Source organism: Salvelinus fontinalis, chromosome 12, assembly GCF_029448725.1.
Source record: "Salvelinus fontinalis isolate EN_2023a chromosome 12, ASM2944872v1, whole genome shotgun sequence".
Taxonomy (NCBI): Eukaryota; Metazoa; Chordata; class Actinopteri; order Salmoniformes; family Salmonidae; genus Salvelinus; species Salvelinus fontinalis.
The window spans coordinates 41,750,461-41,894,639 of record NC_074676.1 but is presented as its reverse complement, the minus strand read 5'-3'; the positions used below and the strand labels follow the sequence as shown (position 1 = coordinate 41,894,639).

Here is a 144,179-nt window from a genome sequence, read left to right as displayed (position 1 = left end):
TTGCATAATAAAGACAAATGTACGCTCACCACGCTGCACCTTGGTCCGGTCATTTCTCTGACGACGTTCGTGACATTATCAGTTATTAGTCCCATCTTAACATTTCTGAAACGATACACGTCTGATTGAAACTAGGTGTGATTAAATCTTTATGTCTTTGAGGCTGGCATTCATGTTGACTCGTCTCCCCCCAACTGTGAAAATGACTGAGTTATTATGATCTCTCTGACAGAGGCCATTTTACTGCTCATCAGAATGCCCAGTTAGAAGAGTGACACCTAGTGCTCGCTTCAGTCTCTCTCCACATCATAGAGGAGGTCTGTGGATTTACTGCTGAGTACCTGCTGACAGGATCACACAAGGGCCTCACTGCTGTTGTATGTATGAATAATAATTAAAATACAGCACGCATAAATGCATACATATGAGATAAATACATTCCAACATCCAATCATTTTTGCCAGCTCTCTCTTTCACGGGCCACGTATCCTTAAATGAATTCCCTCCGAAGTCATTTTCATAACTCTGTTTTATCCACTCCATTTGCAAGCTTTTTATATCACAAGGCAATGAGGAAGACGTGCAGTATCCGACTAATCAGCTACTGTAACGGATGTGAAATGGCTAGCTAGTTAGCGGGTGCGCGCTAGTAGCATTTCAATCAGTTACGTCACTTGCTCTGAGACTTAAGTGGTGTTGCCCCTTGCTTTGCAAGGGCCGCGGCTTTTGTGGAGCGATGGGTAACGACCGTGCTTCGTGGGCAACCGTTGTTGATGTGTGCAGAGGGTCCCTGGTTCGCGCCCGGGTCGGGGCGAGGGGACGGTTTAAAGTTATACTGTTACATTGATGCTGTTGACCCGGATCACTGGTTGCTGCGGAAAAAGGAGGAGGTTGAAAGGGGGGTGAGTGTAACGGATGTGAAATGGCTAGCTAGTTAGCGGGTGCGCGCTAGTAGCATTTCAGTCAGTTACGTCACTTGCTCTGAGACTTAAGTAGTGTTGCCCCTTGCTTTGCAAGGGCCGCGGCTTTTGTGGAGCGATGGGTAACGACCGTGCTTCGTGGGCAACCGTTGTTGATGTGTGCAGAGGGTCCCTGGTTCGCGCCCGGGTCGGGGCGAGGGGACGGTTTAAAGTTATACTGTTACATTGATGCTGTTGACCCGGATCACTGGTTGCTGCGGAAAAAGGAGGAGGTTGAAAGGGGGGTGAGTGTAACGGATGTGAAATGGCTAGCTAGTTAGCGGGTGCGCGCTAGTAGCATTTCAATCAGTTACGTCACTTGCTCTGAGACTTAAGTAGTGTTGCCCCTTGCTTTGCAAGGGCCGCGGCTTTTGTGGAGCGATGGGTAACGACCGTGCTTCGTGGGCAACCGTTGTTGATGTGTGCAGAGGGTCCCTGGTTCGCGCCCGGGTCGGGGCGAGGGGACGGTTTAAAGTTATACTGTTACACTACCACCTTCAGATGTTTGTAGTTGACGTGAGTTGAGTTTCTCCTTTATTCAGAATTACATGTTTTAGCTTGTTGTCAAACAAACACTCTCAACTACTGATTTCACTGCTTCACTACCAGAACCCATGGACCATTGCACCTTTCGCTTTACACAATTCATCCCTCATTTCACCCTTCTCTCCTAACCTAGTACCCCTCTCCCACTCCACCCTTCTCTCCTAACCCAGTACCCCTCTCCCACTCCACCCTTCTCTCCTAACCCAGTACCCCTCTCCCACTCCACCTCTCTCCCAACCCAGTACCTCTCTCTCCCAACCCAGTACCCCTCTCCCACTCCACCCTTCTCTCCTAACCCAGTACCTCTCTCTCCCAACCCAGTAACTCTCTCCCACTCCAGCCCCCTCTCCCAACCCAGTACCTCTCTCTCCCAACCCAGTACCCATCTCCCACTCCACCCCTCTCTCCTAACCCAGTACCTCTCTCTCCCAACCCAGTAACTCTCTCCCACTCCAGCCCCCTCTCCCAACCCAGTACTACTCTCACACTCTAGCCTTTTCTCCTACATCCTTCACTCCACCCATCTCTTCCAACCCAGAAGTGTCATGGCCGTTGTAAGGAGGAGACCAAGGTGCAGCTTGGTATGCGTACATTCTTCTTTATTTAAGAATGAACACTGAACAAACGAACAAAATAACAAAACGAACCGTGAAGCTAATATGAGTAGCGCAGACAGGCAACTAAACATAGAACAAGAACCCACAAACACCAAAAGGAAAAATGGCTACCTAAATATGACCCCCAATCAGAGACAACGATAAACAGCTGCCTCTGATTGGGAACCATATCAGGCCACCATAGACATACAAATACCTAGACCTACAAAAACCCTAGACATACAAAAAACCCTAGACAATACAAAAACTAATGTACCCACCCTATTCACACCCTGACCTAACCAAAACATAAAGAAAACAGAGATATCTTAGGTCAGAGCGTGACAAGAAGACATCCCTCAGTCTACATCTCTCTCTTACCCAGAACCACCCCTCACTCCACTCCTCTCCAGTGGTGTAAAGTAGCTAAGTAAAACAAACTTAGAAGTACTACTAAAGTATTTTGAGGGGATATCTGTACTTGACTTTACTATTTATAATTTTGACAACTTTTACTCCACTCTATTCCTAAAGAAAATATGTACTTAGTTCTCCATACATTTTCCTTGACACCCAAAAGTACATTTCTAATTCTTAGCAGGACAGGAAAATTGTCAAATTTACGCACTTATCAAGAGAACATCCCTGGTCATCCCTACTGCTTCTGATCTGGCAGACTCACTGAACACAAATGCTTAGTTTGTAAATGATGTCAGAGTGTTGGAGTGTGCCCCTGCCTGTCCGGTAAAAAAACAACACAAATACAATTGTGCTCTGGTTTGCTAAATATAAGGCAATTGAAAGTATTTACAGCATATGCTTGTGATAGTTAATAATAATAATATATTTTATTTAGGGAATGCCTTTCAAGATACTCAAGGACATCTGACATTAAAAGGCCTTCATAAAGTCAAGTGCAGAACATAAAATCATAAAATCAAGTGCATCAACTAAAGTGCAATTTAAAATCAAAGGAGCAGACAAAACAGGGCAGATAAAGGAGACCAGCAGAGAAGGAGCAGACAAAACAGGACAGATAAAGGAGACCAGCAGAGAAGGAGCAGACAAAACAGGGCAGATAAAGGAGACCAGCAGAGAAGGAGCAGACAAAACAGGACAGATAAAGGAGACCTGCAGAGAAGGAGCAGACAAAACAGGACAGATAAAGGAGACCAGCAGAGAAGGAGCAGACAAAACAGGACAGATAAAGGAGACCAGCAGAGAAGGAGCAGACAAAACAGAACAGATAAAGGAGACCTGCAGAGAAGGAGCAGACAAAACAGAACAGATAAAGGAGACCTGCAGAGAAGGAGCAGACAAAACAGGACAGATAAAGGAGACCAGCAGAGAAGGAGCAGACAAAACAGGGCAGATAAAGGAGACCAGCAGAGAAGGAGCAGACAAAACAGGACAGATAAAGGAGACCTGCAGAGAAGGAGCAGACAAAACAGGACAGATAAAGGAGACCAGCAGAGAAGTAGCAGACAAAACAGGACAGATAAAGGAGACCAGCAGAGAAGGAGCAGACAAAACAGAACAGATAAAGGAGACCTGCAGAGAAGGAGCAGACAAAACATAACAGATAAAGGAGACCTGCAGAGAAGGAGCAGACAAAACAGGACAGATAAAGGAGACCAGCAGAGAAGGAGCAGACAAAACAGAACAGATAAAGGAGACCTGCAGAGAAGGAGCAGACAAAACAGAACAGATAAAGGAGACCTGCAGAGAAGGAGCAGACAAAACAGGACAGATAAAGGAGACCAGCAGAGAAGGAGCAGACAAAACAGGACAGATAAAGGAGACCTGCAGAGAAGGAGCAGACAAAACAGGACAGATAAAGGAGACCTGCAGAGAAGGAGCAGACAAAACAGAACAGATAAAGGAGACCAGCAGAGAAGGAGCAGACAAAACAGGACAGATAAAGGAGACCTGCAGAGAAGGAGCAGACAAAACAGGACAGATAAAGGAGACCAGCAGAGAAGGAGCAGACAAAACAGGACAGATAAAGGAGACCAGCAGAGAAGGAGCAGACAAAACAGGACAGATAAAGGAGACCTGCAGAGAAGGAGCAGACAAAACAGGACAGATAAAGGAGACCTGCAGAGAAGGAGCAGACAAAACAGGACAGATAAAGGAGACCAGCAGAGAAGGAGCAGACAAAACAGGACAGATAAAGGAGACCAGCAGAGAAGGAGCAGACAAAACAGGACAGATAAAGGAGACCTGCAGAGAAGGAGCAGACAAAACAGGACAGATAAAGGAGACCTGCAGAGAAGGAGCAGACAAAACAGGACAGATAAAGGAGACCAGCAGAGAAGGAGCAGACAAAACAGGACAGATAAAGGAGACCAGCAGAGAAGGAGCAGACAAAACAGGACAGATAAAGGAGACCTGCAGAGAAGGAGCAGACAAAACAGAACAGATAAAGGAGACCAGCAGAGAAGGAGCAGACAAAACAGGGCAGATAAAGGAGACCAGCAGAGAAGGAGCAGACAAAACAGGACAGATAAAGGAGACCAGCAGAGAAGGAGCAGACAAAACAGGACAGATAAAGGAGACCTGCAGAGAAGGAGCAGACAAAACAGGACAGATAAAGGAGACCAGCAGAGAAGGAGCAGACAAAACAGGACAGATAAAGGAGACCAGCAGAGAAGGAGCAGACAAAACAGGACAGATAAAGGAGACCAGCAGAGAAGGAGCAGACAAAACAGGACAGATAAAGGAGACCAGCAGAGAAGGAGCAGACAAAACAGGACAGATAAAGGAGACCAGCAGAGAAGGAGCAGACAAAACAGGACAGATAAAGGAGACCAGCAGAGAAGGAGCAGACAAAACAGGACAGATAAAGGAGACCAGCAGAGAAGGAGCAGACAAAACAGGACAGATAAAGGAGACCAGCAGAGAAGGAGCAGACAAAACAGGGCAGATAAAGGAGACCAGCAGAGAAGGAGCAGATAAAACAGGACAGATAAAGAAGACCAGCAGAGAAGGAGCAGACAAAACAGGACAGATAAAGGAGACCAGCAGAGAAGGAGCAGACAAAACAGGGCAGATAAAGGAGACCAGCAGAGAAGGAGCAGACAAAACAGGACAGATAAAGAAGACCAGCAGAGAAGGAGCAGACAGAACAGGACAGATAAAGAAGACCAGCAGAGAAGGAGCAGACAAAACAGGACAGATAAAGGAGACCAGCAGAGAAGGAGCAGACAAAACAGGACAGATAAAGGAGACCAGCAGAGAAGGAGCAGACAAAACAGGACAGATAAAGGAGACCAGCAGAGAAGGAGCAGACAAAACAGGACAGATAAAGGAGACCAGCAGAGAAGGAGCAGGGGGAGAAGGATGAGGCATAGGCTGGAAGAAGGTCAGACAGGGAGGTTGTGGAAGGCTTTGTAGGTGAGGAGGAGTGTCTGAATGTCAATATGGGACTTTACAGGGAGCCATTCTAGATTGATGTGATGTGTTCAGTTTTGGTATTTGGTATTTTATGAGGATCCCCATTAGCTACTCTTCCTGGGGTCCACACAAAACATGAAACATGACATAATACAGAATATTAATTGACAGGAACAGCTCAAGGACAGAACTACATTTAAAAAATGAAAGGCACATAGCCTACACAACAATACATTCACACAAACTATCCAGGTCAAATAGGGGAGAGGCGTTGTGCCATGAGATGTTGCCTTATCTGTTTTTTGAAACCAGGTTTGCTGTTTATTTGAGCAATATGAGATGGAACAGAGTTCCATGCAATAATGGCTCTATGTATTACTGTACGCTTTCTTGAATTTGTTCTGCATTTGGGAACTGTGAAAAGACCCCTGGTGGCATGTCTGGGGGGTAAGTGTGTGTGTCAGAGCTGTGTATAAATTGACTATGCAAACCATTTGGGATTTTCAACACGTGAATGTTTCTTATAAAAAGAAGAAGTGATGCAGTCAGTCTCTCCTCAACTCTTAGCCAAGAGAGACTGGCATGCATAGTATTAATATCAGCCTTCTTATTACAATGAAGAGCAAGACATGCCGCTCTGTTCTGGGCTAGCTGCAGCTTAACTAGTCTTTCCTTGCAGGACTGTACTGGACAATAATCAAGATTAGACAAAACTAGAGCCTGCAGAACTTGTGTTTGGAGTGTGGTGTCAACAAAGCAGAGCATCTCTTTATTGCGTACAGACCTCTCCCCATCTTTACAACCATTGAATCTATACGTTTTGACCATGACAGTTTACAATCTAAGGTAATGCCAAGTAATTTAGTCTCCTCAACTTGTTCAACAGCCACACCATTCATTACCAAATTCAGCTGAGGTCTAGAACTTAGGGAATGATTTGTACCAAATACAATGGTCTTAGTTTTAGAGAAGTTCAGGACCAGTTTATTACTGGCCACCCATTCCAAAATAGTGCAACTCTTTGTTAAGGGTTTCAGTGACTTCATTAGCTGTGGTTGCTGATGCGTATATGGTTGAATCATCAGCATACATGGACACACATGCTTTGTTTAATGCCAGTGGCAGGTCATTCATAAAAATAGAAAAGAGTAGAGGGCCTAGAGAGCTGCCCTGTGGTACACCACACTTTACATTTGACATAAGAGAAGCTTCCATTAAAGAAAACCCTTTGAGTTCTATTAGATAGATAGCTCTGAATCCACGATATGGCAGAGGTTGAAAAGCCATAACACATACGTTTTTTCAACAACAGGTTATGCAAAAATATTTTGTATGATCTCTCATACACTATTTTAGATCCAGCTGCTGGAACTTTGGCCTACCTGGATATAGTCACTATATTGTGATCACTGCATCCAATGGGTATGGATACAGATTTAGAACAAAGTTCTACAGTATTAGTAAAAATGTGATCGTACATGTGGATGATCTTGTACCTGTAGTGTTTGTAAACACCCTGGTAGGTTGATTAATAACCTGAACCAGATTGCAGGCACTGGTTACAGTAAGAAGCTTCCTCTTGAGCGGACATCTTGATGAAAACCAGTCAATATTCAGGTCCTGAACCCTCTCTGTTTACATCACATACACTATCAAGCATTTCACACATATTATTTAGATATTGACTGTTCGCATTTGGTGGCATATAGGAACACCCCAAAAGAAAAGGCTTTAGATGTGCCAAGTGAACCTGCAACCACAACACTTCAATAACACTTGACATAAGATCTTCGCTAAGCATTACAGGGATATGGCTTTGAATATATACAATATATCAGTTGATATGGTGAACATTCCGGCAGCAGAGTTCTGTACCAGTTTAAGTCTGTTTGGTGGTGATATCAGTGAGGATTGTTGTAGTAGTCCAGTCAGGAAGTGGGGGTTTTCGTGCTGGAGTGTGAGGGGCGAAGCCTGGAGATACCCTAATTGGAGTAAACTAACGGACAACAATACTGCTACTTACAGCTGTTTCGCTCACATCTACGTTAACTGAAGTTAAATAATTATAGATATATTCCTAATTTCCACTTTATTCAAGTGCTGGATTTTCACCCACAGTGGCCAAACCACCAGTCATTCTGATCTTAACTCCAACCCACAGATGAACCCATCTTTCCCAGTATAATACCATTTTGCTATTTCCTTTTGCAATACATCCCTCCATTTTACTATGATGTCTTACAAGGGTCCTGATCCTCCCTATTTCTAACATTTCTACCGATATTGCCCTAAAATAAATACTTTACCCAAGTATAATGATATTTTTGCTCCCGAGTTGCGCAGCAATCTAAGGCACTAAATCTCACTGCTAGAGGCATCACTACAGACCCTGGTTCGATCCCGGGCTGTATCACAACCGGCTGTGATCAAGTGTAAAGGGATAAAGAATATGTACATAAAGATATATGAATGAGTGATGGTACAGAACGGCATAGGCAAGATGCAGTAGATGGTATAGAGTACAGTATATACATATGAGATGAGTAATGTAGGGTATGTAAACATAAAGTGGCATAGTTTAAAGTGGCTAGTGATACATGTATTACATAAAGATGGCAAGATGCAGTAGATGATATAGAGTACAGTATATACATATACATATGAGATGAGTAATGTAGGGTATGTAAACATTATATTAAGTGGCATTGTTTAAAGTGGCTAGTGGTACATTTTTACATAATTTCCATCAATTCCCATTATTAAAGTGGCTGGTGTTGAGTCAGTATGTTGGCAGCGGCCACTAAATGTTAGTGGTGGCTGTTTAACAGTCTGATGGCCTTGAGATAGAAGCTGTTTTTCAGTCTCTCGGTCCCTGCTTTGATGCACCTGTACTGACCTCGCCTTCTGGATGATAGCGGGGTGAACAGGCATTGGCTTGGGTGGTTGTTGTCCTTGATGATCTTTATGGCCTTCCTGTGACATCGGGTGGTGTAGGTGTCCTGGAGGGCAGGTAGTTTGCCCCCGGTGATGCGTTGTAAAGACCTCACTACCCTCTGGAGAGCCTTACGGTTGTCGGCGGAGCAGTTGCCGTACCAGGCGGTGATACAGCCCGACAGGATGCTCTCGATTGTGCATCTGTAGAAGTTTGTGAGTGCTTTTGGTGACAAGCCGAAATTCTTCAGCCTCCTGAGGTTGAAGAGGCGCTGCTGCGCCTTCTTCACAACGCTGTCTGTGTGGGTGGACCAATTCAGTTTGTCCGTGATGTGTACACCGAGGAACTTAAAACTTTCCACCTTCTCCACTACTGTCCCGTCGATGTGGATAGGGTGATGCTCCCTCTGCTGTTTCCTGAAGTCCACAATCATCTCCTTTGTTTTGTTGACGTTGAGTGTGAGGTTATTTTCCTGACACCACACTCCGAGGGCCCTCACCTCCTCCCTGTAGGCCGTCTCGTCGTTGTTGGTAATCAAGCCTACCACTGTAGTGTCGTCCGCAAACTTGATGATTGAGTTGGAGGCGTGCATGGCCACGCAGTCGTGGGTGAAGAGGGAGTACAGGAGAGGGCTCAGAACGCACCCTTGTGGGGCCCCAGTGTTGAGGATCAGCGGGGTGGAGATGTTGTTACCTACCCTCACCACCTGGGGGCGGCCCGTCAGGAAGTCCAGGACCCAGTTGCACAGGGCGGGGTCGAGACCCAGGGTCTCGAGCTTGATGACGAGTTTGGAGGGTACTATGGTGTTAAATGCAGAGCTGTAGTCGATGAACAGCATTCTCACATAGGTATTCCTCTTGTCCAGATGGGTTAGGGCAGTGTGCAGTGTGGTTGCGATTGCGTCGTCTGTGGACCTATTGGGTCGGTAAGCAAATCGGAGTGGGTCTAGGGTGTCAGATAGGGTGGAGGTGATATGGTCCTTGACTAGTCTCTCAAAGCACTTCATGATGACGGAAGTGAGTGCTACGGGGCGGTAGTCGTTTAGCTCAGTTACCTTCGCTTTCTTGGGAACAGGAACAATGGTGGCCCTCTTGAAGCATGTGGGAACAGCAGACTGGGATAAGGATTGATTGAATATGTCCTTAAACACACCAGCCAGCTGGTCTGCGCATGCTCTGAGGACGCGGCTGGGAATGCCGTCTGGGCCTGCAGCCTTGCGAGGGTTAACACGTTTAAATGTTTTACTCACCTCGGCTGCAGTGAAGGAGAGCCCGCAGGTTTTGGTAGCGGGCCGTGTCAGTGGCACTGTATTGTCCTCAAAGCGAACAAAAAAGTTATTTAGCCTGTCTGGGAGCAAGACATCCTGGTCCGCGACGGGGCTGGTTTTCTTTTTGTAATCCGTGATTGACTGTAGACCCTGCCACATACCTCTTGTGTCTGAGCTGTTGAATTGCGACTCTACTTTGTCTCTATACTGGGACTTAGCTTGTTTGATTGCCTTGCAATTTGGATTTAGATACAATTTCAGTACAATGGAGGCTTTAAGAGAGAGGTTTAATGCCTTAATATTTAATCGTTTTAACCCGCCAAACTCATGTTTGTTATATAAATATACTAATTTAACTTTATCTGGTTTGCCATTCCAAATAAAATGAAATATTTTTTTCTCACATGAGTTGAATAAGCGATTTTCCTGGACTTGGTAGAGCCATGAATAAATACTGTAAATTAAACTGATCTTTCCTGAATAAATTCATCAAACAACTTTTGTTTTGAGTCTGGATTATTCAATGCTACTGTATTACATTCATCTACGCCACTGATGTGTAATGTTAGATTTTATATTTCTTCTGTAAGTCTTTTCTCTGTTGACCGATAATGTTGTATTAATCCTGTTAGTTAAAACACTATCAACGTTTCCCTTTACTATGGCAATTGTGATCGAACCAATACAAGCTTAGCCACTTTTAATGCAACAAACCGAAACAAACTACGCAAGAGATTTTGTTGTAGGTAGAACGCATTGGAGTAGGGTTTTATTGCACAAGAATCAGCCCTTACTCTACAAAGACAGGTGAGGCATAACCAATCAGAGCTGCAGTAGGCAAATAGACTATTTCCATATATGGATGTGTTCCATTTACTTTGAACTGGACTGTGTTTACAGCGTGAGTAGATGTGCTTGTTTTGAGATCACAGCAAAGTAGCCACGTGTGCACATTTTTTTCATATCCTTTACTAGTTAGGGAGTTATGAGCCCAGTTATAGATAATTTGTAGTCAGCAATGGGGGAGTGACTGCTTCCTACAAGAGCACAAAATGTGTACATTTCTAGACATCTTTTAAAAGCGAGTCAGGTAACAAGTTTTTTGTTTCAAAGGGGCAGTGTTGTATTTTGAGACAGACTTGAATAAGCTAAATAGCCAATAGGCAGCAGGTAGCATAATTTGTCTGAATCTCTGTAGTAATGGTATGAGATTAATAAAGCATTTTATTTTGTCAAGGGGTTTCTTGCATCAAACAACAACATGTTCAGTCACCTCCTTGTCTGAAGGACAAGTGGATAAACAGGTTCATGTCAAGTCCTGCATGTTTTGTCTCAGGCCTACATTGAACACCACACATTGGCTGTTACTGCAGGCTGAATGATAGAACAGCTATTTCCATGTTAAAATGTTATGGGATGCATTTTCTGCATTTTTTTATGTTAGGCCACTCTGGTAGGCCTACATTATGATCAAATAGACACAGCAGCCTACTTGACCACTGTTAAAACTGCAAGTTAAAGTGGGTACAGCCTCAGTTTTCACAGTAAATGCCCGCTGGAAGATTTCACAATGTTTAAGTGTTTAATGTTTAATGTTTGCGCTCAGCTGACCTGAAATTTGCTCATTCTTGGAAAATATTTGACGGAACATTGGCGGAGGTTTGTGTTGGATTTGCCCCAAACATAATGCTTGGTGTTCAGGAGATTAAGTTAATTTATTTTTAATTACTTTAGTGCCTTATTGCAAACAGAATGCATGTTTTGGAATATTTTCCATCTTTTCTCTCTGTCAATTAGGTAGTAACTACATGGTGAAATCCCTAATCGGTTTCCTTCCTCTCCGGCAACTGAGTTGGGAAGGACGCCTGTATTTTTGTTGTGACTGGGTGTATTGATACACGATCCAAAGCGTATTTAATAACTTCGCCATACTTAAAGAGATATTCAATGTCTGCTTTTTAAAAATATTTACCCATCTACCAGTAGGTGCTCTTCTTTGTGAGTAATTGGAAAACCTCCCTGGTCTTTGTGGTTGAATCTGTGTTTGAAATTCACTGCTCGACTGAGGGACCTTACAGATAATTGTATATGAGGTAGTCATTCAACAATCATGCTAGATTAAACACTATTATTACACACAGAGTGAGTCCATGCATTATTTGTATTTGTATTTATTATAGATCCCCATTAGATGCTGCCAAGGCAGAAGCTACTCTTCCTGGTGTCCAGAAATTTACATACAGTTAATATCATTACACTTGCAAACACATTATTACAACATATTTACAATACACCATTATGTCACTTGTTAAGCACATTTTTACTGCTGAAATTATTTAGGCTTGCCATAGCAAAGGGGTTGAATAACTATTGACTCAAGAAAATTCAGCTTTAAATGTTTTATTAATTTCAACATACATAATTCCACTCTGACATTATCGGGTATTGTGTGTTGGTCAGTGACACAAAATCTCAATTTAATCCATTTTAAATTCAGGTTGCAACACAAACAAAATGTGGAAAAAGTCAAGGAGTGTGAATACTTTCTAAAAGCACTGTATATTGTAATGAACACAATGGGAGACAGAGAGCTGGTTTCAAGCGCAGGGCGCAGCAGGTGTTAATTTGTAAAGGACCACAGGAGGAGGCAGGTAGCTGGGTCCAGGGGCAGGCAGAAGGTCATACACAGGGGGTCCAAAAGGCAACAGTACAGGCAGGGAAAGGGCAAGTAACGTCATCCGGGAGATCAGGCAATAGGTTGATAACAGGAAATGCTATAGGCTAAAGTACAGGCAGGAAATAGGCGTCGTTAGTGAGGCAGGCAAAAACTATCATACACGGGAGGATTAAATTACAGGAAAAACAGCACTCCGAATAGACGTGTGTGTGTGTGTGTGTGTGTGTGTGTGTGTGTGTGTGTGTGTGTGTGTGTGTGTGTGTGTGTGTGTGTGTGTGTGTGTGTGTGTGTGTGTGTGTGTGTGTGTGACAAAACAAACAATACCTCACAATGATGGGGTGCAAAGAACTGAACTAAATAGTGTGTGATAATGACATACAGGTATGTGAACAGGTGAACAGAATTCAGGTGATTGGGATCTGGAGAGTGAGCTGCGTTCAGGGGATCTACGTGTTTGAGAGTGTGAGTTGGAAGCAGATGTTACATATATAGCCAAGTTATTGTTAATCATTGTGTATTTATTCCTCATTTTATTATTATGTTTCTATATTTTTCTCTCTGCGTTGTTGGGAAGCGTTCGTAAGTAAGACATTTTACTGTTAGTCTACACCTGTTTACAAAAAATGTAAAAATGTATTTCATAAAACATGTATCCCTAGACTCAGCCTTTTCATCCCCAGACACAACCCATCTGTGTGTCTCTCTCTCTCTCCTGCCCCAGGACCAATCCACCTCTCTCTCTCCTGCCCCAGGACCAATCCACCTCTCTCTCTCCTGCCCCAGGACCAATCCACCTCTCTCTCTCCTGCCCCAGGACCAATCCACCTCTCTCTCTCCTGCCCCAGGACCAATCCACGTCTCTCTCTCCTGCCCCTGCTCTTTTGTAAGTTTACTGTACATGTTTTGTTTATTCCACTTTTGTTTATTATTTGTGTAATCTTAAATATGTGTCTCTAATATGGTCATACATTTGGCAGGAGGTAGGAAGTACAGCTCAGTTTCCACCTCAGTTTGTGTGCACATAGCCTGTCTTCTCTTGAGAGCCAGGTCTGCCTTCGGCAGCCTTTCTCAGGGCTCCAGGCCATGCCTAGTGTTTGGGCACCAGAGCTTAGTCACTTTGTGTTTGGGAAAAAGTTTATCCTCTTGAATGTAATTGCCATTTGAGTCAATGAGGAGCACAATCTCTGGCTTTGGTGTGTTCTCAGTGGATGTGTGGGGTTGACAAGAGAGCTATCTGTACATAGTCAAAGATTTCCTTTATTTTGGGTCAGTCACAGTGGTCAGGTATTCTGCCACTGTGTACTCTCTGTTTAGGGCCAAATAGCATTCTAGTTTGCTCAGTTTTTTTTGTTAATTCTTTCCAATGTGCCAAGTAATTCCCTTTTAGTTTTCTCATGATTTGGTTTGGTCTAATTATGTTGCAGTCCTGGGGCTCTGTCTGTTTGTTTGTGTTTGTGAACAGAGCCCCAGGACCAGCTTGCTTAGGGGGCTCTTCTTCAGGTTAATTTCTCTGTAGGTGATGGCTTCGTTATGGAAGGTTTGGGAATCGCTTCCTTTTAGGTGGTTGTAGAATTTAAGGGCTCTTTTCTAGATTTTGATAATTAGCGGGTATCGGCTTAATTCTGCTCTGCATGCATTATTTGGTGTTTTACGTTGTACACAGAGGACATTTTTTCTGAATTCTGCATGCAGAGTCTCAATTTGGTGAGGTCTGGGGTACGCTCACCAACCACAAAAGAATTCACATGTCCCATTTTGTGAATTCTTGGTTGGTGAGTGGACCCCAGACCTCACAACCATAAAGGGCAATGGATTCTATCAAATCAAATCAAATGTATTTATAAAGCCCTTCTTACATCAGCTGATGTCACAAAGTGCTGTACAGAAACCCAGCCTAAAACCCCAAACAGCAAGCAATGCAGGTGTAGAAGCACGGTGGCTAGGAAAAACTCCCTAGAAAGGCCAGAACCTAGGAAGAAACCTAGAAAGGAACCAGGCTATGAGAGGTGGCCAGTCCTCTTCTGGCTGTGCCGGGTGGAGATTATAACAGAACATGGCCAAGATGTTAAAATGTTCATAGATGACCAGCAGGGTCAAATAATAATAATCACAGTGGTTGTCGAGGGTGCAACAGGTCAGCACCTCAGGAGTAAATGTCAGTTGGCATTTCATATAAATACATTTGATTTGATTGATTGATCGTCCAAAACCCACACGTTACCAGAGTAGAGAACTCAAACAGACGCCGCAGTAAATGTTATCATGGCAAAAAGGGGGAAGCATTTAAATGGCACACAAGCACTGATAGTCCCTTATTGCAAAGATCGGTCTACAGTTTTCTCTGTTTATGGCTGATGAGGTTGACGTGGCCCCACTATGGGTATTCTCTATTAGACAACCTGGAATGCACCTCTGTGGCAGACAACTTTGGCCAACACCTAAAATGCATAAACACATTATCTTAAAGGTCCAATACAGCTTTTTTAAATCTCAATATCTAATCATTTCTGGGTAATAATTAAGTACTTTACTGACCTTTTTCAATTGAAATGGTCAAAAAGAAAAAATCCAAACCAAAGGTATTCATCACATACAGTTTATAGCAGGTTTAAAAGGTCCAGCAAATATAATATTACGAACCCTCTATAGAGTACCACAATTTGAGTCATAATACCCATAAAACCTAGCGGTCAAACAGGGAAATGGTTCCAATTCTTTTTTTACCATTCATTTTTCCCATAGTGGATTTCTTGAAACACTTAAAATAAGTCCTGTGTCTCGTGTAGGCTTGTTTCTAAAAATCCACTATGGGAAAAATGAATGGGAAAAAAAGAATTGGAACCATTTCCCTGTTTGACCGCTAGGTTTTATGGGTATTATGACTACTCCACTGTTGGGCCTTATGGAAAGAAGAGAATCTCATGAACACGTACATTTTTCTCTAAGACGCTCACAGGCCCCACAAGACTTGAATATCCCCTGGAACCAGTTGAAAAAATGTATGGAATATATATTTTTTTATAGTTCAAGGGGTCTTTAAAATTCCAAATCAAATAGATAAATGATCCTAGGTATGACACTCTTAAAACAATTCCATATAATTTAGACTCGTATGGGTTAATAAATAATTAATAATAACAATGAAAAGAGTCAAGCCAAAAATAACAAGTAGTAGAAGTAATAAAAGAGCTAGTATGTATAGCAAGTCAAAAATAACACTTGAATTAACAAAAAGCCGGAAAAGTTGTCTGGGAGCTAGCGACAGAGCTACCATCGTCAGCTCCATTTTGATGTCATAGCTTCTTACCAAAGAGCAATTTCTCAATCAAGAATGTTGTTAGGACTGTCTTGTAGTGGGGAGATGAAAACAGAAAAGTATCCGTTATTGGCAGAGTTTTGGAACGCTCTTATTGGTCTATCAACTAATTTACCGCCTAGTGATGACACAAGGCAGGCCAAAACTACATCCCACCAAAACAGGCTGAAATGTTCACAATTTCACAGTACTATTGAAACCTCATAGTGTGGAAATGTAAAACGTTTTTGACTGCACTGGGCCTTTAAAGGCAGACGCAGCAATATTATGTAGATACAGAAAGTAAACAGCATAGTGGGTTATTTTCCGTAACAACTAAAATCGTTGAAGCGCAAGGCTCAACTTTTCCTCTCTTTTGGTCCCGTGGCTACCATGATGTAACAGTATGAAGCGAACCCGTGCACATGCGCAGATACTATGTGTGACTGTGTGAGAGCCAAGTCTTGCATCTTGCTCAGCCCAATATCTGCGGTGTTGCTCATGGCAACATAATTGAGCTGAGTCTACCTTTTAAAGTGCATTCATTACAATTGTATGAACATACTAGGCTGCCTGACGCAGCTCAGCAAGGGAGAGTTGTGACCCACAGTAGTCCCTTTGTTGGTGCAATATTTGCCCCGAAATGTATCAAGCTTTGAAAGGTAGTGTCAAACTTATTTTTCCTGGGGGGGTATCTCTTTTTGTTTGGAATGGGGCGGCTGTGTATGGCTGTACATGTCGATGTTCGAGGGAGAAAGACACTGAGGAGGACCAATTTATATTTAACTAGGCAAGTCAGTTAAGAACAAATTCTTATTTACAATGACGGTCTACCCCGGACAAACCCGGACGACACTGGGCCAATTGTGCGCCGCCCTATGGGACTCCCAAAAACAGCCAGATGTGATGCAGACTGGATTTGAATCAGGGACTTCAGTGACGCCCCTTGCACTGAAATGCAGTGCCTTAGACCACTGCGCCACTCGGGAGCATAGCCCACTTCATTATCAACACGTTGTACTGACAACATCAAACACCCTCTCTAGACTCTAAAGCCAGGAGGACTTTGAGTTTGCTGTCAGCCAGGAATCATGGGTCATTTCCATTCCCAGGATTGTGACTAAAAAAGCAAAAACAGATTCTCCTTCCTTGACAGACCAGTCAAAATTAAGTTGTTGAGAGCCTCAATATGCTCCCTCTGTCCCAGAGTGCACTGCAGCCCACTGATCACTCAAATCCAATCTGAGGATTAGTAGGGAGGGGAGAGAGTAAGATGCATTAGACTTGACTCAAATGGGTAATGAATGGGACTAATGAGAATAGCCAAGGCTCCCAATCCAGCCAGGCCTGACTCGTTGAATTCGGGAGGTACAGTTCAGTCATTTAATTTGCTATGAGGCTCAAAGTGGTGGATCATTTTATCTTCATTCAGACCCAAGGCTTGGATGATAGGACTCATTTTCTTAGTAGTGTAAAACAACTTGCCCTCTCCCGTTTGTCAGTTTGGGTTAGCAACAACTGGCCGCAATACACAATGTGGGTGATAGGACAATGACAGGATGGAATGCTATAGGATTGCAATGTTATCTCGGGAGACTTGGTCCATGCTGCACCATGTTGTAAGAGTGGGCTGATCATCAGCAGTACACTACTGTATACTGGGTAGAGAACCTAGTCATAATTAATGCCCCGGAATGTGTGGCTTTGGCTTGTCAATAAAACATGTTACAGCATCGTTATAGGCAACCCCTAATCAATGAAGCCAAAAGTAGCTTAAATTGCATTTTTCACCCCTTCTGGCTATGATGTGTGTAAGTCGGAGGTGGGGTATGGTCGGTATGTACACACCATTCATTTCCTGCCTTGTATCTTTCAACTGAGGAGTAGAGAAGCAGGAACTTATTTCTGACAAGACCCCCCCACCCCGCTTTCATGGCTTGCCTTCTGCTGAATGGCCACTTCCAGGAGCAGTGGCACAAAGCAGAGTAAATAAATGATTGAGGAAAAAGAGAGAGAAAATCGGTCCACTGAGAAGTTTATGTCCTCCCTCCGTACCCTCGCACTCCTCTGTTCATCCCTCCATCTGCAGAAGTTCATGTCCTCCCTCCGTACCCTTGCACTCCTCTGTTCATCCCTCCATCTGCAGAAGTTCATGTCCTCCCTCCGTACCCTCGCACTCCTCTGTTCATCCCTCCATCTGCAGAAGTTCATGTCCTCCCTCCGAACCTTCGCACTCCTCTGCTCATCCCTCCATCTGCAGAAGTTCATGTCCTCCCTCCGTACCCTCGCACTCCTCTGTTCATCCCTCCATCTGCAGAAGTTCATGTCCTCCCTCCGTACCCTCGCACTCCTCTGTTCATCCCTCCATCTGCAGAAGTTCATGTCCTCCCTCCGTACCCTCGCACTCCTCTGTTCATCCCTCCATATGCAGAAGTTCATGTCCTCCCTCCGTACCCTCGCACTCCTCTGTTCATCCCTCCATATGCAGAAGTTCATGTCCTCCCTCCGTACCCTCGCACTCCTCTGTTCATCCCTCCATATGCAGAAGTTCATGTCCTCCCTCCGTACCCTCGCACTCCTCTATTCATCCCTCCATATGCAGAAGTTCATGTCCTCCCTCCGTACCCTCGCACTCCTCTGTTCATCCCTCCATATGCAGAAGTTCATGTCCTCCCTCCGTACCCTCGCACTCCTCTGTTCATCCCTCCATCTGCAGAAGTTCATGTCCTCCCTCCGTACCCTCGCACTCCTCTGTTCATCCCTCCATATGCAGAAGTTCATGTCCTCCCTCCGTACCCTCGCACTCCTCTGTTCATCCCTCCATCTGCAGAAGGGATGACTTTTATTGGCTGTGTAATTTGTGTCCATAGGAAAGACTTATCTTTTTAAGGAGACAAATGACTCCTACTCTCCAGGTACTAATAATAACATTGAGAGTACCACAGGAGCTTTCTAGAGCGTTTCCACATGCAGGGTTCTCCACCGGTACTGAAGCACTGTGTTTTCTGTGTATCCTAAGCTCTCATAGCACCCAAAAGGGCTGAGGATATTCAGTCAAGGAGAAGGCATCTATTGGAGGTATACAGGAGTGGTTATAGCACTGCAGAGGATGAAAGAATGACAATGCAAAGCAATGGTATTGACAAAAACAAGTGCTTTCCCTGTCGTCCTCAGGAAAAATGCATTACTTTTCATTCTATAGTCAGATTGAACTGAAAGATGGGATATTTGAGTGCCACTCTCTCCTTTTATGTAGTAGTATAAAAGGAAAGGAGAGTAGTATTCATAGCCGAGTAGTATAAAAACAAAAGTAATGCATTGCGTACATGACACCTATAGCTGACATGCAGCTAAGACTGACAAGTAACAATGGATGTGGGGGGCAAGGGGGTTGGATTCAAGGGGGTTGGATTCAAGGGGGTTGGATTCAAGGGGGTTGGATTCAAGGGGGTTGGATTCAAGGGGGCTGGATACATGGGGGTTGGATACATGGGGGTTGGATACATGGGGGTTGGATACATGGGGGCTGGATACATGGGGGTTGGATACATGGGGGTTGGATACATGGGGGTTGGATACATGGGGGCTGGATGCATGGGGGCTGGATGCATGGGGGTTGGATGCATGGGGGCTGGATGCATGGGGGTTGGATACATGGGGGTTGGATACATGGGGGTTGGATACATGGGGGCTGGATACATGGGGGCTGGATACATGGGGGCTGGATACATGGGGGCTGGATACATGGGGGTTGGATACATGGGGGTTGGATACATGGGGGTTGGATACATGGGGGTTGGATACATGGGGGCTGGATACATGGGGGCTGGATACATGGGGGCTGGATACATGGGGGCTGGATACATGGGGGCTGGATACATGGGGGCTGGATACATGGGGGCTGGATACATGGGGGTTGGATACATGGGGGTTGGATACATGGGGGTTGGATACATGGGGGTTGGATACATGGGGGTTGGATACATGGGGGTTGGATACATGGGGGCTGGATACATGGGGGTTGGATACATGGGGGATGGATACATGGGGGATGGATACATGGGGGTTGGATACATGGGGGCTGGATACATGGGGGTTGGATACATGGGGGCTGGATACATGGGGGTTGGATACATGGGGGTTGGATATAAGGAGGATGTAGGATTGGAGTTGATTGGTTGTAATTTCCCATATTGGTGGGGTTGGCTGGGGATTGTCTAATCAGGTCACCTGACACCCTTACCCAACCTGCAGGACATTGAGTCAATGGGTAGTTGGAGTGGAGAGTAAGGCACAAAGCACTGTTGTCCTATACTGTAAGTATCAGATGCAACTGGTGGTAAACACAGTCTAGGACAGGGATGGGCAACTGGTGGAAAACACAGTCTAGGACAGGGATGGGCAACTGGCGGAAAACATAGTCTAGGACAGGGATGGGCAACTGGTGGTAAACACAGTCTAGGCCAGGGATGGGCAACTGGTGGAAAACACAGTCTAGGCCAGGGATGGGCAACTGGTGGAAAACACAGTCTAGGCCAGGGATGGGCAACTGGTGGAAAACACAGTCTAGGACAGGGATGGGCAACTGGTGGAAAACACAGTCTAGGCCAGGGATGGGCAACTGGTGGTAAACACAGTCTAGGCCAGGGATGGGCAACTGGTGGAAAACACAGTCTAGGACAGGGATGGGCAACTGGTGGAAAACACAGTCTAGGCCAGGGATGGGCAACTGGTGGAAAACACAGTCTAGGCCAGGGATGGGCAACTGGTGGAAAACACAGTCTAGGCCAGGGATGGGCAACTGGTGGAAAACACAGTCTAGGCCAGGGATGGGCAACTGGTGGAAAACACAGTCTAGGACAGGGATGGGAAACTGGTGGTAAACACAGTCTAGGACAGGGATGGGCAACTGGTGGAAAACACAGTCTAGGCCAGGGATGGGCAACTGGTGGTAAACACAGTCTAGGCCAGGGATGGGCAACTGGTGGAAAACACAGTCTAGGCCAGGGATGGGCAACTGGTGGTAAACACAGTCTAGGACAGGGATGGGCAACTGGTGGAAAACACAGTCTAGGACAGGGATGGGCAACTGGTGGAAAACACAGTCTAGGCCAGGGATGGGCAACTGGTGGAAAACACAGTCTAGGCCAGGGATGGGCAACTGGTGGAAAACACAGTCTAGGACAGGGATGGGAAACACAGTCTAGGACAGGGATGGGCAACTGGTGGTAAACACAGTCTAGGACAGGGATGGGCAACTGGTGGAAAACACAGTCTAGGACAGGGATGGGCAACTGGTGGAAAACACAGTCTAGGCCAGGGATGGGCAACTGGTGGTAAACACAGTCTAGGACAGGGATGGGCAACTGGTGGCCCAATTCCCCATTTTGAATTTCCTCTGAAATTTGCTTTAAATCAGCTCATGGGCAGAATTGCATGGCATTTGTTATAAAATTGCTAAATCTTCTCTCCGCCCCATGGAAAAATTTGAAGAATTGCATGAAATGAACTCTTAACTGTGAGCAACTGCCGCCCCTCACGAGTTCAGATTTTTTGTGTCCCCCCACCCCATCAAAGTTCACCGTTCCTGGTCTAGGCATACTATATAAGAAACTATAAAAGTCTCACTGACATCATTCTATGAAAACAAAGGACAACATCTGAGGCGTTGAGCACAACGAAGGGAAGGAGATCTTGAAACCCAATGGAAATAATAATTGAAACACTAAGAACAGACCCATACTGAGAAGGGAATTGCCATTCAGCATCTCCAGTACAACATTGGGCAATCAGCCACCCTTCACTTTCAATAGTATTACAGTTCTCATGACGGCGTAATTACAGAGCTACTGTAATTCACAAGAGGAACAGGGTTGCTTCTGTTTGAATTATATTTTTTCATTCGTTCGGTTGCGTGGTTTCCAGATGCAAATGTCAGCTGTACCTCATCCGTGTTAGAAAAAGATGAAGCGATTTGCAAGACAAACAAGAGATTGAAAGAGAGAATAACATGCCCACCGATAGTGGGAAGATGGAAGAAACCATCAAAAGTGAGGTACAGCAAAAGTGAGGTACTGTAAAAGTGAGGTACTGTAAAAGTGAGGTACTGTAAAAGACCCTCTTCTTTTCTTCCCTTCTTCTACGCTCTCGGATCAAAGTCTTGGGAACACTGAATACATCATCGGAAGGACCGGGCTGAGGAGGAAAAGAGGGAGCGGTCAGTGCGGAAGGAATGGAGGGGTCAGGGAGAAAGGGATTGAAGGGGTCAGGGAGGAAGGGGCGGAGGGGTCAGGGAGGAAGGGATGGAGGGGTCAGGGAGGAAGGGAGTGAAGGGGTCAGGGAGAAAGGGACGGAGGGGTCAGAGAAAGGGAGGGAGGGAGGGGTCATGGAGGGAGGGGACAGTGTCTATCAATAAAGAGTGGATGAGCAATCTTTCCTGGTTCAATCACAACGTAGTGTTGAGCACCGAGGTCAACACCGCCTCCGTCCCACTGTTCCCCAGGTCAACACCGCCCCCGTCCCACTGTTCCCCAGGTCAACACCGCCCCCGTCCCACTGTTCCCCAGGTCAACACCGCCCCCGTCCCACTGTTCCCAAGGTCAACAGCGCCCCAGTCCCACTGTTCCCCAGGTCAACAACGCCCCCGTCCCACTGTTCCCCAGGTCAACACCGCCCCCGTCCCACTGTTCCCCAGGTCAACAACGCCCCCGTCCCACTGTTCCCCAGGTCAACACCGCCCCCGTCCCACTGTTCCCCAGGTGAACACCGCCCCCGTCCCACTGTTCCCCAGGTGAACACCGCCCCCGTCCCACTGTTCCCCAGGTCAACAAAGCCCCAGTCCCACTGATTCCTAGGTCCCACTGATCCCCAGTCCCACCGTTCCCCAGGTCAGTGACCGACGCACTGTGTGTCTACGAATGACAGCTCACACCTCAGTGGTGACAATAGGTGCTTATTCCGAGACATGCTTAAAGGTACTCTGACTAATGGAGAATGATTCAGTCGATAACATGTCATCCAGGATGTCAATAATGCCCCAATGTTTTTCTTGCAGTACTTCTGAAGGATAAAAGAGCGAGTGGAGGGTTCAACCAGGGAGAAGGGCTTTGCTGCTGTTGCATGGCAGGTGAAGGAAAGACGGGCCATCTAGAGCCATGCAGGTAAAGCCTCACTGTACTGCTCAATCATTTCAAAGGAATGAGTGTGTGAAATACTTCATGTATGGGTTCGCGCCCAGGCTCTGTCGCTGCCTGCCGCGACCGGGAGTTCCGTGGGGCGACGCACAATTGGCCAAGCGTCGTCCGGGTTAGGGAGGGTTTGGCCGGTAGGGATATCCTTGTCCCATCGCGCACCAGCGACTCCTGTGGCGGGCCGGGCGCAGTGCGCGCTTACCAAGGTTGCCAGGTGCACGGTGTTTCCTCCGACACATTGGTGCGGTTGGCTTCCGGGTTGGATGCGCGCTGTGTTAAGAAGGGTTGGATGCGGCTTGGTTGGGTTTTGTTTCGGAGGACGCATGGCTTTCGACTTTTGTCTATCCCGGGCCCGTACAGGAGTTGTAGCGATGAGACAAGATAGTGATTACTAACAATTGGATACCACAAAATTGGGGGGAAAAAGGGGGTACATTTAAATAAAAAATAATAAAAATAATAATACTTCATGTAATGACAGCATGTATACTTTCAGATAGAGGAACTTGATGACCACAATCAATCAATCAAATGTATTTATAAAGCCCTTTTTACATCAGCCAATGTCACAAAGTGCTATACAGAAACCCAGTCTAAAACCCCAAACAGCAAGCAATGCAGATGTAGAAGCACGGTGGCAAGGAAAAACGCCCTAGACAGGCAGTAACCTAGGAAGAAACCTAGAGAGGAACCAGGCTCTGAGGGGTGGCCAGTCCTCTTCTGGCTGTGCCAGGTGGAGATTATAACAGATCATGGCCAAGATGTTCAAACGTTCATAGATGACCAGCAGGGTCAGATAATAATAATCACAGTGGTTGTAGAAGGTGCAACCTCAGGAGTAAATGTCAGTTGGCTTTTCATAGCCAATCATTCAGAGTTAGAGACAGCAGGTGAGGTAGAGAGAGAGTTGAAAACAGCAGGTCCGGGACAAGGTAGCATGTCCGGTGAACAAGTCAGGGTTCCATAGCGGCAGGCAGAACAGTTGAAACTGGAGCAGCAGCACGACCAGGTGGACTGGGGACAGCAAGGAGTCATCAGGCCAGGTAGTCCCGTGGCATGGTCCTAGGGCTCAGGTCCTCAGAGAGAAAGAGAAGAGAGAAGAGAGAAGAGAGAAGAAAGAGAAGAGAGAATTAGAGGGAGTATACTTAAATTCACACAGGACACCGGATAAGACAGGAGAAATACTCCAGATATAACAGACTGACCCTAGCCCCCCGACACAAAAACAATTGCAGCATAATTACTGGAGGCTGAGACAGGAGGGGTCAGGAGACACTGTGGCCCTGTCTGACGAGAAAATGGGATAAAAAAATTAAAAAAAAATTAAAAAAGTAAAACATTTGCCGCCATCCACTTCCTTATGTCCGAAGAACAGGTTTCCAGGGAGTGCAATTTTGGGGCTTCACCATGTTTCATCGATATGTACAGCTGTGTATCATCCGCATATATAGTGAAAACAATAGAGGTCCTAAAACGGAACCCTGAGGAACACCAAAATTTACAGTTGATTTGTCAGAGGACAAACCATCCACAGAGACAAACTGATATATTTCCGGCAGATAAGATCTAAACCAGGCCAAAACGTGTCCGTATAGACGAATTTGGTTTTCCAATCTCTCCAAAAGAATGTAGTGATCGATGGTATCAAAAGCAGCGCTAAGGTCTAGGAGCACGAGGACAGATGCAGAGCCTTGGTCTGACGCCATTATTAAAAGGTAATTTACCACCTTCACAAGTGCAGTCTCAGTGCTATGATGGGGTCTAAAACCAGGCTGAATGGTTTTTGTATACATTGTTAGTCTTCAGGAAAGCAGTGAGTTGCTGTGCAACAGCTTTTCAATTTTTGGGGGGAGGAATGGGAGATTTGATATAGGCCAATAGTTTTTAGATTTTCTGGGTCAAGGTTTGGCTTTTTCAAGAGAGGCTTTATTATTGCCACTTTTAGTGAGTTTGGTACACATCCGGTGGATAGGGTGTAGGGGTTTTCATCATGTCTTGACTGCAGGCCCTGAGTGGAGTCACATCTTCAGTGCATGTGTTGCCTGGCCGGAACAGGGTGTAACTTTGGCAAAACTTTGTAATGATCTAATTATCTACCAACTCTGGGGAGAAAGTGCCAAGATAAGTTGATCCCTGGTGCAAAAAGACAACCAGACGTCAACAGTTCTTTAAAAGGCTGCTCTCTTCTGGCTGAGCAGCTCAACAAATAGAGGAGTAGGAGAACAACAGGAGAGAAGGGTAGATGGCCTCCAGCCAGCCGGAATGGACGCATCCTCTGGGTGTAATTACCACACAGATTATGCTTAACGAATGTGACCCTTTCACTAACTGGCCCCCACTGGGGAGGGGGATGCATGGTGTGTGTGTGTGTGTGTGTGTGTGTGTGTGTGTGTGTGTGTGTGTGTGTGTGTGTGTGTGTGTGTGTGTGTGTGTGTGTGTGTGTGTGTGTGTGTGTGTGTGTGTGTGTGTGTGTGTGTGTGTGTGTGTGTGCATAAAGAGGGGAGGGATGTAAAAGGTGGTCTTAGGCCTGAGGAGGTCCAAGAATCTGCAAGTTGAAGGTTATTTTTGACGGGCAATTTCTGTGCCCCTAGAGTCAAGCATCCAACCAAGTTGATAAAATGATGGCGCTGGTGGAGTAAATGTCAATCGATGGAGAGAAAAAAAAAGGGAAGAAGAAGATAGGCCTTCAAGCAGATAGTCTAGGATAGGAGAATGACATCACAGAAAATGAGAGGAAAAAACATCCTGTGGTCATAAAAAACAAAAGAGCTGAGCCAATTTCACTGGTCGTACAGAAACATAATGGATTTTACCTCCTCCGTTTTCCACTTTAGTTCAAACATGCTTCAGTGGCATAACACTCTCTCCCGGCCTTACCACGGGAGTGACAGCCCATTACTTGCATCAGCAGCTAATATTGTGAACGTTCTAATAGCAGCCAAACATCTCGGCACGTCTAATGCTTAATATTGAATAATCACTCCCGTTCGTTCTCCCCTCTAAGAGCAAATCAAAATTTAAAAAATGATTTTGCAGCATTTTATTGACCGAATGAAAATCAATACTGTTAAGAGAACAAATTAGGGCTGGAAAAGGAACATCACTGGCTACAGGACTTCAATTACAATGGAGTGTGTGTTTGCAAAAATAGTCTGGTGGATTTGCAACTCCCCGTTTCTGGCAAAACAATTTGTCATATTCAGGAACATGTATGAGAAGCAAACAATTTCACTCTCTAAAATAATTATTTATTTCCAAATCATTTTTTGACATTTGAGCTGATGAAGTTTTTTTTGTGTGTGTACAGGGCCGCTTGGCAGCACAACCAAGGGGTCAATGAATCAAATATTACTTGCCTATTTACAGTGGGCTAAGCTGATTAGCGCTAGTTCGATTGCCGACTGTTTCAACCGGGCTTAGCGTGACATAACTGGAGGATTTAGGAGAGTTTTAAGGGTTATAACATAGGATAAGATCATTTCGCTGTAATTCAAATGACAAATAAAGACCCTGTATTCAATTACCTTGATCACAATTTGATATGAACATCATCCAAAGTCCAGCTAGGGCGTTGAAAACTGATTTTCTGGTGCATTAGGCCACTACTGGGCATTTATATGGGCCAGTTTGGTCTCTCTTTGTGTGCAGTTCCGCATTCACTGCTGGGGCAGTCACCTCACCCCTCCCGGCTCCATAAAATGGGACAGAGGGAATTACACAGGGATTAGGTTATAGTCCGGTTTAATTCCACCCTCTAGAATGAGAACCACACTGAATCCAAAAGAAAAGATTTCTCACAAGTTCCCATCACAAACAACACACGTGTGTGCATGTGTTAAAGCTCCACGATATGGTAATTTCGTGATTTTTTTTAACAACATTTTGGGATTTTACCTGCAATTACTGATCAAAACACTTGGTTAAACTGTTAGATTAGAGAATGAATGATCAGTGCCTTTTTATGGTTGGATTACAGTGGGCACTTGGAATGCAGTTTTGTTTGGCATGACAACTAATGTAAAATGAGAGGAGATGGCTGTAACAGAGTAGGATCCAAAGTGTTGGTCAATGTTTCCCGTGGGACCCTAATTAGATTTAAATCGATAGGTAATGTAACGATGTACGCTGAGAGTCGGGAAGCAAAGTTCAGAGAGTGAATACCTTCAATAAATAAACGAACACACTCAGTCGAGGCACGGGAACCTGTTCACCCAGCTGAGGCATGGGAGCCTATCGATCCCGCTGAGGCCTCCCAGGTAGCTCCAGCTCCAACACCCGGACCCGATATCACCTCCAACACAAAAACAAAACACTCCCTGATGCTTCCCATTGTTGAGTCGTCATTCTGTAACGATGTACGCTGAGAGTCGGGAAGCAAAGTTCAGGGAGTGAATACATTAAATAAATAAACGAAGACAACAAGAAATCAAACAGCGTACCAACATGATACAGGCACAATGACGACTGGGGAAGAAACCAAAGGGAGCGACATATAAAGTGCAGGTAATCAAGGAGGTGATGGAGTCCAGGTGAATGTCATTATGCGCAAATGCGCTTAACGCTGGTGACAGGTGTGCGCCATAACGATCAGCCTGGTGACCTAGAGGCCGGATAGAGAGCACACGTGACAGGTAACCCAGGGCTGCCAACATTTGAAGAAAGCTTGGAGTGAGATTTGAATTTCATTGCCCCCTGGCACAACCCCTAGACGGTTACTGTTTTCAAGCTCATTTCCTGCAATTCTACGTATTTTGACATGGCTTAGGCCGATGAAAAAACACAGACCAGGTGTATTCAGGATGATTAGAACATTAAATGAACACTAAAAATTAGACAACTTTATTACTTTGAGATTGCGGGGCGGGGGGGGGGGGGGGGGGTGATATTTAAAGCATGCTAATTGGAAAAAATATTTTTTAGGTGGTTTGGCACTTTATTCAGACAGTACTGAAATGAGATAGGGAGAGGCTAATGCTATCAACCATGGGAAGTTTGGAAGCAGGGTTGTGATCTCTATTGTCTAGAAACAGTGGGAAGGTCGGAAACAGGGATTGATCTCTGTTCTCTAGAAACAGTGGAAAGGTCGGAAACAGGGATTGATCTCTGTTCTCTAGAAACAGTGGAAAGGTCGGAAACAGGGATTGATCTCTGTTCTCTAGAAACAGTGGAAAGGTCGGAAACAGGGATTGATCTCTGTTCTCTAGAAACAGGGGGAAAGTTGGAAGCAGGGATTGATCTCTGTTCTCTAGAAACAGGGGGAAAGTTGGAAGCAGGGATTGATCTCTGTTCTCTAGAAACAGGGGGAAGGTCGGAAGCAGGGATTGATCTCTGTTCTCTAGAAACAGGGGGAAGGTCGGAAGCAGGGATTGATCTCTGTTCTCTAGAAACAGGGGGAAGGTCGGAAGCAGGGATTGATCTCTGTTCTCTAGAAACAGGGGGAAGGTCGGAAGCAGGGTTGTGATCTCTGTTCTCTAGAAACAGGGGGAAGGTCGGGAGCAGGGAGTGATCTCTGTTCTCTAGAAACAGGGGGAAGGTCGGAAGCAGGGAGTGATCTCTGTTCTCTAGAAACAGGGGGAAGTTCGGAAGCAGGGAGTGATCTCTGTTCTCTAGAAACAGGGGGAAGGTCGGGAAGCGGGGAGTGATCTCTGTTCTCTAGAAACAGGGGGAAGGTCGGGAGCAGGGAGTGATCTCTGTTCTCTAGAAACAGGGGGAAGTTTGGAAGCAGGGATTGATCTCTGTTCTCAGGTAGAGTGTCACCAATACACCAAGGCTCTGCACAGGAAAGTGTCATTTTAATGGTTGATGGCAGTGACTAACCAAGTCATAGATTTCACTCTCCTTGTCCATAGACTGGGTGAACTATCTCTTTAAAATAGGTCTGGAAGAAAATCCTGCTTGCTCTCCAGGAGGGTTGGTCACCCCTGAGCTATGTTTCCCAGGTGATGGGTGTTTGAAAATGTTCTTGTTATAACAATTCATTTCTCAAAATCACCCAACCTTCAACAAAAATCTAATGAATATCAATATGCAGGTGGTTTATGCCTACAAGTTGAAGATCCTGGCCATCATCTTACTTTACATAAACAAAATATGATGTATTCATGAGTTGTGAGTCCCACTACCATTTCTGTCTAGCATGTGCACAATAGTAAAATGTAAAAAAATAATAATAATATTTTATTCCTGGAGCATTTAATATCCAATGCTTATTTGTTTGACATATTAAAAACTGTCCATGAATGGCTGCAAAAGCGCATAGTCTGAGAATTCATTTTCAAAGACACAAGTAAGCATATATCAGACTTCAAATATGTGATTACTAAGTGGAATAATAAAATACGTGTGGGGAATAACAGTAGTGTTCTTGCTGACAAGCACAGTAATTACCCGATATTTTTGCCCATTGTTTAGAATGAGAATTGTTCCACTGACCAGACTAAATAAACGAAATAAATAATAAAATCTCCTGAAGACAAGATGACATAAATCTTCCCCTACATTCTAACCAAAGTATTGTTATATTTATTGTCCCCCCTCTAGAATCAAATTTACACTTTTGGGTTCATAATCTGGACAAAATTATTTTCATAGTTCCAAATCAGGTCACAATTTCAAACGTCCCTACTAAAACATACTGTAAGACTGTCTGCTGCCTTTTCGTTGTCACAACATTATGCCCATCACCAAATGAGGGGACGAATGCAAGTGTGGATTAAATGGACTTTAGTACATGCTGTCAAAAGACTGCCTTCTGCAATAGGGAGGGGAGTAACAGCAACCTCATTTGTTGATAACGTTCTACATAAAACTGAACCAATGTGCTACTCTTTTTTACAGTTTCATAAACTCAGCGGAGAACGTTCTCTCTCTCCATTCAGCTCCACTCTAATCTTGAGGTGCGTTTCTTTAAAACATGCATCCACAGTGCTAACTGCGCCACCAGAGTATCTGGGTTCGCCCCCAGGCTCTGTCGCAGCCGGCCGCGACTGGGAGGTCCGTGGGGCGACGCACAATTGGGCTAGCGTCGTCCGGGTTAGGGAGGGTTTGGCCGGTAGGGATTTCCTTGTCTCATCGCGCTCCAGCGACTCCTGTGGCGGGCTGGGCGCAGTGCGCGCTAACCAAGGGGGCCAGGTGCATGGTGTTTCCTCCGACACATAGGTGCGGCTGGCTTCCGGGTTGGAGGCGCGCTGTGTTAAAGAAGCAGTGCGGCTTGGTTGGGTTGTGCCTCGGAGGACGCATGGCTTTCGACCTTCGTCTCTCCCGAGCCCGTACGGGAGTTGTAGCGATGTGACAAGATAGTAATTACTAGCGATTGGATACCACGACATTGGGGAGAAAAGGGGATAATAAAAAATAAAAATAAAAAAAAAACATGCATCCAATCCCCTTAATCCCTTACACAACTAGACCGGTACTATTATTCAATGTGCCGAATGTTCACAGTGCTGTGGCAAGACAGGACAATAATAGTGGTTCCCCTCATGGTGATAAATTGAAGTATTTTCAATGCGTGAGATATTAGGACTTTTGGAAAGTATTCAGACCCCTTCTCTTTTTACACATTTTGTTATGTTACAGCTTTCTCCAAAAATCGATTAAATAAAAAGGATTCCTCATCAATCTACACACAATACCCTATAAAGACAAAGCGAAAAAACAGGCTTTTAGAATTTTTGCAAATGTATTAAAACTAAAAAACAGAAATACCTTACTTTCATAAGTATTCAGACTCTTTGCTATGAGACTCAAAATTGAGATCTGTTGCATTCTGTTTCCATTGATCATCCTTGAGATGTTTCTACAACTTGATTGGAGTCCACCTGTGGTAAATTCAAATGATTGGACATGATTTGGAAAGGCACACACCTGTCTGTATAAGGTCCCACAGTTGACAGTACATGTCAGATCATAAACCAAGCCATCAGGTCAAAGGAATTGTCCATAGAGCTTCGAGACAGGATTGTGTCGAGGCACAGATCTGGGGAAGGGTAGCAAAACATTTCTGCAATATTGAAGGTCACCAAGAACACATGGGCCTCCATAATTCTTAAATGGAAGAAGTTTGGAACCACCAAGACTCTTCGTAGAGCTGGCCGCACGGACAAACTGAGAAATCGGGGGAGAAGGCCTTGGACAGGGAGGTGACCAAGAACCCAATGGTCACTCTGACAGAGCTCCAGAGTTCCTCTGTGGAGATGGGAGAACCTTCCAGAAGGACAACCATCTCTGCAGCACTCCACCAATCAGGCCTTTATGGTAGAGTGTCCAGACGGAAGCCACTCCTCAGTAAAAGGCACATGACAGCCCGCTTGGAGTTTGCCAAATGGCACCTAAAGGACTCTCAGACCATGAGAAACAATATTCTCTGGTCTGATAAACCAATAATTAACTGTTTGTCGTGAATGCCAAGCGTCAGGTCTGGAAGAAACCTGGCACCATCCCTACGGTGAAGCATGGTGGTGGCAGCATCATGCTGTGGGGATGTTTTTCAGCTTCAGGGACTGGGAGACTAGTCAGGATTGAGAGAATGATGAACTGATCAAAGTACAGAGAGATCCTTGATGAAAACCTGCTCCAGAGCGCTCTGGACCTCAGACTGGGCCGCAGGTTCACCTTCCAACATGACAACGATCCTAAGCACACAGCCAACACAATGCAGGAGTGGCTTCGGGACAAGTCTGAATGTCCTTGAGTGGCCCAGCCAGAGCCATGACTTGAACCCGATCGAACATCTCTGGAGACCTGAAAATAGCTGTGCACCGATGCTCCCCATCCAACCTGACACAGCTTGAGAGGATCTGCAGAGAAGAATGGGAGAAACTCCCCAAATACAGGTGTGCCAAGCTTGTAGCGTCATACCCAAGAAGACTGGAGGGTGTAATCGCTGCCAAAGGTGCTTCAACAAAGCACTGAGTAAAGGGTCTGAATACTTATGTAAATATGATATCAGTTTTATTTTATTTTATACATTTTAAACATTTTCTAAAAACCTGTTTTTGCTTTGTAATTATGGGGTAGTGTCTGTAGATTGATGAGGGGAGAAAAAAAAATCATCCATTTTAGAATAAGGCTGTGACCTAACAAAATTAGGAAAAAGTCAAGGGGTCTGACTACTTTCCGAATTCACTAAGAGCTGTGGCGTGAGAAGAGACTCAAATGCATGTGTCTCACGACCAATTTCTGAAAGTTTGCAGCTCTGTAGGTACATTTAGACAAATATTTATTTATATATTCTTCACCTTTTCCTCTTTGATATAGAACAATTTGTTGCACGATGCTGATATACTCCACCACTGGTACCGGCCTGTATTAGAGCGAACGTTTGCTAGCAAGATTTGCACGCTACCAATTAGCATTAGGGGCTACCACACATTTTTGGGGCACATTTGCAGCTTGCTAAAACCAACTGACTAGCGTTGGCAGAGAGCAAGTTACACAAACTAATAGTATAATATATGTAAACGATGTGAAATGGCTAGCTAGTTAGCGGTGGTGCGCGCTAATAGCCTTTCAAACGGTGACGTCACTCGCTTTGAGACCTTGAAGTAGTGGTTCCCCTTGCTCTGCAGAGTCCGCGGCCTTTGTGGAGCGATGGGTAACGATGCTTTGTGGGTGACTGTTGTTGATGTGTGCAGAGGGTCCCTGGTTCGCGCCCGGCGTCGAGGGGATGGACTAAAGTTATACTGTTACATTGATGCTGTTGACCCGGATCACTGGTTGCTGTGGAAAAGGAGGAGGTCGAAAGGGGGGTGAATGTAACCGATGTGAAATGGCTAGCTAGTTAGCGGTGGTGTGCGCTAATAGCCTTTCAAATGGTGACGTCACTCGCTTTGAGACCTTGAAGTAGTGGTTCCCCTTGCTCTGCAGAGGCCGTGGCCTTTGTGGAGCGATGCTTCGTGGGTGACTGTTGTTGATGTTTGCAGAGGGTCCCTGGTTCGCGGTCGGGCCGAGGGGACGGACTAAAGTTAAACTGTTACATATAGAATATAGAAAACGTGGATTTATATTCATATTAAGAAGCAAAGTGGAAAGCTGTTTGGTGGAGTGGAAGTGGAAAGCTTGTTTGGAAATGCAGAGTGAATCTCGAGTAAGAGGAACTGGCTGCTTGAGTAACAAAGGGCAGGGCTTGGTGTTTGTGGAATTGGAAAGCGGCCAAGAGAGGAGAGACAACTCCGTCAAATTGAGCAATAAACCAAAAGTAAAAACAAAAACGAGCGTTACAGACGGCTAAAGCATCGTTCACATTACCCACTTTGTTACATTGCGCCAGATGTCATGCATTTCAATGGGGAAGTCTGCAACTGAGTGGAAAACGCAACGCCCCCTCACAGTTCCTCTGCGAGACGGACACCGCATACTTTTACATTTTTCTAACTTTGCGAAGCCTTCAGTCCACCCAGAGTACATCGAAGAACAGGAAGTTACCAAACCACAGAAGATCGGTGATGGCTTTATGAGATAGCAAGCAACTTGTAAACAATTACTCATTTGTATAAGTGAGTACGATTTTAATAGTAATGTGTGAAGCCCAAGATACTTTGAATCAAAGTATCGATATAACATTGTCCAAAACAATATTGCAACATGCAACTAGGGATTTCTTTCCCCGTCACTAGATTAAACCAGAGGAAGAAAATCTGTGCAAACATGGGATTTTATATTCAACCAGTGAGAAAGTGTGCAGTATACTGTGCTCAATCTCTTTGCCTCCCTGGGCGAAAGATAGTGGGTGTCTTGTTAAGAGAAATGCATCTGACTGTTGGTGGAGCATGACTGCCCTCTCGTGAAGATTCATAAACCACACTAGAAGAGGAGGGAGGGAAGGAGAGCTTCACTGAGTATAGGGGCCAGCAGATGGAAGATAATAGCATTGAGACTTCCCATTTAGGGGATTAAAAAGCTGCAGCGACAGCGACCCTTTAACTTTCAGACAGCCGTGGCTGGGAACATACGCCTGCTGGGGACGACACAGCCAGCGCAGCCAGCACACGTGTCCTTGGGCCGTTTGACTTCCAGCTCTGGCTGGCAGGCAGACACACACCATCCAAGGCTCCAGGCAGCTCCATCGGAGTAGTGTGTGTGTGTGTGTGTGTGTGTGTGTGTGACCTGTGCATGTACGCTTGTGTGTTTGTGTGTGGCGCTTACATGCACTAGCCATATGGATAACGCAGTGCACTGATGGCTCGAGAGGCTGCCCATCTCAACTGGAGCCTGTTGGCCGTCTGACAAATTTTGCCCCTCCCACTCTCTGTGCTCGGAGTCATACCAAACTGCCATCCCACAGTGGACTCTGGCTGTGCAGACGTGCCAGCCTGACCCAGCTGTCTTTGCCTGGGAAATTTGACAAAAGTGTGTCCAGCTTGATCAGGGGACGGGAAATTGTTGCAGCCACTCCAGACACAAATACTCCAACAAGCCTTTAAATTGAGTACGTACTGTGTTGAAAACTATGATGACAACCATCATACGTTTTGCAACACAATGGGTTCAACAATGGGGATCCATAATTAAAAGGAACACTGATTGGTTACATCGGTAGATCATAACAGGTGTCTAGCCTATCCATTGATTCATAATACATTTTTTTGTGGGGGATTGAATCCATATATACACCCCATCCGTACATCATAGGACACGGATAATTCAATACTTCTCCTCAAAGAGCGACTATAAAAAGGCAGCGTTGCTCAGATCAGCCTGCACTGACGGTTGGCCTCCCGGGAGAACCACTGCAATCCAGCTGGGAGGCACAGGCCATGTAATGACGTCCTCTTTCCCAACTCCATTAATCACCTCATTATGAAGGGCTTCTTTTCCATAAAGGAGGAGTCTTGTCGTGCTCTCACCTATATCGCATTACTGCTTATTTAAGAGTTATGTCGGAGCATCTTGGTTTTAATTATGTGAATGGCCATTTATAAAAGCGGTAGCAGGACTGGGAAGAAGAGCCTGTAGCCTTTACCAACGCCACGGTAATGAATTTACAAGCCCCCCGCAAACAGTGCAACTCTTAAATAAGATTAAGCCCTTTGGAAAATGAACATTGATAAAGTGGTTACAGAATGGTTTCTTTGAACTAGCGACAAAAACAACACTCCCTCCAAAAGGTAGTGCCGACGCGGATGCAGCGATAGTGTTGGGTGTGATAACGAACGACTGAGGGAAGGAAGGAGGGAACGTCTGTGATCGCAGAACAGAGAGTGTCCTCCCGGGGTGCAATCTGTCAGCGGGGTGGGGGGGGGTGTCTCCATTACTCCTTTGAGTGCTTCCTGTCCAGGCCTCCAGACAGTTTATGTGTTCTGACCGTGTCACAGTGCAGCTCTACAGACTGTTGCCATTCACTGTGGCTCTGTCAGACAGACAGGGGAGACAGACATGCTATTGTCACTTGTAGCAATGTTAACGATGGAGGGCTCTGTTCAATTGAAACTTGTTACTGAATTTTTTAGATAAGAAAACCAACATTTCCCTTATGGTGGTAGAAAGCATGTTTGGGTATGTGTACAATGTTTATAGTGTGAACAACTGCCTTATCAAGTCAAACATGCTTGCTGTTCAAGAAGAGCACTAGAAATTAGGTTCTCAGGGCCTAGGGTCGTTCCACCAATTGGATGCCTTTTGAGTAGTGTGACTTGGTCAATTATTATTATTCTTTTTAACAAAAGCTAACATTCTGTCATAAAGAGTTCACCTTTATAAAAAAAAAACTGAATTTTTACCATCCCAAGAGATTAAATAAATACTATTGTAAGTGCCTAAATGTAACAGGGATGACTGGGTCCATCGAACATAACCGCTCACTTTTCCATCACAAAACACCAGAAAATGGCCATAAAGAGCAGAACCAGCGCAACTGTTTTTACACTATGATTTGACTATTAGACGTTCAACGTTTCACTACATTAAAACAAGAGTTCAGTTCACGTAACATGGTTGACCTTTAAAATGAGGGACACTAATCACATGAAATAAATAATCATCTTCAGAAATGACTTTCTCAAAGCAACAACATGACTATTGCTTCACAATGATGGTGAAAACTTGGGAGTTGTTTCGGGATTAAGATCTTCCTAGAAGTCAGAAGGTACACGGAGGAATATTTATTAGCAAGTCTTTATTCATATAAAAAAAAATCTTTATTGAATTCTCCATGTGGTCTATAGTAAAAGGGCACTTTAATAATTATAACAGGCTTTTAAAAAATGTAATATTGGTGCACAAATTCTACTTAAAATATCAAAGGAACGCAAAAGGCACTCATTTCGTGGAACGACCCCCTTGTGTTGCATGGTCTGAACTTGGAAAATGGATAGCAACAGAGAGAGCAAGAGCGACAGACTGAGGGAGAGAAGGTACCTAAGGAATTGTTTTATTGTATTCTTACACAAGTTAATCAAATTAATACCTGTCCCCCGCTGTCATGTAGAATAAATATGTTTGCTTGTTTTAATTCCTTTTTCATGTAATGTTGACCAGGGGTGGTATTAATATTTCCTGTGCGTTCTCTCGCTCTCTCTAGCACCCTGATTAAATTAAAATCAAATGAAATCCCTTCCATGCTGTTGGAGGAGTCGCGGGTGTGCGGCGGCAGATAATTAACGGGACGAAAGTGTTACGTTTCCTACTTCGCTTTTTTTAATTAGGACTCCAGCTCAAAATGGGGGGAGGGGCTTTCCTCAACGGGATGTGTAAGGGTCGGTACAGGATGTAGGCATATTGCATATTGTTGTGTCAGGGTTTTCATTCCTGAATGAAGACATGTTAGCATTTCATTACGGAACTATAACAACTATAATGCAATTAAGGCAATTAGCACTATTTACAGTATTTCAGCTAGAAGACTAGGCAGCAGCCTCGCGAAACATGGAGGCATCTATGACTACTGCACTAGCGCATTTTCCTATGAACGTATTAGCCAGACTATTCAATACTGAACACAATCACAACTATCAATAGTAACTGACAAATGAAGACAGGTGAGGGTTGAATGGACTAATGGAACAGTCTAGTCAGAATAATAGATTGAGTTTTAAAAAATCATGGAGATTAAAGCTGAAACCAATGTTATGCCAGTCAAAACATTTTTTACCTTTATTTTATTTATTTATTTCACTTAACTAACTCGTATGTCCCAAGATGGCATAGCAGTCAGACGTCCTTTGTCCTCGTCTTGTTGTGTCCCGTGTATATATATATTTACATCTTTCTTTGCATATCTTTTATATATTTTCTTTTTCAAAAACTCAACTTCAAAACACTTTCCTGCAACCCACCTCACCAATTTTTTTTTTTTTTAAAGTATTATTTACCTCAAATCTGAAATCCACAATAGAAGCTAGCCAGATGCTAGCCAGATGCTAGCCAGAAGCTAACCAGAAGCTAGCCAGAAGCTAGCCAGTTTACTGGATAATGTTAGTATTCAGCTAACCACGGTTTGTGGTCATCAGCTATCCTTTAGCTCGAAAAGCTAGCGCCAGTTTTGTACAACGTGACTCAGACCAGAACATACCGGACCTCTTTTTCTCTCCATATCCCCGGATTTCAACCGCAAGCTATGGACATTTACACCTGGATCTTACAGCTAGCTAGCTGCTATCCGTGTGACTATTGGCTTACGTCGATCGCTGAGCAAACATCAATTATTCCAGAGCTAGCCAGCTGAAGAGTTCCATCAGCCACTCCTGGGCCACAATCACCTATCCGGACCCATTTTACTGCCGATGCGGAGCCCCACCGGGCCTTCACGACTGGACTACCGACGTTATCTGCCCGAGGGAGTTATCCAACTGGCCCCTCCGTCGCAACGTTACCTGAACGCCGATCTGCGGCCCGCTAATCGTTAGCTGTCTTATCGGCTGCTATCTGAATAGGTGTATCTATCGGACAATTTTTCTTGGGTCACTATAACTATATCTATTTTGCCAATTGGATTGATCCCCTCTACCACACGGAACCCCACCAATCTACCGTCGGAAACGCACGAGGTGGCTAAAATCAGACTTCCATCCTATGCTAGCTTCCTACCGATTGCTCAGCTAGCTGTCTGAATCGCCGTCACCCCAACCAACCTCACTATTCACTGGACCCTTATGATCACTCGGCTAAGCATGCCTCTCCTTAATGTCAATATGCCTTGGCCATTGATGTTCTGGTTAGTGTTTATTGGCTTATTTCACTGTAGAGCCTCTAGCCCTGTTCACTATACCTTCCACCACCCACACATGCGATGACATCACCTGGTTTCAATGATGTTTCTAGAGACAATATCTCTCTCATCATCACTCAATACCTAGGTTTACCTCCACTGTATTCACATCCTACCATACCTTTGTCTGTACATTATACCTTGAAGCTATTGTATCACCCCCAGAAACCTCCTTTTACTCTCTGTTCCGGACGTTCTAGATGAGCAATTCTCATAGCTTTTAGCCGTACCCTCATCCCACTCCTCCTCTGTTCCTCTGGTGATGTAGAGGTGAATCCAGGCCCTGCAGTACCTAGCTCCACTCCTATTCCCCAGGCGCTCTCTTTTGATGATTTCTGTAACCGTAATAGCCTTGGTTTCATGCATGTTAACATTAGAAACCTCCTCCCTAAGTTTGTTTTATTCACTGCTTTAGCACACACTGCCAACCCGGATGTTCTAGTCGTGTGTGAATCCTGGCTTAGGAAGACCACCAAACATTCTGAAATCTCCATTCCTAACTACAACATTTTCAGACAAGATAGAACGACCAAAGGGGGCGGTGTTGCAATCTACTGCAAAGATAGCCTGCAGAGTTCTGTCCTACTATCCAGGTCTGTACCCTAGCAATTTAAACTTCTACTTTTAAAAATCCACCTCTCTAAAAACAAGTTTCTCACCGTTGCCGCCTGCTATAGACCACCCTCTGCCCACAGCTGTGCTCTGGACACCATATGTGAACTGATTGCCCCCCATCTATCTTCAGAGGTCGTGCTGCTAGGCGACCTAAACTGGAACATGCTTAACACCCCAGCCATCCTTCAATCTAAGCTTGATGCCCTTAATCTCACACAAATTATCAATGAACCTACCAGGTACCACCCCAAAGCCGTAAACACGGGCACCCTCATACATATCATCCTAACCAACTTGCCCTCTAAATACACCTCTGCTGTTTTCAACCAAGATCTCAGCTATCACTGCCTCATTGCCTGCATCCGTATTGGGTCAGCGGTCAAACGACCTCCACTCATCACTGTCAAACGCTCCCTGAAACACTTCAGCGAGCAGGCCTTTCTAATCGACCTGGCCGGGGTATCCTGGAAGGATATTGATCTCATCCCGTCAGTAGAGGATGCCTGGTTATTTAAAAAAAAAAAAGCCTTCCTCAGCATCTAAATAATTTAGAACCAGGAACAGATATAGCCCTTGGTTCTCTCCAGACCTGACTGCCCTTAACCAACACAAAAACATCCTATGGCGTTCTGCATTAGCATCGGACAGCCCCCGTGATATGCAACTTTTCAGGGAAGCTAGAAACCAATATACACAGGCAGTTAGAAAAGGCTAGCTTTTTCAAGCAGAAATTTGCTTCCTGCAACACAAACTCAAAAAAGTTCTGGGACACTGTAAAGTCCATGGAGAATAAGAACACCTCCTCCCAGCTGCCCACTGGACTGAGGACAGGAAACACTGTCACCACCGATAAATCCACTATAATTGAGAATTTCAATAAGCATTTTTCTACGACTGGCCATGCCTTCCACCTGGCTACCCCTACCCCGGTCAACAGCACTGTACCCCCCACAGCAACTTGCCCAAGCCTTCCCCATTTCTCCTTCTCCCAAATCCAGTCAGCTGATGTTCTGAAAGAGCTGCAAAATCTGGACCACTACAAATCAGCCGGGCTAGACAATCTGGACCCTCTCTTTCTTTCTAAAATGATATGCCGAAATTGTTGCTACCCCTATTACTAGCCTGTTCAACCTCTCTTTCGTGTCGTCTGAGATTCCCAAAGATTGGAAAGCAGCTGCAGTCATCCCCCTCTTCAAAGGGGGGGACACTCTTGACCCAAACTGCTCCAGACCTATATCTATCCTACCCTGCCTTTCCAAGGTCTTCGAAAGCCAAGTCAACAAACAGATTACCGACCATTTCGAATCCCACCATACCTTCTCCGCTATGCAATCTTGTTTCAGAGCTGGTCATGGGTGCATCTCAGCCACGCTCAAGGTCCTAAACGATATCCTAGCCGCCATCGATAAAAAACAATACTCTGCAGCCGTATTCATTGACCTGTCCAAGGCTTTCGACTCTGTCAATCACCACATCCTCATCGGCAGACTCGATAGCCTTGGTTTCTCAAATGATTGCCTCGCCTGGTTCACCAACTACTTCTCTGATAGAGTTCAGTGTGTCAAATCGGAGGGCCTGTTGTCCAGGCCTCTGGCAGTCTCTATGGGGGTGCCACAGGGTTCAATTCTTGGACCGACTCTCTTCTCTGTATACATCAATGATGTCGCTCTTGCTGCTGGTGAGTCTCTGATCCACCTCTACGCAGACGACACCATTCTGTATACTTCTGGCCCTTCTTTGGACACTGTGTTAACAACCCTCCAGACGAGCTTCAATGCCATACAACTCTCCTTCCGTGGCCTCCAATTGCTCTTAAATACAAGTAAAACTAAATGCATGCTCTTCAACCGATCGCTGCCTGCACCTGCCCGCCCGTCCAACATTACTACTCTGGACGGTTTGGACTTAGAATATGTGGACAACTACAAATACCTAGGTGTCTGGTTAGACTGTAAACTCTCCTTCCAGACTCACATCAAACATCTCCAATCCAGAGTTAAATATAGAATTGGCTTCCTATTTCGCAACAAAGCATCCTTCACTCATGCTGCCAAACATACCCTCATAAAACTGACCATCCTACCAATCCTCGACTTCGGCGATGTTATTTACAAAATAGCCTCCAATACCATACTCAATAAATTGGATGCAGTCTTTCACAGTGCCACCCGTTTTGTCACCAAAGCCCCATATACTACCCACCACTGCGACCTGTACGCTCTCGTTGGCTGGCCCTCGCTTCATACTCGTCGCCAAACCCACTGGCTCCAGGTCATCTACAAGACCCTGCTAGGTAAAGTCCCCCCTTATCTCAGCTCGCTGGTCACCATAGCAGCACACACCTGTAGCACGCACTCCAGCAGGTATATCTCTCTGATCACCCCCAAAACCAATTCTTCTGTTGGCCGCCTCTCCTTCCAGTTCTCTGCTGTCAATGACTGGAATGAACTACAAAAATCTCTGAAACTGGAAACACTTATCTCCCTCACTAGCTTTAAGCACCAGCTGTCAGAGCAGCTCACAAATTACTGCACCTGTACATAGCCCATCTATAATTTAGCCCAAACAACTACCTCTCCCCCTACTGTATTATTTTGCTCCTTTGCACCCCATTATTTCTATATTTACTTTGCATATTCTTCCACTGCAAATCTACCATTCCAGTGTTTTACTTGCTATATTGTATTTACTTCGCCACCATGGCCTTTTTTTGCCTTCACTTCCCTTATCTCACCTCATTTGCTCACATTGTATATAGACTTATTTTTTCTACTGTATTATTGACTGTATGTTTGTTTTACTCCATGTTTAACTCTGTGTTGTTGTATGTGTCGAACTGATTTGCTTTCTTGGCCAGGTCGCAATTGTAAATGAGAACTTGTTCTCAACTTGCCTACCTGGTTAAATAAAGGTAAAATAAAAAAATAGGCAACTCAGTTAATAACAAATTCTTATTTACAATGACCACCTACCGGGGAACAGTGGGTTAACTGCCTTGTTCAGGGGCAGAACGACAGATTTTTTACCATGTCAGCTCGGGGATTCGATCCAGCAACCTTTTGGTTACTGGCCCACCACTAAGCTACCTGCCGCCCCAAAAACATTGGTGCCACACGGCTTTCTCATCTATGATGGCGGACAGCTTGATGTTTTCTCTTCAGGCACCCGAGTTCTTAGCACATGCTCATCCATAGTTCTGTTATGTGACTCCTCACCTTCATCTCTGTATTCTATATTCTGATGTGTGAGCTGAGATCACTGGGTTTAGAAGGGAGGCTCAGAGGAAAGTACAATGTTGCTGAATCATCAAAACGCTTACAATCTATAACACAAAAAGGACATGTAGAAATAAAGGTTGAAGCATATTGGGGTTGAGATTGAAACTCAACAAATGCTGAGTCTACACCGAGCATGGTCACAAACTAGACCTTTGGAGAAAATAACATTTCAAAACCTAACTTTAGATACATATGCACAACTCAAACCTTGCTCATCTTCCACTGATATGAGTGAATGACGTAAGCCAATCTTTGTGTCTGTTGCCAACAGCTCTGCAGCACAAAGTTTAAAATGGCAGCCGATGTGGACCTTTTTTTCCAGGATTTCCTTTGAAACATCTCCCTTGAAATGCTATTAAAGCTATTTTCTAAGATTTAATAAAAGGCTTCGGCAGCATTGATAACCCTAGTGTGTCAACAACTTGTAATTTTTTTTTTTAGCTTCCCTTAATTACAGCATTCAGTGTCTGTAATATGTTTTCACCAGTAAACGATCAGAGAATTCATTTCTGCCCAAACAACGATCTAGCAAAGTGAAATACAAAAATGTAAGAAAGAAGAAACCCCATATGAGCCAAATTCTCCACAGGCTAAAAGCTAATTATGTCTGAAATTATATTTTAAGCTGCTGAATTAACAGAGGGCACAGAACACAGAGCAAGGGACTGAAAGACGGGAAATGTTGAGGGAAATCAACCTGGGTCAGACGCCACAGAGATAAGTATGCAGTCTCCGGAGTGTGATACTCATGAATATAACACTTGTGTGTTTTATTTACCTCAGAGGACAGAGTCGGCTGATCATACCTAGCGCCGATTTACTGAATACATTTATTTATTCTCATGTGCATATCCGAGTGAAAGTGAATGAGCGAGAGGGAGAGAAAGAGGGAGAGAGAGAGAGTGAGAGAGGCTGCGTCCGCTCCAAGACTAATGGGCCGATTAAGAGCTTTGAGGGGACGGCCATTTGTTTGTCTTCCCTGACTGGATAAAGATGCACTTCATTAATAAGCCACACACTCAACAACATTGTTTTTCATTTCAACTTGTAGGGCCTCTTTCTCTTCTCTCCCTGATGATTAAAGGCACTCAGTTCTGTATGCCATAGAGAAGTGAAGAGAAGTGGGAGCTGAGTGAGTGCAGCGCAGAGATAAACATATATTACTGCTTTATTCCTGTAGTTAGAGGAGCTTGACAGATGTGATTGTGTGCATCAGCCATGAATTCCCAACCTCCTACAAACCTTGGGGCCTCCCCGCACGTGGGAGACCTGCATCAGGATACGAACGAGGGTATCCTGTATCATAAGTTCTGCCCCACTGGGCCAATACAGAGAAATGAGAGAGGGCAGTGTAGAGTGCAACGGAGATCTCCGTGGATCTATTGGGGTGGTATGCAAATTGCAGTGGGTCTAGGCCTAGGGTGTCGGGTAAGAAAAATGTCACTCCGTGATAAGAGTCACTGACTCAAAGCCACAAGAGGGTAGAATATATTTCAAACATGGCTTGTTAGGGGGAGGTAGTTGCAGAAACGTTGGAAGGGTTCAGTCAACTTCATCAATAGTTGTGCCCTTTTTTTTTAAACAAGAGGCCGTTTCAATATGGTTTTTAAAAATTGTTTATGCTGATGTCTCGATAGCATACTCATTTAATCAGTTTCCATTCTCATCGGGGTGTGTTCATTATCTTTTCCAAAGGATGTATTTAGTTACAAGTACAGTAATGGTTAGACTAACTCACACATCGCGTTATGGTGCTTCTTTTAGGGTAAGACTTGATAAATATGTGTTCTTATGTTTCGTAATAACTCTTCTATATGTTCCCCTGTGAATGGATCATCCATTATGTTACTGTGATCGGGCTTCGGGATCTTCTTAAACTTAAAGAAAGTTCTATCCAAAGGCAAAGGCAATGGCTTATATTTATAAATTGTTGTTTTGTTTTTCCTTGAACCTTTCATATTAGGGTTTGCAGGGACAAAGCCACCCATCGATCCCTGGGATACGCTTATGTCAACGTTCACCAGAGAGCAGATGCTGAGAGGACTCCGGACACGTTGATCTTCGAGGTGGTCAAAGGGAAAAGCACATCATGTGGTATCCACAAGTGAGAACATCGTTGGTAACATCTATTAGGATGTCCACCCACTCTGCGCTTTGGTGATGAAATGTCACTTCCTTATGTTATAAAATACGTTTTACCAAGACAAATAGGATTCTTCATGTTCTGAATTGTTCAGTGGGGGTCTTTCTCTGACATATCATTAACATTATAACTGAAGTCGGATTGTATAATCTAACACATCAGATAAGCACCGAGCTCTGTTGACAGCGGTGCAGCCTTCTCGCAGCTATTTTTGAAGATTTTACATGTTGTGGTCATTGTCTTCAAAGCTGTTTCTGCGGGTCGCAAAAAGCTAAATTAGCATGACACCAACTGAATTAAATGTAAAAGGTATGCGCTCAGTGCTCTTATGACATTTCACAGAGGTATGCTTGTATTTGAGAGAAATCTTCTTAGCATAACAGACATTTCACATTAATATGAAGTGTATCCAATATCTGAAAATACTACATGTCATGTCTCAAAATCGATATCTATATTGTTTTATGACCTATGGATTCAAGAAGAAAGATTGCGAGTTCAACGGGAAAGTGAGCCTGTCAGGTAGCCTTTATTCTTGATCAGAATCCAGTTTAGCTGACACAACACACTGCAATTGTCCTTATTTTGACCACTTTTTCTGTCTGGCCTCCATTGATTTAGTCACCCTAATTTTCACAAACCTGTATATCAAAAACTTTGGAGAGGAGAAGGTCAGCGAAATGTTTGATGTACTGTATGTGTTGTGTGTTACAAGTGTGTTTAGTTGGGCCCTTTTATTGGGTGATTGTGCCCTTTCCAGGAGCAACCCAGAATGACTGATGACTCTGTCTAGACTAGGTCTACCCCTGTCTGTCTGGGAAAATCACAGGCATGGAGAAAGACTAGGTCTACCCCTGTCTGTCTGGGAAAATCACAGGCATGGAGAAAGACAACTCTGAATTGCGGAGGCTCACCGGGCTAGAGGCTGCATGGATGTCTGTCCCCCATCTCCGCTTGAAATGATTGACTGTCAGGTCTAGATAAAGTCAAGCTAGACAGGTATGACCTCTGATCACTGCACAGAAAACGGTCAAACGGTCACCTACTATACAATGACCACACTGAAGTTACAGTTGAAGTAGGAAGTTTACATACACTTAGGTTGGAGTCATTAAAACTCGTTTTTCAACCACTCCACACATTTCTTGTTAACAAACTATAGTTTTGGCAAGCTGGTTAGGACATCTACTTTGTGCATGACACAAGTAATTTTTCCAACAATTGTTTAGACAGATTATTTCACTTATAATTCACTGTATCACAATTCCAGTGCGTCAGAGGTTTACATACACTAAGATGACTGTGCCTTTAAACAGCTTGGAAAATTCTAGAAAATGATGTCATGGCTTTAGAAGCATCCTATAGGCTAATTGACATAATTTCAGTCAATTGGAGGTGTACCTGTGGATGTATTTCAAGGGCCTACCTTCAAACTCAGTGCCTCTTTGCTTGACATCATGGGAAAATCAAAAAAGATCAGCCAAGACATCAGAAGAAAATTTGTAGACCTCCACAAGTCTGGTTCATCCTTGGGAGCAATTTCCAAACGCCTGAAGGTACCACGTTCATCTGTACAAACAAAAGTACGCAAGTATAAACACCATGGGACCAGGCAGCCGTCATACCACTCAGGAAGGAGACGCGTTCTGTCTCTTATAGATCAAAGTACTTTGTGCGAAAAGTGCAAATCAATCCCAGGACAACAACAAAGGACCTTGTGAAGATGCTGGAGGAAACAGGTACAAAAGTATCTATATCCACAGGTACACCTCCAATTGACTCAAATTATGACAATTAGCGTACCAGAAGCTTCTAAAGCCATGATATAATTTTCTGGAATTGTCCAAGCTGTTTAAAGGCACAGTCAACTTAGTGTATGTAAACTTCTGACCCACTGGAATTGTCATACAGTGAATTATAAGTGAAATAATCTATCTGTAAACAATTGTTGCAAAAGTACGTGTCATGCACAAAGTAGATGTCCTAACCGACTTGCCAAAACTATAGTTTGTTAACAAGAAATGTGTGGAGTGGTTGAAAAACGAGTTTTAATGACTCCAACCTAAGTGTAAGTAAACTTCCGACTTCAACTGTATGTAACTTCTGAAGGTAATTGGTTGCACCAAATCTTATTTAGGGGCTTCATAGCAAAGGGGGTGAATACATATGCACGCACCAGTTTTCCATTTATTTATTTTTTGATTTTTTTTAAACAAGTTATGTTTTTCATTTCACTTCACCAATTTGGACTATTTTGTGTCTGTCCATTACATGAAATTCAAATAAAAATCTATTTAAATTACAGGTTGTAATGCAACAAAATAGGAAAAACACAAAAGGGGATGAATACTTTTGCAAGGCACTGTATGAATGAAGACATCCAAAGTTGTTCCTGTTAAAGTAATTGCAGAGCTGGAACATCCTGGAACGTCCTGGAATATTCCAGCACAAAAGAGCCACACACATTAACATTTGGAATGTTAATGTCTGCTGCCGTTACAGAGAGGCCGACCCAGCCTTGGGATTGGCAGTGTGTGTGTGTGTGTGTGTGTGTGTCTCCGAGTCTGGATGTTTCATCACTGTGAGTACCCCCCCCCCCCCCCCACCACCATCGTGTTCTGCCACGATGGGGGTGAGAACCCCCCCCCCAGCTATAAATAGACCCCCTCGGTACACCAGCTATAGTTAGATACCCCCTCAGTACACTAGCTATAATTAGAGACCCCCTCAGTACACTAGCTATAATTAGAGACCACCCTCAGTACACCAGCTATAATTAGACCCCCTCAGTACACCAGCTATAATTAGAGACCCCCTCAGTACACCAGCTATAATTAGACCCCCTCAGTACACCAGCTATAATTGGAGACCTCCTCAGTACACCAGCTATAATTGGAGACCCCCTCAGTATACCAGCTATAATTAGACCCCCTCAGTATACCAGCTATAATTAGAGACCCCCTCGGTATACCAGCTATAATTAGAGACCCCCTCAGTATACCAGCTATAATTAGAGACCCCCTCAGTATACCAGCTATAATTAGAGACACCCTCAGTACACCAGCTATAATTAGAGACACCCTCAGCATACCAGCTATAATTAGACCCCCTCAGTACACCAGCTATAATTAGAGACCCCCTCGGTACACCAGCTATAATTAGAGACCCCCTCAGTACACCAGCTATAATTAGACCCCCGCAATACACTAGCTATAATTAGAGACCACCCCAGTACACCAGCTATAATTAGAGACCCCCTCAGTACACCAGCTATAATTAGAGACCCCCTCAACACACCAGCTATAGTTAGAGACCCCCTCAATACACCAGCTATAGTTAGACCCCCCGGTACATCAGTTATATTAGAGACCCCCGGTATACCAGCTATAATTAGATCCCCCCCCCCCCCCTCCCCCCCCCACCACCATCGTGTTCTGCCACGATGGGGGTGAGAACCCCCCCCCCAGCTATAAATAGACCCCCTCGGTACACCAGCTATAATTAGATACCCCCTCAGTATACCAGCTATAATTAGAGACCCCCTCAGTACACCAGCTATAATTAGAGACCCCCTCAATACACCAGCTATAGTTAGACCCCCCGGTACATCAGTTATATTAGAGACCCCCGGTATACCAGCTATAATTAGACCCCCCCCCCCCCCCCCCACCACCATCGTGTTCTGCCACGATGGGGGTGAGAACCCCCCCCCAGCTATAAATAGACCCCCTCGGTACACCAGCTATAATTAGATACCCCCTCAGTATACCAGCTATAATTAGAGACCCCCTCAGTATACCAGCTATAATTAGAGACCACCCTCAGTACACCAGCTATAATTAGACCCCCTCAGTACACCAGCTATAATTAGAGACCCCCTCAGTACACCAGCTATAATTAGACCCCTTCAGTACACCAGCTATAATTGGAGACCCCCTCAGTACACCAGCTATAATTGGAGACCCCCTCAGTATACCAGCTATAATTAGACCCCCTCAGTATACCAGCTATAATTAGAGACCCCCTCGGTATACCAGCTATAATTAGAGACCCCCTCAGTATACCAGCTATAATTAGAGACCCCCTCAGTATACCAGCTATAATTAGAGACCCCCTCAGAAACACCAGCTATAATTAGAGACCACCTCAGTACACCAGCTATAATTAGAGACCCCCTCAATACACCAGCTATAGTTAGACCCCCCGGTACATCAGTTATATTAGAGACCCCCGGTATACCAGCTATAATTAGATCCCCCCCCCCCCCCCAGTATACCAGCTATAATTAGATCCCCCCCCCCCCAGTATTCCAGCTATAATTAGATCCCCCACCCCCAGTATACCAGCTATAATTAGATCCCCCCACCCCCAGTATACCAGCTATAATTAGATCCCCCCACCCCCAGTATACCAGCTATAATTAGATCCCCCCACCCCCAGTATACCAGCTATAATTAGATCCCCCACCCCAGTATACCAGCTATAATTAGATCCCCCACCCCCAGTATACCAGCTATAATTAGACCTCCCCCACCCCCAGTATACCAGCTATAATTAGATCCCCCACCCCCAGTGTACCAGCTATAATTAGATCCCCCCACCCCCAGTATACCAGCTATAAGTAGACCCCCCCCCAGTATACCAGCTATAATTAGATCCCCCCCCCCCACCCCCAGTATACCAGCTATAATTAGATCCCCCACCCCCAGTATACCAGCTATAATTAGATCCCCCCACCCCCAGTATACCAGCTATAAGTAGACCCCCCCCCCCCCAGTATACCAGCTATAATTAGATCCCCCCCACCCCCAGTATACCAGCTATAATTAGATCCCCCACCCCCAGTATACCAGCTATAATTAGACCCCCCCCCCCCCACCCCCAGTATACCAGCTATAATTAGATCCCCCACCCCCAGTATACCAGCTATAATTAGATCCCCCCACCCCCAGTACACCAGCTATAATTAAACCCCCTCAGTATACCAGCTATAATTAGATCCCCCCCACCCCCAGTATACCAGCTATAATTAGATCCCCCCCACCCCCAGTATACCAGCTATAATTAGAGACCCCCACACCTCCAGTACACCAGCTATAATTAAACCCCCTCAGTACACCAGCTATAATTAGACTTGGCTCACATCAAACAACTACAATCCCCCTCACCCCCTACAACCCCCATCATCCCCTGCCTGTCAGAAAGAGGGTTCACTCTGCACAGTGGAGACTTCGGCCCCTTTGACAGTTGGCCAGCTTTCATCTGGCAACTTCAAAACCAGTTTCTTTCTGTGTAATGCCAGATGAGCAGGCCAGTACGAGGAACACAACCTTCCAGCCAGACAAAGGCTTCAAAAGATCAGCTTTGGTCGCAGGGCTAGATGTGGTGGAGAGGAGAAACACAACAGTCCCTGCACTAGCATTTTCTTCAGGTTTCTGATCCCCAATGCAGTTGTGCTTCCTATTCACATTCATTTACACTTCAACACTAGGACGATAATGAGGATTTGGCACAGACCAAAGGCTTCTGATTTAGCTCGACATGATTAGCACAGAGACTGATGGGGTGAGGGACACAGAAAATATCATAATATCTAAACAAAGACCATACACCCCTCCCCTCTGTCATATAGACCCATTTCCAGGCCACGTCATGAAAAGTTGTGAGCGCAGTTCATTAGAAACCTATTTGTTTACCTAGCAGTAGATACGATCACATGCAACTTCAAATGCAGCTTGTGCAAGTTAACAAACACGTGATCAGATGGTTATCTTCTACAACATCACATACATCATCAGAAGATTGATTACCTAGCAAGCCAGTGAGGCAAGGTAAAACAGAAGAATAATATACTGTTTTAACATAGATATAGGCACCAGTCTTGTGTTTTTTTCATGGTCATCACTCACTCACTGTTGAGTTTGTCAAGGTCCGGACGTCAGTGTTAGCTATCCTGCTACAGAGATGTTTGATGTCGGGATGAGTGCGCATCACTTCAATGTGACGTTTGATGGTAAACAAAAAAAATGTCTTCATATCCTCTAAACCAAGGTTCCCCGGGAATCCTGCTTTAGAGGGTATAGATCATTAAAAAAAAAAATAGTTCAGCTCCGTGATTTAAATTGTGGAAACATTTCCCGAAGTATTCCCACACATAAGAGATATGTGATCGTATACTTAGGATGTATGCAGGGTTTGAAATGATTATGGTTTATTCAAATGTTATATCTGTTTGGGCTTCTTGTGGTCAATTTGCAGTCTACAAATGATTTGTAATTATGTTCTAGCCCCCTGACCATCCGTTTAACTTTTAAAAAATTGTCCCGCAGCTGAATCTAGTTGATAATCCCTGCCCTAAAGTGTGTAGGGTAGTGGTCACCAACCGGTTGATCCCGATCGACTGGTCGATCTCTAATGTATTCCTAGTCATCACCAAACATTTCTGTAAAAAACCCAATGATAAAGCCTTGCGTTGGTATTTGTATTCTTCTCCCGCTGTTGGCGGTAAGTGCACCCGACTCAGCTGCCCAGTGTTTTCATTTTGAACCATTTCATGCACCTGAAGGTACAAACTCTGTCTTTCCAGCGGGCCCAGAGAGCAAATCAAGTATACTATAGGCCTACCGCTGGCCAATCAGATGGCTCAGATTACCGTGTCTGCAGTAACATAGCAGGCATAAAAGAAAGCTACAGCAAAGTTGACACTGAGATTTCAAAACGTTTAAAACCTTGACTAGAAAGAGACAGTCAACAAATACAGCAAAGAGCTGCAGTTATGAGTGAGTTCATGTTTAAGTTCTTACTCAGCACTGTCAACACTTTTTATTCAACACTTTTATAAACCATTTTTTTTGTTGTTCTTCCTACTTTCACTCAGCGCTACAACCAGCACTGCAGCTGTAATAAATGACTACAACCAGCACTGCAGCTGTAATGAATGACTACAACCAGCACTGCAGCAGTAATGAATGACTACAACCAGCACTGCAGCTGTAATAAATGACTACAACCAGCACTGCAGCTGTAATGAATGACTACAACCAGCACTGCAGCAGTAATGAATGACTACAACCAGCACTGCAGCTGTAATAAATGACTACAACCAGCACTGCAGCTGTAATAAATGACTACAACCAGCACTGCAGCTGTAATAAATGACTACAACCAGCACTGCAGCAGTAATGAATGACTACAACCAGCACTGCAGCAGTAATGAATGACTACAACCAGCACTGCAGCTGTAATAAATGACTACAACCAGCACTGCAGCTGTAATAAATGACTACAACCAGCACTGCAGCTGTAATAAATGACTACAACCAGCACTGCAGCAGTAATGAATGACTACAACCAGCACTGCAGCTGTAATAAATGACTACAACCAGCACTGCAGCTGTAATAAATGACTACAACCAGCACTGCAGCTGTAATGAATGAGTTGGAAAGAGCATCGGTAGGCTTGCGTTATTATTAGTGCGGTGTGACTACAGTTTTGCTATTAGCTGGAAGGTGTCTCTTTTTGGTCAGTGTCAGTGGAGGAACGTTGAGAGGTGGACCCTCAATCCTCATTCACATTACCCATAAGCATTCTTTTACATTGCGCCAGATGTCATGCATTTCAAATGGGGACGTCCACAACGGAGTGGCAACGCAACGCACCTTGTGGTTGAAGGCTCCATTGCGAGATGGACGCTGCATACTTAGACATTTTTCTAACTTTGCGTCGTGTTCAATCCAACCAGAGTCTATCGAAGAACAGGAAGTTACCAAACTACATAAGATGAAAATACGTGGTTTTAGGTGCTGGCCTTATGGGATAGCTACCAACTTGTAAACAATGATCCATTCCTATAAGCCTGTACAAATATTGTTGTTGATTTTTACCCCCTTTTTTATATTATATGACTTTTGCCTCCTGTTTAAGGTTGTGATGGTAATAACGTTTGTTTTTTATGATAATTATTAGGTGATCGCTAGCTACAATGGTATCTTCAACATAGCCTAGTTTTGAGCTAGCTAGCTGCTCTGCAGTGCAAACTAGCTTGACTTGTTATGTAGTTAGAGAAAAAGTAACTAAACAAAACATGTTTTATTATCACCTGAAACAGTATATTTATCCTGTCTTGAATGAAAATGTCATATGTTGCAATCTCCCCAAAATAAATGTGATCTCTGAGAGACAGGCACCTCCATCTGCATTACAAACACTACACGTGTCCATTCAGTAGCAGGGCAAGACTCCGTGAAGATGACGTAGGACGTAATGAGATACATCACGATGTAAACGGGGGCATCCGTCTGCTGCCATTTCCCTCCGCTGAGACTGACCATCAGATGCAGGCATCATTTCACCAATTATTTAACGTTGCAAAAGGTTACGTTTCTGAAGTCAAGTCAAAAAAAACAAGCTAGTCTCCACCTTTTCATAGTCCACACAAGGGCAGCATGCAATCGTGAATCCAGTCGAACTGTACACATTGTACAGTTGGATGATGTTGTGATGAGAATGAACATACAGTACATTTACATTTGACATTTCCAGCCGCAATCAGGGTTAATTGCCTTGCTCAAGGGCACATCAACAGATGTTTCACCTAGTCGGCTTGGGGATTTGAACCAGCAACCTTCTGGTTACTGACCAAACGCTCTTAACCGCTAGACTACATACAGGCAGCATGGCATCTTGTAAGATCATAATATGCATGTTCCATTAACAAAAACACCTCTATATGAGTCACATCTCAGGGGACGCTATGAGCAGATTTATGTACCAACCACACATGCTAATAATAATATTCATAAATCCAGCTCTACACAGCAGGTCTCATCTAATAGGAACACCACATTGTTTATGCATTCGGCCTACATTCCCAAAAAATGACGTGCGAAGATCAGCAATAATACCAGCGCTCGTGTTTACATTAGTGTTAGGAGGAAAAGCATTCACAATCAATTCTTTAGCAAGGTAGATGGAAATGACTACCGAGTGCGGTCCTTTAATAACCTCTACACGAAATACATTTCTCCTCAGTGTCCCTGAAACGATAACATCTCACGTTATTAAGCAAGGGCCATGCTTGTTGAAAAGTTTATATAAATGAACACATTTGAGGGGCAAGAAAGACCTTCAATAACCGTTCAATATTCCGTCTAAATATATTGCTCTGGTCTAGTTTTGACAGCGTTTTTATTTTTCTCAGAGATAATTCAAAAGACTTTCAATCTGAAATTGATCACACGAAACAATAACAAAAAGAGCTAGCCTCGGGACACAGGAAGCAATAATTCCCTTTCCCCAACATGAGGAACAACCCCTTGAGGCTAAGCACCAACTAGTCTCACATCGCTCTGGCTGGTGTTGGGCAAGAGATGTCACTTCAGATATTATTGGCCTGCAACTGCTGAGCTCCATTTCCGAGTCAAATCTTCACTTTGGTCACATCTGCATTAAAACATAGAGTATATTTCTATAGAGAAGACTGCAGTTTCTGATTGCTGTGGGAAGTAGGGGTGCTGCAGCACCCCCTGATAACATAAAAATACATGCAGTACCAGTCAAGTTTGGACACACCTATTCATTTCCAGGGGGTTTCTTTATTTTACTATTTTCTACATTGTAAAATAATATTGAAGACATCAAAACTATTAAATAACACATAGGAATGTATTTCCTTAATGTGTTTGAGCAAATCAGTTGAGTTATGACAGGTACCACAGGTTTGTGCCTGACTTTTCAAAGGTCGCCGAACCCCTCAACCACCTTAAGAAGGGTGTGAAATTCCAATGGACCTCTGCATGCCAAAGTGCATTTGAAGCACTCAAAAACAGTCTCATTACTCCTCCAGTGCTTGGACATCCTAACTTGAATGCTCATTTCATTGTGTACACGGATGCAAGTCAAACAGGACTTGGAGCAGTCTTGGCTCAACAAACAGGACTTGGAACAGAAGAAGTTCTTGCCTATGCAAGTCGCACCCTTAATTCAGCCAAGAGGAATTATTCAACGACTGAAAGGGAGTGCCTCGCGGTGGGCTGGGCTTTGGAGAAATGGAGCTACTACTTGGAGGCGAAGATCTTCACCGTTGTCACAGACCACGCTGCTCTGCAGTGGGTTCTGGCATCAAGCAAGACCAACAGCAGTCTTATTCGCTGGTCTATCCGACTGCAGAAGTTTGACTTCATCATTGAGTATCGCAAAGGAAAACTGAACGTTGTACCAGATGCCCTTTCTCGGATTACAGAGACTGCCAATGTTTGTCCTCCCTTGTGCAGCACTTACGCTACCGCTAAGTGTCTGGATGATTCCTTTCCTCTGAATGATGAGAGTGTATGGAGAGCCCAGCAGAAGGATGCTGCCATCATGGCGATCCACAAGAGTCTGTCTGAAGAAGACTCAAAGAGTCGTTTCAATGATAAGTATAGCATAATTCAGCATAAAGTGTATCGAAAAACTCCAAGAGGAGAGGGAATACACAGCTCCCATTATCGCGTCTTTATTCCCTCTACATTGAGTGACCAGATAATCCAAGCTTATCATGCTAACCCCATGAGTGACCATCTTGGAGTTTTTAAGACCTATCGAAGACTACAAGAGGTGGTTTACTGGCCAGGCATGTGGGTTGATACCTGGTAGTTTGTACAGCAGTGCGAAGTCTGCCAGAAATACAAACCAGACATTGGCAGACCTGCTGGGAAAATGCAGCAGACCGTGGTAAACCATCCAAATGAAATGTTGGGAATTGACCTCATGGGACCTTTTCCTCCCAGCCGTGGAACCCGGAATACATTTTTATTGGTGGTAGTGGACTACTACACACACTGGGTGGAGTTGTTTCCACTCCGCAAAGCCACTGCATCAGCCATTGCTCTAATTCTACGACAGGAGGTCTTTACCAGATTCGGAATTCCAGACCAAATCCTCTCTGACCGAGGTCCGCAGTTCATATCAGGAATATACAAAGAGCTTTGTACCTACTGGGGTGTAATTGCCAAGCTGACCACAGCCTACCATCCTCAGACCAACCTGACCGAGAGGGTAAACCGTACCCTGAAAGGGATGATTGCTTAATTCGTGGGGGATCAGCACACAAGGTGGGATCAACATCTTCGTGAATTTCGCTTTGCACTGAACTCTGCCGTGCAGGAGACTTCTGGGATCACTCCCGCTGAACTCCACCTGGGAAGACCACTAAAAGGTCCGATGGACAGAGTCTTGCAAAGTTCTAATGTTTCACCTGACTGCCCAGCGTTTGATGCCGTACAACACCACCACACCTTGCTAGCCAGAGTGGAGGCCCGCTAAACCAAAGCCAAACAACGACAGCTGAGAAACTATGATAAACATAGACGAGACGTGTGTTTCCCACCCCAGTCTCGTGTCTGGGTACGTTTCCATCATCTGTCGAAGGCATCTAAGAAGTTCACTGCCAAGCTAGCTTCGAGATGGAAAGGTCCATACCGTGTAGTGCAGCAGTTGGGACCAGTGAACTACTTGGTCTGTTTGGAGGACACTGGGGAAGATGTCAGGACGGTGCATGTTGTTGACCTAAAGCCCTGCTACCCTACGGCAGAAGAGCTGGATCGCAGGCAAAAGCAACACCTGCAGGAACTCTTTGTGGAGGACTCTAATGATGAGGACTTCCCTGGTTTTGGATAGCAGGAACATTAACTTGTCAAAGCCTGCATCCTCTCTGTTTCTACAGGCTTTGTTTTTTCATGGGGGGAGGAGTGTGGCGAAATCCTGCACTTAAGTGCGCTGCCACTTTAAGAGCGCATGAGGAGTAGGAAGGAGGAGATAAAAGAGCTCGTTAAGCTCTATTGGGGAGGAGCTATTGATTGGCGTGACAGTTTTGGTTGTGTGTGTTATGCTGCAGAGTTTGTTTGTTTATCTTCAGCGTATGTGGTTGTTTGGAACAATCCTCGGTGTGATCGCTCGACGACGTGGTTGTTCTCATGTGGGACCGCGACGGTTATGGATCAAAGGGATTAGTAGCAACATTGTTGCAAAGCGTTCAACTACAACCCAACACTCCATTCGGACAGTCAGACCGTACACCTGCAACCTCAAGACCACAGCTAAGACCTCTCTTGTTCCCTTTCTCTCTTTCTCTTCCTGCTATGGTCCAGTGCTTTACACTGCAACTGACTCTATTTTCATAAATGCATTGAAGTTTCATTGGAGCTCGACTAGTGTGTATATGAACACCACACATTCATACCCTCTGCACTCCTTCCCTGGAAGAGAATACAAACTCTTGCAAATCCTCTGTGTGATGACTGGTTTCATTCGTTATTGTATGAAGTTGCTGTTTATTTGCTCTGCCATTATCGTTATATGAGGTATGTTTGGTGGGGTTACCAAGAATTGTGGAAGGACTGTGATGTGATGTGGGATCTATAGGGTGTGTATTCTTTTTTTCTATCCGCTGGCTATCTGGTCAACAGGCTACACTCTAGGCAGTCTCTTCTGTTGATGTGTGTGGGTCTAGTAGTGGTACTCTCGCTGTTCTACTATTTTCCTTTCGGCAGGGTTAATACCTGCATGGCGCCCGAACAAAATCTTCTTTACCTTTCTCTAATTAATACCGCTACAAGGTATAGGTGTGATACAGAAGATAGCCCTATTTGGTAAAAGACCAAGTCCATTTTATGGCAAGAACATCTCAAATAAGCAAAGAGAAACAACAGTCCCTCATTACTTTAAGACATGAAGGTCAGTCAATCTGGAAAATGTCAAGAACGTTGAAAGTTTCTTCAAGTGCAGTCGCAAAAACCATAAGGACTGTGATGAAACTGGCTCTCATGAGGACTGCCACAGGAAAGGAAGACCCAGAGTTACCTCTGCTGCAGAGGATAAGTCCATTAGAGTTAACTGCACTTCAGATTGCAGCCTAGATAAATGCTTCAGAGTTCAAGTGACAGACACATCAACATCAACTGTTCAGAGGAGACTGTGTGAATCAGGCCTTCATTGTCACGGATTTCCCCGTACTGCTGCTCTTTCCGTTCACCAGCTCCGGAGGTCTACGTCACCGGTCTTCTAGGCTTCACTGAACTGGATCATCACCACCAACCCCGGACTGTCTTGTCTCATTATGCACACCTGGTTCCCATTCCCCCTGATTAGTATGTGCCCTCTGTTCCCCATTGTCCTGGTCGGTTATTGTTATCATGTCCGTTGGTTCTGTGAGTACCTGTGCTATTGCGTCGGCTTCAATGCTACGTGTTATTGTGCACTTGTTTTACGGGTCTCGTCCCATGTACTATTTAGAGGTTTACGCATCGCTCTTTTGTTTGGATGGAGAAAATAAAACCCCTATCATGTATTCCTGCATTTGCCTCCTATCATTACACAGTGTGACATTCATGGTCGAATTGCAGCAAAGAAACCACTACCAAAGGACACCAATAACAAGGAGAGACTTGCTTGGGCCAAAAAACACGAGCAATGGACATTTAGAACGGTGGAAATCTGTCCTTTGATCTGACGAGTACAAATTTGAGATTTTGTGTTCCATCTGCGTGTCATTGTGCCTACTTTGCAAGGCACAACAGTGTAGATGGTTTTTAAACACAGCTTCAAGGTAAAGTATAGGGCTGTAGGTCCAAAAACTACTGGCGCTTCTCCTGGACGCATTTAATAGGTGAATCTTTTTTTGTGGCCAACATCGCAAGGCGTTACTATGACATATGAAGTATGGGTATGCCACTTTTTAAAATAGAAATTGTGTGAGCAATAATAGGACCAAAGCGTAGTTTACATTGTTTAAGGGATATTTCAGTAAAGACCACCTCTCCCAGGGAAATAAGAGACACCATATTTTGTCTAAACCAATTGAAGATGTGGCGAAATGCTAACGCCTGGCAATACAATCTAAAGTTTACAATGGATAGTCCTCCTACGTGTTTCCCTCTTTGAAAATGTGTTAATTTTATCTGGGACCGTTTTACCTTCCCATATACATTTTGAAACCGCACTGAATTTTATCCCAATAGATAAACTGACAAGCCTCTTGAATTTCCCGCCATTGGACTACAGGTAATTAGCCTATCACCAAAGACAGTAGGCTCTGTGCTATCACGTGCTGCACAAACTGTATTCCTGCAGAAGGTGGTCTATAGCAAGGTTATCCAACCGCGGTCCTGCTTCGGGAAACCCTGGTTTACAGGGGGTGGTCTAGGGGTAGATGGATAAAAAGAAAAAGTAATCAAACTAATTAAACAAACAAATCTATATCGCCTTCTACGTTGTGATTTGCCGATGTTGAGTAAACTTACCATGTGGTAGCTAAAAGCTGTGAATTTTGGGACTACAACAAAACCCCAAAAAATGTTGTCACATACACTGGATAGGAGTAGTGAAATGTGTTGGTAGTACAGGGGCAGCCATGGTAGTACAGCACCCCTGGAGAAAATGAGGGTTTAGTGCACAGACATATTTAGCTTGTCAGCTCGGCTATTCAAACCAGCGACCTTTCGGTTACTGGCCCAACGCTCTAACCGCTAGGCTACCTGTCACATACAATTAAACAAAATTATTGTTGACTACAATAAACTCATCGTTCCACTAGTTTCAATTCACAATTTAATAAAACTGAATTACATTTGTAATCTACTATATTCATTAAGTGTTGCTTTATTAGGTTCAAATTTTGTATAATAACAAAATTATTGCAATCTGAAATCAATATAGATATTTTAATCCACTCTCTTCAAACTTCATTGCTGAAGAGAGCATCAACACCAACTAGATTTTCTTTTTCACATTTTATCCAAGTCAAGACACAGGGGTTTAAAGGCATTGGGGCACAAATATGGTTGGAGGGAGTTTTCACCATATTCTTCACATCAGTCCATTACTTAAAAACCACGAAGGGGAATGTATGAGCGCACAGTTTTAGAGAAGGGTAGAGAATTCGACGGCAAGATACACTTGGCAGATGAAGAGAAATACACTTAAGGGCAGTAAAAATCAAATGGTGACCCCCTATGGGCTTTGGAACACTTTCCCCCTCCTTTAAAACACGAGCCTCTTTGGGATTCTGCTTGTGTTGTTGCCAGAGAACAGGGGAGCAGTAACAGCCGTAGTTATACCTCCGCTGAGCTCAAACCGCATTGGCCTGCAGGGAATGAGTGGTGTGCAGGATGAGCAAGGACAGACAGACGAAGGAGGAGGAGAGCGGGATAAGAGATGGTTTATAAACATGCAAAAGTAAAGGAACACTACACAAGCTGGCTATAACAACTCAGTTTAATTCCTATGAAATAAAGCCTCTTCACAGTTGGTTTCCACATAGGAACATTGATCTGTCATGACATTCTATTGTAATAACAGTTCAATTACATGGCTAGTATGACATTAACAGATTTGATTCACACACGAGGCTTGCACTATGTATAATGTGACTGTGGGTATGAAAACCATGCTTCCTCAGTCATCCAGGATAGCACCTCTATAAAGATAGTTAACATACCATTTGAAAATGCAGGTTTTGTTTACCGGAGTAGAAATTCAATTTACGCTTCTAAAATCTCAAAAAATAAGGATAATCATTTCATAATCAAAGCATTTTCTCGGATCACCTCGTGAGGTTAATATATTCACAAAATAAACAAAGAATAGTCATACGAAGAGACAACGTCGAATAGTAACATTGATTTTACGAAGAATGCTACAAAACAAGCCCAGAGAAGTTCTGGAGTTGGAAAAAGTGAGCCATGTGAACATGATGGTTTTGGGTTTGTTCGATACAGGGACACATTCAGAACTACTGCAACACATCTTCACAAAATTCAATGGTTCTGCAGACAAGATTACAAAGTGTAACTACCATGGTTGCATTCCCCTCCAAAAAACGTTTTCTTTGTACAAGGATTTTATATCAATATATGAATAAGACATTTAAATACTTGTCAACCCCCCTGTAATACATCCCCACCCTTTTCCCAGGACCTCTCACAAACAAAAATACATTATTGAAACTGTACACAAATATTCTGTCCATATGCTGTTCTGTTTCATTGTAAGCTGTTGGTATAGCTTCTATTAAAAAATTGTTCTTGCTGGTTTCATAGATGAACACAAAAAAGCTGACGCACGTAGACTGCTGACGTCACCGTTCTGTAAAAGCGGGTAAAGTGGGTAAATAAATGGATAGAAAGAGGTACGGTGTTGATGCTTGTGAGTCTATTCATGTCTATACATTTTGCGTTTTGCACAATGGCAGAGAGACACAGAAGTGGAAAAGAAGCCTCCTCTTCTGCTGCAGTTCTAGGAACAGCCCATAACCACAGCAGTGAGAACCCCCCCCCCACCCCACCCACCCTAAAAAAAAAGACATGCAACTGAGGAGTGCTTTATCTGCATTCTGTAGCAGATGCTACTGTCTATCACTTAGCCTCCTTTAGCATAGATTACATTATCTTTCCTAGTGTTAGCCTAGCTATCACGGCAGAGTGGTGCGTCTCATTAAAACAGGGGCCCGGGGCCATCTTCTTGAGGGGGGAAGTGTGTATTGAGCAGCGTCTCCATGTAGGACACGTAGCTGGAGCTGGGCGTGTATCCTTCACCTTGGTTCTGGAAGGGCACGGACCTGGCTGTGTAAGCTTCACCCTGGTTCTGGAAGGGCACGGACCTGGCTGTGTAAGCTTCACCCTGGTCCTGGAAGGGCACGGACCTGACTGTGTAAGCTTCACCCTGGTTCTGGAAGGGCACGGACCTGGCTGTGTAAGCTTCACCCTGGTTCTGGAAGGGCACGGACCTGGCTGTGTAAGCTTCACCCTGGTCCTGGAAGGGCACGGCTGGGGAAAGGGGCAGCAGAGGGGCGGCTAGGGCCGACGGGGCTGGGAGAGGATCAGTGAGAGTTGGCATTGGGGTGAGGGTGGGCTCGGAGATGGGTATTGCCAGAGCCTGGGTGAGGGTAAGGGCGCTGATATCAGTGTTGGAGGGACCAGGAGCATGGCTGGGTGTGTGAGGTGTAATACTGTGAGGTACAGGGCCTGTAGCTGGGGGTTGGCATCCGGGGTCCATGGGGGCTTGAGGTGTGGGGTGAGGGGCGGGGAGGCGAGGCCTCTTGGCTGCCTGTGGTTCGTCGCCTGACAGAAGGGCTTCCTGGGTTGGTATTGCCTAGACAGGAAGAGACAGCTGATGGTAAAAATAGTGGCATGGCATCCACATGATCACTTCTTTCCTATGTTGCGCTCCTACACCCTTCAAACCACTACAACCAGACAGTAAGGATGGATATTTCAGGAGCATCACATAAAATATGCATTTTATAAAAGGGCTCAACACAGCCATGACTGACAACACCACAACGTAGTGTGGAATAACATGATGAATCTCCTCTCCCCAGCCCACCCCTGCCTCCCTCCCTCCCTCCCCAGCCCACCCCTGCCTCCCTCCCTCCCCAGCCCACCCCTGCCTCCCTCCCTCCCCAGCCCACCCCTGCCTCCCTCCCTCCCCAGCCCACCCCTGCCTCCCTCCCTCCCCAGCCCACCCCTGCCTCCCTCCCTCCCCAGCCCACCCCTGCCTCTCTCCCTCCCCAGCCCACCCCTGCCTCTCTCCCTCCCCAGCCCACCCCTGCCTCTCCCTCCCCAGCCCACCCCTGCCTCTCTCCCTCCCCAGCCCACCCCTGCCTCTCTCCCTCCCCAGCCCACCCCTGCCTCTCTCCCTCCCCAGCCCACCCCTGCCTCTCTCCCTCCCCAGCCCACCCCTGCCTCTCTCCCTCCCCAGCCCACCCCTGCCTCCCTCCCTCCCCAGCCCACCCCTGCCTCTCTCCCTCCCCAGCCCACCCCTGCCTCTCTCCCTCCCCAGCCCACCCCTGCCTCTCTCCCTCCCCAGCCCACCCCTGCCTCTCTCCCTCCCCAGCCCACCCCTGCCTCTCTCCCTCCCCAGCCCACCCCTGCCTCTCTCCCTCCCCAGCCCACCCCTGCCTCCCTCCCTCACCAGCCCACCCCTGCCTCTCTCCCTCCCCAGCCCACCCCTGCCTCTCTCCCTCCCCAGCCCACCCCTGCCTCTCTCCCTCCCCAGCCCACCCCTGCCTCTCTCCCTCCCCAGCCCACCCCTGCCTCTCTCCCTCCCCAGCCCACCCCTGCCTCCCTCCCTCACCAGCCCACCCCTGCCTCCCTCCCTCACCAGCCCACCCCTGCCTCCCTCCCCAGCCCACCCCTGCCTCTCTCCCTCACCAGCCCACCCCTGCCTCCCTCCCTCTCTCTCTCCCTAGCCCACCCCTGCCTCTCTCCCTCCCCAGCCCACCCCTGCCTCTCTCCCTCCCCAGCCCACCCCTGCCTCTCTCCCTCCCCAGCCCACCCCTGCCTCCCTCCCTCACCAGCCCACCCCTGCCTCCCTCCCTCACCAGCCCACCCCTGCCTCCCTCCCTCACCAGCCCACCCCTGCCTCTCTCCCTCCCCAGCCCACCCCTGCCTCTCTCCCTCCCCAGCCCACCCCTGCCTCTCTCCCTCCCCAGCCCACCCCTGCCTCTCTCCCTCCCCAGCCCACCCCTGCCTCTCTCCCTCCCCAGCCCACCCCTGCCTCCCTCCCTCACCAGCCCACCCCTGCCTCCCTCCCTCACCAGCCCACCCCTGCCTCCCTCCCTAGCCCACCCCTGCCTCTCTCCCTCCCCAGCCCACCCCTGCCTCCCTCCCTCACCAGCCCACCCCTGCCTCTCTCCCTCCCCAGCCCACCCCTGCCTCTCTCCCTCCCCAGCCCACCCCTGCCTCTCTCCCTCCCCAGCCCACCCCTGCCTCTCTCCCTCCCCAGCCCACCCCTGCCTCTCTCCCTCCCCAGCCCACCCCTGCCTCTCTCCCTCCCCAGCCCACCCCTGCCTCTCTCCCTCCCCAGCCCACCCCTGCCTCTCTCCCTCCCCAGCCCACCCCTGCCTCCCTCCCTCACCAGCCCACCCCTGCCTCCCTCCCTCACCAGCCCACCCCTGCCTCCCTCCCCAGCCCACCCCTGCCTCTCTCCCTCACCAGCCCACCCCTGCCTCCCTCCCTCTCTCTCTCCCTAGCCCTAGTGGGTGGGCGTCAGGCGGTCTCGTACCAGGCGAGTGCAGACCCTCTTGGGCAGGTCCTGCTCCAGCGAATGGATCTCTGTTTGCTTCAGTAACAGCTGGGACGCATCTTGGAACTCCACCTGAAAAGGGGAGAAGAGAGAGATGGAAAGAGAGAACGAGTGGGAGTTAATTAAGGGTCATACTCAAAACACAAAAAACAACAAAGCCCAGGATTGTCAGGAGGACAAAATCCAGTAACAGAATTTGAAGACACCCTTTGTGCCATGTTGTCTTGGTGTGTGTGACTCTGTCGCGTGGCTCTGCCGTGTCTTGCGGCTCTGTCGTGCATACAAATGTGTATGTGAGAAGGAGCAGGTGATTAGCCAGCATCATTAACATGAGAGAGAGTGGGAGTGAGTGAGAGAGCGATGGAGAGAGAACACATACAAGCACAGTGAAACTCTGAGATTAGCGCACACATTAGCACACACACATCCTCCTCCCCAGTCCCATCCTGTGATTAGAAACACACACACATCCTCCTCCCCAGTCCCATCCTGTGATTAGAAACACACACACATCCTCCTCCCCAGTCCCATCCTGTGATTAGAAACACACACACATCCTCCTCCCCAGTCCCATCCTGTGATTAGAAACACACACACATCCTCCTCCCCAGTCCCATCCTGTGATTAGAAACACACACACACACAGAGGCATAACCATATAGTCACATGCATACTACATCCAGTCAGAGCGACACACATGCAATGACATTCTACATGATTCTGTGCTTCTAACTTGGTGGCAACAGTTTGGGTAAGGCCCTTTCCTGTTTCAGCATGAAAATGCCCCCGTGCACAAAGCGAGGTCCATACAGAAATGGTTTGTCGAGATCGGTGTGGAAGAACTTGACTGGCCTGTACAGAGCCCTGACCTCAAACTGACTGAACACTGACTGCGAGACACGCCTAATCGCCCAACATCAGTTACCTGACCTCACTAATGCTCATGTGGCTGAATAGAAGCAAGTCCCCGCTGCAATGTTCCAACATCTAGTGGAAAGCCTTCCCAGAAGGATGGAGGCTGTTATAGCAGCAAAGGGGGGGACCAACTCCATGTTAATGCCCATGATTTTGGAATGAGATGTTGGACGAACCATGTAGTGTATGTGGGTGTGTGCCATTTGTCTTGTCATATCACGCATCACCCAGGCTGAGAGTGTGGAAGAGCTCACAAGGCTCTGTGTGTGTGTACACACACACCCCATGTGTGTTCAGAGGAGTTGTGTTCCTCCAGTACCAGGGACCTCTCCTCTAAGCTTTATACCTCGTAAGCACTCTGTGCGTCGCACCATAAATTCTCCACACGCACCTGCAATGCTAACACTCTCGACTACGTTTGAATGTCCGCTGCAGCAAGATACTCTGCCATAATCTACAAGAGTGCCATCATTTTCAGATAAGCACTGTGCTGGAAACACTCAGATAAGCACTGTGCTGGAAACACTCAGATAAGCACTGTGCTGGAAAAACACTCAGATAAGCACTGTGCTGGAAAAACACTCAGATAAGCACTGTGCTGGAAAAACACTCAGATAAGCACTGTGCTGGAAACACTCAGATAAGCACTGTGCTGGAAACACTCAGATAAGCACTGTGCTGGAAAAACACTCAGATAAGCACTGTGCTGGAAAAACACTCAGATAAGCACTGTGCTGGAAACACTCAGATAAGCACTGTGCTGGAAAAACACTCAGATAAGCACTGTGCTGGAAAAACACTCAGATAAGCACTGTGCTGGAAACACTCAGATAAGCACTGTGCTGGAAAAACCCTCAGATAAGCACTGTGCTGGAAAAACCCTCAGATAAGCACTGTGCTGGAAAAACCCTCAGATAAGCACTGTGCTGGAAAAACACTCAGATAAGCACTGTGCTGGAAAAACACTCAGATAAGCACTGTGCTGGAAAAACACTCAGATAAGCACTGTGCTGGAAAAACACTCAGATAAGCACTGTGCTGGAAACACTCAGATAAGCACTGTGCTGGAAACACTCAGATAAGCACTGTGCTGGAAAGTCAAAGTAATCTAAGTTTTGGTGTAAAAAAGGCTTCTGCTGTAGAACCAACTTGGTGCAGGGCTGGGGGTTCAATGTAGATGGAGTGGGCCATTATTCCGTCTTTCGGACGGGACGTTAAACGGGTGTCCTGACTCTCTGAGGTCATTAAAGATCCCATGGCACTTATCGTAAGAGTAGGGGTGTTAACCCCGGTGTCCTGGCTAAATTCCCAATCTGGCCCTCAAACCATCATGGTCACCTAATAATCCCCAGTTTACAATTGGCTCATTCATCCCCCTCCTCTCCCCTGTAACTATTCCCCAGGTCGTTGCTGTAAATGAGAACATGTTCTCAGTCAACTTACCTGGTAAAATAACGGTAAATAAATAAATAAATAAAGACTGCCTAAAGTTGTCATAAGGACATTTTAAGGGAAATAAATAGTTCTTAACCCGTCCATGCATCCTAGAATATATAATGAAAATATACACCACCTTTATATTTATTTAATATATATATATATATATATATATTTCACCTTTATTTAACCAGGTAGGCCAGTTGAGAACAAGTTCTCATTTACAACTGCGACATGACCAAGATAAAGCAAAGCAGTGCGACAAACAACCCAGAGTTACACATAAACAGACGTACAGTCAATAACACAATAGAAAATAAAAATAGAAAAATCTATGTACAGTGTGTGCAAATGTAGAAGAGTAGGGAGGTCGGCAATAAATAGGCTCTAGTGACGAAAATAATTACAATGTAGCATTAATACTGGAGTGATATATGTGCAGATGATGATGTGCAAGTAGAGATACTGGGGTGCAAAAGAGCAAGAGGGTAGGTAATAATATGGGGATGAGGTAGTTGGGTGTGCTATTTACAGATTGGCTGTGTACAGGTACAGTGATCGGTAAGCTGCTCTGACAGCTGATGCTTAAAGTTAGAGAGGGAGATATAAGACTCCAGCTTCAGAGATTTTTGCAATTCGTTCCAGTCATTGGCAGCAGAGAACTGGAAGGAAAGGCGGCCAAAGTAAGTGTTGGCTTTGGGGATGACCAGTGAGATAGACCTGCTGGAGCGCTGCTACGGGTGGGTGTTGCTATGGAGACCAGTGAAATAGACCTGCTGGAGTGCTGCTACGGGTGGGTGTTGCTATGGTGACCAGTGAGATATACCTGCTGGAGAGCTGCTACGGGTGGGTGTTGCTATGGTGACCAGTGAGATATACCTGCTGGAGAGCTGCTATGGGTGGGTGTTGCTATGGTGACCAGTGAGATCTACCTGCTGGAGCGCTGCTACGGGTGGGTGTTGCTATGGTGACCAGTGAACTAAGAGAAGGCAGGGCTTTACCCAGCAAAGACTTATAGATGACCTGGAGACAGTGGGTTTGGCGACGGATATGAAGCGAGGGCCAGCCAACGAGAGCATACAGGTCGCAGTGGTGGGTGGTATAAGGTGATTTGGTAACAAAACAGATGGCACTGTGTTAGACTGCATCCAGTTCGCTGAGTAGAGTGTTGGAGGATATTTTGTAAATGACATCGCCGAAGTCAAGGATCGGTAGGATAGTCAGTTTTACGAGGGTATGTTTGGCAGCATGAGTGAAGGAGGCTTTGTTGCGAAATAGGAAGCCGATTCTAGATTCTAGATTTAATTTTGGATTGGAGATGCTTCATGTGAGTCTTGAAGGAGAGTTTAGTCTTACCAGACACAGATATTTGTAGTTGTCTACATATTCTAAGTCGGAACCGTCCATATTAGTGATGCTAGTCGAGCGGGCAGCGATCGGTTGAAGAGCATGCACTTAAAAAAACACCTAGCCCTCTGATATGCACTGTTGACTGTCTCATGTGGAGATGAGCTACATTGATTTGAACTCATTTACATAACCAGTCCTTTCAGATCTACAAGGAAGTACACAGGGTGTGCACGCACTAACATCCCCGGATTCAACCAATCAACTTGACGTTAGTGAACAGCTAGTCAAATGTCTATCCAGACTATTTGTATTGCCCCCCCCCCCACTCCCCACTCTCTGTTGTCATCTATGTATAGTCACTTTAATTAACTCTACCTAAATGTACATACTACCTCAACTAACCGGTGCCCCCGCACATTGACTCTGTACCGTCACCCCCCGTTATATATATATATTTTTTTACTGCTGTTCTTTAATGACTTGTTACTTTTATCTCTTATCCGTATTCTTTGAAACTGCACTGTTGGGTAGAGGCTTGTAAGTAAGCATTTCACTGTAAGGTCTACACCTGTTGTATTCGGCGCATGTGACTAATACGATTTGATTTAGTACTGGAACACAGGGCTAATGGGCTAGTTGGTTGACAAGGTAGAGTGAAGGGAGTGTACGGGGGGGGGGGCGCTACTCTCACCTGGTAGTACTTGTGCACGTGATCCTTGACGTAGGAGGCGTTGAGTGCCTGGCCCTCCATGTTGTGGACCAACAACAGCTCGCCGGTCTCTGGGGGGCCGTTACGAAGACAGTCGTGACTCTGGAGGGAGGGAGAGAACGGAGTGATTGATTTGAGGAACAGGTTAGGATTTGATGCATCTAACATTCACTAGATATGTCATTCTATAGCCACTGCTTTGATTTGTCATTATGTTGTCACTATGTCAACACATATCATGGTCACCTCACCATGGCTAAGATCGACAGACGTGTAGAGAGACGCTAACAGACGGAGAGAGCGAGAGGCTGACAGAGAGAGAGGCTGGCTGACAGAGAGAGAGGCTGGCTGACAGAGAGAGAGGCTGGCTGACAGAGAGAGAGGCTGGCTGACAGAGAGAGAGGCTGGCTGACAGAGAGAGAGGCTGGCTGACAGAGAGAGAGGCTGGCTGACAGAGAGAGAGGCTGGCTGACAGAGAGAGAGGCTGGCTGACAGAGAGAGAGGCTGGCTGACAGAGAGAGAGGCTGGCTGACAGAGGGACTCACCACAACGTTCTCGGGGAAAATGTTGTCACAGTAGGAGCCGTCATCATAGCTGACCTCGTAGAAGGTTTGTGAGGTCATGCCAATGATGGTGCAGGGGTAAAACCAGCCATCGATGTTCCGACCAATTACCTTCTGGCCAAGAGAAAACTCCCCCCTTGGCCCCGCCCTTGCCTAGAGAGAGGGAGGAGTGTGAAAATAGAAACTATTTGAATTTAATCTATTGTCATTCTATTTCTATGGTGTTAGAGCAGTTATAAAAAGACAGTGTTATATATTTCATGGCACGTAGTGGACAAAACATCAAGAACACCTACTCTTTCCATGACGAAGATTGTCCACATGAATGCTATGATCCATTACTGATGTCACTTGTTAAATCCACTTCAAATCAGTGTAGATGAAGGAGAGGAGGCAGGTTAAAGAAGGATTTTTAAGCCTTGAGACATGGATTGTGTTTGTGTGCCATTCAAAGGGTAAATTGGCAAGACAAAATATTTAAGTGCCTTTGAAAGGGGCGTATGATAGTGGGTGTCAGGCGCAGCGGTTTGTGTCAAGAACTGCAACGCGGCTGGATTTTTCACGCTCAACAGTTTACCGTGTATCAAGAATGATCCACCACCCAAAAGACATCCAGCCAACTTGACAACTGTGGAGTCAACATTGGAGTCAACATGGGCCACCATCCCTGTGGAGCCAACATGGGTCAGCATCCCTGTGGAGCCAACATGGGTCAGCATCCCTGTGGAGCCAACATGAGCCAGCATCCCTGTGGAGCCAACATGGGCCAGCATCCCTGTGGTACGCTTGACACCTTATAGAGTCCATGCCCCAACAAATTGAGGGTGTTCTGGGGGCAAAACTCAATATTAGGAAGCTGTTCTTAATGTTTTGTACACTCAGTGAGTGTGTGTGATTATATACAGTACCAATCGAAAGTTTGGACTATTTTGGACTACTCATTCAAGGGATTTTCTTAATTTCTTCCCAATTTTCTACATTGTAGAATAGACATAACACATATGGAATCATGTAGTAACCAAAAGAAAGTGTTAAACAACTCAAAATATATTATCTTTGAGATTCTTCAAAGTAGCCCCCCTTTGCTTTGATGACATCTTTGCACACTTGGCATTCTCTCAACCAGCTTCATGAGGTAGTCAACCGGAATGCATATCAATTAACCGGTGTGCCTTGTCAATTGTGGAATTTCTTTCTTTCTTAATGAGTTTGAGCCAATCAGTTGTGTTAAGGTAGGGGTGGTATACAGAAGATAGCCCTATTTGGTAAAAGACCAAGAACAGCTCAAATAAGCAAAAAGAAATGACAGTCCATCATTACTTTAAACACATGGTCAGTCAATCCGGAAAATGTCAAGAAATGTAAAAGTTTCTTCAAGTACAATCGCAAAACCCATCAAGTGCTATGATGAAACTGGCTCACATGAGGACTGCCACAGGAAAGGAAGACCCAGAGGGTCTGCTGCAGAGGATAAGTTCATTAGTTGCCAGCCTCAGAAATTGCAGCCCAAATAAATGCTTCAGAGTTCAAGTAACAGACACATCAACATCAACTGTTCAGAGGAGACTGTGAATCAGGCCTTCATGGTCAAATTGTTGTGAAGAAACCACCACTAAAGGACACCAATAATAAGAAGAGACTTGCTTGGTCCAAGAAACATGAGCAATGGAAATTAGACCGGTGGAAATCTGTCCTTTGGTATGATGAGTCCAAATTTGAGATTTTTGGTTCCAACTGCTGTGTCTTTGTGAGACACAGAGTAGGTGAACAGATGATCTCTGCATGTGGAGTGACCTGGCCTCCACAATCACCCGACCTCAACCCAATTGAGGATGATCTCTGCATGTGTGGTTCCCACTGTGAAGCATGGAGGAGGAGGTGTGATTGTGGTTTGCTGGTGACACTGGTATTTATTTAGAATAAATAAGGCACACTGAACCAGCATGGCTACCACAGCATTCTGCAGCGATACGCCATCCCATCTGGTTTGCGCTTAGTGGAACTATCATTTGTATTTCAAAAAGACAATGACCCAACACACCTCCAGGCCTTGTAAGGGCTATTTGATCAAGAAGGAGAGTGATGGAGTGCTGCATCAGATGAGCTGGCCTCCACAAATCACCCGACCTCAATTGAGATGGTTTGGGATGAGTTGGACCACAGAGTGAAGGAAAAGCAGCCAACAAGTGCTCAGCTTGGGAACTTCTTCAAGACTGCTGGAAAAGCATTCCAGATGAAGCTGGTTGAGAGAATACCAAGAGTGTACAAAGCTGTCAAGGCAAAGGGTGGCTACTTTGAAGAATCTCATATTTTGATTCGTTTAACACTTTAATGGTTACTACATGATGCCATATGTAATATTTAATGTAGAAAATAGTAAAAATAAAAACCATTGACAGAGTAGGTGTCAACTTTTGACTGGTACTGTATGTTGTACGTATGCATGCATGTATGTATGTACATATGTATGTACAGTGGCTTGCGAAAGTATTCACCCCCTTGACATTTTCCTATTTTGTTGCCTTACAACCTGGAATTAAAATAGATTTTGGGGGGGGTTTGTATCATTTGATTTACACAACATGCCTACCACTTTAAAGATGCAAAATATATGTTTTTGTTAAACAAAGACGAAATAAGACAGAAAAACAGAACTTGAGCTTGCATAACTATTCACCCTTATAAAGTCAATACTTTGTTGAGCCACCTTTTGCAGCAATTACAGCTGCAAGTCTCTTAGGGTATGTTCTTTATAAGCTTGACACATCTAGCCACTGGGATTTTTGCCTTTTCTTCAAGACAAAACTGCTCCATCTCCTTCAAGTTGGATGGGTTCCGCTGGTGTACAGCAATCTTTAAGTCATACCACAGATTCTCAATTGGATTGAGGTCTAAGCTTTGACTAGGCCATTCCAAGACATTTAAATGTTTCCCCTTAAAACCACTCGAGTGTTGCTTTAGCAGTATGCTTAGGGTCATTGTCCTGCTGGAAGGTGAACCTCCGCCCCAGTCTCAAATCTCGGGAAGACTGAAACAGGTTTCCCTCAAGCATTTCCCTGCATTCAGTGCCATACATCATTCCTTCAATTCTGAACAGTTCCCAGTCCCTGCCGATGAAAAACATACCCACAGCATGATGCTGCCACCACCATGCTTCACTGGGGGATGTTGTTTTCAGGGTGATGAGAGGTGTTGGGTTTGCGCCAGCTGTAGGGTTTTCCTTGATGGCCAAAAAGCTCAATTTTAGTCTCATCTGAACAGAGTACCTTCTTCCATGTGTTTGGGGAGTCCCCCACATGCCTTTCGGCAAACACAAAACGTGTTTGCTTATTTTTTCTTTAAGACATGTATTTTTTCTGGCCACTCTTCTGTAAAGCCCAGCTCTGTGGAGTGTATGGCTTAAAGTGGTCCTATGGACAGATACTCCAATCTCTGCTGTGGAGCTTTGCAGCTCCTTCAGGTTTATCTTTGGTCTCTTTGTTGCCTCTCTGATTAATGCCCTCCTTGCCTGGTCTGCGAGTTTTGGTGGGCGGCCCTCTCTTGCCAGATTCTTTCCATGTTTTAATAATGGATTTAGTGGTGCTCTGTGGGATGTTCAAAGTTTCTGATATTTTTTTATAAGCCAACCCTGATCTGTAGTTCACCACAACTTTGTCCCTGACCTGTTTGGAGAGCTCCTTGGTCTTCATGGTGCAATCATGATCTTCATGGAGATCATGTGACAAATAAAGTTCACCTGTGTGCAATCTAACTAATTATGTGACTTCTGAAGGTAATTGGTTGCACCAGATCTTATTTAGGGGCTTCATAGCAAAGGGGGTGAATACATATGCATGTACCACTTCTGTTTTTTATTTTTTTGAATTCTTTGAAACAAGTAATTTTTTTCATTTCACTTCACCAATTTGGACTATTTTGTGTATGTCCATTACATGAAATCCAAATACAATCTAGCTTTAAATGGATTATTAATGCAACAAAATAGGAAAAACACCAAGCGGGATGGATACGGGATGAATACTTTTGCAAGGCACTGTACATTCAGAATATAATTCTCAGATAAAAAGGAACCAAGTTGTACATTTACCAAAGATTCAAGAATCTTTACTAGACAAGAAACCCAAGACATGGCATGATAATGATGAAGAACACTAGTGTCCCCAACCTTACGGAGTAGCAGCCACTGTCATAGGAGCTCAATCGCACAAGTGAATGAATCTTTGCAGATTTCACTCGTTGCTTTGAAAATACAGTATTTGTCAAATAAATACAAAAGTTATTTATTTGAGTTCATGTTGGAATTGCTTTTCTACATATACAGTGCATTCTGAAAGTATTCAGACCCCTTGACTTTTTCCTCATTTTGTTACAGCCTTATTCTAAAAGGGATTACATTGATGAGGGGAAAAACAATCTACACACAATACCCCATACTGTTTAGACATTTTTGCTAATTAATAAAAAACAAAATCACATTTACACAAGTATTCAGACCCTTTACTCTGTACTTTGTTGAAGCACCTTTCGCATCGATTACACCCCCGAGTCTTCTTGGGTATGACGCTACAAGCTTGGCACACCTGTATTTGGGGAGTTTCTCCCATTCTTCTCTACAGATAATCTCAAGCTCTGTCAGGTTGGATGGGGAGTGTCGCTGCACAGCTATTTTCAGGTCTCTCCAGAGATGTTTGATCGGGTTCAAGTCCGGTCTCTGGCTGGACCACTCAAGGATATTCAGAGACTTTTCCCGAAGCCACTCCTGCATTGTCTTGCCTGTGTGTTTAGGGTCATTATCCTGTTGGAAGGCTAACCATTGCCCTAGTCGGAGGTCCTGAGCGCTCTGGAGCAGGTTTTCATCAAGGATCTCCCTGTACTTTGCTCCGTTCATCTTTCCCTGTGAGTGAGAGGTGCTTCTGAGCACGCAGCACTCAGAGAGAAGGGAAAAACGGCCGCTGGCAGCAAAAGGCATGGATTTGTTGGGGATGCATTACAGCCACACAAAGGGGATGCCGCTGGGAAATGTGAGGCGTTATCATGTGCAAAGCTCATGTTTTTCAAATCATCATTAGAGTCGCATCATGCAGCCTTAAAATGTATAACAAATCTAAACATATAGCTCAACATTAGTAAAACAACTAAAGTTACATTAATAACTTTAAATTAATCATATAGGAGTACCTATTTATTTGTTAACCGCTCAACACAGAATAGCTGCATGGGAACACTCCCTCAAATCATTGAGAAAATAGCCTTTCTATTTTATTCAGCTTTGTTCAATTGTATTCTTCATACTATAAAATAATGCCATGGAACCTAACCAAATCTTATCAGCTCAATGAACTAGTGTAGCCCACAGCCATATGGCATAACATAAGAGTACGCTATTCTGGTCTTCTGAAATAGACTACATTTTCTTCATACCATGTTTCTTTAGACCTGTCTAAAATAAATAATGGATTCATTGTGAAGATGTAGGCTATATAACAAGGATTTATTAGATATTTTAAAATGTAGACGTTCCAAAGGTCTGCATCAGTGGCTTGTAGGAAGCCAGGCGACGCTAAATGTGTTTGTCAATTACCGTGAGAACGACAGTAATTTGCTTGACAATCACCGGCTGACGATATTTCGTGGCCGCCACAGTCCTAGCCACCACCACGGTGCCGTGACCGCCACAATCCTAGCCACCACCACGGCGCCGTGGCCACCACAGTCCTAGCCACCACCACGGCGCCGTGACCGCCACAATCCTAGCCACCACCACGGCGCCGTGGCCACCACAGTCCTAGCCACCACCACGGCCGCCACAGTCCTAGCCACCACCACGGCGCCGTGGCCACCACAGTCCTAGCCACCACCACGGCCGCCACAGTCCTAGCCACCACCACGGTGCCGTGGCCACCACAGTCCTAGCCACCACCATGGTGCTGTGACCACCACAGTCCTAACCACCACCATGGTGCTGTGACCGCCACAGTCCTAGCCACCACCACAGTCCTAGCCACCACCACGGTGCTGTGACCGCCACAGTCCTAGCCACCACCATGGTGCTGTGACCGCCACAGTCCTAGCCACCACCATGGTGCCGTGACCGCCACAGTCCTAGCCACCACCATGGTGCCAGGTTTCCTCCAGACGTGACGCTTGCCATTCAGGCCAAAGAGTTCAATCTTGGTTTCATCAGACCAGAGAATCTTGTTTCTCATGGTCGGAGAGTCTTTAGGTGCCTTTTTGGCAAACTCCAAGCGGCTGTCATGTGCCTTTTACTGAGGAGTGGCTTCCATCTGGCCACTCTACCATGAAGGCCTGATTTGGTGAGTGGTGGAGTGCTGCAGAGATGTTTGTCTAACTTTATTAGCCACTAATTTTCACACCATAAAATCAATGATTTGATCAGTTAAGTTGACTGTTGCTCAACATTTCTCTGGCTAGCTAACGGAGAATTAATTCCAGCTAGCAAGATATTTAACAACGCTAACAATGCTTGTTCCACCACACTTTCTCCCTCACCTCAAACTTTCCAAATGCCAGTAGTTTTTTGGTTACAGCTCATGAAGTACGCTTCATCACCTTCTCACCCGTCTCCGCGGTCAGGCTTCTCGCCTACCTCTTCGTTATCGTTCAGGGGAGGCGCTGCTGTAACTGGCAAACTGCCTTTCCACTCTCCTGCTGTCTTGGTACCTTATAGACAGGTGTGCCTTTTCAAATCTTGTCCAAACAATTGTATTTAACACAAGTGGACTCCAATCAAGTTGTAGAAATGTAAATAAGGGATATATTTTTTATTACATTTGCAAACATTTCTAAAAACCGTTTCTCACCGTCAACAATATGGGTTATTGTGTGTAGATCGATGAGAAAGAAAATACATTTAATCCATTTTAGAATAAGGCTGTAACATAACAAAATATGGAAAAAGGGAAGGGTCTGAATACTTTCCAAATGCACTGTACATAGTACAGACTCCTGGCCATTGCATAGATAGAAGGCTTCATCAGAAAATCGTACAGCTTAACACTGCAGCTGATACTTATCTTGATATCATACATCATCATTATACAGATTATTATTTTGCTGCTGTTTAACGTGGCATGTAGAAATGTGGCGAATAGACATCATTTTTCATTCTACATGCCAGAGAAGCATGCATGTTCTGCATAACCTATGAATACCTGAACCTTATACAATGTTGTGCCCCTACTGTACCTTGTGATTGGTCTTCTTATGCTTGTGGCAGGTGACAGACACCACGTAGGGCCAATCGGCTGGCTTCATGAGCACACCGGCGATGTGGGCGCAGGTGACGTGGAAGGAGGTGGAGCAGTTGTCGTGGGAACACTGGATACACGCCCCGCACATCTGCTTGGTGTTCTTGTGGCAGTACACACACTTCTGAAACACCAGAGAGGTGTGGTAGAATCAACACATTAGATTTGTCTGTGTCTAAAGGCAATATCACTTTTCTATACACTATTGTCAGAGAAAAAAACAAACATTTCAGGAGTAGGTTTGTAAAAATCAGTTGGTTAACTTTGAGATATTTGATACAGTATGAACAGTTACTCGTTGCAGTGTTTCCCCTATATGCATTAGCAGCGGCGTTGCTCCCTCTGCATCAATCCATCTCATTCTCTGTCGGTCCTTCTTCAGTTGTTTTAATCTTCCTTCCGCCCACCTCTCCTTCACTTTCAATTAGATTTTTCTAACTCCCCTCTATTTCTCACCATCCCTCCTTTCCTTTTCCCCACTCTTTCAACCCCTTCCTGCAGGTCTCTCTGCCTCAAAGCCCTCCATAGGGCCCTGGCTCTGAGGTATGTCAGCGGCCCCACTATATTTTCCACTGGCCAGAATCACGAGATGGACTCCACAGACGGAACGAACCAAAGGGTAGCACGGGGGGGAGAGATTTATTTATCTGTTTGTTTGCTAATTTCCCTTTTTTCCTTCAGACATTGCCGGCTGGGGTAAAGCCATTACATAACATTTCCTCCAAGTTTTTTTGTTTCAATTGTAAAGTAAACTTTATAAAAAATTAAAACCAACGCTGCAGACAGAATTCTCTAAAATGTTAGGGTTGAGGCCAAACATTCTAGAAAGTTTTTTGTAGCTAAGGAGCATAAATTGGAGTAGAAGTGCTCACCAGTCTCTGCACTAATGAATGAATCGACGCAAAGTGGCCCATTCGACTTGGGATATATAGTGACTATTTTACATGAGGAAAAACTAAAAAAGGTACCGTGGTGTTCTTTGAGGGTTTGTGCTGCGTTCCAATTAGTTTAAACCTTTCCATGTATCCCAGAACTTTCAAAAAGGAGGACAGACTGAATCACTTTTCTGAATACAAGCAAATATCAACGGGTTAGGACAAAACCTGTACCACAGAGACAGGCCCAGTCATCCAATCATTAAGAGGGTGGGACGATTTTTCACAGCCTTTGGAAACGCGGCTTTGACAGCGGGTGGATGTAAATTATTCAAAAGACAGTCCTCACTTCCTTTCATAGATTACAACATTACTTGTAGATTTGTGACAATGCCACTGAAAAGGCTGTGCAATTGACTCTGAAGTCTATTTGGATTAAGCGAGGGATAAAAGTAGGGAAGAAAGCAGTTTGTTCAGCAGCGCGGCAGCGATGGGAAATTGCCTCCTGCCAGCAGGATCAATGCAGATCATTTAGCGCAGTGAGAAATTACTCCTGATTTATTCAGACAGTTTTGCATCTATTATTCACCAAAGTTCTCCTGCTCCTCGGACCGCAAACACACAATCCATCCAGGAGGAGGAGAGGGACAGAACAGATGGAGGGTAGAAAACGGAGTGACAGAGAGAGGGAGAGAGAGGACAGACGATAGAACGAGCGAGAGCGAATGAGCACGAGCGAATGAGCACGAGACGGAGAATGAGAATGTGAGAAGAGACACCAAGAAGGAGAGAGAGAGAAGAGGTACACTCAGAACCCATACAGTCAAGCAGCAGACACTAACTGAGGAGTCCATAAACACAAACAACTTCTGGCAAAATGTAAATAAATAAAAATCTAAATGAGGAATTAGCGATACAAAATGGTGACATATGGACAGCCCATTTTAACACACTACAACACCATTCAAATGGATGCAAACGCAGAACAATGCCAAATTCATGAGAAGTTGAATGGCGCAATAAAGGACAATCAAAATCCATTGGACTCCTCAATTCCTGACCAGGAGCTCTATAAGAAACTTCAGGCCTGACGGCATCCTAAATGAGATGCTTGAATTCACTAGTGCGAAATGTGAATTGGCTATATTAAAACGGTTTAATTTGATACTGAGTGTAGGTTACTTCCTTGACATCAAGGACACATAACCCCAATCTTTAAGAATGGAGACAAATTTGACCCTAACAATTAGAGGCATTTGTGTAAACAGTAACCTGGAAAGTATTATAAATGTAAGAGTTGTAAAATGTCTTTAAAAACACCATGGCTTGAGTAAAAGTCAAATTGGATTTATACCAAAACATCGCACGACCGATCATAAAGTCGGAAGTTTACATACACCTTAGCCAAATACATTTAAACTCAGTTTCTCACAATTCCTGACATTTAATACTAGTAAAAATTCCCTGTTTTAGGTCAGTTAGGATCACCACTTTATTTTAAGAATGTGAAATGTCAGAATAATAGTAGTGATTTCTTTCTTTCATCACATTCCCAGTGGGTCAGAAGTTTACATCCACTCAATTAGTATTTGGTAGCATTGCCTTTAAAATGTTTAACTTGGGTCAAATGTTTCGGGTAGCCTTCCACAAGCTTCCCACAAAAAGTTGGGTGAATTTTGGCCCATTCCTCCTGACAGAGCTGGTGTAACTGAGGAATTTTCCATAGGATTGAGGTCAGGGCTTCGTGATGGCCACTCCAATACCTTGACTTTGTTGTCCTTATCCATTTTGCCACAACTTTGGAAGTATGCTTGGGGTCATATAGACCCATTTGCGACCAAGCTTTAACTTCCTGACTAATGTCTTGAGATGTTGCGTCAATATATCCACAATTTTCCTCCCTCATGATGCCATCTATTTTGTGAAGTGCACCAGTCCCTCCTGCAGCAAAGCACCCCCATAACATGATGCTGCCACCCCCGTGCTTCACGGTTGGGATGGTATTCTTTGGCTTGCAAGCCTCCCCCCTTTTCCACCAAACATGACGATGGTCATTATGGCCAAACAGTTCTATTTCTGTTTCATCAGACCAGAGGACATTTCTCCAAAAAGTACGATCTTTGTCCTCATGTGCAGTTGCAAACTGTAGTCTGGGTTTTTTCATGGCGGTTTTGGAGCAGTGGCTTCTTCCTTGCTGAGTGGTCTTTCAGGTTATGTCGATATAGGACTCGTTTTACTGTACGGTACTTTTGTACCCGTTTTCTCCAGCATCTTCACAAGGTCCTTTGCTGTTGTTCTGGGATTGATTTGCACTTTTCCCAGAGTACATTCATCTTTAGGAGACAAAATGCGACTCCTTCCTGAGCGGTATGACGGCTGCATGGTCCCATGTTGTTTATACTTGTGCACTATTGTTTGTACAGATGAACGTGGTACCTTCAGGCGTTTGGAAATTGCTCCCAAGGATGAACCAGACTTTAATATTTTTTTTTCCCCCTCCCCCATGATGTAAGCATGGTAGGCCTTGAAATACATCCACAGGTACACCTCCAATTGACTCAGATGATGTCAATTAGCCTATCAGAAGCTTCTAAAGCCATGACATTATTTTCTGGAACTTTCCAAGCTGTTTAAAGGCACAGTCAACTTAGTGTATGTAAACTTCTGACCCACTGGAATTGTGATACAGTGAAATAATCTTTCTGTAAACAATTGTTGGAAAAATTACTTGTCATGCACAAAGTAGTAGAGTCCTAACCGACTTGCCAAAAGTATAGTTTGTTAACAAGACATTTGTGGAGTGGTTGAACAACGAGTTTTAATGACTCCAACCTAAGTGTATCAATGTATACTGGCAATACATGCAGCAACCCTTCGCCAGGGTTGCAATCTGAGCCCTGCACTCGTCAATATTTACATCAATGGATTGGCCACTATTCTAGAAAAATCCTCAGCCCCTGGTGTTAGTCTTCACAATTCAGAGGTTAAATGTCTGCTCTTTGCAGATAACCTGTGCCTGCTGTCACTCACAGCACATGGCCTACAGCAGAGCCTGGACCTGCTAGAGCAGTACAGCCAGACCTGGGCCCTGGCCATAAACCCCAAAAAGACTAAAATAATAATTTTCCAGAGAAGATCCAGATCTCAGGGAATTAGATCAAAGTTCTCAATTGGTACAAAATATATAGAGTACTGCACTCACTACAATTACTTAGGTTTAAAAATAAACTGAACTGGATACCTAAATGAGTCAGTGAATGAACTGAGAGCGATGCACTGAGGGCATTCTACGCCATTAAAAAACGAATTCAATGTGTCAGAGAGAGAGAAGTGACCAAGGAAAGTGAGACATTGAGAGAGAAAGAGGGAGAATGAGATACGGGAGTTGGAGAAGATAGGTAAGTATGTGATGGAAAGAGTGTGAGACCAGGGAGAGTAGTTACAGTTTAGGAGCATGTTAGGGGGTGCATAGGCCTAATCCTAGCCAATCCAGCCTCCTGGCTGGCATTTTGAGGCTCCTCAATAGGTCAAAAGGTTTTTGTGTGTCTGGCTGAAATGACTGTGTTAACGCGTCGACAATATATAAAACACAAAAGAACAATGGACCAGGGCGCTGTTCATTAGGGAAAACATTTTAAAAGGATTCACAAAAAATAAAAGTGTTTCTTATTGGACAACTCCAGGTATTTCCTCGGCATTAGTTATTTTGTCTACTGTTTGGTATGTAATGAACATGACCCGGTGAGTTTGCCTCCCTCCCTCTCCACTCACCAAACTCTTCCTGCTATCGGGAATGGCGCTGATGTCCACCGGCTCCCTTGCGATGGCGTTGACGAAGCGAGCCTCCGCCACGGCGATGGCACAGATCACATGGACCCACCTGGTAGAGAGGAGAGGACACACAAATCGACGTGCGCCCCCGACTGTTCTCAACACCTAGGGTCACGATGCCAGTATCAAGTAGGGCTATGATGATGATAGAATGTTTTTTTGGGGGGGAGATAGTCCCAGTGTCGCCCAGAGTCTCGTGTTTATTTCTGAGCTACACACTATGATACTGGTATGGTGACAACACTACACACAGTGAATGTCATAAGTAATGCATTTTAAAGTCACATAGCGGTATTCCAGTGGAATTAAGAAGGTAGGAAAGGCCACTGACCGGTTGTCTGTGGTCATCTTCAGAGCCCCTCCCCGTAAGTTACACAGACAGCAGTCCTGTGAGAACACAAACACAGAGGTCAGGATGTGGGGTAGGCAGTGGGCACAGACCCGGGGGGATTCACAAAATGTGCGACTTAAGATATCCTCAGCCAAAACGAATGACAGACTTGAGTTATTTTAGATTCATTCGGACTATTCTGAGGAAGTGTGTACTGGCTTCAAAATTCTCAAAATTGACAAACGGTACTATTGCTGCTTTTTCCTCGTTTTTAAGGGAAGGTCCCTACTGTTGACCAATCACAGACGAAAGGACGTACTGTTGACCAATCACAGACGAAAGGACGTACTGTTGACCAATCACAAACGAAAGGACGTACTGTTGACCAATCACAGACAAAAGGACGTACTGTTTCAGAGTGACCGATGTTCCCACATATACGTTTCCAAAACGTTGAACAGATGGTCAATAAAGAAAGCCCAGCGGTTTCAGTCTGTAGGAACTTGTTTCAGGTGAAGGCATTGTGTTGAGTGAGGGACTCACCGCTGTCCAGGCGAGCGCTGTACATCGCGAACACATCCAGGACTGATTGTGTACCGTGTCCAGACTAACACCATAACAACCTGGAGAGAGAGAGAGAGAGAGAGAGAGGAGAGAAGTCAAGAGAGAGGAGAAGTGAAGAGGGAGGAGAGAGAGGAGAATGTAACTTAACTAGGCAAGTCCGTTAAGAACAAGATAAAATAAATCAACAGATAAAATGAATCTTCTGGTCTGCCTTCTACACTTAGTGGTACTGAATCTACTGAGCCATGGGAAAAGGACTCCATTAATGAAAGCACATCCTCCATTCTCATACAAATATATATTCTTAAAAATCCTCACATCTACATGTCATTGGTTGTTCTGCAGTAGTCCCTTATTAGGCACCAAAATATATTATTTATTTCATAGCATTTACATCAACTACGCACAACCTTCCATTTTATTGCATGACTTAAGTATTTGATCACCTACCAACCAACCAAGAATTCCGGCTCTCACAGACCTGTTAGTTTTTCTTTAAGAAGCCCTCCTGTTCTCCACTCATTACCTGTATTAACTGCACCTGTTTGAACTCGTTACCTGTATAAAAGACACCTGTCCACACACTCAATCAAACAGACTCCAACCTCTCCACAATGGCCAAGACCAGATAGCTGTGTAGGGACATCAGGGTTAAATTGTAGACCTGCACAAGGCTGGGATGGGCTACAAGACAATAGGCAAGCAGCTTGGTGAGAAGGCAACAACTGCTGGTGCAATTATTAGAAAATGGAAGAAGTTCAAGATGACGGTCAATCACTCTCGGTCTGGAGCTCCATGCAAGATCTCACCTCGTGGGGCATCAATGATCATGAGGAAGGTGAGGGATCAGCCCAGAACTACACGGCAGGACCTGGTCAATGACCTGAAGAGAGCTGGGACCACAGTCTCAAAGAAAACCATTAGTAACACACTATGCCATCATGGATTAAAATCCTGCAGCGCACGCAAGGTCCCCCTGCTCAAGCCAGCGCATGTCCAGGCCCGTCTGAAGTTTGCCAATGACCATCTGGATGATCCAGAGGAGGAATGGGAGAAGGTCATGTGGTCTGATGAGACAAAAATAGAGCTTTTTGGTCTAAACTCCACTCAATGTGTTTGGAGGAAGAAGAAGTATGAGTACTACCCCAAGAACACCATCCCAACCGTGAAGCATGGAGGTGGAAACATCATTCTTTGGGGATGCTTTTCTGCAAAGGGGACAAGACGACTGCACCGTATTGAGGGGTGGATGGATGCGGCCATGTATCGCGAGATCTTGGCCAACAACCTCCTTCCCTCAGTAAGAGCATTGAAGATGGGTCGTGGCTGGGTCTTCCAGCATGACAACGACCCGAAACACACAGCCAGGGCAACTAAGGAGTGGCTCCGTAAGAAGCATCTCAAGGTCCTGGAGTGGCCTAGCCAGTCTCCATACCTGAACCCAATAGAAAATCTTTGGAAGGAGCTGAAAGTCCGTATTGCCCAGCGACAGCCCCGAAACCTGAAGGATCTGGAGAAGGTCTGTATGGAGGAGTGGGCCAAAATCCCTGCTGCAGTGTGTGCAAACCTGGTCAAGAACTACAGGAAACATATGATCTCTGTAATTGCAAACAAAGGTTTCTGTACCAAATATTAACTTCTGCTTTTCTGATGTATCAAATACTTATGTCATGCAATAAAATGCAAATTAATTACTTAAAAATCATTCAATGTAATTTTCGGGATTTTTGTTTTAGATTCGGCCTCTCACAGTTGAAGTGAAACCTCTACATGCTTTGTAAGTAGCAAAACCTGAAAAATTGGCAGTGTATCAAATACTTATCTCCACTGTATATATATTTTTACACCTATTTAATCTTTATTTAACTAGGCAAGTCAGTTAAGAACATATTCTTATTTTCAATGACCTTACAGTTAACTAGTCCAACGCTCTAACCACCTGATTACATTTCACTCCAAGAGGAGCCTGCCTGTTACGCGAATGCAATAGAAGCCAAGGTAAGTTGCTAGCTAGCATTAAACTTTATCTTATAAAAAACAATCAATCGTAATCACTAGTTAACTACACATGGTTGATGATATTACTAGTTTATCTAGCGTGTCCTGCGTTGCATATAATCGATGCGGTGCGTATCGTTGCTCCAATGTGTACCTAACCATAAACATCAATGCCTTTCTTAAAATCAACACACAGAAGTATATATTTTTTAAACCTGCATAATTAGCTAAAAGAAATCCAGGTTAGCAGGCAATATTAACCAGGTGAAATTGTGTCACTTCTCTTGCGTTTATTGCACGCAGAGTCAGTGTATATGCAACAGTTTGGGCCGTCTAATTTGCCTGAATTTTACGTAATTATGACATAACATTGAAGGTTGTGCAATGTAACAGGAATATTTAGACTTATGGATGCCACACGTTAGATAAAATACGGAACGGTTCCGTATTTCACTGAAAGAATAAACGTCTTGTTTTCGAGATGATAGTTTCCGGATTCGACCATATTAATGACCTAAGGCTCGTATTTCTGTATGTTATTATGTTATAACTAAGTCTATGATTTGATAGAGCAGTCTGACTGAGCAGTGGTAGGCAGCAGCAGGCTCGTAAGCATTCATTCAAACAGCACTTTTGTGCGTTTTGCCAGAAGCTCTTCGCTGTGCTTTAAGCCTATCAACTCCCGAGATTAGGCTGGTGTAACCGATGTGAAATGGCTAGCTAGTTAGTGGGGTGCGCCTAATAGCGTTTCAAACGTCACTCGCTCTGAGATTTGGAGTAGTTATTCCCCTTGCTCTGCATGGGTAACGCTGCTTCGAGGTTCGCTGTTGTCGATGTGTTCCTGGTTCGAGCCCAGGTAGGAGCGAGGAGAGGGACGGAAGCTATACTGTTACACTTGCAATACTAAAGTGCCTATAAGAACATCCAATAGTCAAAGGTTAATGAAATACAAATGGTATAGAGAGAAATAGTCCTATAATTCCTATAATAACTACAACCTAAAACTTCTTAACTGGGAATATTGAAGACTCATGTTAAAAGGAACCACCAGCTTTCATATGTTCTCATGTTCTGAGCAAGGAACTTAAACTTTAGCTTTCTTACATGGCACATATTGCACTTTTACTTTCTTCTCCAACACTTTGTTTTTGCATTATTTAAACCAAATTGAACGCGTTTCATTATTTATTTGCGGCTAAATTGATTTTATTTATGTATTATATTAAGTTAATATAAGTGTTCATTCAGTAATGTAATTGTCAAAAAAAATATTTATTTTAATTTAAAAAATCGTCAGATTAATCGGTATCGGCTTTTTTTGGTCCTCCGATAATTGGTATCGAAAAATCATAATCAGTCAACCTCTACTCTAGAGACAGCAGGAGCGGTAGAGATACTCTCAATGATCGGCTATGAAAAGCCAACTGACATTTACTCCTGAGGTGCTGACCTGTTGCACCCTCGACAACTACTGTGATTATTATTGTTTGACCTTGCTGGTCATCTATGAACATTTGAACATCTTGGCCATGTTCTATTATAATCTCCACCAGGCACAGCCAGAAGAGGACTGTCCACCCCTCAGAGCCTGGTTCCTCTCTAGGTTTCTTCCTAGGTTTTGGCCTTTCTAGGGAATTTTTCCTAGCCACCGTGCTTCTACACCTGCATTGCTTGCTGTTTGGGGTTTCAGGCTGGGTTTCTGTACAGCACTTTGAGATATCAGCTGATGTAAGAAGGGTTATATAAAGAAATTTGATTTGAGAGTGGGGGGTGGGGGTGAGAGGAGAGAGTGTGGGGGGGTGGGGGGTGAGAGGAGAGTGTGGGGGGGTGAGAGGAGAGTGTGGGGGGGTGGGGGGTGAGAGGAGAGTGTGGGGGGGTGGGGGGTGAGAGGAGAGTGTGGGGGGAGGGGGTGAGAGGAGAGAGTGGGGGTGGGGGGTGAGAGGAGAGAGTGGGGGGGTGAGAGGAGAGAGTGGGGGGGTGAGAGGAGAGAGTGGGGGGGTGAGAGGAGAGAGTGGGGGGGGGTGAGAGGAGAGAGTGGGGGGGGGGGTGAGAGGAGAGAGTGGGGGGGGGGGGTGAGAGGAGAGAGTGGGGGGGGGGGGTGAGAGGAGAGAGTGGGGGGGGGTGAGAGGAGAGAGTGGGGGGGGGGGTGAGAGGAGAGAGTGGGGGGGGGGGGGGGTGAGAGGAGAGAGTGGGGGGGGGGGTGAGAGGAGAGTGGGGGGGGGGGGGTGAGAGGAGAGAGTGGGGGGGGGTGAGAGGAGAGAGTGGGGGGGGGGGTGAGAGGAGAGAGTGGGGGGGTGAGAGGAGAGAGTGGGGGGGGGTGAGAGGAGAGAGTGGGGGGGGGGGGGGGTGAGAGGAGAGAGTGGGGGGGGGGGGGGTGAGAGGAGAGAGTGGGGGGGGGGGGGGGTGAGAGGAGAGAGTGGGGGGGGGGGGGGGGGGTGAGAGGAGAGAGTGGGGGGGGGGGTGAGAGGAGAGGATTTTGTTCTGGCACTCTACAGCCCTGTCTTCCTCGCCCTCGATTTCTGCAGGTCCTCGGGGACCTAGGGTACAAAGAGATGTGTGGTGATAGGCATTGGTGAGTTGGTCTCCACAGCATGTCCGTACCTGACCTCTGCTGACCTCCGCAGCTGGTGAGGGCCGAACGTAGCCCCGGCACGGGGGCGGACGAAACGGGTCAGACAGCTGCTGGGGAGGTGTGTGTGTACACATGGTAAGATCGTACTGTATTTAAATTCAACCAAAGCTGGGGAAATAGTCCAATTTGGAGTAATTTGTTGGCAGTAAGCCATATTTATCATGGTCAAAGAAGAATGAGATTTTTGGAGGGTTGAAAATCAGCAAATTAATTGTACAGTGGACAGTACTATGGAACTCAACTAATACTTCTCACTGTCTATGATATGGATTCTGTTGGTTGCAGCCAGGTTTTGCAGCCAATATTCACAATTGATGTCCTGGTTAAATGAAAATAAAAATGCCACATAGCTCTAATGCAAAGTTTTCCAAGACCGTTCTGCAGTATTCAGAGTGGCGTCACTTAGCTGGCTGCACAGTCACACACTAACCTCTCCCTGTGTGTCGCAAGCTAATACATGTGTAGACTTTACCGTGAAATGCTTCCTCACGAGCCCCTTTCCCAACAACGCAGAGTTAAAAAGTAACAAAAATTTGCTAAAGATTTATAAATAAATAGTTACACAATAAAATAACAGCAAGGCTTTATACACAACGAGTACCAGTACCGAGTCAATGTGCAATGGTACAAGGTAGTGTAGTTGAGGTAACATGTACATGAAGGGTCAAAGTGACCGGGCAATCAGGAGAGATAATAAAGTAGAAGCAGTGTGAAAGTGTCTATATGTGAGTGTGTGGCATCAATATGCATGTGTGTGTGTGAGCGTATGTAGTGTGGTCCCGTGTGGCTCAGTTGGTAGAGCATGGCGCTTGCAACGCCAGGGTTGTGGGTTCATTCCCCACGGCGGGACCAGGATGAATATGTATGAACTTTCCAATTTGTAAGTCGCTCTGGATAAGAGCGTCTGCTAAATGACTTAAATGTAAATGTAGTGTGTGCGTTGAAAAGGCATTGGTGAGTTGGTCTCCAACATTTCGCTACACTTGCATTAACATCTGCTAACAATGTGTATGTGACAAATAAAATTGGATTTGATTCGTTGGAGTGTCAGTGTAGCGTATGTGTATAGAGTCAGTACAAAAAAAACTAGCAAAGGGTGGGGGGGGTCAATGCAAATACTCCAAGTAGATATTTGATTATAAGACTGTTCGGCAGTCTCGCGACTTGGGGGTGGAAGCTGTTCGGCAGTCTCGCGACTTGGGGGTGGAAGCTGTTCGGCAGTCTCGCGACTTGGGGGTGGAAGCTAACCATTTCCACATTAAGTGCGTCACTAGTACTTCCTGCTTGAGTTTTTGCTTGTAAGCAGGAATCAGGAGGATAGAGTTATGGTCAGATTTGCCAAATGGAGGCCGAGGGAGAGCTTTGTATGAGTGTCTGTGTGGAGAAAAGGTGAATTGTAGTTTTGTTTTGCCTCTAGTTGCACAGATGATATGTTGGTAGAAATGAAGTAAAATGGATTTTAGTTTTCCTGCATTAAAATCACCGGCCACTAGGAGTGCAGCCTCTGGATAAGCATTTTCTTGCTTGCTTATGGCCCTATACAGCTCGTTGAGTGTGGTCTTAGTGCCAGCTTTAGTTTGTGGTGGTAAATAGACAGTTAAGAAAAATATAAATAAATTATTGGTAAATAGTATGGTCTACAGCTTATCATGAGGTATTCTAAGTCAGGCGAGCAGAACCTTGAGACTTCCTTATTAATATAGAGATTGTGCACCAGCTGTTAACAAAAAGACACTGCCGTTCTGTTCTGCTTATGTACAGAAATAAACAGCTAGATGTATATTTTCCATGTCCTTGTTCAGCCATGACTCAAAGAAACATAGGATATTACAGTTCTTCAGACCACGCTGATAGGATATTGTCGAACGTCACTTGTCCTGTTTATTTTCCAGTGATTGCACGTTCGCCAATAGAACGGAGGGTAGAAGCGGTTGATCCACTCGCCGTCGTAGTCTCGTCATGTATCCCCGCACGCTGGCTTTTAATGCTGACTCTTCCTTTTTTACTAGTGTTAGGGATTTGGGCCTGGTCCAGGTTGAGCAGTATGTCCTTCGCCGCAGACTTATCGAAATCGAGGTTAGTGACCACTGTTCGCCATTCTAGTCTAACCGCTCCCTGTGTGTTGCATGCTAACCCCTCCCCATCATACAGAGGCTAGCCTAATTGGCTACGCAGCCTAGGCTGTGCGAGTAGAGAAGGAGGCGCAAAACTACTTCCTTTACCTATTTTTGGGCAAGAGAACAGTTTTGGGAGACACCAGCACAACAATCCTGGGAAGTTCAGGGTGAGCGGCAGTAAATTAGCTAGAACAATTTGATTGGCATTTTGATCCTTGTGGAGAGAAAAATCCCCGCTTTGGACCCAAGGGGGTGAAAATACATAATGGGAATTTAGATAAATACGCCGTGCAAACACTACAGACCATTAGCTTTGTGAATAAAAACCAGACAGGAGAACAAACACAGTAAATATCCTCTTAGATAAACACGGAGGGAGACTTGACTGACTGATATTGACTGGCTGGTACAGACTGGGAAGAACACAGTAAATATCCTTAGGTAAACATGGAGGGAGACTTGACTGGCTGGTACAGATTGGCTGCCTGGAACTGATTTGTTTGTTTGGTGAGGGCTTGGTTGAAAATAGACTGTTTTTGTCTGGTTAGTAGTTGACTAAAGTAAACATGTTCATTTGTCTGGCTGGTGCTGATCTATAGAAGACAATGCGATTGTTTTGACTGGCTGGTACAGACTGGGGAGAACAGTAAATATCCTCTTAGGTAAACATGGAGGGAGACTTGACTGACTGGTACAGACTGGGGAGAACACAGTAAATATCCTCTTAGGTAAACATGGAGGGAGACTTGACTGGCTGGTACAGACTGGGGAGAACACAGTAAATATCCTCTTAGGTAAACATGGAGGGAGACTTGACTGGCTGGTACAGACTGGGGAGAACACAGTAAATATCCTCTTAGGTAAACATGGAGGGAGACTTGACTGGCTGGTACAGACTGGGGAGAACACAGTAAATATCCTCTTAGGTAAACATGGAGGGAGACTTGACTGGCTGGTACAGACTGGGGAGAACACAGTAAATATCCTCTTAGGTAAACATGGAGGGAGACTTGACTGGCTGGTACAGACTGGGGAGAACACAGTAAATATCCTCTTAGGTAAACATGGAGGGAGACTTGACTGGCTGGTACAGACTGGGGAGAACACAGTAAATATCCTCTTAGGTAAACATGGAGGGAGACTTGACTGGCTGGTACAGACTGGGGAGAACACAGTAAATATCCTCTTAGGTAAACATGGAGGGAGACTTGACTGGCTGGTACAGACTGGGGAGAACACAGTAAATATCCTCTTAGGTAAACATGGAGGGAGACTTGACTGGCTGGTACAGACTGGGGAGAACACAGTAAATATCCTCTTAGGTAAACATGGAGGGAGACTTGACTGGCTGGTACAGACTGGGGAGAACACAGTAAATATCCTCTTAGGTAAACATGGAGGGAGACTTGACTGGCTGGTACAGACTGGGGAGAACACAGTAAATATCCTCTTAGGTAAACATGGAGGGAGACTTGACTGGCTGGTACAGACTGGGGAGAACAGTAAATATCCTCTTAGGTAAACATGGAGGGAGACTTGACTGACTGTTAATTATTTTGACCGACTGATCTATAGAAGACAATGCAATTATTTTGACCGACTGATCTATAGAAGACATTGCGATTGTTTTGACTGACTGATCTATAGAAGACATTGCGATTGTTTTTGACTGACTGATCTATAGAAGACATTGCGATTGTTTTGACTGACTGATAAACAGACTGCCTGCCTTTCTACCCATCTATCCGTCCGTCCGGCAATCTGCCTGCCTGTCTGTATCAGTCAATATCAATGTGTCTATCTTTCTGTGGGCCTACTTACTGGAGTGGACTTGCAGGCTGCAGGAGGAGCAGGAGATCAGCGGGCTGGTGCAGTCTTCTCCCGTGTGGGAGTTGGAGGGCAGCGGCTCCGTGTTGTCCGGCCCGGCGCTGAAGCACATCTCTGGGACCAGCGGGTGGGTGCGGCTGCCGCAGCGGGGAGTGTGGGGGTGGTTGGGGGCACTGGGGCTGTCGGATGGGTACAGAGAGTCCTTCTGGGGCTGGATGAAACAGGGGAAGGAGGTTAGACATATTCTGGGGCTGGATGAAACAGGGGAAGGAGGTTACATATATTCTGGGGCTGGATGAAACAGGGGAAGGAGGTTACATATATTCTGGGGCTGGATGAAACAGGGGAAGAGGTTACATATATTCTGGGGCTGGATGAAACAGGGGAAGGAGGTTACATATATTCTGGGGCTGGATGAAACAGGGGAAGAGGTTACATATATTCTGGGGCTGGATGAAACAGGGGAAGAGGTTACATATATTCTGGGGCTGGATGAAACAGGGGAAGGAGGTTACATATATTCTGGGGCTGGATGAAACAGGGGAAGGAGGTTACATATATTCTGGGGCTGGATGAAACAGGGGAAGAGGTTACATATATTCTGGGGCTGGATGAAACAGGGGAAGGAGGTTACATATATTCTGGGGCTGGATGAAACAGGGGAAGAGGTTAGATATATTCTGGGGCTGGATGAAACAGGGGAAGGAGGTTAGATATATTCTGGGGCTGGATGAAACAGGGGAAGAGGTTACATATATTCTGGGGCTGGATGAAACAGGGGAAGGAGGTTACATATATTCTGGGGCTGGATGAAACAGGGGAAGAGGTTACATATATTCTGGGGCTGGATGAAACAGGGGAAGGAGGTTAGATATATTCTGGGGCTGGATGAAACAGGGGAAGAGGTTACATATATTCTGGGGCTGGATGAAACAGGGGAAGGAGGTTACATATATTCTGGGGCTGGATGAAACAGGGGAAGAGGTTAGATATATTCTGGGGCTGGATGAAACAGGGGAAGAGGTTACATATATTCTGGGGCTGGATGAAACAGGGGAAGAGGTTACATATATTCTGGGGCTGGATGAAACAGGGGAAGAGGTTACATATATTCTGGGGCTGGATGAAACAGGGGAAGGAGGTTAGACCTATTCTGGGGCTGGATGAAACAGGGGAAGGAGGTTAGACATATTCTGGGGCTGGATGAAACAGGGGAAGGAGGTTACATATATTCTGGGGCTGGATGAAACAGAGGAAGGAGGTTACATATATTCTGGGGCTGGATTAAACAGGGGAAGGAGGTTACATATATTCTGGGGCTGGATGAAACAGGGGAAGGAGGTTACATATATTCTGGGGCTGGATGAAACAGGGGAAGAGGTTACATATATTCTGGGGCTGGATGAAACAGGGGAAGGAGGTTACACTGGGTGGAGTTTAGAGTGGTCACATTTCCCCCCAAAATCTATATTGAACACGGGACCACTCCCACAAATGTGTCCAGATTACATTCATCTGAAACATTTCCATCAGAAGTCTTAGTCAAAACTGATGGCACTCATAGTTGGTGGTCTAATGGTCTGATGCCTCTATGTCTACTAATATGTATTAACTAGCAGCTTAAACACCAACTTTTCATTCTCTCTGTTCATTCATGCATCTGTTGCCCATTTAGCGTATGCAGCATGGTTAACATGACTCTCTGTAATCTGCACGTAGTGTTATTTTTGTCCAGGTGGGAAAGGGAAGTGTGGAGTGCAATAGATAGAGATTGCATCATCTGTGGATCTGTTGGGGCGGTATGCCAATTGGACTGGGTCCAAGACCACTGTTGTCCGATTGTAACGTTCTGTGTCCATGGTTTGTACCCCCCCCTACCCGTGTGTATGGTTTGTACCCCCCCCCCCCCCCCTACCGTGTGTATGGTTTGTAACCCCCCTTACCCGTGTGTATACCACCCTGCATACCACTGCTGGCTTGCTTCTGAAGCTAAGCAGGGTTGGTCCTGGTCAGTCCCTGGATGGGAGACCAGATGCTGCTGGAAGTGGTGTTGGAGGGCCAGTAGGAGGCACTCTTTCCTCTGGTCTAAAAAATATCCCAATGCCCCAGGGCAGTGATTGGGGACACTGCCCTGTGTAGGGTGCCGTCTTTCGGATGGGACGTTAAACGGGTGTCCTGACTCTCTGAGGTCATTAAAGATCCCATGGCACTTATCGTAAGAGTAGGGGTCTTAACCCCAGTGTCCTGGCTAAGTTCCCAATCTGGCCCTCAAACCATCACGGTCACCTAATAATCCCCAGTTTACAATTGGCTCATTCATCCCCCTCCTCTCCCCTGTAACTATTCCCCAGGTCGTTGCTGCAAATGAGAACGTGTTCTCAGTCAACTTACCTGGTAAAATAACGGTAAAATAAAATAAAAATAAAATAAAAAATGGTTTGTACCCCCCTACCTGTGTGTATGGTTTGTACCCCCCTACCTGTGTGTATGGTTTGTACCCCCCTACCTGTGTGTATGGTTTGTACCCCCCTACCTGTGTGTATGGTTTGTACCCCCCTACCTGTGTGTATGGTTTGTACCCCCCTACCTATGTGTATGGTTTGTACCCCCCCTACCTGTTTGTATGGTTTGTACCCCCCCTACCTGTTTGTATGGTTTGTACCCCCCTACCTGTGTGTATGGTTTGTACCCCCCTACCTGTGTGTATGGTTTGTACCCCCCTACCTGTGTGTATGGTTTGTACCCCCCTACCTGTGTGTATGGTTTGTACCCCCCTACCTGTGTGTATGGTTTGTACCCCCCTACCTGTGTGTATGGTTTGTACCCCCCTACCTATGTGTATGGTTTGTACCCCCCCTACCTGTTTGTATGGTTTGTACCCCCCCTACCTGTGTGTATGGTTTGTACCCCCCTACCTGTGTGTATGGTTTGTACCCCCCTACCTGTGTGTATGGTTTGTACCCCCCTACCTGTGTGTATGGTTTGTACCCCCCTACCTGTGTGTATGGTTTGTACCCCCCTACCTGTGTGTATGGTTTGTACCCCCCTACCTGTGTGTATGGTTTGTACCCCCCTACCTGTGTGTATGGTTTGTACCCCCCTACCTGTGTGTATGGTTTGTACCCCCCTACCTGTGTGTATGGTTTGTACCCCCCTACCTGTGTGTATGGTTTGTACCCCCCTACCTGTGTGTATGGTTTGTACCCCCCTACCTGTGTGTATGGTTTGTACCCCCCTACCTGTGTGTATGGTTTGTACCCCCCTACCTGTGTGTATGGTTTGTACCCCCCTACCTGTGTGTATGGTTTGTACCCCCCTACCTGTGTGTATGGTTTGTACCCCCCTACCTGTGTGTATGGTTTGTACCCCCCCCTACCTGTGTGTATGGTTTGTACCCCCCTACCTGTGTGTATGGTTTGTACCCCCCTACCTGTGTGTATGGTTTGTACCCCCCTACCTGTGTGTATGGTTTGTACCCTACCTGTGTGTACGGGCAGAACAGAGTGCATACGGCACAGTAGGGTTCCAGGGTCGCCACGGCCGCATTGAAACTCTTCTCAGCCAGGATGTTCGGAGTGCGGTTCTGCCACAAGTGGCCCGCCTTCTTCACATGGCCATCCAGTGGCACGGGGGAGAACAGCTCTGATTAGGGAGAAAGGAGCAAACACGTCAGATCAGTCTAGATACACACAGAATGCGCATACAAGCAAGAATATAGGCTGTATCGGGATATCGGCTGTATCGGGATATAGGCTGTATCGGGCCTGCAATGCATGTAGCACAAGAGCCAGAGGAATCCGCAATAGTGTGTTAGACCAGAACAGAGAGAAAACAGACTGTGCTACAATGTCATCCCCTCAGAACCAACCTTCCTCGCTGGACATTTCCTGCTTGACGATGGATAGCGGAGAGCGCATAGGCGGCTTGCTGAGGGGGTGCCGGCGACTCTTCTTCACCTCCATCTTCATCTTCAACTGCTTAGAGTAGTACGATGACTGCTGAGGAACCCCAAAAATTAATCAGCAAAATCCTGGGTTTGAATAAACATTTCCCACCGCTGATAATTAGTCCAGCTGTATAAGAGCATCTAAATGAATAACATGTAAAAGGTTCAAATGGAGGCGTTGATAACCTGTGTTTGAAAGCTTGAAGCTAGTGTTTTGGTTGTTCCATGCTCCAGGGTGAAGTTTCCCTTAGGTACAGATCTAGGAGCAGCTTCCTCTACACCAGGTATTCCCAAACTGGGGTATGTGTACATTTGTTTTTTTTTCCCTCACCTGAGTAGACTCATTTCACTGCCAAAAATTTAATTAAACCATCTAGTGTTCAGCGAAATAACAACACAATGTCAAATACAGGTAGTTTAGTCAAATAATTAACATCAATTCACATTAATTAACTGTTACTCTCTTGCGGGAATTACACTAACGGTCCGTATGTAGCTACTGCTCATGTTGGCATCTGTACCGATGGCACAAAAGCCATGACACGGAGACATAGTGGAGTGGTAACGCGTGCAGAAGCAGTTGCTCCCGACGACACTTGGGTACACTGCAGCATCCACCAAGAGGCTCTAGCTGAACTCTCGTGTATTTTCTGCATTATGCAATGATATGAGCAGTGACCATGTAAAACTTTTACAACATACAGAAGTGTGCTGGTTATCAAGAGGCAAATAACCATAATTTTCACTGTCTGACTGCTTGCATGATGATGAGTTTCTCACACGACTGGCCTATCTGGGTGATGTTTTTTCTCACCTGAATGATCTGAATCTAGGATTACAGGGACTCTCTGCAACTATATTCAATGTGCGGGACAAAATTGAGGCTATGTTTAAGAAGTTGGAGCTCTTCTCTGTCTGTATTAACAAGGACAACACACAGGTCTTTCCATCATTGTATGATTTTTTTGGGTACAAATGAACTCAAGCTTACGGACAATGTCAAATGTGATATAGCGAAGCACCTGAGTGAGTTGGGTGAGCAATTACGCAGGTACTTTCTTGAAATGGATGGAACAAACAACTGGATTTGTTATCCCTTTCATGCCCTGCCTCCAGTCCACTTACAGATATCTGAACAAGAGAGCCTCATCGAAATTGCAACATGCGGTTCTGTGAAAATTTAATTTAATCAGAAGCGACTGTCAGATTTCTGGATTTGGCTGCGCTCAGAGTATCCTGCCTTGGCAAATCGCGCTGTTAAGACACTGATGCCCTTTGCAACCAAGTACCTATGTCAGAGTGGATTCTCTGCCCTCACTAGCATGAAAACTAAATACAGGCACAGACTGTGTGGAAAATGATTTAAGACTTAGACGCTCTCCAACATTGCAGAGATATAAGCATCCTTTCAAGCACACCCTTCTCATTAACCTGTGAGTTATTCACAATTTTCAATTAACAAATAAAGTTTTATATGTAAGATGGTTAAATAAAGAGCAAAATTATTGATTATTATTATATGTACCCTGGTCCTATAAGAGCTCTGTCACTTCCCACGAGCCAGATTGTGACAAAAACTCACTCAATCTTATATTTAATAAATGTATCCTATAGTGTGTGTGTGGCAGGCTTACAATGATGGCAAAACACAACATTTGAGAGTGCGCTGACCCTGGTGCTAGAGGGGGTACGTAGCTGGAAGTTGAATGTTTGAAGGGGTACGGGACTACAAAATGTTAGGGAACCATTGATCTACACCAATCCTAACCTTAACCATTAGTGGGGGAAATTGCAAAAACTGACCCAAGATCAGCGTCTAGAGCGGGGTTCTCCAACCCAATTCCTGGAGAGCTACCTTCCTGTAGGTTTTCACTCCAACCCCAGTTGTAACTAACCTGGTTCAGCTCATCAACCAGCTAATTATTAGAATCAGGTGTGCTAGATTAGGGTTGGAGTGAAACCCTACAGGAAGGTAGCTCTCCAGGTACAGGAGGGTAGCAACCCTACAGGAAGGTAGCTCTCCAGGAACAGGGTTGGAGAGAAACCCTACAGGAAGGTAGCTCTCCAGGTACAGGAGGGTAGCAACCCTACAGGAAGGTAGCTCTCCGGGAGCAGGGTTGGAGAGAAACCCTACAGGAAGGTAGCTCTCCAGGTACAGGAAGGTAGCTCTCCAGGAACAGTGTTGGAGAGCCCTGGTCTAGAGGCAACTTCATCCTACACCTTGTTCCAGAACTGCTTACCTGCTGCATGCCTTTCACATCAAGCCTGTCCTCTGCTGGTATGTCTGTGTCATTGCTGCCTTGGGGCTCCTTTGGCATCTGGGGCATGTTGAATGTGGCAAACTTCTCAAACGCTGCTTGGAAGGAGTTTATAGGGGCCAGCGGCAGGGTAGGTTGTTGCTGCTGCTGCTTCTTCCTCTTCTTCTTCTTCTTCTTCTTCTTCTCTCCATTCACCGTCAAGTGCTGTGGGTCTGCCTGGGGGTCGTGTACTGGGGGAGAGAAATAAAAAGGGAAATGTGGAACGTCCCAATTCAATAAGGTAAAAAATAATTATAATAATCGGTGTCCTAATATCTCTGCACCACTTGTTGGTTCTGATACCCATTTGATCTGGTACCTTGCGATATCATGTAGCTCACGTCTAACTCACTTTGGAAGTTTGAAACTGGGATATCAATTAAACTCCTTAATTGACCCGAAATTGAAATGGAATTTCATCCAACTGGTGCCTTGTGAAACATCCACCCCCCTCACTCTGACCTCCTGCTCTTCACCCTAACGACCTCCTCCTGACGCTCACGTTCCTCTCCTGCCTCAATCCTAAACCAAACAGTAGCAAAGACAATGCAAAACTAATCCAAGCCCCTACACCGACCTCTTGTGGCCTTGGCGGCAACGGCGTCCTGCCTCTCCCGTTCTTCCCTCTCCTGGTCCTCTCTCTCCATGGCCTCCAGGGTCTGAAACGCCTCCCGGGCCATCCTCTCATCCCTCTCCTGGCGCCGCTGGGCCTCGCGCTCCTCCACCTGACGCTGGTACTCGGCGGCATCCATCTCAATGCCTTCCTCCGCCAGAACCTTGACCTCCTCCAGTTTCAGCCGCCGCAGCTGCTCCTTCTTCTGTAAAGCTCTGGGGACGGAGGGACGGGGCAAACAGGGACATGAGTGAATGATGACACTTACAGTACTTCACTTGTATTAACACTCAGTACCTCGCTCTTTTACCTGTATTTTACTGTTCAAGTTTCCCCTGTAAAACATTCATGCTTTTAAAAGAGACAAAGAGAAAAAGATGGATAGATAGAAATGTAGGACAAAGAGTGAGAGACCTGAAAGTGAGAGACACTGGGTAGAGTGAAAGGGGAGAGAGCCATAGCCTGGTTCCTCTCTAGGTTTCTTCCTAGGTTCTGGCCTTACTAGGCAGTTTTTCCTAGCCACCGTGCTTCTACACCTGCATTGCCTGCTGTTTGGGGTTTTAGGCTGGTTTTCTGTGCCACACTTTGAGATATCAGCTGATGTAAGATGGGCTTTATAAATACATTTGATTGATTGATTGAGAGGGGAGAGAGCGGAGCGAGTGAGAGGGGAGAGAGTGGGCGGTGTGACTAGCTACACCAATTGGAACACAACCAGAAGCATGGCTGACACTGTTACACAAAAACATTATACACATACACACACAATCCGTGTCTCAAGGCTTAAAAATCATTCTTTAACCTGTCTCCTCCCCTTCATCTACACTGATTGAAGTGGATTTAACAATTGACATCAATAAGGGATCATAGATTTCACCTGGTCAGTCTACGTTATAGAAAGAGCAGGAGTTCCTAATGTTTTGTACACTCAGTGTATATTTATATCTTGGTAGTGAATGTGGTAAGCATGTAGGTATACATGTATCAGGTAGTGTGGGGAGGACGTATACAATTATACTCTTGGACAATGATGCCTTTCATCTTGACGGGTCAATGAAATTCAATTGTAAAGCAAGTGTACTGTCATCTCCCTTTCTCCCCCTGACCTCTGAAGCAGTTTCTGGCGGTAGGTGACCCGGTTGGCCCTCCAGTGCTCCAGTTCAGGGCTGGTCAGGGTGGTGGGTCGCTGGTGGTCCAGCACCATGCCGTCCTTTCCCTGTTTCCACTGGACGTAGCGCTCTGGCTGCAGGCAGCGGACAAACACGTCCATGGAGATCTTCACCATGTCCTTACGACACGTACACTGACCGAGAGGAGAGAGAGAGGGCATTGTGAGTACACACACATATATCAGGTCCTGGGGCTCTGTTCACAAACAGACCCCACAGAGCCCCAGGACAGCAACACAATTAGACCCAACCAAATCATGAGAAAACAAAAAGATCATTACTTGACACATTGGAAAGAATTAAGAAAAAAAACAGAGCAAACTAGAATGCTATTTGGCCCTAAACAGAGAGTACACAGTGGCAGAATACCTGCCCACTGTGACTGACCCAAACTTAAGGAAAGATTTGACTATGTACAGACTCAGTGAGCATAGCCTTGCTATTGAGAAAGGCCGCCGTAGGCAGACATGGCTCTCAAGAGAAGACAGGCTATGTGCACACTGCCCACAAAATGAGGTGGAAACTGAGCTGCACTTCCTAACCTCCTGCCAAATGTATAACCATATTAGAGACACATTTCCCTCAGATTACACAGATCCACAAAGAATTCGAAAACAAATCACATTTTGATAAACTCCCATATCTATTGGCACTGGGGGGAGAGAGAGAGAGCAGTGTGAGTATATCACAGTATACTGGGGGGGAGAGGAGAGAGCAGTGTGAGTATATCACAGTACACGGGGGTGGGGGCAGTTTGACTAGATACACGTACACTGGGGGAGGGAGAGGAAAAAGATGGGAGAGGATAAAGGGGGGAGAGAGAGAGAGAGAAAATAAGGGAAATGGAAAGAGAGCAAGAGAAGATGAAAATAAAAACTAATTTTCTTTCTGTGCCCCGGTTGCTGTATTCCATTTCTGCTTTATTTCCTGAGCTGTGCTGAGAGGCCTTATGTTCAATTACTGGGAACATTCTTCAGGCACGCTGCGCCTCAGACGGAGCCAGGCACAACAAGTGGAGGAGACAGATCGAGAGCAAGAGAGAAACAGAGAGGTGAGGTACTAGAGAGAGAGGGGGGTTTAGTAATAACATCAACAACAAGAGAAAGCCCCTCCCACCGCAAACCAATATCCACACACTACATCTCATCTAGGCAGCACTTGAGGGACGGAATTAAGTGAGGAAGAAACCGGCAGATGAAAGAGTCATCTGGCTACCAGGGTCTGATTGGGGACTTACGTAAAAACATTAACTGGAAGAGGTGAGAGACAGCAAAACACAAACGACCGGGAGATAAATGTGTCTCTTTGCAATGTCGTCTGGGAACAGGGGGCGTGGGAGGGTAGTAGCAGCGCACCAGAGGAAGTAGGAACCAAAAGAAAGTAAAGCCCATTTCTGTCCCATAAAACTTTTAAGGGAAATTGATCAATTTGCCATTGCCGAGAGGGGGTAGGGTACTATGCTTAGATGACTTCATTATCAAATGGAAATGTATAAAATGTCTCCAAAACCAACACGTGACCCCCCCAAGGCCTTCTAACCAATGAGCCCTATAGCCTACTCACTTCATATCCTAATGAAGTTAAATGATTGTAGGAAAACAAAAGACCTTAGGCGAGGTCGCCCCCTATTAGAAAAATATCCACGTTAGGGGAGCGCTAAAAATACCGCCATGTAACCTCACTGGCTCTGACCGTCATCCTTCACTAAATAGGTCTAGACTCTCCGTTACCCATTGGCGGCGGTGCGTGATAAAGCAATCGTCTTTTAAAACATCGCAACGTGATTGTACAACCTATGTGAGAAAAATAGGCTCACTAGAAAGTCCTGTGGCGCTCAGTTGGCAGAGCATACGAAAAATGTATGCACATGTAAAGGACGTCAGGCTGCTCGCTTAACGAGTACCACTTCCTCCTGATTTGACATTTTAGGCTGAGGTGTAAGTTTCACATCCATGTTCTAGAAGCGTGAGAGAGTAGAGAAACTGTGGGAAAATCCAGTTTACAACCGTTAATGAGTCTGCTGTACTGCCTGTCCTCTTGTCTGCAGCAATGGGAGTGTGTCCATTATTCTTATATATTGTTTACCTTTATTTAACTAAGCAAGTCAGTTAAGAACAAATTCTTATTTACAACGACGGCCTAGGAACAGGGGCAGAACCTTGTCAGCTCGGGATTCGATCTGGCAACCTTTCGGTTACAGGCCCAACGCTCTAACCACTAGGCTACCTGCCACCCCAAATAACAGCTAGTGCCATTTGGAGGCTCACAGACACTCCCAGAGAAACAGTAGAAAAACTGGATTCATTTAAACTTCATTTTGAGTTATTGAGCTAAACCGAGCGGGTGGAGGAACTACTGAGGTCCTGAGGACAGCTGCTTAACGAATGCTAACATGTCCATGCATATTGCATAAGGAAGCAGTCATCTGCATTCACACCTGCCACCAAAGAAAAGGATGCAGGTTTACTGAGTGTGTCTAACATGGGTGATACACAGGAACACAAAGTGGTGAGGACAGGCATCTGCAATAAGGGGCTTTAGTGGTCAGCTAGGACAGGCTCCTGCAATAAGAGCCTTTAGTGGTCAGCTAGGACAGGCTCCTGCAATAAGAGCCTTTAGTGGTCAGCTAGGACAGGCTCCTGCAATAAGAGCCTTTAGTGGTCAGCTAGGACAGGCTCCTGCAATAAGAGCCTTTAGTGGTCAGCTAGGACAGGCTCCTGCAATAAGAGCCTTTAGTGGTCAGCTAGGACAGGCTCCTGCAATAAGAGCCTTTAGTGGTCAGCTAGGAAAGGCTCCTGCAATAAGAGCCTTTAGTGGTCAGCTAGGACAGGCTCCTGCAATAAGAGCCTTTAGTGGTCAGCTAGGACAGGCTCCTGCAATAAGAGCCTTTAGTGGTCAGCTAGGACAGGCTCCTGCAATAAGAGGCTTTAGTGGTCAGCTAGGACAGGCTCCTGCAATAAGAGCCTTTAGTGGTCAGCTAGGAAAGGCTCCTGCAATAAGAGGCTTTAGTGGTTGGCTAGGACAGGCATCTGCAATAAGGGGCTTTAGTGGTTGGCTAGGACAGGCATCTGAGCGCAAACTTGAATGTTGTGAAAATTCTGGCGAGTAATTACTGTGAACACTGAGACTGTACCCGCTTTAAGTTAGTTTTAACAGTGGTCAATTAGCCTACTGTGGCTATTTGATCATAATGTAGGCCTACCAGAGTGGCCTCCCATCAAAAACAATGGAGAAAATGTACCCCATAACATTTTAACATGGAAATAGCTGTTCTATCATTCAGCCTGCAGTAACAGCCAATTTGTGGTGTTCAATGTAGGCCTGAGACAAAACATGCAGGACTTGACATGAACCTGTTTATCCACTTGTCCTTCAGACAAGGAGGTGACTGAACATGTTGTTGTTTGATGCAAGAAACCCCTTGACAAAATAAAATGCTTTATTAATCTCATACCATTACTACAGAGATTCAGACAAATTATGCTACCTGCTGCCTATTGGCTATTTAGCTTATTCAAGTCTGTCTCAAAATACAACACTGCCCCTTTATGACAAAACAAAACTCTTCACCTGACTGTCTTTTAAAAGATGTCTAGAAATACACACGTTGTGCTCTTGTAGGAAGCAACCACTCCCCTATTGCTGACTACTAGTGATCTATAACTGGGCTAATAACTCACTAACTAGCAAAAGATATGAACAAAATGTACACACGTCACTACATGCAGCTCTCGCTTTGATCTCACAACAAGCTCATCTACTCACGCTGTAAAGTGAATAGCACAGATCCATATATGGCAATGGTCTATTAGTGATTATAAACTGGGTGGTTTGAGCCCTGAATGCTTATTGGCTGACAGCCGTGGTATATCAGACCGTATACCACGGGTATGACAAAACATTTATTTTTACTGCTCTAATTACGGTGGTAACCAGTTTATAATAGCAGTAAGGCACCTCGGGGGTTTGTGGTATCTGGCCAATATACCACGGCTAAGGGCTGTATCCAGGCACTCTGCCTTGCGTAAAAACACCCCTTAGCATATTGGCCATACACCATACCCCCTCAGGCCTTATTGCTTTAATTGGCCTACCGAAGCTCTGATTGGTTAAGGCGCACCGGTCTGTGTAGAGTACAGGCCTGAGTGGTGCCTGTCAACGCAATAGAATCCTACTCCGATGCGTTCTGCCTACAACAAACTCTCTTGCATAGTTAATTTAGTTTTGGTAGGTTGCATTGAAAGTAGCTAATTGCGTTGATTCGATCACAAGTCCCACAGTAAAGGGAAACTTTGATAGTGTTAACTAAAGGGGGAATCTCTAGAACGTTCAATCTCGTGCTTCTCTGCATGGGCTGATATTTATTCTGCGAGGCAATCCCAGGGGGAGCTGTGCATGAGGGAAGATTGCCTGTAGCGCCCACACACTCGTGGAATGCACACACACACAATAATAATATCGTAGCCTTCATCATCTTCAGAACTCCTCATCAAAGCCCATCAGCTCTAACCCAAACAAACAAGCGTACACAAACAAATATCACTACTCGGCGAGTGAATCATCTGCAATTCACTTTGATAGATGAAAAGGAAGAGAATTGGGTCTGTGGCTGTGTGGTGTGTGTGTCCAGTTCTGAGTCACCAACAGCCAGATGGAATGGAATTTAATCTTCTATTCAGTGTGATGAAAATTCTCTCACAACACCCAATGTTTTGGCCCATACTGAACTGTGAACTGTAATGTACTTTCTCACCTGAAGTTTAGCCTAGATCAGGGTTTCTCAACTCCGGTCTTCGAGTATCTCCAATAGCACACATTTTTGTTGTAGCCCCAGACAAACATATACAATTCAACTCATCAAGGGCTTGATGATAAGTTGATAAGTTGAATCAGATGAGCTTGTCCAGGGCTACGATAAAAATGTGTTCACTCAAGGAGTGGAGTTGAGAAACAATGACCTATCTAGATGACATATTCCTGTGTGCTAGTCAGGGAGGTAAGAGAGGAACAATGTTCAGATATGATGAAAAGCAGTTAGGCACATTACACTTCATAGAATTGTACTACTACTACTGAGTTGTTGTACTACTACTACTACAGAGTTGTACTACTACTACAGAGTTGTACTACTACTACAGAGTTGTACTACTACTACAGAGTTGTACTACTACTACTGAGTTGTTGTACTACTACTACAGAGTTGTACTACTACTACAGAGTTGTACTACTACTACAGAGTTGTACTACTACTACTGAGTTGTTGTACTACTACTACAGAGTTGTACTACTACTACAGAGTTGTACTACTACAGAGTTGTACTACTACAGAGTTGTACTACTACTACAGAGTTGTACTACTACTACAGAGTTGTACTACTACTACAGAGTTGTACTACTACTACAGAGTTGTACTACTACTACAGAGTTGTACTACTACAGCAGCATTGTACTTCTGCTACTAATACTACTACAGCAGCATTGTACTTCTGCTACTAATACTACTACAGCAGCATTGTACTTCTGCTACTAATACTACTACAGCAGCATTGTACTACTGCTACTAGAGCAGCATTGTACTACTACCAGTGGTGGAAAAAGTACCCAATTGTCATACTTGAGTAAAAGTAAAAATACCTTCATAGAAAATTACTCAAGTAAAAGGGAAAGTCACCTATTAAAATTCTACTTGAATAAAAGTATTTGGTTTGAAATATACTTAAGTATCAAATGGAAAAGTACAAGTATAAATTATTTCAAATTCCTTACATTAAGCAAACTAGACCTCAACATTTTATTTTTTTACAGATAGCCAGGGGCACTCTCTGACACTTTGACATCCTTTACAAATGAAGCATGTACAGTGGCAAGAAAAAAATTGTGAACCCTTTGGAATTATCTGGATTTCTGCAAAAAATTGGGTCATAAAATTAGATCTGGTCTTCATCTAAGACAAACAGTCTGCTTAAACTAATAACACACACACATTATTGTATTTTTCTTGTCTATATTGAATACATAATTTAAACATTCCCAGTGTAGGTTGGGAAACGTATGTGAACCACTAGGCTAATGACTTCTCCAAAAGCTAATTGGAGTCAGGGGTCAGCTAACCTGGAGTACAATCATTGAGATGCGATTGGAGATGTTGGTTAGAGCTGTCCTGCCCTTTAAAAAAAAAATCACAAAATTTGAGTTTTCTATTCACAAGAAGCATTGCCTGATTTGAACCATGCCTCGAACAAAAGAGATCTCAGAAGACCCAAGATTAAGAATTGTTGACTTGCATAAAGCTGGAAAGGGTTACAAAAGTATCTATAAAAGCCTTGATGTAGACAAATTGTCTATAAAATGGAGAAAGTTCAGCACTGTTGCTACTCTCCCTAGGAGTGGCCGTCCTGCAAAGATAACTGCAAGAGCACAGAGCAGAATTCTCAATGAGGTTAAGAAGAATCCTAGAGTGTCAGCTAAAGAATTACAGAAATCTCTGGAACATGCCAACATGGGAGGACACCACGGATGAAGCCACTGCTGTCCAAAAAAAACATTGCTGCACATCTGAAGTTCACAAAAGAGCATATGGATGTTCCACAGCGCTACTGGCAAAATATTCTGTGGACAGATGAAACTAAAGTGGAGTTGTTTGGAAGGAACACACAACAATATGTGTTGAGAAAAAAAGGCACAGCACACCAACATCAAAACCTCGTCCCAACTGTAAAGTATGGTGGAGGGAGCATCACGGTTTGGAGCTGCTTTGCTGCCTCAGGCCCTGGACAGCTTGCCATTATCGACGGGAAAAATGAATTCCTAAGTTTATCAAGACATTTTGCAGGAGAATGTCAGGCTATCTGTCCACCAATTGAAGCTCAACAGAAGTTGGGTGATGCAACAGGACAACGACCCAAAACTACATAAATAAATCAACAACAGAATGGCTTCAACAGAAGAAAATACGCCTTCTGGAGTGCCCAGTCAGAGTCCCGACCTCAACCCGATTTAAAATGCTGTGGCATGACTTGGAGAGTGGTTCACACCAGACAACCTAAGAATATTGCTTAACTGAAACAGTTTTGTACAGAGGAATGGTCCAAAATTCCTCCTGACTGTTGTGCAGGTCTGATCTGCAACTACAGAAAATGTTTGGTTGAGGTTATTGCTGCCAAAGGAGCCTCAACCAGTTATTAAATCCAAGGGTTCACATAATTTCCCCACCCTGCACTGTGAATGTTTACACGGTGTGTTCAATAAAGACATGAAACTCCCGGGTGGCGCAGTGGTCTAGGGCACTGCATCGCAGTGCTAGCTGCGCCACCAGAGTCTCTGGGTTCGCGCCCAGGCTCTGTCGCAGCCGGCCGCAACCGGGAGGTCCGTGGGGCGACGCACAATTGGCATAGCGTCGTCCGGGTTAGGGAGGGTTTGGCCGGTAGGGATATCCTTGTCTCAGTATGTAAAATGTAATAAAATGTATGCACTCTACTGTAAGTCGCTCTGGATAAGAGCGTCTGCTAAATGACTAAAATGTCATGTAAAATGTAAAACGTATAATTGTTTGTTATTAGTTTAAGCAGACTGTGTTTGTCTTTTGTTGTGACTTAGATGAAGATCAGATCAAATTTGATGACCAATTTATGCAGAAATACAGGTAATTCCAAAGAGTTCACATACTTTTTCTTGCCACTGTATTTAGTGAGTCCGTCAGATCAGAAGCAGTAGCGATGACCAGGGATGTTCTCTTGATAAGTGTGGGAATTAGACCTTTTTCCTGTTATGCTAAGCATTCAAAATGTAAGTATTTTGGGTGTCAGGGAAAATGTATGGAGTAAAAAAGTACATCATTCTCTTTAGGAATGTAGTGAAGTAAAAGTTATTTAAATATAAATAGTAAAGTACAGATACTCAAAAAAAACTACTTAAGTAAAGATACTTGAAAGTATTTCACAGGTTGAAAAGCATTAAACATTTATGGCAATTTAGCTAGCTTGCTTGCAGTTGCTAGCTAATTTGTCCTATTTAGCTAGCTTACTATTGCTAGCTAATTTGTCCTGGGATATAAACATTGAGTTGGTATTTTACCTGAAATGCACAAGGTCCTCTACTCCACCAATTAATCCACACATAAAACGGTCAACCGAATCAATTCTAGTCATCTCTCCTCCTTCCAGGCTTTTTCCCTCTTTGTACTTTATATGCTGATTGGCATCCAACTTTCATAATAAGGTGTATTACCACAACGACCGACCGACCGACCTCAGTTCATCTTTCAATCACCCACGTGGGTATAACCAATAAGGAGATGGCACGTGGGTATCTGGTTTAATAAACCAATGAGGAGATGGGAGAGGCAGGACATGCACCGCGTTCAGCGACACAAATAGAACTGACTTCTTTTTTAGCGCTTGGCAACGCAGACGCTCGTTGGCGAGCATTGTGGGTGCAATGAATGAATATCGTGTACATTTATTTTGCAACGCTCGCACACGCGATGCAAACGGTGTGGTCAGCATGTAAGAGACTGCAGGGGAACAATTGAAAACAAGGAGACCACATCTGTAATTAGTAGGCGTCAGCAGATAGATGTGTCAGCTAATAGAACCTCTGAGCTCTAGTAGACAGGAGACTAGCAACAAGCCACACAGCCCAAAGTGACAGATCCAGCTCAAAGGACCATCTTTCCCTGTGGCATCAAGAGGAAGTGAATAGGGCTTGGCAGAAAGAGGGAGGTTCCCAAGCTGTTCTTTCTTTATTTCCCATTGTCTGGCACTTACAGGAGCCGCCTGTCAATGTGCTGACACAAAATGGAGGGCAAGCGGCAAAACCAACCAATGAATCTCTGAGATTCAGATAGAACTCTTGAGGGGGATCTCCCTGGCCAGTGGATTGGGTTCAGACTTGAGAGGGGCAGGGGGCGAGCGGATTAAACGAAAAACACCATCATGCCAGCTGTATTTCTGTATTTTGAAAGTTCCATATCTTGAAAACTTGATTGCTGACAGGCAAAACATTTTTGGGATTATGTCAACAATGGACTAAATAGTTTTTGGGTGACGTTTTCCTTTAAATGCATCAGAGACTGTGGGAAATAGAGGGGCTTCCAGTGGCCCTGAGAGCAGCACACTGAACTCACAACCTCATAAATCTGACATGCAGCCAAGCAGAGACAGGGTGTGTGCACATGTGTGTTTTTTTGTGTAACCCTTACAGGTGAAAGGCCTGGTCCAAAAACTATTCACAGCAGTTTGCCCTCCGGGACAGGAGATAAAGACATGAAACGAAAATGAAGCGGAACACAGACGAGAGGGAGAAACAGGCGACGTGAGACAGCTTAAAAAGACACAGGTTAACACACAACACACAAACAAGGCACCCCAATGACTTCTTGCTCCAGGCCTAAAACAGTTTGTGTAAGCAAACTGTGGAAATGGTATTCAAAGAATGAATTGCATGGTTGTGTAAGAGGATATGGGTAGCATGTGTGACCACTGGGTTTAATCTTCGCTATAGTGTTGTGTGTTGGTAGGGGGCACTTTTGTTTCCATATGGTTTACTGTGCATTGACCCACCTGTGTTGCCATCTTGCCGTAGTCAATCCAGCGCAGGGTGGCAAAGTTGGTGGACTCGGCGCAGTTGAAGCCGTGGTTGAAACCGGCGTGGTAGCCATAAGGAAAGGTGACCATAAACTCGCCTTCTTCCTGAGTGATCTGGAGATAGCAAGAGTTCAAAGGTTAAATGTTCCTCTGTGATGTTGTGACAGAGTATCAAATCAACAGGATACAGTCATATAATCTACATGTTACTTACTGATCAATATATAAATATTCTGTTTCGGGTTTGGATGACTGACCCTGAATACAGTAAACAGCTGCATAAAAAGTGAAGTCAAACATTAAAATGTACATTAACTGACTGAGCATTAATGGTCAACAGAACCAGTGCAGTACAAGCAGTATGCAAAGCTCATCAAATGTTGTATCTATATTGCATAAGCAAACATTTTGTTATTAAACCGGCTTTTGATGGGCAGAGATGAGCAAAACTATGCCAAAATGATGAAGTAATTTACATTTAAGGCAATGAAACTCTGCCTCGGATGGAAGGATTTGGCAAAAACAGGGTCTTCGCAACCCCTGAAACCCAGCCATGGGAACAAAAACAGATGCTAGCTCTTAATATCCACAATCATTAAGCACTGATGGGAAGGGTGATTTGCTTCTTTTTTTTTTTTTTTTTTTAAACTCACCCTTCCTTCCTCCATCCATCTTTCCCTCACTTGAGCTGCCTGGTGGCTACTTCTCCTAGAGAACCAGTCCCGGCGATACATGCGTAATTAGACAAGCCAGCAAGCATGGCACAAGAAATCAGCCAGTCCGTGCAAATTAAGATTCATTTGATTGCGTTTCGTTCCAAGGCAGAACTAGGGCCATCATTTACTGAGAGCTCGGGAGGGTGAAGACAGTTCACCGGAATTGTCTGCATCTCTTGGATATTAAGCCTGACAAATTATTTGGCGGTTTTTATTTTGACACTCCTAGTTTTCTGTGGCTGCCCGAACATTAAAATGTCTACGTCTATTACGTGAGGTTCATTGGCAATCCCTGACAGAATTAGTAAGTCGCTAGATTTCTACAGCTGAACTTCAAATACGCTGTACGTTTTGGGCCCTTGATCTGAAGACCCTCTTCATCAAGTCACCTCACCCCTGGGTCGGCAGGTAGTGGGTCGGTGGGTCGGCAGGTAGCCTAGTGGTTAGAGCGTTGGGCCAGTAACGGAAAGGTTGCTAGATCAATGTAACTAAGACTCAATCCCAATCATTATTTACTGTGAAGTGAAGCTATGGTCTTTAAGTAAAGACGCCATCAATCTCATTATCAATCTTTCAATGCTGTGTGTCGTCTGCTCGCGCGCGCTGCGTGTTCACGTCATCATCCCCCCCTCCATTCACTCCTCCCCTGTCATCAGTCCCAGAGGTTGGTTGGAGAGCAGCCACACTCACAACAACTTCAGCATGTCTACTGACCCAGACTCCATCATCTAAAAGAGCCATTAGCCTCCACTTCAGTCAGCGAAGGCAGGCTGTCATTCACCCCGTTCATTTCTATCAGCGGTCGGTGCTAGAGTCAGCTAGAGTCACAAGGGTGTGTCCCCTATGAGCCCTGGTCAAAAGTAGTGCACTTTTATAGGGAATAGTGTTCCATTTAGGAAGCAACCATATGCAGCACAGGGCTATCGTCTCCTTTCACCGGTTGAAGGATTTCAATTGTGCTTCAGCAAAGGGTTCCATTCAGAAGGGTTATTACTAAAACTGCCGTTGGTGGTCAAGTGGCTCCTTTCTGAGAGCTGTTAACAGGCTGCCAGTGGTAATGTGATGACAAATGAGTTGAATTGCATTACCGGAAATATCCGTCAAACATAGATGGTTAAAATGAGAAGTGTTAGAGGTCTGTTATTGGTTAAATGTGCATGTATGACATTAATCAAATGGATGAGGTTACTTCCTTTATTTCTATATATATATATATATATATATATATAATCCCTCACAGAACAGTGTTGCTATAAAAACTTCAGAGCCCTAAGGCTGTATGTGCCAAGGCGTCTCAGAGTAGGGTGCTGCAGTGTTCAATTTGGCATCCATTTTAGTCTTTGACTAAAATATCTTTTAGTCTTAGTCACATTTCAGTCATTTCATCCATAGTTTTAGCTATTATCAGTCGACTAAAACTCTGGACAATTCTTGTCTATTTTTAGTCGCAGTCATTTTAGTCAAATATTAGTCAGTTCATTTCCATGTGCACATTAAGATAGACCTATTTGAACCAGACTATCCACTCATACAGTATAGTTGACACATTGCTATTGTGGCAGATTGTAACCAATGGCAGCCATGATTTACAATATAGGCTACATATTAAACAATTTAGACATGAAGCGATTTTCTCCCCATCACAACCTTAGGATGGGGGGGATAGGGATGTGATATAAAATAGGGATATTTTTTCCATGGCAAAAATTAAAAGATCGGAAAGATCAGAAAGCACAACTGAAAGACGTTAATTCCGCCAATTAAATATTCTGCAAAGGCATGCTTATGATTGGAAAAAATATTTGAGAAGAAGCTTCGTGTTAAATTTGATGTTCATTAATATCACATGGAATTCTCATCACATTTGTCGAAAATGAAAACTCATTTGTTATTCATCGTTTTTTTCCTTCCGGACATCTCGTCTCATTATTGTCATTCATTTGTGTCAGGAAAAATGGGTTGTTGACTAATATTTTTCATCAGTTATTGTCGACGAAATGAACACTGGGGTGCTGATCGCCACCTGATCCTAGATCAGCACCTCTATTCTGAGTAGGGATGTAACAAATTGACTATTGTTCTTAACGTTTAAACTGCCATTTCTTGATTCTTCTTTAAAACTATAAAACAAATTCATTTAATTCCCATTCAACTTCTCAAAGTATTGCCATGCAGGACTTCGCTGCTGTCGCCTGCCTTTCCCTGACATTTTTCCAACTGTTAAAGATTATGACCTGGTGGGTAGAGTCGACTACCAAATAATTGATTGGTCGACTCCTTGCACGTGGACAGACAGGACAGCCACCAGACAGACAGTCAGAACCGTGCACTGAGCCTATTTATCAGTATAGACAGGTCAGCCACCAGGCAGTCAGAACCGTGCACTAGGCCTATCTATCAGTATAGACAGGTCAGCCACCAGGCAGACAGTCAGAACCGTGCACTAGGCCTATCTATCAGTATAGACAGGTCAGCCACCAGGCAGACAGTCAGAACCGTGCACTAGGTCCATCTATCAGTATAGACAGGTCAGCCACCAGGCAGACAGAACCGGGCACTAGGTCCATCTATCAGTATAGACAGGTCAGCCACCAGGCAGACAGTCAGAACCGTGCACTAGGTCCATCTATCAGTATAGACAGGTCAGCCACCAGGCAGACAGAACCGGGCACTAGGTCCATCTATCAGTATAGACAGGTCAGCCACCAGGCAGACAGAACCGGGCACTAGGTCCATCTATCAGTATAGACAGGTCAGCCACCAGACAGACAGTCAGAACCGTGCACTAGGTCTATCTATCAGTATAGACAGGTCAGCCACCAGACAGACAGTCAGAACCGTGCACTAGGTCTATCTATCAGTATAGACAGGTCAGCCACCAGACAGTCAGAACCGTGCACTAGGTCTATCTATCAGTATAGACAGGTCAGCCACCAGGCAGACAGTCAGAACCGTGCACTAGGTCTGTTTATCAGTATAGACAGGTCAGCCACCAGGCAGACAGTCAGAACCGTGCACTGGGTCTATCTATCAGTATAGACAGGTCAGCCACCAGACAGTCAGAACCGTGCACTGGGTCTATCTATCAGTATAGACAGGTCAGCCACCAGACAGTCAGAACCGTGCACTGGGTCTATCTATCAGTATAGACAGGTCAGACACCAGACAGACAGTCAGAACCGTGCACTAGGTCTATCTATCAGTATAGACAGGTCAGCCACCAGACAGACAGTCAGAACCGTGCACTAGGTCTATCTATCAGTATAGACAGGTCAGCCACCAGACAGTCAGAACCGTGCACTAGGTCTATCTATCAGTATAGACAGGTCAGCCACCAGGCAGACAGTCAGAACCGTGCACTAGGTCTGTTTATCAGTATAGACAGGTCAGCCACCAGGCAGACAGTCAGAACCGTGCACTAGGTCTGTTTATCAGTATAGACAGGTCAGCCACCAGGCAGACAGTCAGAACCGTGCACTAGGTCTGTTTATCAGTATAGACAGGTCAGCCACCAGGCAGACAGAACCGGGCACTAGGTCTATCTATCAGTATAGACAGGTCAGCCACCAGACAGACAGTCAGAACCGTGCACTAGGTCTATCTATCAGTATAGACAGGTCAGCCACCAGACAGACAGAACCGTGAACTAGGTCTATTTATCAGTATAGACAGGTCAGACACCAGACAGACAGTCAGAACCGTGCACTAGGTCTATCTATCAGTATAGACAGGTCAGCCACCAGACAGACAGAACCGTGAACTAGGTCTATTTATCGACAATCGAAAGCTGCATCTCGCAATGGAATGCTGCATCTCGCAATTTTTTGGCTTGTAATGTCTCGCAACTTCAGTAAAGCTGAGCACATCATCAAAAAATAGGCTTGGATATTGAGATGAGCAAGATGAAACACTGCATGAGTTTGCGTCATGCTGTTCACAGTGTGGTAGCCAGGGCACCCAAAGAACTGACAAGTTGAGCTTCACGCTTGAATGCTCTTTGTTGTTGTCCAACTTAACCCACTATGAGGTTTCCTTTCTGCATCTACCCCAAAAATAAATATAAAACATTCTTAACATTAAGAATCCCAATTTCATTTAAAAGTTTTAACGTTCACACCCGTAATACTGAGATGCTTTATAAAAACGGACACAGGCTTTCTCCAGACCTCAGCCCCCCCCAGACCTCAGTCCCCCCCAGACCTCAGTCCCCCCCAGACCTCAGTCCCCCCCAGACCTCAGTCCCCCCCAGACCTCAGTCACCACCCCGGGTCTTCCTGCCACTGCTCGTTCTACTACCTACCCTGTCGAAGGGGATGCTGTACTTCTTCAGTATGGACGGGGAGATGAGAGTCATCTTGTGGCGGAGGAAGGCGTCACAGCCCTGGGAACTGCCTGGGAAGAAACCTGCAGGTGGGGGAACACACAAAAACACCACATTGCTAAATTGCCTCCCGTTGCCTGAATCCACTTGTTGTGGCATCCATACTAGTGAAACGTGTTCTGCATGTGAAATGTGGCATGTTTCCCAAGGGAAATTGTAACATTTAAAACCTCAAACAATACACTATAACTTTGTCATCGGTTTCCTGCTTAAAACGACTACATAACCCCACTCCCGGGGAGTAAGTAAGCCACAGGAGGGAGGTTTGGCTTCTTACAGACAGAGACATTGCAGTACAGGCTTACGCTCTCCATCCAAATGGGAGATATAACAGGTGGTTATCAGTAAAGAGCTCTCCCCTCTGTCAGACGGAAAATGTGGGGGTCACAGCGCTCTGAACAACATGCAGTGCACGCCCAGAAAGCCTTTAATTATCATAATTTCCTTGGTCCCACAATCCTTCCCTTCGTGCCGGACCCCGGGTCACCGCCAACGGGTCACCGGGCCAGGCTGCACGGCAAGCCAAACTGAAGAGTGAGAAACTTTTGTTGACACATAGGAACATACCTCCGCCGACCAGTGTCAAATGGCGCATGGTGATATCATATAAAGTACTTGAGAGCTTGTGCCAGCAGTGTCATGACACCATTTTCTTTTTTCAAACTTGTGAAAGCATGCGAGTGGGCGGTTATTTTCTGCACCACACCATTTCATCTTTCTTTGTCTTAAAAAAAAAAATGTATAGACTTCTACGGCCCATTTGTCGCCTTTTCTACACAGACTTCTCAGGGCGAGAGGTGGCTGTCGCCTAAACAAAAACTAATCTCAATCATGTGCAAAACCTTCACCTCTTTCTTTATCGCCCCTCTTCAGAGGAATACAATTAATTTCACAGCCAGAGTCTCAAAGACCAGAGCCTCCTCTTCAAAAACAAACCAGCATCTCTCGTATATCATTAGTGTCTGAGGCCTTCAACTTACTAGAAAAGAGGGAAAGAGATCTGTTTCTCTGTCTCTCGCTCTCTCACACACCTCTGACGAGCCGTCTGTGCCTCAAAGAATGGGAGACCGTTTGCCCAGTTAAACTTTAATGTAACTGACAGTATAATCGAGGCCCATTTCAAACTTCATTTTCATTGCATTGTTTCAGAGCCTGTTGGTCTCAGATGCTCTTTCTCTGGCGGCTGCTGCGTGAGCTGATAAAGGTGAATAATGTGCTGGCGGAGCCCGTGTATTAATCCCCATTCAAATGCAGCTGGCAGTGTGAAACTCTCCCCGGGGCAATATTAACTAAGCTTCATTTTGCTCTTTGAGTTTGAGATGAAGTTCTCTCTCCTAAATGATTTTTCTAAGAGATTTCAAATGGGAATTTCTCCATTCTGATTGTTTTATACTGTTCAATCAAACTTCAACCAAAAATATCAATTTCTGCATTCCCTGCACTCATTTGAGATAATTTCCACACTGCCACTTAGAGCTGCACGATATGGGCAAAAAAAAACTAAGCTTTAAACTTGGGTGAATTGTTGGAATCATGGATGTAGAATGATTATTAATAGTATATGATAGTGGGCACTTTGAACACAGTGTTGTTTGACATGAGAACGAAAGAAAAAGCCAGGCAGGAGCTATTGTGACAGGTTTGGAACCAAAGGGTTGGTCAGTGTTTTCTAGGGGACCCTATAACCTTTGGCTACATTGAATGTTCTCTTAGCTATTACATGCAGCTAACATATTCATGCTTCACCTATTCCTCTTTGATTTATAAGACACTGTTGCACAAACACGCTGATTTAGGTCTACACCATCACTGGTATCAGGCTGCATTAGCTAGCTATGTTTGTGCTAACTCAGAGACAACATAGCTATTAGCATTAGCTAATTAGCAGCTAAAACTATTTATTTTAGCCACAACTTGCTTAGAAAAGACAAACTAGCTGTTTGAAGACAGTAAGATACAAACTAATAGCATAATTATAGAACGGTTGTGGATTTATATTAAGAAGCAAAGTGGAAATCAGCATGTGCTGCATTGACTATGCAGACTGAACGCAAGTTGTCTCATGATCGAGCAACAAAAACTGTGCTCCTTGAGTGACAGGGGGCAGGCCTCGGTCTGTGTGAAAAGCGGCATGGAAATAGAGAAACTAAATAAACGGACTCTACACACGGCAGAGTCGCGTATCACAATTAGCAAACCAAACACTAAAATACCATTATAGAATGTAAAGTAAAAACTTAAACCGTTCTGTGACGGTATATTAGTAAAACATGGTCAGCCTAAGTGTGCATGAGGATCTGGAGTAGTCTTACCTTGAGCCAGCCTCTCCAGCCTTCTCCCGTGCTCAGGTGGGATGGCATACCTGAATGGAGGGAACGAGAAAGAGAAAATGAAGTGGACTAAAGAAGAGAAGGAGAAATTACAGTTTAAGGATCTAAATGCTTAGTACTCTGGTCAAAGTCCTCTTTACACACACACACTTAACTGGGCTAATATCCCAAACATGAAAGGTAATTCATCAGACCATCTTTGAGAAATCAAATGACGAGGACTTTGTAGTTGTCTTTGTAGTGCTCTTTCCCCATTTCAAATGAAATCATCAGAAAACAAGGCAAAGAGAGAAGAGCTAAATCTCTCTCTCTGTCCACATTAGAGAGCCAGAGCTTTTATTGCATTTGTTATTACAACAATTATTTACTCCAGTTTAGAGAACGCTTAACCCCTCAGAGACCTCTGTATGACGCACCATGTACAAAATCTGCACCTCAACCTCCCTCTGGCCAAAAGCTTGTCTAAGTGATCAGAATAGAAAGGCAGATTATGGAGTCTATGGTGACTGAGTGCAGCTGTGTTAGACTGCCACCAGGTGGGCGTAGAGGGGAGTGCATGATCATTAGTTGTAGGTAAAGAAGAAGGCCAACTTGCAGGTTTGTCTCAATATTACAGTGTGTGTGTGTGTGTGTGTGTGTGTGTGTGTGATTGCAGTACCAAACATTTTAGAACAGCTACTCATTCCAGGGTTTTTCTTTATTTTTACTATTTTCTACATTGTAGAATAATAGAAGATTTCAAAACGATAAACACATATGGAGTCATGTAGTACTACATGATTCCATGTGTTATTTCATAGTTTTGATGTCCTCATTATTATTCTACAATGTAGAAAATAGTAAAAATAAAGAAAAACCCTGGAATGAGTAGATGTTCTAAAACTTTTGACTGGTACTGTTTGTAAATAAGGTATTTCTGTTTTGAATTTTTTTCTAAAAACCTTTTTTGCTTTGTCATTATGGGGTATTGTGTGTAGATTGAGTATTTTTTATTTAATACGTTTTAGAATATTGCTGTATCGGAACAAAATGTGGAAAAAGGGAAGCGGTGTGAATACTTTCCGAATGCACTGTAGATCAATGTTTTTTCTGTGATCGAATTAACATTATATCCGCCCATTCTCAATGCAACAAACCAAAACAAATCTAACTTTGCCAGATTGAGCCTGTGATTTTTATGAAGGCAGAGCCAGAGCGCAACGCAGTAGAATAATATTGGTGGCGGTAGCCCACAAGCAGTCTTTCAATCAGCCACGAGTGAATACGCTTTTCAAAATCAGGGGACAGAGCCGCACGTGTGCATATTTGTTGATATTATTTGCTAGTTAGCGAGTTACCAGCCCAGTTATAGATAAGTATAGGTCAGCAAATGGGGTGTTACTGCTTCCTACAAGAGCGCAAAACATGTAGGCTACATTTCAAGCTGTCTTTGAAAAGCTAGTCCTGTAAAAAATCTTATGTCTTAAAGGGGCAGTGTTGTATTTTGAGACGGGCTTGATAAGCAAATATGCAGAGGGATAGTCTAATTATCTGTAATGTTCATGGTTTTGGTTCAATTTGTAACAAAGAGGGCATTTTCATAGACTGACTTGAAAGCCAGATTAGTGACTATTGCAACAACAACAAATCCAGGTTCAACTATTTTGATGAAAATAATTAGTTGGTCTTATAGTTGTGAAAGACTTGCATTTACACCAAGTATGAATTTTATAAGCCATGAATTCATTTGATTATTCGTGACTGTTTGAAATGTGGTGTGTTGACCTTTAATTGTGCAACAAAGCTTAGAGTAAATTGTAAAAAATATATAAATAATCAAGATAAGATTGTTTTATTCACTGCTTTAGCACACTGCCCACCCGGATGTCCTAGCCGTGTCTTAATCCTGGCTTAGGAAGGCCACCAAAAACCCTGAAATTTCCATCCCTAACTATAACCACCACCAAGATAGAACTGCCAAAGGGGGCGGAGTTGCAATCGACTGCAGAGATAGCCTGCAGAGTTCTGTCTTACTATCCAGGTCTGTACCCAAACAATTCGAGCTTCTACTTCTAAAAATTCCCCTTTCCAGAAACAAGTCTCTCACTGTTGCCGCTTGCTATAGACCACCTTCTGCCCTGGACACCATATGTGAATTGATTGACTCCCATCTATCTTCAGAGCTCGTGCTGCTCGGTGACCTAAACTGGGACATGCTTAACTTCTCTAAGATAGGGGGCAGCATTTTCACGTTTGGATGAAAAGCATACCCAAATTCAACTGCTAGCTACTCATCCCCAGAAGATAATATATGCATATTATTAGTAGATTTGGATAGAAAACACTGACGTTTCTAAAACTGTTTGAATCATGTCTGTGAGTATAACAGAACTTATTTAGCAGGCGAAACCCAGAGGACAAACCATTCAGATTTTTTTTTTTTGAGGTCACTCTCTTTTCAATGAGTTTTAATTGGGAATCCAGAATTCTAAGGAACCTTCTTGCAGTTCCTACCACTTCCACTGGATGTCAACAGTCTTTAGAAATTGGTTGGGGTTTTTTCCTTTGTGTAATGAAGAAGTAGCCCTGTTCAGAACGAGGGTCGAGTGAAGTGTACTGTTTGTTAGAGGCGCGTGACCAGAAAGCTAGCTACAGTTTGTTTTAATCCTGTATTGAACACAGATCGTCCTGTCTTCAATTTTGATCGATTATTTACGTAAAAAAATACCTATAATTTTATTACAAAGGTAGTTTGAAATGTTTTGGCAAAGTTTACAGGTAACCTTCGAGATATTTTGTAGTCACGTTGAGCAAGTAGGAACCTGTGTTTTTCTGGATCAAATGCGCCAAATAAATGGACATTTTGGACATATATAGACGGAATTAAATCGAACAAAAGGACCATTTGTGAAGTTTATGGGACATATTGGAGTGCCAACAACAGAAGCTCGTCAAAGGTAAGGCATGAATTATATGTTTATTTCTGCATTTTGTGTCGCGCCTGCAGGGTTGAAATATACTTCTCTCTCTTTGTTTACTATGGTGCCATCTTCAGATAATAGCATCGTTTGCTTTCGCCGAAAATCCTATTTGAATTCTGACACGTTGGCTGGATTCACAACCAGTGTAGCTTTAATTTGGTATCTTTCATGTGTGATTTAATGAAAGTTAGATTTTTATAGTAATTTATTTGAATTTGGCGCTCTGCATTTTCTCTGGCTTTTGGCCAAGTGAGACAGTAGCGTCCTGCCTAAACTCAGATTTTTGGATATAAATATGAACTTTACCGAACAAAAACATACATGTATTGTGTAACATGAAGTCCTATGAGCATCATCTGATGAAGATCATCAAAGGTTAGTGATTCATTTTATCTCTATTTTTTTTTTTTTTACTCCTCTCTTTGGCTGGAAAAATGGCTGTTTTACTGTGGCTATGTACTGACTTAACATAATCGCAAGGTGTGCTTTCGCCGTAAATCCTTTTTGAAATCAGACACTGTGGCTGGATTAACGAGAAGTCTATGTTTAAAATGGTGTATAATACTTGTATGTTTAAGGAATTTTAATTATGAGATTTCTGTTTTGAATTTGGCGCCCTGCAATTTCACTGGCTGTTGGTTAGGTGGGACGCTACCGTCCCACATATCCCAGAGAAGTTAACACCCCGGCCATCCTACAATCTAAGCTTGATGCCCTAAAATCTCAAACAAATTATCAATGAACCTACCAGGTACAACCCCAAATCTGTAAACACGGGCACCCTCATAGATATCATCCTAACCAACCTGCCCTCCAAATAGACCTCTGCTGTTTTCAACCAAGATCTCGGCGATCACAGCCTCATTGCCTGCATCCGTAATGGGTCTGCGGTCAAACGACCACCCCTCATCACTGTCAAAAGCTCCCTGAAACACTTCAGCAAGCAGGCCTTTCTAATCAACCTGGACGGGGTATTGCATTAGTCGAATAGCCCCCGTGATATGCAACTTTTCAGGGAAGTTAGGAACCAATATACACAGGCAGTTAGGAAAGCTAAGGCTAGCTTTTTCAAACATAAATTTGCATCCTGTAGCACAAACTCAAAAAAGTTCTGGGACACTGCAAAGTCCATGGACAATAAGAGCACCTCCTCCCAGCTGCCCACTGCACTGAGGCTAGGAAACACTGTCAACACCGATAAATCCACTATAATTGAGAATTTCAATAAGCATTTTTCTACGGCTGGCCATGCTTTCCACCTGGCTACCCCTACCCCGGTCAACTGCCCGGCAACCCTCACAGCAACTCGCCCAAGCCTCCCTCATTTCTCCTTCACCCAAATCCAGATAGCTAATGTTCTGAAAGAGCTGCAAAAATCTGGACCTCTACAAATCAGCCGGGCTAGACAATCTGGACCCTCTCTTTCTTAAATGATGCACTGCAATTCTTGCATCCCCTATTACTAGCCGGTTCAACCTCTCTTTTGTATCGTTTGAGATTCCCAAAGATTGGAAAGCTGCTGCGATCATCCCCCTCTTCAAAGGGGGAGACACTCTAGACCCAAACTGCTATAGACCTATATCTATCCTACCCTGCCTTTCTAAGGTCTTCGAAAGCCAAGTTAACAAACAGACTACGGACCATTTCGAATCCCACCGTACCTTCTCCGCTACGCAATCTGGTTTCAGAGCTGGTCATGGGTGCACCTCAGCCACGCTCAAGGTCCTAAACGATATCATAACCGCCATCGATAAGAGACAATACTGTGTAGCTGTATTCATCGTCCTGGCCAAGGCTTGACTCTGTCAATTACCACATTCTTATCGGCAGACTAAACAGCCTTGGTTTCTCAAATGACTGCCTTGCCTGGTTCACCAACTACTTCTCTGATAGAGTTCAGTGTGTCAAATCGGAGGGTCTGTTGTCCGGGCCTCTGGCAGTCTCTATGGGGGTGCCACAGGGTTCAATTCTTGGACCGACTCTCTTCTCTGTATACATCAATGATGTCGCTCTTGCTGCTAGTGAGTCTCTGATCCACCTCTACGCAGACGACACCATTCTGTATACTTCTAGCTCTTCTTTGGACACTGTGTTAACAACCCTCCAGACGAGCTTCAATGCCATACAACTCTCCTTCCGTGGCCTCCAATTACTCTTAAATACATGTAAAACTAAATGCATGTTCTTCAACCGATCGCTGCCTGCACCTGCCCGCCCGTCCAACATCACTACTCTGGACGGTTCGGACTTGGAATATGTGGACAACTACAAATACCTAGGTGTCTGGTTAGACTTTAAACTCTCCTTCCAGACTCACACTAAGCATCTACAAACCAAAATTAAATCTAGAATCGGCGTCCTATATCGCAACAAAGCATTCTTCACTCATGCTGCTAAACATACCCTCGTAAAACTGACCATACTACCGATCCTCGACGATGTCATTTACAAAATAGCCTCCAACACTCTACTCAACAAACCGGATGCAGTCTACCACAGTGCCATCCATTTTGTCACCAAAGCCCCATATACTACCCACCATTGCGACCTGTACGCTCTCGTTGGCTGGCCATCGCTTCATACTCGTCACCAAACTCACTGGCTCCAGGTAATCTCCAACTCTCTGCTAGGTAAAGCCCCGCCTTATCTGAGGTCACTGGTCACCATAGCAGCACCCACCCGTAGCACGAGCTCCAGCAGGTATATCTCACAAGTCACCCCCAAAGCTAATTCCTCCTTCGGCCACCTCTCCTTCCAGTTCTCTGCTGCCAATGACTGGAACGAACTGCAAAAAAAAAAATCACTGAAGCTGGAGACTCATATCTCCCTCACTAGCTTTAAGCACCAGCTGTCAAAGCAGCTCACATATCACTGCACCAGTACATAGCCCATCTGTAATATAGCCCATCCCACTACCTCATCCCTATACTGTATTTATTTATCTTGCTCCTTTGCACCCCAGTATCTCTACTTGCATTCTTCTGCACCTCAATCACTCCAGTGTTTAATTGGTATAGTGTAATTACTTCGCCACCATGGCCTATTTATTGCCTTACCTCCCTTATCTTACATTTGCACACACTGTATATAGATTTTTTCTACTGTATTATTCTAGACTCTGTTGTATGTGTCGAACTGCTTTGCTTTATTCTTGGCCAGGTCGCAGTTGTAAATGAAAACTTGTTCTCAACTAGCCTACCTGGTTAAATAAAGGTGAAATAAAAAATAATAAAATAAACTATAAATACAAAAGTATGTGGAGACCCCTTCAAATATACATGATCAAAAGTATGTGGACACCTGTTCGTCAAATTTTCAAAATCACGGGCATTAATATGGATTTAGTTCTGCCTTTGCTGCTATAACAGCCTCTACTCTTCTGGGAAGGCTTTCCACTTGATGTTGGAGTATTTCTGTGGGCACTTGCTTCCATTCAGCCATGAGCATTAGTGAGGTCTAGCACTGACGTTGGGCGATTAGGCCCGGCTCGCAGTTGGCGTTCCAATTCATCCCAAAGGTGTTCAGTGGGGTTGAGGTCAGGGCTCTGTGCAGGCCAGTCAAGTTCTACCACACTGATCTCGACAAACCATTTCTGTATGGACCTCACTTTGTGCACGGGAGCATTGTCATGCTGAAACAGGAAAGGGCCTTCCCCAAACTGTTGCCACAATCATCTACAATGTCATTGTATGCTATAGCATTAAGATTTCCCCTCACTGGAACTAAGGTGCTTTGCCCGAATCATGAAAAACAGCCCAGACCATTATTCCTCATCCACCAAACTTTAGTTGGCACTATGCATTGGGGCAGGTAGCATTCTCCGGGCATCTGCCAAACCCAGATTTGTCTGTCAGACTGCCAGATGGTGAAGCGTGATTCATCACTCCAGAGAACGAGTTTCCACTGCTCCAGAGTCCAACGGCGGCCAGCTTTACACCGCTCCAGCCGACGCTTGGCATTGCGCATGGTGATCGTCCAAGAAAACTTGGCTGCTCGTCCAAGAAAACCCATTTCATGAAGCTCCTGACAAACAGTTTGTGTGCTGATGTTGCTTTCAGAGGCAGTTTGGGACTCTGTAGTGAGTGTTGCATAACCGTGGGGACTGCAGGTTAGGAGTCAACCCGTGCATCACTACTACATTGACACTCCAACACACACATACAGTGCCTTCAGAAAGCATTCATACCTGAATTCAAAATGTATTCAAATTATTATTTCATCTACACACAATATCCCATAATGCCAAAATTAAAACATGTTTTTAGAAATGCATTAATAATTAAATACAGAAGTCAAATTTACATAACTATTCACACCCCTGAGTCAATACTTTGTAGAAGAACCTTTTGGCAGCGATAACAACAGTGAGTCTTTCTGGGTAAGTCTCTAAGAGCTTTCCACATCTGGATTGTGCAACATAAACTCATTATTTTCAAAATTCTTCCAGCTCTGTCAAACATTGCTAGACAACCATTTTCATGTCTTGCTCTAGATTTTCCAGCAGATTTAAGTCAAAACTGTAAATCGTCCACTCAGGAACATTCACTGTCTTCTTGGTAAGCAACTCCAGTGTCGATGTGGCCTTGAATTTTAGGTTATTGTCTTGCTGAAAGGTGAATTAATCTCCCAGGATTTTGCCTGTGTTTGTGTATTCCGTTTATTTTTTCCTTTTTAATCCTCACTCCTCAACGATTACAAACATCCCCATAACATGATGCAGCCACCACTATGCTTGAAAATATGGAAAGTGATACTCAGTGATGTGTACAGTTGGATTTGTCCCAAACATAATACTTTCTATTCAGGACAAAAAGTGAATTGCTCTGCCATATTTTTTGCAGTATTACTTTAGTGCCTTGTTGCAAACAGGATGCATGTTTTAAAATGTGTATTCTGTACAGAATTCCTTCTTTTGAAGCTGTCATTTAGGCTAGTATTGTGGAGGAACTACAATGTTGTTAATCCATCCTCAGTTCTCCTATCACAGCCATTAAACTCTGTAACTGTTTTAAAGTCATCATTGTCCTCATGGTGAAATTCCTGAGCGGTTTCCTTCCGCTCCGGCAACTGAGTCAGGAAGGACGCCTGTAGCTTTGTTGTGACTGGGTGTATTGATACACCATCCAAAGTGTAATTAATAACTTCACCATGCTAAAAGGGATATTCAATGTCTACTTTTAATATGTTTTACCCATCTACCAATAGGTGCCCTTCTTTGCAAGGCAATGGAAAACCTCCCTGGTCTTTGTGGTTAAACCTGTGTTTGAAATTCACCGCTCGACAATTGTATGTGTGGGGTACAGGGATGATGTAGTCATTTAAAAAAAATAATGTTAAACAATATTATTGCACACAGAGTGAGTCCATGCAATTTATTATGTGACTTGTTAAGCACATGTTTGCTCCTGAACTTATTTAGGCTTGCCATAACAAAGGGGTTGAATACTTGACTCAAATATAAATTACAACAATAATTCCTCTGACATTATGGGGTATTGTGTGTAGGCCAGTGACAAAACATCTACATTTAATCCATTTTAAATTCAGGCTGTAACACAACAAAATGTGGAAAAAGTCAAAGGGGTGTGAATACTTTCTGAAGACACAACATACGCTCACACACAGTTCTGTCACACGCTTCACATACGCTGCTGCTACTCGGTTTATTATTTATCCTGATTGCCTAGTCACTTTTAACCCCCCCCCCCCCCACATATTGCCTCAACTACCTCGTACCCCTGCCCATTGACTCTGTACCGGTACGCCTTCTTTGATATTATTTTCTTACTTTGTATTATTATTTTCTTACTTTTTAACTCAGTATTGTTGGGAAAGGGTTCGTAAGTAAGCATTTTAAAGTCTACACCTGTTGTATTCAGCGCAAAATTAGATTTGAACTACCAGCTCTATTGGCATAGCACCAAATGCGATTTTGTCATGTTGACCAGGGCCGTATGTAGCCAACGTGTCAGAATGAGTGCTGACTGACGATCAGTTTCGCCTTTTAGATCAAACTTAATACAATTGAATGGAAATCTGGGGGGGACCTGATCCTAGATCAGCCATCCTATTCTGAGATGCTAGTTACATATTTAGACCGCTGCGCCACTAAGGCACTGCATCTCAGTGTAGGAGGCGTCATTGCAGTCTCTGGTTCGAATCCAGGCTTCATCACATCTGGCTGTGATTGGGAGTCCCATAGGGCGGCGCACAATTGGCCCAGTGTCGTCTGGGTTTGGCCGGTGTAGGCCGTCACTGTAAATAAGAATGTTCTTCACTGACTTGCCTAGTTAAATAAAGGTTAAAAAAAATAAATAAAACTTTAACTAAATGTTCATATCTATGGCTATGATATAAAAAAATGGGGTGCTTGTGAATGGCTTAGAGTAGGGAGAATATGGTAAAGGACATATACAATTGTGTAAGCGACACTTGGAATTTGACCCTAAACTAACTTGCGACACAGCAGGGTTACCAAGGGAACCAACGTCATGAAAACGTTTAATATCCCAAATCAATATCCTGTTAAATAAACTCTAAATGAATCACAGTACATCAGTGTTTTAATACGGTTGTTCACGGCTGCTCGATTCATCTAGGTTTTGTTGATCTACACAGCCAATTGATGTGTAACACATAGGCTAGTGGTGTTGCATGTCAACGCAGTCTTCAAGATGTAAATCAATAACACACATACACACACAGTAGTTTAACAGACAAGACTGGTCATATCATCTCTCTATTCTCTCCTGGTCTTGGTCTCCTGGTTTTGGTTCCCCCCCCCAAAAAAAACACAACCATTTTAACTTTAAGAAGATCGTTCGTCAATGGCCTACCAAGATATCCTCTTTTAGCACTAAGGTTCTTTGGGAAACGTACCGGTCAAGACCTTCATTAAAAAGGTTTCAGATTCACAATGCAAGCGGATGGAAAACATCCATTGACATCAATATAATTGATCAGGCAATTATAACTATTGCCAATTGTCTTCATTCATAAAACACTTCCAATGCAACAATACTGTGGCACTGACGTCTCTTTCCTTCCGGAAGAGACACAAAAACAGCAAGCGTCATCTAATACCTGATAAATCTATCAAATTAAGTGAACAATGAATCCATAATGGACTCTCACTCTGCATAATAAATGGAGTCAATGCAATTTTAAGATGTTCATTTTCAGCAGTTTCTCTTACTCTCTGCAAACCACCGGGCGATGTTTACAGCATCTGACAACAGATTATTTGGGGGGGGGGGGGGGGGTAATGACAGATGGCAGCAGAGTTGGAGGGGAATGGAGTTAATTTCACAGTGGCTGCACAGGGGGGGGTAACAGCTCCTTGCACATAGTTTAACATACTGTAATTACCCCAAAAGTGAAAATGATTCAATTTCCCAAAAAAAGCAGGGGAAGAAGTGTGTGTGTGTGTACACTGTTTGAATGTTCTCCCCACACATTCACGGTTAAACAGTTGAGGGGTGCATCCAAGTGAGTAAATGTACTTTTAACGAGTGACAAGGGAAGATTACTTTTCCTCACAGGGGCATATGTAAGAGGGAAAGGGAGAAGAATAGGGGAGGGAAAGATATCTTGAGAGGGGAGACTTCTGAATCAAAAAGGAAGCAACCGAAGCATGACAACCCTACTCCATTATACCATGGAGAGGCTCTGGATTCGTCTCAAATCACACCCTATTTCCTAGGTATTGACCTACTTTAGATCACAACTCAGGTCAAAAGGAGTGCACTGAATAGAGAATAGGGCGCCCTTTGGGACGCCACTTCTCTGTTTAAGTGCCCAATCATTAGGGCTTTGGAAAGGCTACATTCTAAAAATCAGATTTCTAAAAGAACAAGACAGCCAGTAAACTCAAGGATGGGTCTTTTAGTAGAGTGATGGCTAACGGGACATGCCTCTTGATAGAGCAGTAGAGTGATGGCTAACGGGACATGCCTCTTGATGGAGCAGTAGAGTGATGGCTAACGGGACATGCCTCTTGATGGAGCAGTAGAGTGATGGCTAACGGGACATGCCTCTTGATGGAGCAGTAGAGTGATGGCTAACGGGACATGCCTCTTGATGGAGCAGTAGAGTGATGGCTAACGGGACATGCCTCTTGATGGAGCAGTAGAGTGATGGCTAACGGGACATGCCTCTTGATGGAGCAGTAGAGTGATGGCTAACGGGACATGCCTCTTGATGGAGCAGTAGAGTGATGGCTAACGGGACATGCCTCTTGATGGAGCAGTAGAGTGATGGCTAACGGGACATGCCTCTTGATGGAGCAGTAGAGTGATGGCTAACGGGACATGCCTCTTGATGGAGCAGTAGAGTGATGGCTAACGGGACATGCCTCTTGATGGAGCAGTAGAGTGATGGCTAACGGGACATGCCTCTTGATGGAGCAGTAGAGTGATGGCTAACGGAACATGCCTCTTGATGGCTAACGGGACATGCCTCTTGATGGAGCAGTAGAGTGATGGCTAACGGAACATGCCTCTTGATGGCTAACGGGACATGCCTCTTGATGGAGCAGTAGAGTGATGGCTAACGGAACATGGCTCTTGATACAGCAGGGTTAGAACACACCGAGCTGAGCTGATGATTCTAGTGTCATCACACTGCAGGGGGAGCAGAGGCACAGGGAAAGGGGGATACCTAGTCAGTTGTGCAACTGAATGCATTTAACTCAACCCCTCTGAGGTGAGGGGTGCTGCCTTAATCAACATCCACGTCTTCGGCGCCCGGGGAACAGTAGGTTAACTGCCTTGGTCGGGGGCAGAACGATAGAGTTTCACCTTGTCAGCTCTGGGATTCGATCCAGCAACCTTGCTGACCCAACGCTCTAACCACAAGGTACACACACACTACTCTCCCTCTTAAATACACACGAACCACACACACACGCCGCTCACACACGCGCTCGCCGCTCACACACGCACCGTTCACACGCCGCTCACACTCACAGACACTGCGCGCACGCACAGACACACGCTCACAAATGCAATGCACACACACTTGCCGAGACACACAAATCCAAAGAGACAGACAAATAGGGAGAGTGGAAGTGAGGGCTCAGGTACACACAAACACTGATATTGATTGGTACACTCAGAGTCAGTGCAGGTACTACAGGCCACCCACTGAGTGAGGTTTAAAAGGAACGGGAGGGGAGAGACTAAATGAGAGGAAGAAAATAAAGAAAAATAGAATGGTTCCCTCTGAGCTGAAAAGGTATGGTGCAGGGGACTTCCAAGGGAGTGAGGAGGAAGGGACAGAGCAAATCAACAAAGAGAAAGAAACAAAAACAGAGAAAGCAAGAGGTCAAGAAATGAGAGAGAAAAGGATGGGAAGAAGTAGAGGTAGAGGTAGCCAGCAGAGTGAGAGAAAAGGATGGGAAGAAGTAGAGGTAGCCAGCAGAGTGAGAGAAAAGGATGGGAAGAAGTAGAGGTAGCCAGCAGAGAGAGAAAAGGATGGGAAGAGGTAGAGGTAGAGGTAGCCAGCAGAGTGAGAGAAAAGGATGGGAAGAAGTAGAGGTAGCCAGCAGAGAGAGAGAAAAGGATGGGAAGAGGTAGAGGTAGCCAGCAGAGTGAGAGAAAAGGATGGGAAGAGGTAGAGGTAGAGGTAGCCAGCAGAGTGAGAGAAAAGGATGGGAAGAAGTAGAGGTAGCCAGCAGAGAGAGAAAAGGATGGGAAGAGGTAGAGGTAGCCAGCAGAGAGAGAAAAGGATGGGAAGAGGTAGAGGTAGAGGTAGCCAGCAGAGTGAGAGAAAAGGATGGGAAGAAGTAGAGGTAGCCAGCAGAGTGAGAGAAAAGGATGGGAAGAAGTAGAGGTAGAGGTAGCCAGCAGAGTGAGAGAAAAGGATGGGAAGAAGTAGAGGTAGCCAGCAGAGAGAGAAAAGGATGGGAAGAGGTAGAGGTAGCCAGCAGAGAGAGAAAAGGATGGGAAGAGGTAGAGGTAGCCAGCAGAGTGAGAGAAAAGGATGGGAAGAAGTAGAGGTAGAGGTAGCCAGCAGAGTGAGAGAAAAGGATGGGAAGAAGTAGAGGTAGAGGTAGCCAGCAGAGTGAGAGAAAAGGATGGGAAGAGGTAGAGGTAGCCAGCAGTGAGAGAAAAGGATGGGAAGAGGTAGAGGTAGCCAGCAGAGTGAGAGAAAAGGATGGGAAGAAGTAGAGGTAGCCAGCAGAGAGAGAAAAGGATGGGAAGAGGTAGAGGTAGCCAGCAGAGTGAGAGAAAAGGATGGGAAGAAGTAGAGGTAGCCAGCAGAGAGAGAAAAGGATGGGAAGAGGTAGAGGTAGCCAGCAGAGTGAGAGAAAAGGATGGGAAGAAGTAGAGGTAGCCAGCAGAGAGAGGGAAAAGGATGGGAAGAGGTAGAGGTAGCCAGCAGAGAGAGAAAAGGATGGGAAGAGGTAGAGGTAGCCAGCAGAGTGAGAGAAAAGGATGGGAAGAGGTAGAGGTAGAGGTAGCCAGCAGAGAGAGAGAAAAGGATGGGAAGAAGTAGAGGTAGAGGTAGCCAGCAGAGTGAGAGAAAAGGATGGGAAGAGGTAGAGGTAGCCAGCAGTGAGAGAGAAAAGGATGGGAAGAGGTAGAGGTAGAGGTAGCCAGCAGAGTGAGAGAAAAGGATGGGAAGAAGTAGAGGTAGCCAGCAGTGAGAGAGAAAAGGATGGGAAGAGGTAGAGGTAGCCAGCAGAGTGAGAGAAAAGGATGGGAAGAGGTAGAGGTAGCCAGCAGTGAGAGAGAAAAGGATGGGAAGAGGTAGAGGTAGCCAGCAGAGAGAGAAAAGGATGGGAAGAGGTAGAGGTAGCCAGCAGTGAGAGAGAAAAGGATGGGAAGAGGTAGAGGTAGCCAGCAGAGTGAGAGAAAAGGATGGGAAGAAGTAGAGGTAGAGGTAGCCAGCAGTGAGAGAGGAAAGGGTGGGAAGAGGTAGAGGTAGCCAGCAGTGAGAGAGAAAAGGATGGGAAGAGGTAGAGGTAGCCAGCAGAGAGAGAGAAAAGGATGGGAAGAGGTAGAGGTAGCCAGCAGAGAGAGAGAAAAGGATGGGAAGAGGTAGAGGTAGCCAGCAGAGTGAGAGAAAAGGATGGGAAGAAGTAGAGGTAGCCAGCAGAGAGAGAAAAGGATGGGAAGAAGTAGAGGTAGCCAGCAGAGAGAGAAAAGGATGGGAAGAAGTAGAGGTAGCCAGCAGAGAGAGAAAAGGATGGGAAGAAGTAGAGGTAGCCAGCAGAGAGAGAAAGAGAAAAGCCTGCCTGTGCAGTAATGAGCACAGCAAGTGAGGCCTGGCTCAGTTCAAAGCCCCTTGTTCTCATTCCACCATGAAAACCTCCCTCTACTCCCTACATTATAAATGGCCATTTCTACTTGTCAAATGACAGCACCAGCAATAAAAGGATAGGATATCTTCACATGAAAACTCTTGCTTTAGTAGGCTACTGTATCATAAGACAAGTATTTTATAAATCAAGCCTGTTCTGGCTGGAGTGTTTTCTAGTTCTAATGGAGGGGAGATGGGGGAAAATACAAACTTATTTCCGGGGAAATGTGTTATGTGTATGACTACAGCCATATTTGCAGACTTTTATCCTCCAATAAAACATATAGCTTAGACCAAGGCTCTCCAACCCTGTTCCTGGAGTGCCTACCCTCCTGTAGGTTCTCACTCCAACCCAGTTCCTGGAGAGCTACCCTCCTGTAGGTTCTCACTCCAACCCTGGAGAGCTACCCTCCTGTAGGTTTTCACTCCAACCCCAGTTGTAACTAACCTGGTTCAGCTCATCAACCAGCTAATTATTAGAATCAGGTGTGCTAGATTAGGGTTGGAGTGAAAACCTACAGGAAGGTAGCTCTCCAGGAACAGGGTTGGAGTTAAAACCTACAGGAAGGTAGCTCTCCATGAACAGGGTTGGAGTTAAAACCTACAGGAAGGTAGCTCTCCAGGAACAGGTTTGGAGTTAAAACCTACAGGAAGGTAGCTCTCCATGAACAGGGTTGGAGTGAAAACCTACAGGAAGGTAGCTCTCCAGGAACAGGTTTGGAGTTAAATCCTACAGGAAGGTAGCTCTCCAGGAACAGGGTTGGAGTTAAAACCTACAGGAAGGTAGCTCTCCAGGAACAGGGTTGGAGTGAGAACCTACAGGTTAAAATAACAATAGAAGATCAATCCTTCTCTGATTGCGGAGTGGGAATTAGTCACCCAGCGAGACCATGGAGAGATTGAAGGCGAGAGAGCGTGAGCGAGAAACACACACACGTGCTCTCACCTCGCAGACACAGCTTAAAGATGACGGGCACTGCGCCGGACACCTATACTAGCTGACTCCAAGGACGCCAGGTAAGGTCACCGCCGTTACTGATACTTTGACAAAGCGTCTCCCTCCATTAGCGTTCTGTCGATACCCTTATCTACCACCATTACCTTGCCGCCGTGTGACTCATTTAGCCAGGAGTGGCTGTTAGTTTAAGCCTACGTACCAAATGGCACCATGTTCCCTATATATGGCCCAATGGGTTCTGGTCTAAAGTAGTGCACTATATAGGGAATAGGGTGCCATTTGGGATGAACATCTTGAGTGTGTGATACTGCTGGGCCTATGCAGTAGTGCTGCTTTTCCTATTCGCTTCCAAGTGAAATGGTTGAAGAAAATGATGGAGATGTGTTGACAAATTGAGGCTCTTTATGTGATTCAGTGTCGGGAGAGCCATAAACGTTAAGAAATAGAATTGGATGCCGAGTGAAGGCTTTGGGAATAGAGAGGCTCGACGTGGGGGGGGGGGTCGTATTACAAGAGGAATAAGAAAACGACAGGAGAGAGGTGTTTGAAGAGTACTACTGCTACCTAGCGACGAATGATGGGATGGTTGGCCCTGGACAATTTAAAATGGCTTGTAGGACACAGACACACTCATATTCACAGAAAATACACATCGGTGCGGGACTGCAAGAGGAGATGGGGAGAGAGACGACAAACAGCGAACACTATAAAACTGGACTTTACTCACGGCCGAGTGGCGTTTCAAAATAGTGCACACAATATGGATCTCTTGAGATATGGATATTGCACAGATCTATATTGCAATTTGGATGTGAATTAGATACAGTTACACACACACATATACGTTTTTAAGTCATGTTTTTAAAATAAAATCGTAGTGGTAGATATCAGTTTGCATTTTGACTCAAAGCGACCTTGACTCAAAAAAGGTTGGTGACCATCGGTCTAGACTAGAGGTCGACCGATTAAATCGGAATGATCTATTAATTAGGGCCAATTTCAAGTTTTCATAACAATCGGAAATCGCCATTTTTGGACACCGATTTTTTTTACACCTTTATTTAACAACACATTCTTATTTTCAATGACGGCCTAGGAACGGTGGGTTAACTGGCTTTTTCAGGGGCAGAACGACAGATTTTTTACCTTGTCAGCTCGGGGATTTGTTTTTGCAACCTTCCGATTACTAGTGCAACGCTCTAACCACCTGCCTTACATTGCACTCCACGAGGAGCCTGCGTGGCAGACTGACTACCTGTTACACGAGGGCAGCAAGAAAGCAAGGTAAGTTGCTAGCTAGCATTAAACTTTAAAAAAAACAATCAATCTTCACATAATCACTAGTTAACTACACATGGTTTATGATATTACTAGTTTATCTAGCGTGTACTGCGTTGCATATAATCGTGTGCCTGTTAATTTCTCATCGAATCACAGCCTACTTCGCCAAACGGGTGATGATTTAGCACTGTCGTTGCACCAAACCTAACCAAAAACATCAATGCCTTTCTTTAAAATCAATACACAATTATATATTTTTTAAACCTGCATATTTAGTTAATATTGCCTGCTAACATGAATTTCTTATAATTAGGGAAATTGTGTCACTTCTCTTGCGTTCCGTGCAAGCAGTCAGGGTATATGCAGCAGTTTGGGCCACCTGGCTCGTTGCGAACTGCGTGAAGTCCATTTATTCCTAACAAAGACCGCAATTAATTTGCAAGAAATGTACATAATTCTGACATAACATTGATGGTTGTACAATGTAACAGCAATATTTAGACTTAGGGATGCCACCCGTTAGATAAAATACGGAACGGTTCCGTATTTCACTGAAAGAATAAACTTTTTGTTTTCGAAATGATAGTTTCCGGATTCGACCATATTAATGACCAAAGGCTCGTGTTTGTGTGTTATTATGTTATAATTAATTCTATGATTTGATATAGCAGTCTGACTGAGCAATGGTAGGCAGCAGCAGGCTCGTAAGCATTCATTCAAACAGCACTTTCGTGTGTTTGCCAGCAGCTCTTCGCTGTGCTTCAAGCATTGAGCTGTTTATGACTTCAAGCCTATCAACTCCCGAGATTAGGCTGGTGTAACCGATGTGAAATGGCTAGCTAGTTAGCGGGGTGCGCGCTAATAACGTTTCAATCGGTAACGTCACTCGCTCTGAGACTTGGAGTAGTTGTTCCCCTTGCTCTGCAAGGGCCGTGGCTTTTGTGGAGCGATGGGTAAAGATGCTTCGATGGTGGCTGTTGTCGATGTGTTCCTGGTTCGAGCCCAGGTCGGGGCGAGGAGAGGGACGGTAGCTATACTGTTACACTGGCAATACTAAAGTGCCTATAAGAACATCCAATAGTCAAAGGTATATGAAATACAAATGGTATAGAGAGAAATAGTCCTATAATTCCTATAATAACTACAACCTAAAACTTCTTACCTGGGAATATTGAAGACTCATGTTAAAAGGAACCACCAGCTTTCATATGTTCTGAGCAAGGAACTTAAAACGTGAGCTTTTTTACATGACACATATTGCACTTTTACTTTCTTCTCCAACACTTTATTTTTGCATTATTTAAACCAAACATGTTTCATTATTTATTTGAGGCTAAATTGATTTTATTGATGTATTATTTTAAGTTAAAATAAGTGATCATTCAGTATTGTTGTAATTGTCATTATTTATTTTTAATTCGGCCGATTAAATCGGTATCGTTTTTTTTTTTGGTCTTCCAATAATCGGTATCGGCGTTGAAAAATCATAATCGGTCGACCTCTAGTCTAGACCGTCCTCCAGTGGCCACCTGTTTAAGTACAGAAGTACATGGACAGTCTCCTTAACTCACTTTCAGCTTTACACATGTAGATGATAGATGCTAGGAGAAGCAGCTGCCGAAAGCCTGTCCAGATCCTGAAATCAAGGAGTGATTTCGGCTTGCAATTTTTTTTAGTGTAGATGCAATTGCAGCAAAAAACTGTCACATAAAATAGAGAACCATGAGGAATGTGTTGAAATCCCCCAAAACAAGTGCTAAATGACCTACAGAAGTAATTTTATGTATATTTTGAAATGAGCAGAGATAGTGAGACAGTGAGAGAGAGAAAGTGTGAGAGAGAAAGAGAGACAGAGAACTAAAAAGACAAATCTAGCCACTGACCAGGACTTGGGCTCTCCAAAGTGGAGGTAGTTGATACTGTAGAGATCCATGTCCTCTGTGTGCCAGGCGAAGGTGGTCTTCCACATGCCAAAGTACAGGTAGGGCGTGTTCACCCCCTCGATCACGATGCCACACTCCTGCTCCACCATGTCCAGCAGCGTGTTCAGGTGGCCGATGTTCCACTCACTGATCTCCTGGAAACACACAGACAGAGGAGGGGGTGAAGACGGTGACCCAATTAAAGCATATTGGCTACATTTACCAAATAAATTGAAGGAAAAAAAGTCATGCCTATAGACATGGAGTTGAACTGTTTGTTTGTCACAATTGTACTTCAGCTAGTCTTTTACCAGTGAATAACATAGCTATACTATGAGGACTAAGATTGCCATTGATGTTCAAGGCCATGTAGTAATACATGTTCACCACCAGATGGTATCAAGGCCACGTCACATAAAGACATGATATTTCAGCGAGTATTTTTTTATTAAAACTTCAACAGGTGTTACTGTCGGTTACTTAGTAATTCCACACCATTTGTAACTACAGTGCATTTGTTAAGTATTCAGACCACTTCCCTTTTTCCAAATTTGGTTACGTTACAGCCTTATTCTTAAAATGGATTAAATACAAAATGTCCTCCATCTACACACAATACCCCATAATGACGAACCGATAACAGGTCTAGAATTTTTTGCTAATTTAGTAAAAAAAAAAAAACGGAAAATATTCCTTCTATACATACGTACTCAGACCATTTGCTAAAGAGACTCAAAATTGAGCTCAGCATCCTGTTCCATTGATCGTCCTTGAGATGTTTCTACAATTTCATTGGAGTCCACTTGTGGTAAATTCAATTGATTAGAAATTATTTGGAAAGACACACACCTGTCTATATAAGGTCCCACAGTTGACAGTGCGTGTCAGAGCAAAAACCAAGCCATCAGGTCGAAGGAATTGTCCGTAGAGCTCTGAGATAGGAATGTGTCGAGCCACAGATCTGGGGAAGGGTACCAAAACATTTCTGCAGCATTGAAGGTCCCAAAGAACACAGTGGCCTCCATCATTCTTAAATGGAAGAAGTTTAAAACCACCAAGACTCTTCCTAGAGCTGGGCGCCCGGCCAAACTGAGCAATCGGGGGAGATGGGCCTGGGTCAGGGAGGTGACCAAGAACCCGACGGTCACTCTGACAGAGCTCCTCTGTGGAGATCGGAGAACCTTCCAGAAAGACAACCATCTCTGCAGCATTCCACCAAGCAAAACTTTATAGTAGAGTGGAAGACACTCCTCAATAAGAGGCACATGACAGCTCGCTTGGAGTTTGCCAAAAGGCACCTAAAGGATTCTCTGGTCTGATGAAAGCAAGATTTAATTTTTTGGCCTGAATGCCAAGTGTCACCTCTGGAGGAAATCTGGCACCATCCCTATGGTGAAGCATGGTAATGGCAGCATCATGCTGTGGGGATGTTTTTCAGTGGCAGGGAAGGGGATACTAGTCAGGATTGAGGAAAAGATGAACGGAGCAAAGTACTGAGAGATCCGGCAGGGTAGCCTAGTGGTTAGAGTGTTGGACTAGTAACCGAAAGGTTGCAAGATCGAATCCCAGAGCTGACAAGGTACAAATGTGTTGTTCTGCCCCTGAACAAGGCAGTTAACCCACTGTTCCTAGGCCATCTTTGAAAATAAGAATTTGTTAACTGACTTGCCTAGTTAAATAAATGTAAAATAAAACATTTAAAAAAATCCTTGATGAAAACCTGCTCCAGAGCGCTCAGGACCTCAGACTGGGGTGATGGTTCACCTTCCAACAGGACAACAACCCGAAGCACACAGCCATGACAACGCAGGAGTGGCTTCGGGACAAGTCTCTGAATGTCCATGAGTGGCCCAGCCAGAGTCCGGACTTGAACCTGATCGAACATCTCTGGAGAGACCTGAAAATAGCTGTGCAGTGACACGCCCCATCCAACCAGACAGAGCTTGAGAGGATCTGCAGAGGAGTATGTGAGAAGCTCCCCAAATACAGGTGTGACAAGTTGGTAGCATCATACCCAAGAAGACTTGAGGCTCTCATCGCTGTGCTTCAACAAAGTACTGAGTAAAAAGAGTCTGAATACTTGCAAACATTTCAACAACAAAAACACTTTTTGCTTTGTCATTATGGGGTATTGTGTGTAGATTGATGAGTGGCCGGGAAAAAAACGATTTAATCAATTTTATAATAAGACTGTAACGTAACAAAACGTGGAAAAAGTTAAGGGGTCTGAATAGTTTCCGAATGCACTGTATAGCGAAGCCAGGGTCGTGTTCAGAAGGCGAGAAACAGAACAGTAACAGCGAGGTAAGCACTATTTGAACTTGTCCCATAAGAAACACGTTGTTACTAACCTGCCAACCCTGTCCAACTTTTGAAGAGTACCAGACGCGTGCGGGAAATTGGAGATTCAACTCCATTGGGGTTCTCTCCCCTCCCCCGCACGCTTGTGCGCTGTTTTTGAGTTTGATCGCATTATAGAATTGGTGCAAAGGCATTTTAGAAGCATTTCCTCTATAGCTAACACCGGACACTCATTCATTAACCGCTCCGTCTTATAAACTCCCGACCCCATTTAATGCCAAGACGTTCATATCTATTTTTTATTATACTTTTGTAATGCTTTTTGTGACGTGGATAATAATTACAGTTAATCTGGTTGCGTGACCCTCGTAATGTTAAGTGGAAAATACAACTAATGGATGCGAAATTAAATGTATATCACACTCGTACAAACACGACCAGTTATTTTTCATATTTACATTTCATTTCTTTCAGGAAGAAATGCGAGTGAACTGCTGGCATTTTAGAGCCCACTGAAAGTTCATCTTATGTTCCCTAACATTAACTTAAAACAATTAGTGTTTACCTTTGCACAACACACTGAGTCGAAAAGGGATTTGTCCATGTGTTGACGTACAGCTGACAGTGGGCAAACTCAGCATCACAACAAACAGGAGGGGCAGACATGGGGTAGCTCGTCGAATAATTACATATTAACCTCCATGTCCGTTGACACAAACTCTGTACATGTCTGTGTGTTGCAGCTCGAGAATCAGGATATTAGATTCTCAGTGGATTTATTTTTTATTTAAAAAAACATAAGCCCATTTTCATTTCTGCGTACTTTTAACTCTGATCTCGTACCTGCATTCATGGCCAGAGAATTGCATATTTGGTACGCAAAATGCATGCATGTTCGCAGGTCTGCATGTCTAATAAGCAAGGCTTGTTCCTGGGCTGACTTACAGAGTCATAGATGGAGCCGCTGACGTCAGCCCCGTAGATTGGAGACACAAAGGTGAGGTTCTTCCAGTACTTCCTCTCCAGGTCGTCAAAGTCCTTGTGTCGGGGGGTACAGTACCTGAGAGTGGAGGGGAGAGTAGAGAGGTCTATAGTTCACCAGACGGACACTAAATGGGACAGGCAGTGAAACAGGCGAGAACAAAGGCAACCCAATAATATCAATGGAAAAGTGATAAATCAAAGGTTCACAATCGTACTGTGTGTCATTTGTAATGGTCTCAACTCTTCATAACTGTGGTAACCTAAATTGCTGTGATTGGGAAAGAAAACATTTTATATAAAACTTTTTTTTTTACTACCAAAAGCATAAATTATTCTTTAGTTAGTTCACTGTGAAAAAAAAACTGTCTCTGATCATAACAGTAATGTATCTTCTGCATTATTCTGAATGGGTCTGAATGTCTGGTAGCTGGGTGATGTGAGGCCCTACTTTCTGCTGTTGGCCAGTTGGCGGTACTCCCCCACAGTCATGGACTTCTTCTGGATGTTGTACTGGGTAAAGAGGCCTGACTGGCCCGTCACCACCTGCATGATGGGAGCAGGGATCGTCATCTCCTCAATGACGTCATATGACTTCCGTGGCTTCCAGCCCTTAGGGGGAATCACCTGCAAGAAGGGAGGGAATGTGAAAGTAAGTGAGTGAGAGAGGATGTGAGGGGGCGAGAGTGAAAGTGAAAGAAAGGGGAAAAAAGAGAGACAACCGTGACCAAGTGAGATGGAGAGGCAATAACAATACAAGGCTGAATTATTAGTGTTAGGCCATTTAAACTAAACTGTCCTGATGTGTGTGTACCTTCGCCAGGCCTGCGCGGTGTGCTCCTTGAGTCTCCATGTAGGCAATGTATTTGGCAAAGTCCTTGAATTCCTCCATGGTGGGCCGGAAGGTCATGATCTTACAAGTTGGATTCATTACTGGGACTGGAGCTGAATCTGCAGCTAGTTCTGGGGCTGTATCTGGTGTTAGCTCAGGGGCTAATTCTGGGGCTGGAGCGGAATCTGCTGCTAGTTCTGGGGATATGTCTGGTGCAGGATCTTTGCCCATGTCTGGTGTTTCCAGCGACATGGTGGCAGGTGGATCTGGAAATAGAAAGAAATGACAGCGAATAGAATAAAAAAGCAATACATTTATTTTTTACCTTTATTTAACCAGGCAAGTCAGTTAACACATTTTTATTTACAATGACGGCCTACCCCGACAACGCTGGGCCAATTGTGCACCGCCCTATGGGACTGTCAATCATGGCTGGATGTGATACAGCATGGATTCTAACCAGGGACTGTAGTGACGCCTCTTGCACTGAGATGCTGTGCCTTAGACCGCTGTGCCACTCGGGAGCCCAATAAGGCACCAACAGACCTGGGTTCATATGTATCTAGTCTTGAAAACCACACCCTAGGTAACAGTGACTAGGGCACGGGTTGCCAAACAGCAAATGTTTCCGTTTATTACAAATCAGCATGACAGTACATTTAAAAGCATTTCAAACTGAAGGAAGTATGGTTTTTGAAATGCATCAGAAAAGGTATTGAGACGTTCAGGCAATAATTTTGTATGATCTTCTTGGCGGGAAATAACAATCAGTAGCTTTCTGTCCTTGGTGACAAATTTTCATGCGAATATTGTAAAAGACGCATGAAAAAAATAACATTTTTCAACCAGAGATGAGTTTCCATCAAATTGACTTGTTGCTGATACGTTTGTGTGTGATGATGTGGTGCAAAAAATAAAAAATAAATTCCATCGCATTTAACTCCATCGGTTGTCACTAAACACGTTGCATTATTAATGTAATGGAGGCTGTTTAACGGGCTCATGACTAGGGCTGTCCCAGACAACAACAAAAAAGTAAAAGTCGACCGAGAGCAATCTGTTCTATCGAAGAAACAATTGGTCGAAATTTTTAAACGTGTATTTTGCCATATATAGACAGACGCTATGTGTTTAAATAAAATCAACTATACTGGAAAAATATATAAAACGCATCATGTAAAGTGTTGGTCCCATGTACATGAGCTGAAATAAAAAGATGGCAGACATGTTCCATACAGCACAAAAAGTGTATTCCTTTCAGATTCTGTGCACACATGTGTTTACATCCCTGTTAGTGAGTATTTGCCAAAAACCTAACAGGTGTGGCATATCAAGATGCTGATTAAACAGCATGATCATTACACAGGTGTGCCTTGTTCTGGGGGACAATAAAAGGCCACTAAAATGTGCAGTTTTGTTACACAACACAATGCCACAGATATCTCAAGTTGAGGGAGTATACAATTGGCATGCTGACTGCAGGCATCTCAACCAGAGCTGTTGCCAGAGAATGAGAATTTAATGTTAATTTATTTACCATGTTCTAGTGAATTTGGCAGTACATCCAACCCGCCTCACAACCGCAGACCACGTGTATGGCGTCGTGTGGGCAAGCGGTTTACGGATGTCAACGTTGTGAACAGAGTGCCCCATGTTGGCGGTGGTGGTAAGGTATACGCAGGCATACGCTACGTGCAATGAACACAGTTGCATTTTATCTATGCCAATTTGAATGCACAGAGATACCGTGACAAGATCATGAGGCCCATTGTCGTGCTATTCATCCGCCCACATCACCTCATGTTTCAGCATGATAATGCACGGTCCCATGTCGCAAGGATCTGTATACAATTCCTGGAAGACGAAAATGTACCAGTTCTTCAAATGGCCCGCATACACACCAGACATGTCGCCCATTGAGCATGTTCGGGATCTTTTCTATCAACATGTACGTCAGCATATTCCAGTTCCTGACAATATCCAGCAACTTCACACAGCCATTGAAGAGGAGTGGGACAACATTCCACAACCAACTGATTAACTGATGCAAAGGAGATGTGTAACGCTGCATGAGGCAAACGCTGTCTGTGACAAACAGATGCATATCTGTATTCCCAGGCAAGTGAAATACATAGATTAGGGCCTAATGATTTGTTTTGCAAATGACTGGATTTCCTTATGTACCAAATCAGTAAAATCTTTGAAATTGTTGCGTTTATATTTTTGTTCAGTATGAATGCATGCACTAATCTTGTGCAACACGTTAGGACATAAAACGGATCGCGTTCTTCATTTCACTTGTCACATTATGAAGCTTGCCGTAGTTCTCCAGAACGGTTGAGCCAGTCACGTGTTTGTTTGCAAATAGCACAAAGGGACACAGCGGGAACAGAGTCCAGCGGTCTATTGACATGGGTCGCGTTTTATATTGAAAGTCAACTGTTTTTTTGCTTCAATAAAAATTATTCAGGGACGTTCAACTATAGTTTTCCTAAATATAAAATACAATAATGCAAAACAATAGGCAGAAAATTGCTTAATTTATCAGATAACAGAAGTGCAACGCTATATGGTTGGTAGCCACACAGAGTAAATAAGCTTGCAATGTTTTTGCATGGCCATCATATTTTTCATGTTTATCATAGAAAGAATGTAGCCAGCTACATGTCCTAACGTTTTTGTTGTTATTAAAAAGGTTATCTTTCATTTTACCAGAGAAAAGTAGGCTGGCTACACCAAGAAAAGTACAAGAGAAAAGTAGCTACACTTCATTCAGAGCGCGGTCTGCTGCTTGAATGCCTGTGAATTTGCATCCGAGTGGAGAAATGCAACTGAAGCATGAAATTAGTCTAATGACGAGCAGAAATTACAAGAAGCATCTTAGAGCTGCGCTTCCAAACGCAGAAAGTTATTTATTATGAATTTTAAACTTTTTTTTTAATGCGTGAAAAACAAATATTTCTGCATTAACGCGACCCTTGATAGTTATCTAAGCATCTGAATGAATGTGACAGGTATCATATAGTGTTCGCTTTCTGAGGAGTTTGCGAAATTATTGCCCATTGGATGAGTTGTGTACATCTGCCACTGTTTGATTTCCTCTCTCCTAACAGAGCAGGCAGGCCCATTGCCCTAGCGACTCCACACAGGCACAACGTGTACACATGCTGCTTCAGACAGTAGAGTTCTTCCTTCAGACAAGCATGCGCCAAAACTGTGTTCATTTGCACAATGTCTCTCGTTCACATTCGCTTGTAAAATGTCCAAATTAACCAAAAATGACATTTCGGTAGCTCTTTCCTGTACATGTATAACTTTACGAGTTGGATTGGCTACCTTAAATTTGTTTATTTTCGTTTACACTCATTAGCAGTTTTAGCTAGCAGCCTCCACGGAAATTCGATATTACGTATGCTAATTTTGTTAGCCTTCTGGTAGACGCCCAATGGGTTTATTAGCTGTTTTTGCGACCCTTGTGTAATAAGCCTGTAATACCGTAAATCCAGAGATGAGAGAAGGACGGTATGACAAATTCTGGTTCCCGCCGGGCCCTAATCAGTAGGCTATTAAAGACTCAAACTGGCAACAGGAGCAGGACCTGTCTTATTACTGTAGATATACAGTACCAGTCAAAAGTTTGTACACACCAACTCAATCAAGGGTTTTCCTTTTTTTTCTCAATTTTCTACATGGTAGAATAATAGTTAAGACATCAAACGATGAAATAACACATGGAATCATGTAGTAACCAATAAAACTGTTAAACAAATCAAAATATATTTTTGATTTTAGATTCTTCAAAATAGCCACACTAACTTTGACAGCTTATCACACTCTTGGCATTCTCTCAATCAGCTTCACCTGGAAAGCCTTTCCAACAGTCTTGAAGGAGTTCCCAGATATAATGAGCACTTGTTGGCTGCTTTTCCTTCACTGTGGTCCAACTCATCCCAAACCACCTCAATTGGGTTGAGGTCAGGTGATTGTGGAGGCCAGGTCATCTGATGCAGCATTCCATCTCTCCTTCTTGGTCAAATAGCCATTACACAGCCTGGAGGCGTGTTGGGTCATTGTCCTGTTGAAAAACAAATGATGGTCCCACTTAGCGCAAACCATATGGGATGGCATATCGCGCTGCAGAATGCTGTGGTAGTCATGCTGGTTAACTGTGCTTTGAATTCTAAATAAGTCGGCAACAATGTCACCAGCAAAGCACACCATCACACCCCCTCCTCCATGCTTCACGGTGGTGACTACATATGCAGAGAGCATCCGTTCACCTACTCTGCGTCTCAAAGACATGGCGGCTGAAACCAAAAATCCCAAACCAAAAGGACAGATTCCCACCGGTCTAAATGTCCATTGCTCATGTTTCTTGGCCCAAGCAAGTCTCTCCTTCTTATTGGTGTCATTTGGTAGTGGTTTCTTTGCAGCAATTTGACCATGAAGGTCTGGTTCACGTAGTCTACTCTGAACAGTTGATGTTGAGGTGTGTCTGTTACTTGAACTCTGTGAAGCATTTATATGGACTGCAATTTAACTGTGCAATTTCTGAAGCTGGTAACTAATGAACTTTTCCTCTGCAGCAGAGGTAACTCTGGGTCTTCTTTTCCTGTGGTGGTCCTCATGAGAGCCAGTTTCATCATAGAGCTTGATGGTTTTTGCGACTGCACTTGAAGATACTTTCAAAGTTCTTGAAATTTTCCAGATTGACTGACCTTCATGTCTTAAAGTAATTGTGGACTGTTGTTTCCCTTTACTTATTTGAGCTGTTCTTGCCATAAAATGGACTTGGTCTTTCACCAAATAGGGCTATCTTCTGTATACCATCCCTACCTTGTCACAACACAACTGATTGGCTCAAATGCATTAAGGAAAAAAATTCCACAAATGTACTTTTAACAAGGCACATCTGTTAATTGAAATGCATTCCAGGTGACTACCTCATGATCTGGTTGAGAGAATGCCAAGAGTGTGGAAAGCTGGCAAAGTGTGGCTACTTTGAAGAATCTAAAATATATTGAATTTTTATTCCATGTGTTATTTCATAGTTTTGATGCCTTCACTATTATTTTACAATGTAGAAAATAGTAAAAACCCTGGAATGAGTAAGTGTGTCCAAACTTTTGACTGGTACTAATATAATACCTAAAGTTATTAGAAAAACATTTAAAATCCAATATCAAAAACACTTGTCTATCCTGTCAGTTCTTCACACACTGATTTTACTACCTACATTTTAGCATTTTATTCTTAACGTATTTTACTTAGTTTAAAGACACTTGGAGAGGTGAAACACTGAGTAATACGTGTGTTCTTAAATCCACTCTTTCATACACTTTTCTGAGTGATACATGAAGCTATGGCAGGACGCACGTAGACAGTATACAGCTGGCGTTGTCAAAGACAGGGGAACTTAGCCAGTATCTGACTAGCTAGCCAACTAGCTACACATACTGAAACTAGCAATTGTATTAGTACACTGATAAAACTGGCACATTTATCCCACTAGCTATTCACCGTGTGACTCAGTTGGTAGAGCATGGCACTTGTAACGTCAGGGTTGTGGGTTCGATTCCCACTGGGGACTAGTACCAGCAAATAGGAAAATGTATGCACACACTACTGTAAATCACTCTGGATAAGGGTGTCTGCTAAATTACTAAACTGTAAACTCACAGGAATAACGCTCAAGGCATTTGTAGCATACGTTAGCTAACAAGTATTTCAAGGTAATGTTAGCAAGCACAAAGTGATTTTCGGAGCAGGTTAGGACAGCATTTTCGCTAACCATTTCCCCAACCTTAACCTCAGTATCCTAACCTGCTCCGTAAATTTTCCAAACCTGCTACGAAAAAGTAACTTGGGTAACGAAGTGTTTCGCAGCTAAACTAGTTACAGTAACGTTACATACAGTAAGTTAATAGTTCGCGTGCAAGCGTACGCTGACCGTCGTGACACAGGCAGCTAGCAAGCAAACTCAATATTCAGAATTAACAGTAGTTACTAAGCTAGGAAAATAGTGCATGCTATGGATCGATCAAAAAACGATTGTGTAACGTTAGTGTCACTTATGTCAGCAATGCATGCTAGCTATATGGGTGTCCGATGTATGCAATTAAAACTAGCTAAGTTAGTTAGCTCGCGCCTAGAAACGTAACGAAATGTTATGTTCATAGGCTCGCCCTAGCAAAGCACGTAGCTAGTTAGTAATAGTTGTATAATAGTTGTAAGCAAACACCAATTTATACTGTCGAGAATGGCCGTTTTGGGAGTTCATTCGAATTTTGACAGCCAGTACTCCGCTCACAGGCTGCCTTCCCCCATTCCATACAAGTCAACAAAACAGGCACCTTCGCTGGCTAACTAGCTAGCTACAACTGTTTTTGATCACATCGGAAATAACACGTGTATCTAGGTGCACTTGAGCCCCAAAAAATAAGAAAATCATTCAACATTACCTCCCGCAGCAAAATATGTTCCTTTTCTTTATTTTTCTCAATCGATGTTTCTCGTTTTATAAAATCCACACACGATCGATTATCTTTTAGAGCTTTAGCTAGCTGGTTGCACACAGGAGAGCTAGGCCTCACGCCTCCCTCACGAGTTTTAGCTCAGTGATTGGCCAGACTAGGTTTGTAGGCATTCACTGGATACATTCTGTGGATTTGTTTGGATGACCTCGTTGATAGATTGCTATATGAACCAATAAGGCAGACCGAACTGGGCAGCACATATTCCGGTTGCGAAAAAGGTTAACCTCCAGGAAGCGTCATTTTACGATATCAAAACGAAAATGGTACCGAGATGGGTCGTCACTAGTTACCCCAGCCACAAAGTCATAAACCCCGCCTCTTTCTACAATCTATTTTCGTAGTATCTGATTGCAAACCTAATTTTAACCATAAACTTGAACACAATGCTAACCGTATGCCTAACACTCAAATTACAAAAACCAACAAGCAAATTGTTTTCATATTTTTACTATAGCAAATTTTGACTTTGTGGCTGTGGTAACTAGTGGAAAC

General features: G+C 44.6%; 1 protein-coding gene across 3 annotated transcripts; it reads right to left on the bottom strand.

The window, feature by feature from the left end:
* Positions 1–59,331: 59,331 nt before the first annotated feature.
* On the bottom strand, positions 59,332–143,906 carry LOC129867431 (lysine-specific demethylase 4B-like). Of its 3 annotated transcripts, none has more exons than XM_055940824.1 (23): positions 143,613–143,906; positions 141,013–141,226; positions 137,134–137,417; positions 136,771–136,946; positions 136,284–136,398; positions 132,999–133,192; positions 114,595–114,644; positions 112,202–112,305; positions 107,162–107,299; positions 97,539–97,735; positions 96,397–96,647; positions 95,763–96,010; positions 93,445–93,574; positions 93,058–93,218; positions 89,571–89,787; positions 80,982–81,061; positions 80,439–80,494; positions 80,048–80,156; positions 75,340–75,525; positions 68,116–68,286; positions 67,553–67,672; positions 63,139–63,231; positions 59,332–61,224 (listed from the first exon to the last, which is right to left on the bottom strand). In XM_055940824.1, the coding sequence occupies exons 2-23, from the start codon at positions 141,098–141,100 to the stop codon at positions 60,568–60,570; spliced, it is 3,825 nt and encodes a 1,274-aa protein (XP_055796799.1). In that variant the 5' UTR covers positions 141,101–141,226; positions 143,613–143,906; the 3' UTR covers positions 59,332–60,567. The 3 variants fall into 3 exon arrangements, with proteins under 3 accessions (XP_055796799.1, XP_055796800.1, XP_055796801.1); XM_055940825.1 differs by having other exon boundaries at positions 93,445–93,571; XM_055940826.1 differs by lacking the exon at positions 141,013–141,226 and having other exon boundaries at positions 143,613–143,905.
* Between the last annotated feature and the right edge of the window lie 273 nt (positions 143,907–144,179).

Coding starts and splice junctions, on each gene's coding strand:
- LOC129867431 (XM_055940824.1), bottom strand. CDS start 141,100: ATGAGTTGGACCACAGTGAAGGAAAAGCAGCCAACAAGTGCTCATTAT. Junction 136,947..137,133: donor ACCGCGCAGGCCTGGCGAAG/GTACACACACAT, acceptor CCCTTCTTGCAG/GTGATTCCCCCTAAGGGCTG. Junction 75,526..80,047: donor CCGATAGCAGGAAGAGTTTG/GTGAGTGGAGAG, acceptor CTGGTGTTTCAG/AAGTGTGTGTACTGCCACAA.